Below are 101,038 nucleotides of genomic sequence, written 5' to 3'. Positions count from 1 at the left end.
CAGTTCATTGGCAGGACTCTCCCGATCACGAAAAGACATGCCGCACTCTGATCGGCTGACGAATAGCTGAAATATAGCCTACGGAAAAACCAGTATTCTAATAAAATGCAAAATCAAAATCTTCGGAAGGCTACATCTCGGGTAAATAGAGCCAGATCGGTGCAGGACCAACTCTGCCAGGATCGTGAGGATCCAGACTGTCGAACGGCATCAAAATCTCGACTATGAATATGGGGCCGATTTTTTGCAAATTTAATGATGTAACCATCATGATTTTTTGCGAAAATCGTGAAAAAATGGATGTCCCTTTTTCCGATGGCAGTCGACTGGCAGGACTCTCCCGATCACGAAAAGACATGCCGCACTCTGATCGGCTGACGGATAGCTGAAATATAGCCTACGGAAAAACCAGTATTCTAATAAAATGCAAAATCAAAATCTTCGGAAGGCTACATCTCGGGTAAATAGAGCCAGATCGGTGCAGGACCAACTCTCCCAGGATCGTGAGGATCCAGACTGTCGAACGGCATCAAAATCTCGACTATGAATATGGGGCCGATTTTTTCCAAATTTAATGATGTAACCATCATGATTTTTTGCGAAAATCGTGAGAAAATGGATGTCCCTTTTTCCGATGGCAGTCGACTGGCAGGACTCTCCCGATCACGAAAAGACATGCCGCACTCTGATCGGCTGACGGATAGCTGAAATATAGCCTACGGAAAAACCAGTATTCTAATAAAATGCAAAATCAAAATCTTCGGAAGGCTACATCTCGGATAAATAGAGCCAGATCGGTGCAGGACCAACTCTCCCAGGATCGTGAGGATCCAGACTGTCGAACGGCATCAAAATCTCGACTATGAATATGGGGCCGATTTTTTGCAAATTTAATGATGTAACCATCATGATTTTTTGCGAAAATCGTGAAAAAATGGATGTCCCTTTTTCCGATGGCAGTCGACTGGCAGGACTCTCCCGATCACGAAAAGACATGCCGCACTCTGATCGGCTGACGGATAGCTGAAATATAGCCTACGGAAAAACCAGTATTCTAATAAAATGCTAAATCCAACTCTTCGGAAAGCTATATCTCAGACAAATAGGGCCAGATCGCTGCAGGACCAACTCTCCCAGGATCGTGAGGATCCAGACTGTCGAACGGCATCAAAATCTCGACTATGAATATGGGGCCGATTTTTTGCAAATTTAATGATGTAACCATCATGATTTTTTGCGAAAATCGTGAAAAAATGGATGTCCCTTTTTCCGATGGCAGTCGACTGGCAGGACTCTCCCGATCACGAAAAGACATGCCGCACTCTGATCGGCTGACGAATAGCTGAAATATAGCCTACGGAAAAACCAGTATTCTAATAAAATGCAAAATCCAACTCTTCGGAAAGCTACATCTCGGGTAAATAGGGCCAGATCGGTGCAGGACCAACTCTCCCAGGATCGTGAGGATCCAGACTGTTGAACTATTGTTTATTTGTTAAGAATACAAGTATTGATATGGGGAATTTGGTTTGCATGGCTTTATTGGTGGGGCTGTTATGGGCGGCGAAAGTCAGTGATTATGAGTATGTACTCACTTTTGCTCACAATATATGCTCAAAATGTGCCGAAATCGAGGAATAATACTTAAGCTTTAAACAGCAATGTGGCCACAAAAAATAATGTTTTGCCTATCTTATTGAGCAAGATCGATGGTTAATGAGGCGGAGATAGAGGACAGAGAGGCCTAGCAGGATGCCCAAAGGCGACAGTAATCAACAAGGACAGCCGACAATTTGCATAAATTTAATTAGGAATGGTATGCAACCTCCTGCCACTGCCACTCATCGCTGCTTGAGATTGAGGACTGCGATAGGGGAGGCCTCGCCGAATAAGGATAACGTAGAAAGAAGGAAACCAGTCACGAGGGTTGCATTGTTTCGTAGTCGTATGTAAGGCTCATAATTGGATTAAACTTCTATGGCTATCCGAGTGTCAGTTTGGATTTGTGAAGCAATCCCCACTGTGAGAGATACGGATTGACATACAAAACGAGAAGGGGAGAGAGATACGGATTGACTTTCAGTGAGAGAGATGGGGGCAGACCTTGGCTGATAAGCCGCGATTATTGATAACCCAAAACGGGTCTCGTTTGAGATTTAGAATCGCGGAGCTCAGTTCTATTTTGAAACACGAGGGATGATCGGTGAATCGCTTCCGTTGTTCCTCCTCCTTCTTGGGCCATCTATTATAGAGGCCCTGGGCACCCAAGTGGTCTGCTACGACAACAAGCGGATGTTGTCCCTCATCGAGGGTCTCAATGGCACCGTAGACGAGCAGCTCTCCCTGGCAGCGTTCACCTGGGGCAAGCTCCGGGCCGACTACCCGAGGGATGTGGCCAAGATCGAGGACCTGGACGAGACCATGCAACATGTGATGTGTAGCAAAGATAAGAACATCACCCTCAGCCAGCACCTGCAGGGGCATCTCCTCCGCGAGCACATCCGGGAGCATCTGGAGACCCTAAACAGCACGGCGCTCTTTAAGCAAGCCCTGGAGTCGCCCGAGCACGAGCTGGGAAAGTGGCAGCTGGCCATCGGGCGGCACTCCCGGAGGTTCCACTGTCTCTTCAAACCGGCACAGCTGCAGAAAATCATCGGCAGCGTGTTGAAGCGGCTGTACAGACTGGAAAAGGCCAGCGCGATGGCTGCGTTTCTCTACCAGCTGTATATGGTGGGAAACAAAGACTCCTTCCAGCTGATGGTCTACTCGGAGCTGCTGCTTTACGAGCGCTACAAGAGCGGTGGCCAACAGAGGCCACAGTTCGGCAGCTACATGGCAAAGATGTGGCAGAGCCTGCAGATGGAGGAGCCCTACGCGACCCTCGATCAAGCCGTCAAGCAGCGCCTGCTGGACGCGATAATAGATCTCCTGGGTTATCTCTGAGGAGGATTCAATTGTGTAAACTTTATTCGGTGTTTGAGTGAGTGTGTGCTTGAGTATTTTGTGTTAATTCTTGAGTCATCATTTTTTGTTGCAACTGTGATAATTACATAGAATGTTTTGTTTGTTTGTGTTTGTTTGCTTTACATTAAAATATGTTTCACATAGTATACTGTTTTTACTGGTATTAGGGGTATTTTTGGGATATTTATATTTATTTGTGGAAAGGCTTTTAGAGGGGGCTTTGAGCTTGGCTAACTTTGGCACTCAGCCAGGCAAATCATACGCGTACAAGAACTAATATAATTACTTAATCTTTGAGGGAAATCTAGGCTAAAGAGTAAATTAAACTAACTAAATCGTTAATCAGCAACAGCCCGGCTCCATGGACCAGGCAAAATATCACGTTCCAACTAAAATACAGGATAAAGAGAGAGAGATGCTACAGAAGGACCTTCCTTGAGCCCAGTCCAGTCCAGTCCTTCATTTATATGGCCAGCTGTGGAACTAGACCCAGGATGGGTATCATAAGAATGGCCGTCATAATCGCCACCAATCCGGGGGCACTGTTGCAACGATCTGTGAGGCAGTCCTCGCAGAATATCCGCCGCACATTCTTCTCGGGACTGGTCACGTTGCACAGCTCCACGGGATCCGATTTGTTGGTGTAGTAGCAGAAGCGTTTGGTTATCATCTTGCCATTGTCTAGAGGGGATTGGAGTTATAATAGGGTTCACATGACAAATTCTTCTGATGGCCTTACTCTCCTCCACAGTCTTGCGGCAGACGGGCCGCTCGTGATCCGAGTTGATGGTGCTATTGCAGCTCCTCAGCAGATTGATGTTCCGCTCCTTGATGAGATCCGTGGGTATGTTGTCCTCCTGGAAGGTCACATCGCAGAAGTCCTCTGCCCCAATGGTGTCCGAACTGCAGTGCCAGCACTGCAGATGCCGCTGATGCTGCTGCTCATGTCCGGCTGCAAGGCAGAAACAGAAAGAAGGAGGATTTCAATAAGCCACACTCGTACTTCGGTTGACCTTTGAAAGGGTCACTCTGACATAGGGTCATTCTTGGCAAACTGAGAACTTTATTTGCGTTCTAAAAATACTCGAGGGTGACACAGTTTCCTTTCACCATTCGATATGGGGCGGTTTCTGTGTGTATCCATGGCACTGAGTCGAAGGATTCTTCGACAACGATGTTGACATCATCATCGTCATCATTGCCAGCCAGCCACTGGGTTCATGTGCCGCCCACTGCTGGCAGTGGAGTGGTGCGTGGACAGTCGGGGCGGCGCCATAGCCCAATTTTATTACGTATACGCCATCAAGTCTCTGAATGACGGCGATTCACTGAAGTTACGTTTGAGAATGCGGCTAAATGGTGCGTCAATTTTGGGCGGTGCGGGGCGTGGCTTATAGGAGGAGGGGTACAGCAAATTGCAGCTGTGATGGGGAAAGTGAGAGATTCAACTTTAATTTGACTATGAAAAAGGTTATAAAGTGGAACTAAATCCATCTTTATGGATTTACAATATACCTATTGTTCAGAACCTTATCAATATTTCCCATATGCGTGATGTTTTTTCATATTCATACACATATGTCGTAATCTGATTGAATAGTCTAGATCCTTTGTGAAGAGTTCGACTTAAACATTCTCATAACTTCTATACCCCTCATTCCATTGTGCTTTCTTATCGATACTAGTCTATTATATATTCCAAAATAATTTAATTAATTATCAAGCAAATCAATCAACCTCTTGTTCTCTTGTTCGAATTTCCTTCAGGAGTATTACTCACACAAATTGTCCTAAAAAATCTTTCATTTGTTTCCACTATTTCTTTTTTCTCTTTCTTTTGGTAAAATTTTTGTTATTATTGAATGGGTATTATTTGTTGCCACTTCCCCTCGATGCTTTCATTTTCCTCTTCCAATAAGTCATTGAATTTTCTTCGATTATCCCCCTCTTGCCACATAACTATCCCTGATTGATCTCCTCACATAAATATAGCTTTATATATCCCCCATTATGATCATTTCTTTTATTCCCGAACAAATGTTTATTTGGTTTTCTTTATAATTTGTTTTCGTGGTGCGTTCGATTCGCACCTCGAATATGTATGTGTATCTATTTTTCACGCATAAAACATGAGAATTCTCCAACTATTTATAGGATTAGACAAATGAATTAATTAATTCAAGACTCATTCAAAAGTGGGCCCGAGGAGAGAGAAGCCCCCACTAATTGGCTTGAGAAGTTTGCGTGATTTGGCCTGACAGTGAATCAAGATCGGGTTGAGTCCTTGAGAACGTTTTTGCATGTCCTGCTGGTCAAGACTGGCAGGACTAGCCCCGTTTTCCTTGTTTGGAAGGCAAACATGCCACTTGGGCACGTGCCCCCTCTGCCACAGCTGCCTTGAACACACAATCCAGTCCCTGACACCAAACGAGGAGGAGTGCCTGTCAAATATTGACTGTAAAACATTTGTATTTCATTTTTGTAAAGTTTTCGCTAAATTACATTATTACAGCCTGGCTAAAGATATTACGTAGACGCTCAAAGTCCACCATTCAGTCTTAACTCTAGCGCCAATTGGTGTGTCCTTGGCATGTCAGACGGGGCTGCTTAGAATGGAAGTTCCTTGGGTGTTTTGGTTGCTTCAGGTGCTGCTTTCCACCCACTATTGACTGGACATATGCATAAACTAGGCCCAGCAACTGTCAGACTCTCCTTCAGAGCCTTGCAAAGTATTTTGTTTTGGAATTTGCCATGCAATTTCAGGTAATTGGCGCAGAGTTTTCCCCTTTATGGTGTGATAGTGTGAGTAATTGATTGTTTTTTACTGCCTCAACATTATGGCCAGCTCAAGGTCGGATTTTAACGATTTTGTTTAACATTCTCTAAGCGTTTGGTAAGGTCACGCATATGCCACTGCTTTGGCATTGCTTTGGCTTCCCTCTTGTTTCGCAACGTGTTTCGGGTTTCGGGTAATTGAAAGTTGAGACTTGTCTGAAGGAAGTTCTTCTGCAACCCTATACTCGATGGTTCCTTCTGATACCACATCCACCCCCAAAGCCCCAGAAATTACCCTGTAAACAGGCTTTCAAGCGAAAGTAAATTTAACACCCCCATAAAAACATTGTATCCAGACAATAACAAATATAATTTGATACGGATCGGATGTGTGTCACTTCCTTTGTGGGAGTACCATGCCCATTCCCTGGCCGTATCCTCATTATCGGCTGTCGCAAGTTACGCAATTCCTGCCATTGAACAGGGGCTCTAACAAAAGAGAACTAACCCCCAAAGAAGGACACCAGAATGTGACATAGTTTCTATAGGAGCACTTTGTCGCTGGCACTGGGGACTGGGCACTGTTGGAGATGCCAGATATGGATGCTGCTGAAGAAGACAGCGGGAGTAAGTCAATCGCTGCTGGAAACTGGAGCAGACGCCATCCTGGCGCCAGTCAGACATGCGCACTCTCGATCCGAGTCCAGATTGAAGGCGCACCAGAGGCAGAGGCAGAGGCAGTCAGTGGCAAAAACAAAGCAATTAGATAATTGCAGGACATAAAGGAAGGCTAATTGAGAGCAACAGGAGGGCCCCCAGTCCCAGGCCCAGCCACTGCTTCGATTCACCATTTAATGGCCCAATCACGATGCATTCATCAGAGTCGATTCAGCATTCCAATTATGGAATTTGCATTCAGCATTTTATAGATTTTGTTTTCGGGAAACCAAGTGAAACCAAGCAAACGAAAAATATCAAAATAAATATTGTGCAAACGTCTGGCCGTGTGGCAGTCGGGGAAAATATTTGGTTTTTATGCCATGCAGGTTGCCAATCACTGAAAAACGCGTGAAAATCACTGAACAGAAAATGCTATATGCAGATATATACGAGGTACGAGGTACGAGGTACGAGTACATCACTGTGCATATAGCGATGTTCATTAAGCAAGCAATGACCCACCTTTTTTCTCTTATTTCGAAGAATAATTGCGGAAAAAGCTCAGAGTGACAAGGTGTAAAGATGGGAATAAACGCTTAAGGGGATGGAACAAATTATTACGATTAATTTAATGAGAGATTTAAGTTATGAAGATCAGAAATGAGTTTGGTTCAATCACTTAGAATATGTACCATTTCTTAATCAATTGCTGTAAAATGTCATTCTAAATGTAACGTTTAACAATTGAGTACTCGTAGTGCTCGGAACTGCCTTCCGCAAATCTAAGAACGAACACATCCCATTCTTTCAATTTGAATTGAAACCATGGATGTCAAAGGACTTCATAAAAAACATATTTAATTTAATTTTGTGTTTTAAAATGTAATGCTTTATTTGTGGAAATAGGGAATATGTTTACAGATACCTTCAATTCATGATGTTTAACTTTCAGTTTAGTTGTACCGCCATAATTCCTTTATAAACAATCACATCTATGGATCAACAATAACAGATGCTCTATGCATTGATATATCTCTTTCAGTTTACTCTGCCCGAAACAAATCAAGCCTCTAGAGAATCTTCAATTATCTTCCACCCGCTGTCACTCTCCACACGTGTTCCCCAGTCACAATAAACAGAGCCATGTCTCTAAACACATATTGCCCCATTAATATATCATTATATTCGCCATTCGCTATTAATTTGTTTATGACAGATAAAAACAGCGGACACCTCTATCATTTTGAGTGCTCGAGGCAAACTGTCGCTCATAAATCTTTGAGCAAATCGCAAAAAGCATAAAAATCTCTGGGTGAAATGTGTGAAGTAAATTGTATAGATTCTACCTGAAATTAAATGAAATGAAATGAACGCGAAAGTTGTAAGAATATTGTGCCGACGGAAGAGCTGAAAGAATTTTCATAAACACCGCAAAGGAGAATCGTAAAAACTTTTGCACGAATCGCACCAAAAGAGGAAGACCAGCCACTACATAAACAAAATCGAGAGATGGGGAAAATGGTAAAATTGGGAAAATTTCATTCATGGACTCTATATGGAAACCATCACAGTCGACACAACCACCATCCAAACTAATCGCAACCTGGGGCGGCCTTGTGGGGGCAGATGGAATTACACGTAAACAGAAATTAATGAAAAATGTGTACTGTTCTTGCGGGATTATGTTTACACAGACATTATGGAGCATGTTCTGGTACTGATCGACACTTAGCGGCAACACCTGAGGGTCTCTGTTTCAGTTTCTGTGGCTCACCTGAAATGTGCCAGGCATTTGCCAGCAAGAAGACGCCAGCGATGAGGGCTTTCATTGGCACTGCCGTCATGGCTTCCTTAAGGGAGCTGCAACTGGAATGATAACTGCGAATCCTTGCGGGACTGGTAGGCGACTCTGTGGCGCCGGTCTCCTTTTTGCACTGTATTTGTATCCTTCAAAGCGGAGAGAGACTCAGTGAGAGAGAGCTGCGGGAACTGCGCGCGCGATGCAAACGGTTGCTCGGCCGAGGAACGACTGTGCCTTGCCACTCGCAGGCTTCGCAGTCAAAGTGCCCCACAACCAAGCAACTGCGGCGCTGGCGCCGGCGTTGGATGTCTCTGCTGATGCTGATGCCAGCAGCGCTGTTTGTTGTTACCGTGGACTCCCGACGATGACGTCGACTCTTGGGGATGCCCCATGCTGCCGCTGCCAGACAGCTAGCCAGACACTAGTACTATTTGGATGGGCTTTTGCTTTGTTTTGTTTTCTTGGAGGAAGTTTTATGCAGCTCCATTGACTATGCAGTTCTTGGCATCGGCTGGAAGAAGTTGAAAAACAATATATGTAGTTATGTAGATCTATGGGCTACAATCTATCAAGTCAGATTGGAATGAATTGAAGTGAATTTCAATTTTCAAGAGGTATTATCTTTTATATATTAAAAACTATTCGTAAAAAGATTAACTAAAAAAATATTCAGTATACTTTTGAGAATTTTTTTCAAGACGCTAAGTATATAGTAAAGTTTTGAGGTCTATCTTTTTGTTTACCAAATAACGGCTGTAGTAGTACACTTGGTTTATATGTATGCTATGCTAACGGCGAATAGATGGCCGATCTATTGGAGTCATGATCATTGGGAAGCGTGCTGGACCTCAATGGCAGCAAATGTACTTCCTGTGTGGGTGGTTTCCGCATTCTTATTCTTTCTTGCATTCCTTTTCAGTCGTTTCCTTTGGTATTGGCCGTTTCCGTTTCAAAATGCGCCAGCTCAAAAAGTATTGGCTGTTAACTGAACTAAGATGACTGGTGTGGCGCCATCTGGCCGAGTTTTTTTCTGGCCAAAAAAGGCGCCACTATGGAATATGGCGGCAATAATTGGAACTAAATTTCTTTTTAGCTTTTTTTCCCATTCAAACCAGGGCTGCTGCCGAATAGATTTTCTATGCGCTCAATTCAAATTCAAATTATTTTAATTTTATTATTTGCAGAAGACTACATATTGATATTATTTTTAGCTAAATTTATCGACTCTTAATTTGATGTAAAAACCCTTAATTCAAGTAAATATTCATAATTTATGCTTTTTAGTAATCTTGAAGATCTTCTAGAAGGTGGCAGATGCGTGTCAGATTTATGATCACCGTCACCGCCGCACTGGACATCTTAGCTGGGGAAATCCAAGCTATCCATCTACTTACCGCTTTAAGGAGCAGCCACATAGATTGCGATTGGGAACGAAGAGAAGAGATTTGCTTATATGTACATTTCTGGTGAAGCCTATCAGAATGGGTTCTCAGATCTGTACTGTTTTCTAAAGATAGATGCAATAAATAATTCCAAGCAAATATTTACTTATACCGTAAGAGGGGATGGGGATTGATATAATTTCGCCTATAGACGTACATCGGCTAAATATAAACCAATCTAGGCATAGCAGACCCTTTTAGGATCACGAGGCTTGTAAATTTCTTTTGGTAGATCTTATGAAACGCAGCCAGTTGTTGGAACCAACCATCAAAGTGTGCACCAGAAGTTCAAAGAGTTGGATCAGCCATAAAAAATAGTTTGAATCGAAGAGATTTATCAGCAGCAGATAATGCTGCCTTCAATGGAACCTAATCAGCTGATAATCTACGCCACTTTATGGTCATGTTAAGTCGGCTTTGCTTAAGAGTTTAGTCATGCATTTAGCCAGTAGTGACATATCTAGATCTGCCCCTTATGTTCCAAGCAAATGATTCACATCACCATCGTTCAGGCCGTTCGGCGAGAATGATTCATGGGCAGGACGCACATTTGGCAGTTGGCAACTGCATTCATTCGGAATTAGCCAAATTTGGCCACACTCTTGCCAAATTAGCCATAGCCAGAGCCAAAGCCGTGCTGTGTGTGGAGCACACACGCACCTGGCAGCAGATATACGATTTCGTATGCAAATCTTGACACTAATCTGCGGCATTAGAGGCTCCTCCCCATAGTCGAGCCATAGCCGGCTACCAGAGCCGGCTACCTGAAGCAGAAAGCAGCCAAAGTTGACAAAGCGTGAAAAATGCGACTTGCTCGATTGAATGGATGTCGATTATTGGCAGGGGCTGGATCGGCGGGGCTGAGGTTAAGGCCTGAGCAATAGAAAATCAAATCCAAATTCAAATCCAAATCCGAGCTCGAACTCGAATCACATCGTAAGCGTTGGAGTCGAAGAGCGAGCATGCGCATGTGCAGCCAGCAGCCAACGGTTGCCCTCGGGCCACGGGGCGTATGCGCAACATTCGATTGTCGATTCTCAAAAGCCGTTGTGCCGATGCCGTTGCTGTTGCTGTTGCCCCTTGCCGTTGATAAATGGCCAGTTTTATTGAAAACTCTGTACGACATTTTCGCAGCAGAGCAAATATGTAAGTTGCAGCCAACAAAAAAATCAACAAACAAAAAAAAAAAAAACAAATAAAAGCCGTGCGACAAGTTTAAATGGCCAAAACGTTTATTCGTGGCTTAGTTGCCACCCATTTTTTCTCTGTATTTTATCACATTTTATTTCATTTTGCTCGTATTTCTTAAGTGTTTTTCTTTTTTATGACAGCTTTCGGTTTTTTGTTCGTGCCATGTGACAAATTTTATTTATTTTCGTTATTATTTTCATGCGATTTTAATTAAATCATAATGGAATTAGCACGCTACTCGTACATGGGCGGCACCCAAAACATAGCAGCAATTTGTCTCCGCCTAAAATCCGTATACACCGCAAATCCTACGCTCAATTAGCTAGGGTCAAAGGTTACGATACAAAAGGGAGATACTCGTACAGAGAAATCCAAAGGAAGCCTTTGCGTGGTCGGCAATTAAGGAATGTTTTGCGAATTGAATGCCAACTCATTTCCGCTTCGATGCGGTGGCTGATCCACACATAAGCATATATGTACATATGTATGTCTTATCCCAGAGGCTGGGCAACGTTCATTCTTTTCGATCCGCACAATGTCAAGCGCAGTGATGCGAGACAATTACTTTTGATTTGGCTTTGCAAAATTGCATTTGATTGGGCAAAGAAAGAGGGCAAGTCGGTCGTACATGTGTACGAGAGGATGGTTAAGAATTGAGTCACTTGTGTATTCAGAGGAGAACTGGGATCTGATCTGAGATTACACTCAAGCTTTCCTTGACTTAGGTCATTGGTCCAATCATTAGTCACTGCTGATTGCTCTAAGCTACGCTCACCTAAATATTGATGGTAAGATACACATTGATCTTCATTGCTTAATTCACATCCATTCTGTATCTGAGACAATGATAACAATGTAATTGTTATACTTTTGGAATACACTCTAAGTCTAAGATGCTCTTTACTGAATTTCAAACGTAAATGTTCGATTGACTGGGAAAGGAACTGGATTTAGATCCATTCTAAATTATAGATAGAATTTTAATCCAAAACATATCACTTTTAAAAATAGTTTTTAATTTGTTTCCGTTTCCTACCGAATCCCCCAACCGGGCCTAGTATGTGCCACTCGACGTCGATCGATTCCTGGCCACACACGACACCTTGTGTATCTTGAAGGGTACGTTCCACGTGCGTTCGTTTAGTGTGGTCAGGATGCAATGGAGCAGCTGCTGCAGTTGCCGCATCCGCAGCACATACGGAGCGCTCTCAGAGTCCTTGAAGATAGGCTTGCCCTGGGCCTGGCAATGGAACATGAAGAAGGCCCCACCTGCCGCTGCTTCTGGGATGAAGCCAAAGGCCAGGGCCTTATTCTTGAGCTGCAGGATACCCGTCTTCTGCTGATGGTTGAAGAAGATGCTGAGTGCAGCCCCAAGGCTCTTGTGCCTGTTGTATAGTATCCCAGTGATCACCTTCTCAGTGTTCACCCAGAAGTGGTGCCTGTCCATGGAGCAGGCGGTGAGCAAATTCTCCAGGACCAGCTCTGCAGCCCGCTCCGGCCTGTTGATCCTCGCAGCGCTGGCATTGTGGTACTTATGGCCATTGGCAACGATCCTGTCCAGCGTATGCGAGCTCCAAAAGTCCAGCGACCGGAAGTTGCTGGCACAGCAGGCCATCACACAGCAGGCCAGAGTGCGTCCCGGAACCACTTGAGTTTCGGCAGACTTACCACGAAGTTGTGTCCCCGAAACAATTTGTTCGCCAGACGTACTAGGAAGATCTGAAACATCCTCCACGACCTGTGCACTGCCCCAAAGCGACCACAGCCGGTCGGAGATCTCCACCTGGTACTGGTCGGTCCGGTAGTTGTTACTACGCTTACGACCATCCGCGTTGCGGTTCAGCAGACGGCTCCATACCGGCAGTGGATCTTCATTTTTGTCGTGGACTTGGTCTTGGTGTTGGGGGGACTTTGGTGAAGCACTTTCCATGACAGGACCCAGAATCTGGCAGTTGTTGAATGGGAATTCGGTAGAACTCAACTGAACTGAGCTTCGGGGTAGGATCAGACAGGTAAGTGGAAGGTAATGGGATGTTTGAATTATATTCATGTTGAGCTCCCGGATTTTGGTAGACCTTAGTGCCAAGTTATGCCCTTGTATGCCACGATCTGTGTGCAATGAGCGTTATCTTTATTTATCTCTTTATAAACAATGAGGTTACCTCTTGAGGTTACTGGAGCTATAATTGTCGGCAGTACAAGTTTATAATTATCTTCAATAACTTCAAAGTCCCATGGAAAATCCTTAATTTTCGTACCATCTAATTACGATTTATTTATTTACGTGACACACACACACAGACACCGCGTGACGGACGAGTGTGTGTGTGCGTTTTCCATTTTCAATTACAAATACAATATTAAAGGCATTACAAAGATGTACATATTACAACAAAGTTAAGTGTTTGTGTTTGTGTGAGAGTGTGTATGATGCGATTCGAGGTGTATACAATAGTTGGGATTGATTGATTGAGAGGGTGACCAAGTGACATGTATTGTACATGATTCAGTCCTTGATGATGACGAATGTGACTTGATGTGCTGGAGATACAGATACATCTCTCTCCCTACTCTCTACGTCTGCGTGCATTTGTGAATCTGTATGTGGTATGTGTGTTGCATGTGGCATAGTGACTAAAAACTCGATGAAGAAATTCCCTTAGTTCCGGGCAACCCAAATATGCGCAAATTCTGAAAATCTTCTAATGGCTGGAAATTCAGCTCGCACATCCGTAATTAAGTCCTCCTCCCAGAACATAGACGGTTCCTGGGGTTCTCATTTGCATACCAGCTGCCTCAGGGCCGCCAGCAGGGGCAGCAGCAGGAGAGCCATCAGCGGCGATATGCCCCCGGATCCGTTGCAGCCGTCCGTGGTGCAGGTGCGGCAGTAGACGGTCTTGATGTAGGACGAGGTCTGGTCCATCGCGCACTTGTCTGCCGGATCGTCCATATCCTCGTAAAAACATGAGCGTGAAATCACCCGCTTGCCGTACACTGCAAAAGGGAAGAAGAGATGAGTGTAAATATTTTCATTAAACCATTTTAATTAATGCCTACTGTAGGGGGAGGGGTACGTAGAGAGGAGAGCAGTGTGCGCATTAAATTTAATTTATGTGTACGTGCCTGGCGTGGGCTTGACTCTCTGCCATTCTGGTTGTTGCTCGAACCATGAAAAAATCTCAAAAATGACATTTGAAATGGCCACGAGGCAAAGTGCTAGTGCCAGTGCCAGTGCCCCATGTCAACTGGGGCTGGCTTCGATGTGGTCATTGTGGCTGGATAAATGCCAGGGAATGATGAATAGCACGGGTATTTAGTCATAAACTGTCGTGGGGGTTCTTTAGTTTGTCAGATGCTTGGAAATTGGACCAAAAATGTCATAAGTGAGCAAAATCTTTGTCTTTCAGATTGATTGCGTCCGTCACCTTCATTTATACTTCACCACATAGTCAGATGTGCATTCTGTACAACATAAAGTAGTAGTATCCTCCAGTTGAAGTCTGGAAATTCCTCATTTGCCAAAGAAAGTAATTTGAGTGGGCCATTGCGATGCCTTATCTCGGCGGACCCCAACCTGAGTAATAGGTTCAAGGCTCGCCATACATTTGCTTGGGGTTCCAACACAGAAAAACGCGGCTCCAACTGCAAAATGAGGCCTGTGTCTATGTCTATGTCTAGAGGTTCCACGCGGCTGCCTGCGAAACGCACACGATTTGCCAAAAACCGAACGTGAAACTCGGCGATACGAGACAATTTGCAATCAAACAGCAAACAGCAAATGAAAACCAGAAAGAGCAAATCACACACAAAAAACAAACAAAAAAATCCACAACAAATTGCGTTTTTCATTGCGTGTGTAGCTCTCCGCATTCGTATGTCGTATGTGTGTCTGTGGTGCAAATAGAACAAAACGACAAAATACTGAAAACATTTCAAACGAAATAAAGCAAAATCGAAGTTTAAAAGCCGCTTGAAATGGTCAGCGTTGACCATTTTTGTGATTGGCTCAGACTCGGATGCGGACGGACCCGCGCGACACTGGGCCATGAAAGCCATGAAATGCACACGTACATGCACACGAGTATGGGTTAATAAAATTGTTGACAATTGTCGCCTTATCACGGCCGCGGCATCAAACAAGGCTCGCAGAATGCAGCGGCCATACGCATATAGGGACGCATTGCGCATACGCCGCGTGCTCCGCTTGCCACAAACATCAACAACAACAACACAAATCAACGAAAAATGCTTGAAATTGTTTGCCGCACACACAGTGTCATAAATTTAAATTTTAATTAATTTAATTATTTATGGCTTGTTGGGGATTTTTTATACAAAAAATAAAGAAAAAACTAAAGACAAAAAAGAAAAGCCAGCCCAGAAAGAGTAGTGCTGCTTGCCCCGAAGTTTGTATACCCTCACGGAAAGACAAACATCATAAAGATCTGCGGAACAGATCTGCAGTTGAAAATGGTGTAAAATATTCAGAAAACACTTACAAAAGTTCACATTTGAAATCATTTTCTAACAAACTCATCAACGAAACATATATATCAGACTTTGCCAAATGTCGCTCCCTTTTGGCTCTGAAAATTCCCCTGAGAAAAGTGCACGAAATAAGCTGTTAGTGGCCAAAAATGGTTGCCAGCTAGCCATCAACTTTTTGTGTGTTGATGGCAATGCAACAAGTTGCAAAATTTTTGGCCGAGTGACGTACAACCAACAGACAACTGGTACAACCGCAACAGCCGGCAGCTAATTGCTTGGCTTCAGATTTTGGCCTTTTGGAAACTGGCGGGGAAAATTATGGAATACATTTTTTTAATTTGACATTTGGCCAAAAGCCTTGCCACTCGTCTCGGCGATGGCTTCAGTGGCAATTAATTTAACGGCATATAAATTGATCGCATATACTCGTTACTGCAACAACATGTTGCATCGCCTAGTTGCATTTTTCTCAGACATTCTGCTGCCCCGTCCCCCCGCGCGTTGGCGTTGTCCGGCCCGGGTTCCGTCTTCTTATGGCCCGTAATTGAGCGCTTCACGCTGTGCAACAACTTAATTAATTTATATGTATTTTTGCCCGATCACCCCCCTTTAGCCCCGAGCCCCGAGACCGTTCCGATCGTATATTATGTATTTTTCGCATTACAAGCGCTGCTCATGTTTCAGTTTTGGGGAATGAGACTGAGACTCAGAGACTCAGTCGAGAGTCTGCAATTGCAATTGCAATTTTAATTGCCAAACTGCCAACTGAAATATCTTGCAAATATACGCCGAGCCAATTTGTAGACGCTTGATTGCAAAAATTTAATGGTGTTCATTAATTGGCCATAAGAAATTGCTTAAATGTTGTCCGAGAAATCCCTGCCACTGCACTTGTTGTTGATGTTGATGTCATGCTTATGGATCAACGATCAATGATGGCTAAACGCTTTTTGGACATTTGAAATGGCGAAATAAGTGGCTTATAAATGGTAGATGTGGAGATCTTCCAGTGGGTGGAATAGCATTAAAGGGAACTACGATAGTCGCATAGAGATATGGTATATTTTAATTAATTAATGCTTCGATTTGAATCTCTTATAAAATATGTAATTTTTCGACATTTCAATGTCCATAAAAGTAGAACCCAATTTGACTCTAATTAATGATCTTTTCTAAACGCGACTTTAATGTATATTTATTGTAATAAATCACAGCTTACCCATTGAAACTTCTGTACAAATATAGAGCAGAAGTCCAAACAGATTTGTCAAAATATCCATAAATGTATAATCGAAAATCTACAACATCCACTCACCATCTCCACGAAATTGATTTTAATTGATTCGTCATAAGCCTAAAAGGCACCAAAATTTGCCTTAGATTTATGAGTAATTTTACGCGTAGCGACTTTTATTTAGATTTATTAAAATATTAGCCAGATTGCCATAAAGTATATTTATTTTTGCAACAAAATTGTATTTTTTGCCTCTCCATAGTTGTTTGTTTATCTATTGTTTATTTGAATGCCATAAAGACTGCAAATTGTTATTACATCATTAAATGTTAGCATTTTTTCGCATTTCATTGTTCGGCTTGTTGACCCACATAACGTATTCCTACTGGCCAGGCCCGACGCGTCTGCTTTTGACAAGTTTATGTGCCACCGGCTGTCGTGACACAGGTGAATGCTGATTCGGGACAGCCCTAGCCCCGAAAGCTAATTCAGATCAAAATGCAACGATACGGATCGTTTGGCAAATTGGACAAACAGTGCGGATTTCCATTTCAATTTTAGTTTCATTTTCAGTTTAGCTTTGTTGTACCCTGACAGAGGGTATTATGATTTTGAGCAGATGTCACGAATAGAAGAAAGAGTTTCAGACTCCAAAGGGATCTTATTGTTTGATTTAAAGAAAACTGGCTGAAGAACTGTCTTGGGTTTGTTTCTTGGGTTTCATGGGTATACAAATCGTCGTCCCCCGAATGGGTCTGTCAGTAGTCCTATCTTGATTTGGTTTTGTCCCCTGTTTCTGTGCTTTCTTGTCGTATGCAAATGCACAATTTGCTCTGGCCACAGGGCAACAATAAAACACGCCTAGCAACAATATAGACCCAGGCTCGAATCGAGCTTAAGACCGCCGCAAATATCACTCATACGCCGCGTGTGTCTCTCCCCATAAATTTGCCGTAAATTAGCGGCACATGCAACTCTGTGGGCCAAAGTGTCGCCACTTGTTGGCTGTCGCTCTGCACCGCAGTGCACCGCACCGATATGTGCCTTGCCCCTGCCACTTGCCACGCCCCCGATCAACGCCCAGCCAGCGTGGCAGCTGCGGCCTGCAATTGTCCGCTGGTTGTTGCACTTGTTTGGACTTTGTCGGGGCAATAAATTTCAATCTCGTTTGAGTCTCTTGTGGCAGTCGCAGTCCCAGAGCCGGGTGTGAGCCGCATGTGAGCCGGTGTGAGTGGTCGGGGATGGGGGTGCCTCTCCCTCTCGATCTCTCAATCTCCCAATCTCCAAAGCTGTCCAAAGACCGCACACGCGGTCACAACAATGCAACGGGTTGAATAATTGGTTATGCCTGAGGAAGGGGGAAGGAGGAATACCGAGGGTCTTTGATCTCACCTTCCTGCACCAGTTTCTTGCACACGGGACGCGCATTCACCGACTTGACGCCCACCGAGTAGGTGCAGTTCACGTAGCTCCAGTAGCGCTGCTGCTCCGAGATGCTGTCCGGCTGGAAGGGATCATTGCAGAACTCCCCGTTCGAGACGTCCGTCGAGCACCGCCAGCAGCGGAGGACCCCAGAAGCTGGAAGAGAAGGAATTTTTACAATTAATTACAGAAGATAAAGTTGATTTGGGTGCGCGGCTAATTTAAATATATTTCTCAGCCTGATAAACCAATAATGGTATTGTAGGATTCATCTTGGGCTACAATTTGTAGTTATTTCTATTAAAACCGGATAGAAATATTCAATATTCAACTTCTTCATTAGATTTATGTTCAGAGATATGCTTTGAAGATTGAAAACTATACACATAAATATCCCCACAGATCGCAATCAGAATTTTTAAATAAGATATATAATAAAACAATAAGAAAGCACAAAAAATAGGTTAGAGAACCATAGAATCGTCTACAATCTACAGACTGATATCAATAATTACATTTGAAGACTGTCGGGCTTCCCAGTAAACGTGCCCACTGTAGATAATCATTGCAGTGGTCGTTCTTTCGTCTTTCTATCCTGCCTTCTTCGTTTCATTTCTACAGCTATAGCATCTAGTAGTTCTCTCGCAGCAGCCCCGAACTGTCGTGACGCTGTGCATCTTTCGCCCACTCTTGCTAGCTTCTTCTCTAGGCCGGTCAGCCCTTGCGTTTTAGTTTTGCGCCGATCGTTCATACAAATACAAATATGTATATTACAAAAAAGTACATACATAAATGTTATATGGAACCTCCTTTACCTTTTGATTCTAATTAGCAACAGCTCGTGAAAAAGCATTTGCTTAACAAAGACCTTTAATAAAATGGTCTATAACTGAATGGGCTTTTGTGCCTCTTTCTTATTCGTATTTCATACCATTAGGTATGCGCGAGTATCGCGTCTTATTAAACCCCATTCCAACCCATTAGAAAACACTTGTTAGCTCTTCGTAACTGCATCTCTGCGCAATCAAATCATCGTAAAGTGAGTAAGTAATTTTCGCTTTCCCATTCGCCATTCTAGCGATAAAGATGATCCCGAAACGATCAGCTAATGAATCGAATCGATCCATAATGCAACTTTGAAAGCGCTTCCTGCTGTGTGCTCTGTGCTGTGTGCCGCTGGCGGAGAGCTCTTTGAAATATCGCCAAGACGAAATTAATTAGACACCGGGAGCCTTTCGGCGGAGTTATTTATGCGACAGTCGATGGGAAAACTGCCTTATAAAAGTGTCAAAAACCTGGGCTTTGGCTGGTTTATGCGTGCGATTAGGCTACGCGAAGAGTGTGTAAATAATAATTTGATTAATCCGTTCGATCGATTCTGGCGGTCTTGGAGAACGGATGACGACGATGATCATGATGATGATGATGGCTATGATGGCGACAATAAAACTCGTTTCGGTGGCCAATTTAAACGTCAAACGTTAACGTTCGGGTTAAATGCACTTAACCAACACTTTGAGGCGCGTTTAAGCGAAAGCCTAGATAAGCGGTCCGAGGAGGGTCCGTGGAGCGGGGGAGAAGTGTGCCAACGCACTCGCACTCGCACAACGCATTTGGCCGAAACGTGTTTTCGGCCAGCGACCGCATTTGGCCATAAACATTACAATTTGCGTTCGAGACCCGCTCGGATCGAAAACTGAGAAATCTAAGAAAAATGAGAAAATGAAACACTGAAAAACTGAGAAATGGAGAAACTGCTAAACCGAAACGAAGTCTCTTTGGATGGAAATTATAATCATTTACAATATATTGAAATTAATTGACAGTTGAATTGTCAGATCGTTTGCAGAATTGTTTATTTGCGCGTCTGTCCGCTGCACGGGCCAGTGGCAGTTTACTAATGGTAATGACTGTAATTCTATTGAAACTGAAAATTGATATTGTGCGGTGCCCCTGCCACAGCTACGCGTACGAGTATATGCTTGCCACCACCACTGACTGCTGTGGCGGTTGCATTATGCCAAATGTTGTGGCAGTTGCAACTGCGTCCCAAAAATGGTCAGAGACATTCGGGGCCCGAATACGAGTTAGCAAGTGCGTAAGTATTTGTTGGACGAGATGTTTTCGCCGATACTTTTGGCAAATGGAATTCGCCTCTAATCATCGATGGAAAAGTGAGCGGAGCGGCGAGGAGTGGACTGGAGCGGAGCGGGGGGCTTTGGGGACAGAACGAACATTTCCATCCAACCACGCGAAATCGTTAGCTGGCGTATAACTTGCGAAAACTGAGCAGGGTGAATGATATGTGTATTACCCAATATTATATAAGCTGCATGTGCGTATGGAAAGGTTTGAGAATCGTACAGTCGTATGTTAGTCTATGCCTCAATCGAATATAAAAATATTATATTATCCCTTATTATATTACCCTATACTAGATAGATCCCTTATCCTAATATTTCTGTCATTATTATTACGTTCCTGGATTATCTATTTTTCCTCTATATTTATTTTTTCTCCCAATGATATGTATTTATTTTATAATCATGGCTCACTTTAGTGCTTATTGATCCCCTCTTTACTTAGCTTTCTGGTAGTATTTCTGTTCTTCTTCTACGCTAAGAAACAATAGGAATATGAAAATAAATACCCTACACTGTCCTACCTTCATTAATCATTCCTTGCGGTTAGACAGTAATTACTATACTCAAGTTTTATGTGCCTGCTCTTATTGCATTTAATTATTTATTTACTACTGTCCACAAATCCCACTCATAGCCACATATACTCGTTACTGTCCTTAAAATAGGGCTGCCCGAAATATGCCTACAACATCCTATCCTCCTATCCATTCCTTGGCAGTACCGCTCCAATCCGTTTAATTACAGCCACTTTCTGGGCAATTTCTTTCCCCCTTCATGGGTTCATTAGCTCTGCGTAAGCCACAGAAAAACTGCGCCTAAGCCATCGCTGGAGTTTATTGCCCTCGCCCTATAGCTGCTACCATATCTGCATATGGAATTGCCGCATATGCCACAGACGTACGCGTACGTACACAAGTGCATGCCACAATGGGGCAAGCGAACAGTTTCGTTTCCCACACATATGTCGGGGTTCGCATGCAATTTTTCCATTAGGCAGCACAACTTGAGGCAAGTGACAACAGAGTCGCGACTTGCAACATTTGGGATCTGGCCCGGTACATCTATAATACATAAATCCACAAACCCTACGACTCTGCGCCCCAGAAGAAGCATGTTGATTATCAGGGATACCGCTCCCTCCCACTCCCACCATTCAAAACGAAACTCTTCCAAAGTGCCCGCCGCTCCATATCATTCCCCATTAAACTTGCCAACTTACGAGTACGAGTGCATGGCTGGGGATAGTGGGGTGTGCGTGGTGTGGGATGGTATGGGAGCTGGAACTTTGTGGCCCTAAAATGCAACAGAGATTACGGGGGAGCAGAGCAGCAGCAGGTTTGATAGAAAGTTGCGCTTCGCCTGTGACTGTGACTGACATGCAACCGAAGTTCATTCAACTGGCAAAATGGCAAGTGCCAAATGCAAAACCCGTCGAACGTTTATCAAAATTGGCCTGAATGCCTCAATAATTAGGAGAGCTCTGAATGAGAGGAGTGCTGGGACTGTGAAGAGAATGTCTATGCAAATTAATTGATATGTCAGAGGTCTACCGAATAGATTTCCTAAGAAATAATAGAGATACGATTTTTGGGCTTGCTTCTGAATCCCCCTTGCATTACCCTGAGTAATCTCTAGGGCACTCCTTTTATAAATCTCTTTTGGAACTACCTGAACCTACCCAAGTGTACCCCAAAGCAGCACTATTTCTCTTTCAAATTCCCCCCTTGGAGCCACCTACGTTCTTAAGTACACGAAAGTACACCCTTAAATTCCAACCACTCCCATCTGAAATAACAATTTGAAATTCTTCAGGCTCCCTTACGTTGGGTAATCTAGATGACAGGCCTCTATGTGTGAATGTGCCTACTACGAGTATTTCCATGAAATTCCTGAACCCCTTTACGTAATCGAATGCCCTACGAAAGCACATCCATAACTTAGACCCTGGAGGCAGCCAATCCCATATGGAAATCGTACATATATCTTACAATTACAAATGAAAGTAGAATTTTCCATTGCAACAAAATAAGTTTATTTGAATTTATGAAATGCACACGAAAGGAAGGCATTTTGTCATGCTCTCTAAATAGTTTTGTGGGTGGGTATGCCTTCAGAGGGATTTCAGTTTTCTTTCATATTATCGTCTATATAGTAAATATGGCAAGTGAATTGCACTGAATCAGCAACAGCGACTGAATGGATTTAATTAGGCAACGACAACAGCAGCGAATTATTAATTGAGAAGATTTATCTGAGTGATCTCAAGGTTAAGGATGAAGATGCCTCATCGGGTCTGGGGCTCTGACACACAGATGTGTTGTACGGAATTGTATAAATAATTGCATGTTTTCTGGGATATGGTAATTGCGTGCTTTTGTTAAGTTTTTACAATTTCCATTCATGTAGCACATGTATCATGCTCGCAGATAATCGTCTAATGGTTGAGTTGAGTCACTTTTTATGGTGGTTGCATGAGTTCTACATTCTGTAATATCTTTCCATCTACAGAGGATCTTTTTACCTTACTTCTTGCACGAATACAAATATCAGGTGCTTTAAAATGATTATATCTAAAAACAATCTCTACCTCTTTATGGCTGTCGCATGAGTGCACAAGTTGCGTTCCACATAATACCTATCCTTCCCCTTCCTTGCCCTCAATAAAATCATCCACCACTCGGATCTATTGTGTCACTTTATATGGTGGAGTGCGAGTAGCATGAGAGGCCGGACACTTCGGCTTATGCCACTCAAAGTTGGCAGTTGCTTCGCCTACTCGCGGCACGCCCCTGTAGCATAAACACAAATAAACTCTTAGTTGATGACATGCCCCCCGATATGTGGCACGCATATCCACAAATCCACATCGAGGGAACTTCACAAAGTTTTCTAGGCCTTCAATTGGTTAGTTTTGTTTAGTTTAGTGACCCATTTGAGAACCGGGAAAGAAAGATCAGCCAAGAAATATATTTCTCTGGGAAAGTTGCACCGCACCTCTTTGCCATTCCATTCACATTTTCTTCTCTGTTTTTCCTGGCTATTTATAATATTTTTGTTATTCCGTTCAGTTTTTAAGGTTGTGGAAATATTTGTGCTCAACGTCGAACGTTTGAGGTAAAAATAAACAGAAAATGAGCAGCGTGCAAGTGCGAGTGCACTGCGAGTAATACTAATAAATCACAAGTGAATCTGTGGCAGATATCTCCCACTCTCTCAACCATTTCAGGTATTGCCAGGGTACTTATTGAGACTGTCAAGACAATTGCCATGATAATGCAAAAATAAGTAAATGGAGTTCAGACATGCCATTCACATACATCTTATCAATGAGGTCAGACCGAGAAAAACAATTGATTGTGTTTATATTTTCAACGATTTTCTTTGTAATTAAGCTGAACCAAACGGCTTCAATCACAGAAAACTTGACCTTTTGAGGATGCACTTGAATACGTATAGATTTTAAAACGTCTTTCTCAGACTTTAAGCGAAGAAAAGTTCCCCTTGGCTCCCTAAGACTTTAAGCATGGAAAACTTCCCTTTAAGCCATTTCTTTTAGTTTTTACTGGCTCCCCTTTTGCGGAACCCCTTTCGGTGATGGTTCAGCGAACTCGAGCTTAGCTTTTTGTTGCACATTTAAATGGAAACTCACGCCCACGCACTTAACGCTCTACATAACACCTCCCTCAGACTCCACTTAATTAGCTGCACTTTCATGCAAGTCCAGGAAATCTGGGAGGACTCTGAACCGACAGGAGTACGACTGAGACCCACCTGCATTGAGGCAGAGCAGCATGCAAAAAACAGCCAGCATCAGGCAGCCTGTTGAACGGTAGGACGGCATGTTCCTGGGGGAGTTTTCTTTTATGTTTTCTTGTTTTTCACAGCGAAATTTTTCAACTGAATATTCCAGTAATACACTTCACACACAGCTCACTCTAGCCAGGGTGCACAGCACTTCTTCAGCTCGGTTTGGGTTGAAATTTCCCGAAAAATATTCACTACGGCGATGGGGAATGCGACTGCCCGAAAGAACACGCATGCGACGCGTTGACAAGCTGAATGCGAACTGAAACAGAAACTAAAACTGAACCGAAGCGAAGTGAACGCGAACTGAGGACTGAATACTGAACATTGAATAGTGTACAGTGTACAGTGGGCACTGAGTATTGAATGCCGACAGACGCGACAGTTGAACCAATAACAAAACCGAACCCAACCCCAACGCACACGAGTCGCCACGAGAGATCGTCGAATCGGCTGTGTTGTCGCTGGTTGAAAGAGAGCAGTTGAAAGCGTTTCATTCAACCGGAGAATGAATGCCGACTGGTTGGGCGGTAAGGGATAGAGTACGCGACGGTGAGGGGATTACAGTGGAGCTGCCTAGCGTGGGGCTGGGTTGGGTTTACGAGTTTACTGTTCGACGACATGGCTGCACTTTTTTAATGGTGGCCGCCAACACTTGCAGTTTCAATGGCGGCACAGTGGTGCTGGAGTGGTAATTAAGTGATATTTTACAGGTCTACAGGTAGCATACTAATGGTTGTTACACCGTTTATTTTCCAAAATAATATGCATAATCTTCAAATGATCAAACGTTTTTCGCTACGAATTGGCACTCCATAGACAATATTTTCCATAATGCGATTTTTTCAAAAATGTTTATGTCGGGAAATGGGTCGGTCGAAAAAGATTTCAGTCCATTTAAAAGGTCAAACTAATGCAAACTGGAGAACCTTATTTAAAGGAATACGTGAAGAAATGTATTCTCGCTATTAGCTTACTTTGTCTACGAAAATAAATATGTTTATACGTAAAACTTACCAGCATACAGCATAAATCTGTTATTGTCCCACTGTACGGTTAGCCAGTGCGTTTTGCCACACCATTTGCCGCTTAATGGCTGTGGCTGTGGCTGCCATCGTCGTCGTGGTCGTCGTTCCTCCGCAGACAGTCGTCACCAGCAATTGAATGCCGAGTTCGATTTGGCCATCATCGTCACCCGTCGTCTAATCAAGTGCAAGTCTCTGATAAGGAAATGCTATGTTGGCACTTGGGCAACGCACTTCGCTTAGTGGCAGCTCGAACGAAGGGAGAGAAGAGGGGAATGGGGGGGCCCACGAAATGTGTTGCAAATATTTTATGCGTTTTCAACTGCACCCAGAGAGGGAGTGTGGAGTGGCAGAGTGATTGAGTGTGCATGAGCGGTGGACTTGTGTTTTGTCGTCAAGTGCGATTGTTTTTGAGCGAGTGTCCTCGATTTGAATAAAGTTATTTTTTAGTCTTCCGAGTCTTAAAAATTTTACGACCAAATTACGAAAGGAACAGAGTTGGCGAGAGTTGGTTAAACATAAAATAGTTCGAGCAAAGATAGTGTTTTCCCAAGAAGTGCATAAAAAGAGACCTCATAAAATATTTGTTCGGATTTAGAGAACACACCCTCTTTAAAGAAGAAGATAACCTTTTATATAATCTGCAACCAAACACACTGACATGGTGACCGGTGACCATGCAGTGGTCCGAAGAGGATGGCTCAAAAGGAGGGAGGTGCCCCTCGACTAGATCATCAAAATAAATCCGCAAATCTCCACTTGTGCTGTGGCCATTCCACATAGACCCTTCTCCACAACCCAAAACTAAAAAGAAAAAGGAAAGGCGAAGGTGGCCGAAACCGAAGGACACTCTCAATTTGATCAAGTATTGCCGCATGCAGATGAAGACCTATCCAAAGGTGGCCGTAGGCTCCAAGGAACCAGTGGCGAACCCGCCTCAAAAACAAGAAACAACCATCGACTAGCTGGAGTCGAAAACTCAAGATAGAAGACTTAAGGATATTTCTGCACCTGCTGCATGGTGATTTTAACTTTGCAGGGCGAACCCTCTTCATATTCTTTTATCGCCATCCTTCCCTAATTACAGATTAATCCCAAGATTTTCTGCTGTAGTGTAGTGATAGTGGCAATAGTCTGATATGAATCTATATAACTATTCACAACGTCAATAAAAATATTATAATTATGGAACAATGTTCGTCTAATCCCAATTATAGGGCTAATCCAGGGCTAGCCAGTTCAATGCCCAGCCAACAAATTATAAAATTAAGCAGAAATATCTGACTTGGACTCCTATTCAAGGAATAAGTATAGCCCCATAAACACCCTCTTCATATATATACCACAATTCCAATAACACACAAACCAAGTCATCGTACTCCCCCTCGGAACAAAATTGAACGGAAAAGGTTCATTGTACAAGAAATGTGTCAATTGTGTCAAGTAAATCCAATAAACTACGCCTACTACTTCGATTCGAGCTCAAACAACGCAAACTCATGTCTGACAAGGGAAAGAAACTCCACTCCATAGACAAAATTGACAAAGACGAAAGGTGGAGACAACCCCAGCGCCATGATAGATGGGGCTCAACAGATATGCAGACGCAATAAAATTGGACTTGCACCGGGGCCCATGATGTGTGTGGACCCTTGGGGGTGCGTTGAACGATGATTAGTCAGATTCATTCGATTTATTGATGAATTTCCTTTAATGACTGCAAACAAATTAGAAAATAATTGAAGCCTGTGGCAGGACAACCTTTCTGGAAATCGATTAGGATGAGGTATAGACACAGTCGTGCGCACCAAGACTTTATGTTGGTCATTATGCTGGGAGCTCATTTAGTGACTGTAATTAAAAGAAAAAGGAAGTAATTAGTACAAGGAGAAGCTAATTGTTTATGGTTTCGCTCTATGGACAGCTTAAAAGTTTCACTGTCCATCACGATGATGTTTGCCCTTCGTGTTCAATCAGATCTTGTCACGTTTTAGCGTTTCCGTCAGCAAATCTTGTTTGCCTAAACAATTGCCATGTCATCTGCGACTCACTCGATCGCAATGATTATCGCAAATTGCTGCTGAAAACAGTTTCGCTTGCCTCGCTAAATAATAAACTATAATTACAGGTTGGTCGTTTTGACAACATCTAAAATGCGACTATTCACTCACTACCAGCGCTCCTTATCTAAAGCCATTTGCTTACAGCGGAAACGGAATTTTGTAATTACATGGCTGTGCAGAAATTAAACCAATTAAGAAATATTGAAGCTACATACATCTGTATATGTATACGATGATCTCAGCGGACTAACAAAACAAAGAAATTAAGTTAGGGAAAAAGAGGAAAGCTTTTAGTCTGTGATAAAATATTTTAGTCTGCGCAGAATCCAGCCGATGTATGAACCCCGGACGGTAGCCCATAGCAACTAAATGGTCAACAAACATTGCGCCCTGACAACCATTTTCAATTGCCTACCAAAACAAAAATATATTTCTGTTTTCAGTCACCACAGATGTTCCCAAAATGAAGTTAAGAACACGGTTCTGCAAGAAGAGCTCTATAAAGGCTGCAGAAAACACGGAGAACAGCACTCCACAGGCAACTAATTATCCCCTTAGTTGTGTAGACTGGAGTAGCAACGAGGAAATCTATTTTGTGAGGTAAAAAAACTATAATTTTCTACTACGTGTCTACAATCTTACGGATTTACAATCCCATAGCGATGACCATCAGATATTCAAGTGGAGCGACGTGAGCCGGGATTCGGTGGAGGTGGCCAAGCTGCCAGATGACTTTGTGCCAACGGATCTTCATTGGCTGCTGCTGGGTGGACGCAGCAGCGGCGGTGGCAAGGGCAGCGATACCCTGCTCATCTGCAGTAACGATGGGCGATTCATTATCCTAAACAAGAGCGCACGTGTAGAGCGGAGCATCTCTGCACATGGTGCAGCCATCAGTTCAGGTCGCTGGAGTCCTGATGGGGCTGGATTGCTTACGGCAGGCGAGGATGGGGTGATCAAGATCTGGTCGCGATCTGGCATGCTGCGCTCCACGGTCGTACAGAACGAGGAGGCGATCCGTTGTGCTCGCTGGGCCCCGAATTCCACATCGATTGTCTTTTGCCAGGGCGGACATATATCCATCAAACCACTGGCCGCCAACAGCAAGTCGATCAGGGTATGTCAGCAAAAGGATCTCAGATTAGGTGGACCCATCTCAATACTTCCTTTTTTTAGTGGCGTGCTCATGATGGATTGGTGTTGTCCTTGAGCTGGTCCGCGCAGTCCAACATTATAGCCTCTGGAGGCGAGGACTTTCGCTTTAAGATCTGGGATGCACAGGGCGCAAATCTCTTTACCAGCGCCGCGGAGGAGTATGCCATCACAAGTGTGGCTTTCAATCCGGAGAAGGAGTTCCTGCTGGTGGGGACTTTTAATATGCTGAAACTGTGCCACAGCACAGGGGTGAGTCCCATAAGAAACCACTTCTTGGTAAACATCTAATCTCTCACTCTCTCCACTTATTCAGTGGTCGTACAACAGTGCTCGCTTTACAGCACCCAGTGTGGGGTCCTTCTTTACCCTTGCCTGGTCCTCGGATGGTACTCAGGTGGCGTGCGGCACCTCCACGGGTCAGCTAATTGTAGCCTTTGCGGTGGAGCAGCAGCTCATCTCCAGGAATCTCAAGGCAACCAGCACCAGTCGAAAGTCCATTGCCCTCAGAGACATTGCCAATGGCAGTCAGGATGTATTGGACTTTCCTCAGAGAGTTGTCAACTTTGGCCTTGGCTATGGACACTTGGTGGTGGCCACCACCCATCAGATCCACATCTACAACGAGAAGCACATCAATACACCGATCATCATCGATGGCAGAAACGATACAAGGGTCATCGAACTGGGAAAAAAGTGTGTTACCCAGCATCTTCTTAAAATTCCTTTTTGGAAACTAATTCCCGGAATTTCTTTTCAGGTACTTCATGGTATTGGATGCCTCCTCGATCTGGGTCTATACCTATACAGGTCGACTGCACTTGAACCCTCGCTATCCCGGCTCTCAGGCCCAGCTCCCTCTGCTCACCTGGCGCTCTCTCTCCCTGGGCCTCGATGTCCTCGCGATTCGCGACAACTCCGACACGAGTCTGCTGCATCTGTTTGACCTGATGCCTGGTGCTTCCAGGCAGTACGATCCGCATTCTCTGAAAGCCAAGCAGCAGTTGGCGGATATCGCCGCCTGTCGCGCTGGCAGCCAGGACGATCAATTCGTGGCCTTCATTGATGGCAATCGGGAGCTGTACATCAGCGAGACGCGGAATCTGAGTGGAGAGCGTCAGGATGAGATCTACAAGATCGGAACCCAGCTAACGGCCATCAAGTGGGCCAGCGAAACGAATATCCTGGTGGGAGTGCATGACTCCTGCTACAGCATTTGGTATTGCCCAGGAGAAGGGGCCTCTGATCCGACTATTATAGCCCTGACGACCATTACCCTGGATACGGCGTACGTTGCAGGACGATCTCTAACCTCTCAACCCTAGCTAAGCCTTACCTTTCGTTTCAGGGAATTCGGTAAGCACATTACCATCGACAGCTTCGAGGATGCCGTTGTCACATTTCGCTGCGCCGGCGCCCTGCTCCCCGTCAACGTGAGCATCTACTGCGAAGTGCTCCATCGCACCCTCATCGAGGGTCAGTGGCAGCAGGCCCTGAAGATTTGTCGGATGGGGCAGCATTCTAGTCTGTGGGCCACTCTGGCCGCAGTGGCCACGAGGAAGCACCAGTTGCAGCTCAGCGAGGAGGCATACTCGGCTGCTTTGCAGATCGACAAGGTCAGCTATCTGCAGCACCTAAAGACTTTGACCCCGTCCAGTGCCGAGCAGATGGCCGAGAACTCCTTGATGCTGGGAAGGATGTTGGAGGCGGAGACAATCCTGCTCCACAATCGAAAGTACCAGCAGGCTGTGGGTCTGGCCCTGCGCATGCACAACTGGAGACGAGCCCTTGAGATCGCACAGAAGCACCAGGCAGATGAGCTGGGCGTGGATATGCTGCAGAAAGTGCTGGAGGAGCGGCGGAAGTACCTTAAGGCTCTGCAGCGGGATGAGTGGGATCCTGTATACCTACCCCATGTTCTGGTGGATAAGGAGTGCAATTCTAGCGAATAAAGAAGCTTATATTAGAGTTTATAGATCGTTTTCTAGTAGGCGGGCGACAGCATGGGCAGCTCCACGGAGCACATTGTGGGCAGCCATGGTTTCCGCTGGCATAGCCTATATGAATGACAAGAGCTTTAGGTTCATATAGCCCATACTTGGATGACTACAAGATCATAACCTTTATTAACCACATCCCTTTTCCACTCACCAACATTGTCGAGTAACAGCAGTTTGTCTTTTGGGGACAGGGGTTCGGGATTCGTAACATCCAAGCCAGCGGCAATAGTTTTGTTGGATTTCAGAGACTCATACGGATCATCCTGATTGACGGAGTGTCTGAATGTCAGTATGGCAGACGTGTAAGTGAGTAAAATTTTAATATCGTAATCATTATATATTGTATGATTTTTCATCCTACAGATCACCATGATCTGATATAAAGTTTACAAGTCCTTTGTACTTGTTTCAGAATTCAAATATTTCAATTTGTATCTGAAAACTTCCTCCTATAAGTTTTCAATATGCCGGTCTAATCATGGGCCTTCCTTCGATGGCATTGAGGATGTTGTTAGCCGCCAGAAGACTCATTTCGATGGTTGTCTTCATTGTCTGCGTTCCCAGATGGGGCAGAATAACTACAAGTGCAAGATACGATAGAAAATCATCCATATCAAAATATATCTGAATAGGTCTCACCGCAATTAGGCAGCTTCAAGATGGGATCATCCGCAGGCAGTGGTTCGGGCGTGGTAACATCCAAGCCCGCAGCAAAAATCAGCCCTTTGGTGAGTGCTTCGTGCAGATCGCTTTGAATGACGAGACCTGAGAAGAGGGATATAAAATTACACTGTTTCTGATCTTCGAGTTCCACTACTTACCCCCTCGGGCCACATTTACGAACACTGCGTTAGCCTTCATCTGTCCAAAGGCTTTCGCATCGAATTTTCCTCGCGTTTCGTCTGTGAGGGGTGCGGCCACCACCAGGAAGTCGCTCTCCTGGAGGAGCCGCTCGAAGGATACATGCTCAGCCTTGAATTCGCAGTCGTTTTCCTTGCGGGTGCGTGTGTGATAGAGGATTTTGGCCACATCCCAGCACTGTAGACGCTTGGCAATGGCCTGACTAATGCCGCCAAAGCCAAAGAAACCGATCACAGAGTCGCGTATTTCCTGACCCATGCGCCAGTCAATCAGTTCCGTCTTCCACTGGGAGCTAAGGGTATTAAAAATTTTAAACAAGAGTAGCTAGTACGACACTTAAAAAAATGAATTTCAAATCCTCAAATCAAGTTGGCAGGCCAATACCCCACTGCTTTTTCCATAACAAAAGCTAAGTCAAAAGCTCAAGTACAAAGCTCAATCAGCTGTTGCGTGCACTGCACTCACCTTTCGATATCGCTGCGACCGGCATGAAAGTGACGACCCGCTGCAATCATCAGGCCAATGGCAAGATCCGCCACCGAGTTCTTTACCACTCCAGGGGTGTGACCCAATGGGATCTGGCGCCGCTTAAACTCCGGCACATCGGCAAAATCAATTCCTGATGACATAGTACTGACGCACCTCAGCTGTGCTCCAGCTGCATCCAGTATTCCCGCATTCAATGGCTGATAGTGCGCCCAAAAGATGGCATCCACTCCGCTCACCTTCTGGAGAATCTCCTCCCTGCTGGGCGGCACACTTTGGCAGATGATTGTCTCTGCCCCGCGGGAACGTAGCAGCTCCAAGGCGGGCGCCGGCACATTTGGATGCGAGACGAGCACCTTGAAGGCGGCGGCGGTGGCGGCGCGAACAGTCGACATTGTTGACATGGACAACGAACAATCGCGAAGAGAGGCAAAAACGAAATGCTCAATGGAAATTTCTCCAACCCAACCCACACATTACTCAAGCTTTCGCACTCAGCGCTGCCTGCTCTTTCTCTTAAACTTTGAATGTGTGTGCTGTTGAGCTTTTTGTGGAATAGTTTTGCCTCTCAGAGTGCTGTTCAAATTAAGCTCAGTATTTCAAATTCTATTTCATGTAAACTTTTTGAAGAGGGTATTACAATTAGTCCCCTTTTCTATGTTAAAGACACTCGTAATTCAACCAAGTTTAACAAGTTGTTGTAGAATATATTGTAATATAATGGGTAGGCAACCCAATGCCAGTCTTCCATTTCTCATGTCTTAATTGTACTGAAGCCTGTTGCCATTTTTCACATTATTAGTTGCTTTAATTAACATTTTTATTCTCACATCTGGAACCATGGCCTTGCCATTGGCAACCTTTCACACTTCACTGGCTTCGTTGACCGCACAATAATCAGAGTTTACTGAGAGTGGAAATCCACTTTAGTTCCCGGTCCATTAACATTTCCATTTCCTAGTACGCGGGCGACAGCATGGGCTCTCCAACCAATCCGCGAAGCACATTGTGGGCGGCAATGGTGGCCATCTCGGCACGGGTTCGCTTCGTGGCAGAGCCTATGTGGGGCAGGACAACTGTTAGAAAGAGGGAGATGTCGAGTGGTTAGAGGTGCTGTTTTAGATAAGGAATTTAGCCATAGAGATAAGAGTATTTGTTTTGTTTTGACTTTCTCAAGTAATTGGCAAGATTACGCTACAAAAAATACTAAAGAAAGGTTAAAGGGGTCTACATAATAAAGATTTAAAGGTACAGAGACTTTGTCTTGTTTTCACATTTGTAATTATCTATCCCACAATGTCTTTGAATACTGCTTTTATTTGGGAATCTGAACATACCATAAGATTCCTTTATAACCTTCATAGAACCTTACCAAACCGTCGCCCACGTATGACTTAAATCTCTCAGAAATACTTCAGTCGCAGTGAACAACTGCACAGATAAGACGGAATCAAAATATTGATAGCAAGGCTAGAAATACTTCCTACCAGGGGACCTCGCAATCAGACCCGATGCTGACTGATATCAACAATCTAAAATTATTGCCATTGCTCAACTTACCAACATTGTCGAGTGACAGCAGTTTGTCTTTAGCAGACAATGGTTCGGGATCTGTGACATCCAGGCCAGCGGAAAAGATTTTGTTGGACTTCAGAGCCTCATAAAGATCATCCTGATTGACAATTTCTAGAAAGCAACTTAATAATTATACCGTTCAAAAAAGTTTGTAAGAGATCTACAACTTACTGCCGCGACCGATGTTGACCAGAACTGCGGTTTCCTTCATTTTGTTGAAAGCGGTAGCATTGAACACGCCCTGCGTGGCAGCCGTCAGGGGAGAAGCGATGACCACAAAGTCACTCTGGGCCAGGAGGGTGTCAAAGTCCACCTTCTTGGCATTCAACTCCTTTTCGATCTCCTTGTCCACGCGTCGTCGGGTGGTGTACAGCACTTGGTCGATGTCAAAGCCGGACAGACGCTTGGCGATAGCCTGTCCAATGCCCCCGAAACCGTAGAAACCAACGGTGGAGTCACGGATATCCTGACCCAGCATCCAGTTGAGATGATAGTTCTCCCAGTTATTGCTGAAAAGGAACGGGAAGATCTTGGAGTAGAATATAATGGTAAGGAAATGCCGTATGGACTCACGTTTCGATCTTCTTGCGTCCCTCATGGAAACGGCGGCCAGCGGCGATCAAGAGGCCCACAGCCAGATCAGCCACCGCTGTATTCAGGACCGTTGGGGTGTGTCCCAGAGGAATCTTGCGCTTCTTCACCTCCGCCACATCCACATAGTCGATGCCCGCTGACATGGTGGAGATCGATTTCAATTGGGGACCGGCAGCATCCAGTGCCTCGGCATTGAGGGCTTCATGTCCGCCCCAGAAAATACCGTCAACGCCCCTGATCTTCTGCAGAAGCTCGGCCCGGTTGACGGGCAGACTCTGGACTTGGATGATCTCGCAGTTCTCTTTCAAGAGATCGATGCCCTCCTGCGGCACCTCGGGGTGGGTGATCAGCACCTTAAAAGCCTTGCCTGTAGACATGGTCTGTGTGTGGTTCCTGCCTCTACGTAGGACAAACGAAGCATTGTTACAGGTTATTGACAAGGCCACAAGAAGTGGGAGCAAAAGTTGAGCTTTGAAAGCCATGGTTAGCCGAGAGCGAGCACTTAAACGGTGTGTTCTGAACCGGTCTCGAAAAGAAACTGATCGAGAGGCATACGCACCCCGACTTATAGAGAGATCTGGACAGAATGCTGCCAGATCTGCTGCTGAAGATAGTTGCTGATACACCAATGAACCTGCTCAGCATTTTCGATTTTTTTTAGTCTCTCTCTAATCTTAAGCTTCACAGCAGCTGTTCTGTTGATTTCTCTTCTACAGGGTACATATAAGATGAACAACAGGTTTTCATTTGGGAAAGAATGAATGAGTCTTGAAAGAGACAGACCAAAAGAGAGAATGGAAGTGAAGCCTCTACCTCTACCGGCCTTAAAATAAACTTTTAATGAAGAGAATTTACATTTCAGTTATTTTTGGGTTTAGTTGCTAATAAATTAGGATTAACATCTTTTTCTTTGTTGTTCTTAAAATTGATACTAATTACAATTTCAAGTTTCACACGAAATGCTCTAAGAAAATAAAATCAGAGACAGAAAACTATCAGGCTGGTAATAATAAGAAGAGTAAAAAGCAACTAAAGAACGAAAAGGATAATTTAAAGAAATAAGTACGGTATGTATGGATTACCATGTATACATATGCAAATTCATGTTAATGATACTTTTTGGTACCAAAGCATAAATAATACTGCCTTAAATGTTAATCCAACCACTGATTTTCCACCTTTTTGGTAAAAAAAAGATTAATTGACATTGCAAATGTCCTTCAGAAACAGCAAAACAAAACCCTTTGATAACATTTATCACAGAGAAGAAGACCAAAGTCAAAAGGGTTATACCATGTTGAAGCGGTTTCTGCACTCACTATCTCACGAGACCTGGGCCCCCCTAAATTTATGGTGAAATTCCAAAAGAACAGATAAATATGTACAATGTGTGTTGCCGTTTAATCGCTTGTCCACGACACAACATTCATTTAACAGTTTGACAATTTGATGATTTTTTCTCTCGTTGTTTATGAGGTAGTGGAAAAGTTTGGTCGGGTTGGTCTCTGTTGATATTAATTACACTTCCACTCATATTCCCAATGTCATTTCAGAACACACTTAAACTCTCTTTCAAACTCTCTTAGTGCTGTGGGTTTTTACCCAAAGAGCACCAGTAAATGTTTAATAATAGAGTTACACTTGAAAACCGTACTCGCTCAGGGACAGAATTATACTGAAAATTTTGGTGGGGGCCAACAAACCAAAGCTTTTATTGCAAGCTCTCGCGATCTTTCTCGTTCTCTTAAGAACTCTCTTTTATGAAACTCTTACCGTGAGATTTAAATGGGTAAAACTAGAATACTTGGCTACTACTGCCGTACGACTGAATGGACACTCCGGAGCAAAGCCTTTATATAGAAATTCCCCCATATCGCTAAATAATTATCAGTTAATAAAAAAAGTTTGACAAGCGATAAGCTGAATAATTTTTGATGAAACAGTTTTTGGAGCTATCTGGAAAGTCATTGAATGTCAGAGAGAAGTTTCAGATTTGATGAAATACCATAAATAGCTTATTTGTGGTAGTAATATTTAACAGAGCTCTTCCATTCCAATGTTATCACCCCCCGCGATCGATTAGTGTGACCTTTTTCTCGGTGGGACTGCGTTTGTTTTCTTTTGCTCATTACTCATTTCTCTCATCAATAGCCGCTCTCTTCTGCTCTCACTCTATACTGCCTTATCTCGTTCTGTTTTGTCATTGGCTTTGGCTTCTTATCTGAGCAAAACCAACTCTTTGAGAGGCCTGCAGCTGGGGCAAGCTGTGCGCCTGCTCAAAATACCAGTTGGGGACTTTTCCCATGTGATTTGTGTGTGCGCTCGCTCGCATGAGAGCAAATTTCCAATTGGAAGTGGCATGGGATGTTCCGGCCCCAAGACCATGCCAGCTGTGGAGCCCACGCCGTTGGAACGTTGTGGAACCTACCGGCCGCAAATCGCACCACAGACCGACCACAAAGCCCCACCACAAGCACTATTTTATAGTTTTTTGTACATAATGCCGTTTTTTTTGTGAGCGGATCTGCTCAAATTTTGTCCGCAAAGCAGCAGGCGCCCAGAGTCGGACGCTGCCGGCTCACTTTGGATTTTTTTATTTCGGTATCGTATCTGTCTGGTGTGTGTGAAAGCAGCAGCAAGAATTGTTTCGTACTGGCGATAGTCGTTGCTTTTATACCCTTTAATATAGTACTATTATGTTAGGCAGATGGTTGCGATACAGGGAACTAGACCAAAACTCACCTTCGAGCTCTTAATACATATACATACATATGTATACATATTGTATACATTTAACGGATGTGGATGGTAACAATATGTCTGCAAGGGTATTCCAAGTGCCGTTTGCCGAAGCCAAATTTCTCTTTATGTTGTTGCAAGATTTTGAGCGGGGTTTCTGCTAAAGAGAGGAGAGGGAAGGAAAGTGTTTAACTCCTCTCAGTCTTGCGTTCTTTTGGAGAGTTTTGCCAGATACAGTGCTGGTGCTGCACTTTGTCTAATTTGAAAAGTACAAAAAAAAACCAAACAACATCGTGTGTTGCGAGGGTGGCTTTTGTCGTGACGCTCTGCGCCGCTGTTTCTTTGTGCTGTGTGTTTGCTTTTTATTCTTTTGTTTTGTGGTGATTTTTCTTTCGCGCTCCAGCCGCACTCGCAGCAGTCGCATTGTCTGCTGAATTTTTATGCTTTCCTGTTACCAAAACACGATGCGTCATTTTGACTGACGTAACCGGGAGACAGCTGTCTATCAGATGGCCGTAGCGACGGTCGTCGGCGTTGGCAACGTCGTGGTGGATGTCGCATGTACCGTTACGTCTGCTGCCGCTGGCATTGCCATCGCTGACTGCGGTTTTGCGAACAAGCGTTCAGAAATTTGCAAAGGATGACACCCAACGCCAGAGAGAGTAAGACAAAGAGAGAGTGCCCAGCAAGTACGCAAAAGATGGACACCCACTGGCAAAGAGAGAGCAAACGCAAAAGATGAGAGCGACCGTCTAACGGTACCAAAGCAACTATGCTGCGCGATGGCATTGCCACACGACGGCTTGAGGTGAGGCTTGGTGAGGGTGCTAAGAGCAGTAGAAAGTACATTTATGACAAAAAATATCTCTTGGCCGTAATTTCCGATGCAAATCGTGCAAAAAAAATGGCCCTGCAAAGTGCTTCTGCAAGAGGCTACGAAATACTTTGGGAAAAGAAAAAAGCATTCCACAAATAAGGGAAATGACGGACAATGTCATTCCCTCCTAAGGGAAATAAAAGCGATCAAATCTGTTGTTAAAAAAAGATTTAAGATCCAGAATGATTCCAAATGAAATTCGAAAATAATGACAGTCTTGAAGCATCGGCTGATGTCCTTAAGAAATATCTGCCCAGGCTGGTGCAGAGCCTTAATAAAATAAATCCTGATATTATGGTGCATGGCCACCCAGACGCCATCCCTATCTTCAGCCGTTTCGTGGGCATTCTGGTTGGGGTGACTCGGTCTATGAGCTATAATTTTATCCTCAATTAAAAGCAAACAAAATTCTGGTAAATGAATGAAACATGCTCAATTTTTTGCAGGGCATATGCCATACATGCATTGCCACACGACGGCTTGATCCAACTCGTCGGGGAGGGAGAAGGAGGAGTCGAAGTCAAATGTCAAGGCCACACAGCCACCACAGTTCTGGCCCCCGGGTCGTTTGCGGGTGGGCAGCGCTTCTAAGCAACTTCCCATCCGTCCAGCCTTCTGGCGCATTCTGCTTTCTTCATAGCCCCAGCTACAGAGTCGTCCAAAAGTCGCCACTAAGCTGCAAGCGACAAAGCTGCAAAACCGTTGCACTCCACGCAGGCGCCAAAACTCGAAGCGGCGCCTCTACAGGCCACCAAACGGAGGTGCTCAAACTCCAATTCGGGGGAGGGATTGGATGGAAATCCAGAAAAAACAAAAAAAACGCCACAGCGGCGCTAATTTTTACGGTGTAGGCTCCCTAAAAGTGAACGCGCAACATTGAGGCAGGTCCCTCTACGCGATACGAGGGAACAGGCGGCCAGAGCCGCGCAGCAAGCGAACGGCTGGCTGGCGGGGGCCAGCAGACCCCAACCGAGCGAGTGAAAACGACACAAGTGTGCATGTCTATGCCTGCTTGAGAGAGAGAGGGAGAGAGAGAGAATGGGAGAGTGAGAAACGCCCCAACGCAGGTCGGCGGGGGCCTACGTCACAGTGAAGGCAGCCAAAGAGAGAGAAACGTAAAGGGAAAGCAAGAGCTGCTCAAACCACTGTATGTGTGTGTATGAAGAGAGGGAGCGAGTAGGAGAGTGTGAGAGCGTGGGAGTTGATGTGCATATGCATGTTGCCTACCCTTTACTTTAGCTTCAAGGGGGTATATTGTGTAGGCTCTGCAGTTGGGTCTAAGTAATATTCTTAGCTAAAACTCGATTGATTACTTTCCGGATTTTCTGTAAATAAAACACCACTTTTAATTGTAGAGAGGAGTATTGAATACATCCAACGTATTACCTGGTGATCATACCCCCATTTCACTAATCTGCTCTCTCTTTTTCTGTGCAGTCAGCCACTGTTTAATTTACAGTTGCTTAATTGACGACGACGTTAAGCGCTGCCGCTTCTGTTGAAGATGCTTTGTAAAAATGTTAAAATTGACTGACATCAGCCACGGGCCGTAATTTACATGTTGGTTGTCGTTTCTTTACCCTTCTATAGGAGGTATTTCGATTTGTACCAAATGTTTGTAACGCTCATATCGTAAGCGAAATTTATCGTCATATGTATACATATCTTGAATTGAGACTTTGATCCTTATATTTTGTCAAGAAGCAGGTCATTTTGAGCTGTATAGATTATAGATTGATAGATCTGCTAGGGTATTCAGAGCTTCGGCCGAAAAGCCACCGTGCCTTTCCTGCTCTGTCTGGAGCAACTGCAGTTACCGTTGCTTCTTACAGCGAATGCAATGCTAATTGTGGGAATGCAAGTGTTTTGTTTTCGCTGATCTTTCGCCATTGGGGTTAGGGAATCTAAGCTGCAATAGAATCTTTGCAAAAACTGGAGGAGGTTTACTGGAGAAAAAACTACAATAGATGTACATATGTGCACAGGATCGAAAAAACTGTTAAATGTCTCGGTTGTTGTGAGAAGGAGCACCATCTCCACGTTCTTCCAAAGTACCATTGTTCTGGTCTTCCATCACGTTGTCGGGTGGCCCAGTTGAGGCCTCATCAAGATAATCGTGTTCGTCCCAGAACTCCCTTTCCATGTGCGCCTCCCGTTGTTCCATGCCCCTCTCAAAGTAATGTGCACCCAGATGGGGTGTGAAGAGATAAGGGTTCCGCCAAGGAAAAAGCATGGAACTACCACCGAAGCTCGTATCGGGAGAGTTTAAGCCAGGGCTCATAACAACATAGTGCCGGGGCCACGAATAAACCGTATGTCCCGCCGCATCTATGGTCCGACGCAGAGAGTTCCCTATATCGAAGGCCGAAAAGTACAGTGTGCGCAATTTCTGGAAGTTTCTCCGTTCTTCCGCACTCAAGGGCGAATCCCGTGCCATCGCCGACATCACATTACGGAGTATACCCACAACGGTAGTAATGCACTCCAGAAGTCGCTGCCTGTGGGAGGCGATGTGCAGCCTGTAGTCCGTAGACTCCGGTTCTCTTGGAAAGGGATGGGCCAGCAGCTCACGCACATAGTCCAGAATGGGCAGCAGCACAGGAGCAGAACCGTCAACGGCGAGTGGTCCCATCAAAGCTGCCGGTGGTGTGGGCGGGACAGCGACAGCCTGTAGGTCCCCGACCTGACGCGGTTCAATGCGGATAAGGGCATTATCCGGACGTGCCTGAGGTCGATTCACGGCTAAAAAGGATTTTACTTAGATGATGTGACCTGACCACTTACCTGCTCTTCAGCCACATGGGGTAGTACCTCCCCAGCTAATCTTGGGATTGACATTGTTTAATTTCGATTTACTAAAAATTTGTTTGTTGAAAACAATTTTTGATACTACAAATGTTTGATGAATTTTTCCAAATTTCTGATGTGGTTTCACAAGGAGTGAGAGTGGAAGTGAGGTCAAATGAAATGTTAAACTAAATGACAATTCCTCAACGAAACTGAGGAAATGACAAATGACATAGAAATCTTAATACTTCCAGTAACAAACATTACCCCAAAACGATAACTCGAACTGAATCCATAGAACCCCATACAGATATAGAGACAGAGACCAACTGGACGGCACTATGACCAGTATATTGAATGGCAGCTCAAGGGCTTCGCAGGGTCAAGTCGTTTTCAAACACGATTTTCCACCGGTGGGTTTCTTTCCCCTGCCACCGGCGGAGCCGCATCTCTGTCGCGATGCCTATCTCAAGGCGTTGCTGGCGCCCTATGAGAGTATACCCGAGGACGAAAGCAATGTGACTGAAGAAGATTGGATACCGACAAAAGGTCTTTTCGCTACGAAGAAACTCGACTTCGAGTATATGATGATAAGTACACGCCGAACCACAAAGGTACGGCCCACGACATATCAACGACCGTCGGGAATTAGTGAGACCACGAAGACCGCGGCCGTCGACATAAACGCACTGGTCAAGGCCCGCTCGAAAAAGATTTTGGAAGGATTGACCAACTCCTCCATCAACTATCTACTGGAGAAGTTCATTAAGAAGATTGTCATCATGCGATTCGTTCCACCAAAGGGAACCAATCCATCAAAAACCATTTTTGGTTGGTCCTGTCGTGAATATTACGAGCGTTTTAAAAAAAATGAGGACACCATGTATTTGGATGCCTTGGTGTTTGGCAAAACCGAAAAGCAACTGGATGCTCTCAAGTTTTTTGTCGATCTGGGAGAGATTATTCGTCTGATAATATCTTTGAAGGAAGATTTGATAGCGAATCGTGATTTGTGCCAGGGCTTTATGGCTTTGTTGCGGTGAGTCTGGAAATGATATATATTTACCTACATATATTATAGATTTATTGCTTTTTGCCCGACAGAGACATTAAAGTTGATATAATGGAGGTACTGGCCAAACCATATGAGGCCATGAATACCGAGCACGATAATATCGTCTTGGAACTCATCAAGATTAGGCAGGGCAAGGCCGCCGATCCGCAATCGATTTCAAAACGTCGAGCGCTAAAAAAGGAACAGGAACTTTTTACTGATTGTGAGTGTTTCATCGTCACGTAGATTCCAATAATACTTGGGATTGTTTATTATATAGACAAGTATCCTATTGAGACACGGTACCAGATTAATTGGGCCCGCGACAAGGTGGAGCAGAAGTATACTGAAGATGCAATTAAAGAAAAGGTTTGTTCAACACGAAATGGAATTTCTTTTGATTATACGATTATTAAGAACAAGAGAACTAAGCTCTATAAGGTATTTTGTTTCCACACTCCACAATATATATTATTTCAAATGACAGCTTACCCGCATGTCATTTCATGCCGATGAAAATAGATTGCAATAATTAACCAATTTAAGTCCCACATTCACATTATTACTAATATAAATATATATGGGACCACAAATTACTACCGTTTCAATTGACCTTATAAAAATCCAATAATTCAACTTTGGATCTAATTTTCAGCGTTTCTCATGTAAGAGATTGGTCCGTTCTACGTTCTAGGCCAAGCTTCATATTGTTGTCTCTTTTCCTAACTAAATAAAATAAATAAAAAAAAATCTTGAGCAAACTCAAACAAAATCACCTTATCATATATCCATAGGCGATGCAAGATGAGCTGGACAAACTCCAAGAGCTGACTAAGACGGATACCAATGTATGGAGGTCTGCTTACATAAAGTACTCGACATTGATCGAAGAGTACAAGAAACGCATCAATTTAATGCAGGATGCCTACGATGAGGACATGGAGAGTGCCGAGAATGACGTTCAGTTCACGCTGAACAAGTTGAACAAGTGCAAGGACGATCTGAAGACTTATCAGGAGAAGGTTCAAATGTTTCATGTGAAAATCGCAGAGACGCGCGCAAAAATAGCCATAGAAGAGCAGGAAGAATTGGAAAAACTTCGAAAGGTAGCTATATGTCTTTATCTTTTTGAACTTTAATCTAAAAAAAAAACCACACGCATCCGCAGCTGGAGGAAAAAGCAGCGAGAAAGAGTAGCATGAAGGAAAAAGCCAAAGGCAAAGGCAAAGAAACGAAGAAAAAGTAAAAAAAAAAAAAAAACCTCGGAAATGATTATACCCTAAACAAAGCAGGGACCAAAGCTATAAAGATTTCTTAGGTTATTACTGTTGGGTTTGTAATATAAATATCTAAAATTAAAAAGGGAAAGGAAAGCATGAAAAAAAGGAATCATCTCGGAGATGACTATATACCGACAGGCAAAGCAAAGATGGAACCGGAAATATGTTCGAGGGTAATATTTAAACATTCTTTAATTCAGCTATAAATTATTTCTGTATCATTTTTGCAGGAAGCTGTCAGAATATGTGTGTCGAAAGGGACCAAAGGATGGTATTTTACCAAATAGTATATAGAAAGATCAGTTTATCATCTTTCTTTCAGTTTTAGTTAGTTTTACTGTTGGATTTTTCATAAAAATTTCCGGAAAAATGCGAAAATAATTTAACGAATTGTTATGTAACTGTTTACCTACAATAAAATTTATTAATTCCAGAAACTAAATTTGTATATAGATATATATTGTATATAGTTCTGTAATCTGTAATCAAATTTTTCTTTGCTTGTTCTGTATTTTTTTTTTTTTGACATAAAATAGTTTTTTGTTCTATATAGATCAATATCATTCTTCCCGGGTCGGTCTCTATCTCTGTCTTACGATCTAACACGTTTTGCCCTGTTTACAGCACTATCTCGATCTCACTAGTATATAGATATAGATATAGATACATCATATACGTTCACATATAACTACACTAGATACATATTTGTTTGTTTGCTTTGTTTTGTTTTTTTTTTTTGGAAGAATAGACTTCTTTAAGAAACGAAAACTTTATACAAATGGTTTATACACACACATCGAAATTAAGGGGGGGGGAGAAATTAGTCCAATAAACGATAACTAAAATTAGTAGCTAACACTAGAGTAAAGTAAAGTAAAGTCAATGGCTTAGGTCTAGGTTTAAACGATACAACTAGTTTTGCATAATATCAAAATGAAAACAGTTCACAAAGTCAACACATTTAAACTTATTACGTTCCAATTTGGTTACATCTCTCTCTTTACAAATTAATTATGATGAGTCGGGGGTCAAGAGGGGCATCCTCTAGTTGGGTCCATTCGCCGTGCGCAGTTTGGCGCGTACATTCAGATATTCGGGATTAACATACTGCCGATCCTCGGCCTCATCGGCATCCTGCTTCTGAGCCGCCGCCTCATGCTTCTGGGCCCGCTCCAAAATGACCCGTCCTAGCTCTCCCTTGAGGCCGGGTATGCCGCCCACCAGCTCCGCATCGGGGGAATGATGCTCGGCGGCCGCATGGCGCTCCTTCTGCTTGTCGTAGGCACGCTGGAGTTCCGATTTCTGGTTGAGCACACTCTTGCCACTGCAAAAAAATTTATAGAGATTAGAGAGTGTTGGAAAGGGATTCGATTCGTATAGATTTACTTACATTCTGGCATTGAATTTCAGCTCTCGATGCAGCTCCTTGCGATCGGTGTTCTCAATGCAGGGATTGATCAGCTTTTTGGGCAATATAAGGCCCTCGGAGTCGGTCTGTACGCCCGTTGGCGTAGCCGGTGGGGAGCTGCTCATCGACATCATTGTCGTTCCGGCCTCGTTCTCTGACTCCGCCGAACTGTGCCTGAATGCGGTATCTGAAAGCGAAAAGAGTTCCAGAGATTAATATGGTGAATGGACTCGGACTGTCGTTCTATAGCCACAGCTCTGGACAGTCTCTACTATCTCTGGGCACCCAAAGTTTAATTGCCACTTGGCCTTCCATAAATCAGTTCAGCCTGCTGCAACAATGCATACCACGTCGTACCACCACAAACAGACCACAAAAAAAAACACCAAACAAAAGACGTCTAAAGCGCAACGTCTTCAGCCGTTTATTAAGGTTAAATATTTCCTCTCATTCATGTCATTGTCAATTTGTTATTACAAAAAAAACAGCAGGCAAAAAAAAAACCAAACACAACAGCTCGAGAGCCGACAAGGCAGAAATTTTCTGTAAAACCGTAAAAAAAGAATGAAAGTTTTCTTCGGCGAGACGAAACACAGATACCCTTGCCGTTTGTAATACTTAGGGACTACGACAATGATAGATGATTATGTGTACACGCATGTATCTATTAGAGCATAAAAAAGTGTTTAAACAGCAGATAAAATAATCACATTCTGATGAGGTAATCCTTAAGAACCTTATTTTGCAACTTTCGCCATTTATGACATTTTCTGAATAAAAATATTACTTCGTTTCGTATCAAAAAGAATTATTGAGGGGTTTATTATTACGAATAATTGTTAAATTCCATTTCTATATCATTTTTATAAAGAAAAGTGAATAGAAATAGAAAAGCTGATCCAGAATCTATTGTATAAGAGCATAGTGTATGTTTAATCCCTTTTATTTTTCTATAAATTGCAGTTTATTACCTCAAAAATACTTCCTTTTGTGCAAACCACCTGAGTGTACCCTCCGAAAGGGTATAGTACGTCATGACCCACGTGAGTAGAGGGGACGGGGCACCCCACGAACAGAAACTCGATTCAAGTCAGCGGTAAAGTTCTTTCTTTTTTGTTATTTTCTTGTTCTTGTTTTTTTTTTCACTGATTCTTTTCTTTTCTTCGGTTCTGTTCAGTTTTTTTGTAAATTCTTTTCTGAGCCATCACCCAAGCAAACTTCTTTTGTTCACCCATCATATTAACCCACATTTGGGGCGGCAGTGCGAACTAGTTAGTCGCTGACGCTGTCGCAGTGGCAGTCACAGTGGCAGTGGCAACAGTCCATGGCCCAATGCCCAAAGCCCAAAACCTAAACTAGATTAATAGGCGATGATAAGGGACAAAGACAGAGAGGCAAAGCGCATAAAGAGGCAGACAAGAGAAGCCGTCGAAAGGGCAATGACATTGCTGAAAGCGCTTCGGGGGCGAAAGATGAACCAATATGCTGCAGATTGTAAGGGAACTCCAGCTCCAACTCCGTCAGAGCTGTGCCAAAACCAAGCTGTTGCAAGTGGAGTAGATCAGGTGGCATTGTGCCAGAAATTTAAATCTAACACATATAAATTAAGGGAGATACAAAATCAGAGATTAAAGGGATTTTGGATCGTGAATGTCTAAAACCAGACACTTCATTATTTAATTTGTTATCTTTTGGCTATCGATGTACATAATAGATTAAGGCCGAAAAAATTCTTCCGTTTACTTGATTTTTATATGGAATAAATTAAGAACTCAAATGAAGAAATGTCTTCATATCATCGTAACCAATCAAGAAACATTTCGTTTCATGTTTTGTGTACCACTTAATTTCCTCCAATATCAAAAGAACCTTCTGTAATGACTCAATTCATGGAACAACAATAAACTGAACAAATTCCGTATATCTCAAGCGTTTCCCTCCTCCAATCAAAAGACATTTCAATTGTTAAACTAGTTCACACGAATCGGGTATCGGGCATCGCCAAGATCACCAAGAGGGGGTTAACCAAAGGGTAAATTGCGATCTCCACATCTCCATCACCATCATCATCCCAACTCAAAGTTCACATTCGACAATCAATCAATCAAATTTCATCAGAGTCATTTCAGGCAATTCCAACAAATTATAGTTCATTCATTCGTTCATTATTCCGCATTGTTTTCAGCATTTGAACAACGAAATCTCTTGTTTGGCGGCTGGTTAATGACCCTGAAAACCCGAAACTTTAACCTTTAACATCTGTCGCGAGACCCTAATAACGAAATGTGCACTATGCTAATTATTTCATGTCCCATTCAAGCGATACATGTGACCCAATCGGAAATCGTATGCAAATCCATATTGATTGATTTTTCTAGTTTTTTTCAAATGGAAATTTGCATTCGCCGGGCAACTCTCTGCATTATGGATTTGCATTTACAGCGCTGGCTGTCTGGGCCCTTTACTGTCTAAGGATTGACCCAATGGAGTGCTTAGTTTCCGCAGAAAAAAGACAGAGATTGTGGCTGAAGATTGGTATACCCTTGGAAAATGGCCAAAAGATATTTGAATTTGATTATATTTTACATTTATAGCCTATAAAATCTTTGTCTCTTGAGTTTTATTCAGAGATCTTTATAAGCAGAAAGGTTACCCCACTGAAAGTGGAGTTTAAACTAAATCCGTAAAGGTTGTCCTTTATCATAAAACTCTATTCTCTTAGGTTCAATGTAAGATAGATGTAAGGACATTTATAACACTACAAAAATAATATTAAACCAATTGTTTGTAGTTAGTACTTAGTAAATGTATCTAGTGCAATACGAACCAATAAAAAACAAACACTTGTCTTAGAAAGAGGATTTCTAGATCTAATGCTGATCCATGGAGGATCTATAAAAATTTTCCACTTAAACTTAGCAAGCAAAAAAAACAATCTCAACAAAAGTGAAGCGGAAACGCGTACACATAGGGCTATATCCGCCAAACTACTGATCTCTAAAAACTCTGCAAGTGCCTAGAATGCCCCAATGGGAGTGTATTTTTCTATCACTTGCGGGCAGTCCGCCAGCGGGGGCTCTGCCTGGGGCTGGCTTCACTTCACTTATGGTGTCCATCGTCGCCCCAACAAGTTTTCACTTGCGCAATCGAGTGGTTCGACTGGCTGTTTAGTTTAGCCAACAAACATGGGCCCCCCATCCACAGGCATCCCCATCTCCAGAGCCCAGGCCGTGTTAGAAAATTGTGCGCGACTTGCTTCCATGTGGGTTAATGAGGTGGGGTGGAGGTGCCCATGTGCACTCGCTGTTGGTGTATTTCCTCGTCTGGGTCCGAGTTTGGCTATGAAATTAACGCAAATGAAATAAACGAAAGAGGCGCTCTATAAGGGACCCGAACCCAGCCCTACGAAAGCCCACACTCCACTACACTCCACTCATGCTAATTATATGCAATTTGTTTTCACCAAGTGACCCCCAGACTATGGCACATACTCGTACAATAAATCAAGCCAACATTAGAGACGACTGCATTGTGTGTACAATTTATGATAGGCAAAAAGAGGCTCTGAAATATGATCAAGTGCCCGGCCCAGTACTGGGTAAATGAAAGTTTTCTACTACAGAATCGAGTGGAAACTCCATTCGCATAACCGGGTTAAGGGCTCAACAAGGCATGACAGTCGTACAGTTAAAAACTTAAACGTGAACCATTGTCGTGAGAGGTTAACTAGCGCCCAACCACATGATATTCATCCGAGGGCATTGGGGCAACTTTTCTTTGGGTCTGTGTGTCGCCAAAAGACACGGGGTGGGGGGTTTCACTTTCCATTGTACACTTTATGCATGTGTCTCTGTCAAGAAATATAATGTGTCTTTGTTTAGAACTCAATCGAAAACAGTTAAGGGACAGTGGCAGACGAATGCGGGATGCGGGCAGGGTACAGGGTGCTTCAAGTACATATTTACTCTAGATCTCTGATATATCCAAGTATGTAGATGTCAATGAAGATTGATAGATGGACACGTCGTGCACACGCCGTGTATGTTGGTTTTGCTATTCTCGGTCATTCTTTTGGGCCCTTTTCGCTTGTGCATGTCGAGCATCTGTGTTCCGAGTCATGTGAAACCGAGGAGAGCAGTTGATAGCAAGGATGTGACTCCCACTGCTTTCAGCCGACTCTTGTTTCTGGCTGTTACATAAGTACAACATTTAAAAGAATTAGATATACCCCTGTACCGACTGAAACTATTCTACATTTATCAACGAAACTTTGCAGTCAAACTCCGCATCCCAAAACCCATCATCGTCAAACGGACAGACAAATCCCAGAAACTTTAAAGCAGTTCAACCTTATCAACCGTACGTGTGTCCATTTGTCGTTCACATAAGCCACACATTTTCCACACTTTCCATCTAGATTTGGCCGCACTTCAGGCACTTAATCATCTCACACCTTACAATGCCATAAAAGAATGCCAGATTTCACTCTTTTCCGACGCTTTTTGCGTTTGCTGATTCGAAGACAACTTACGAATTGTTTGAATAGAACCATGAATTAATGCATGAATGTGTGAATGTGTGAAGGGACTTCTGATTCGACTCACTTTCAAAGACCGACATGCGGCTCATAATGCTCGTGGAGATATTCGGTGTTGGTCGCTGCATCTTTGGTTGTGTTGAGTTTCGATTTTTTACTTCGATTTGTGTTAGAGATTTTTCACTTAAAGATTTACTCGACACTGAGCTGACACTATAGAAACATTTTCCGATTTTCAAACTGCAGAATCGATGGTTGCTATGTTTTCTTGAATGCCTACCGTTGCTGCTCTTTTGTGTCTCACATCTTATTAGCACAGTTCTTTGCACACATCACACATCAGGGCGCCTTTGGCTTTGCCTTTCGCTTTCGACCTGTGTTCTTATCAACGCAACAAACGGCTAAAAACTGTGAGCAGAGCAGCGAAATGCTTGTAACCGGACCCCTGCAATCGATTGCTGTGTTGCCTCTGCCACTGCCACACTATGTCGCTGTGGCTGCTGCCGCTGCTGCTGCTGCTGTAGCTGCTGCAACTTTGTGCAGAGTGCAACGCCAACACGTAACGCGTTTGGCTTTTTTGCTATTTTAGGCTTCCTCATTTGCAGCCACTATGTATCCCCATCCCAAACAAGGGGTTGCTTTGGGGACTACTGGACTTGCATAAGCCAAACAGCTGACCCAGATATGTACACGACGCATACGTATACGAATACGTATACGTAATGGCAACCAAAATGGATTAGAAAATCCTTCTTCTGAAAGTGAAAGCTCTCTTTTGTTCTCTCTGCCATCAACAGAAGCCACAGAATATCGTGTGGCAGATATAACAATACCCACACATATGTATATGGCACTTTGGGCCTTGACCTGACCCCCGCACGCGCTGCTGCATATGCTTCTGCACGGCAGAAGGACACCTACAGCCCCCACCCACCCACACACACACACACAGCATCCGTCGCATCCATCTCGCTCCCTCTCTGTGTGCCGTTTGAGCTTTTCCGGAATCTGTAGGGGCGGCACCTGCTCTTTGTGTGAGCATCCTACCTCCCTCTAAAGAGCGCCACACTGCTGGCTGCTGTTTCCTGCCTCCTGTTCGCCTGGTGCTAATTGGCTCCATGGAGAAAATGGCCGCTCCACACACAAAAACACCAACAAAAACGCGGAAAACGCCGAGAGACCAGCACCTCGCCTCCCCCCAGGAGGCTGGGCATGGACTTCCTTACTCAAGATGCCAGCCAAGACGTGGAGCAACTTCTTGGAGGAGCAGCCTATCCTGCAGGAGAAAAACATACTCCAAAAGAGGTGGCGGGGGGAGTGGTCGGTAGCTGGGTTGGAGTGCCGCCACCCAGTTCGAAGGGGCGGGCTTTTGGAGCCCGCCATTCAACAACTCTAACTCAAATACTCCGCCTCAAATGAACCGGCGAGCAGCAAGCGGCAGCAGGCAGCCTGCATGCCGCACGGCAGCAGGAGCAACAGGAGTCGTCGCTGCCTTCAAACGGGAGCAATGACGTCAGCAATAAGGACCTGCCTGCCGTCCGTCTGGCAGGAGAGCGCACGCCGTACGCTGAAAGAGAGACAAACAGAGAGAGAGCGGGAGAGAGATTAAGCACCAAAGCAAAGAAGCTTTAAACGAAAGCTCTCCTACCTTTGGCGCTCTCGCTCTCGTTGCCTCTCCCCCTCTCTCTATATCTCTCCCTGTCTGATAAACCCTCTGACGTCATAGCCGAACATCGACCCTTGGATCTCTCTCTTTCACTCTCTCTCGCTCTTAGTAGTATCTCTGGCATTTTGTGCGAAAAACATCAATAAATAGATTTCCCTGATTTTTCAACAGGATAGCAGAAATGGTAGACAAAACCCCAAACGGAACCAACAATCGCAAAAATGTCTCCGACCCCCGCACACACACACCCTAAGGCCCTTACCCTACATCATGCATAAACATTTCCCCCCCTCAAGAGTCAGACGACGACGACGATGCTCTTGTGGTCGTTGGGGGCTCGTCAGGTGTCGTCTTTTTGTCGAGGGGGCGCCGGGAGGTTAACTTTGGGGCAACATAATCATCAGCTGTTCCTTCAAGGGGGTGGCCAGGGGGATGTAGAATACTTGGGGGTTGAGGGATGGGCTGGAATCCAGAGGGGAGCGAACTCCCTAAAGTAAGGGTTTGGGGATACAGGAATATGAAGGGTCCGTTTTGGTTTGAGGCGAGACTCCTCTGGGGGTTAGGGGGTAGAGTGTTTTACTTAGAACTAGGTGTTCTGATAGCGTAGAGAGGAGGCTCTTTTCAGGGCTGACGGGTGTTTTTGTGTTACAAAATGTCCCGACTTAGCGTATGACATTAGGGGTCCTACGCTCGTACAGGTCTTGGGCGGCCTGACAGGATTTCACTAGGTTACACTAGAAAGCCTTCTGCTAAGGGTTGATACACAAGAGATGAGCGTAAAATAGAACGATCGAGCATCTGAAAAACAAACAAGTGTAAGGAATTGGTTTTTCATTATTGTTATTAGATCTTGAGGGTCCCCAGGTCTGAGGGTCTTCGCAGTGTTAAGGATGGATGTCTTACGGACACTCTCGTTAAATTAAGGAGCTCACTACTCTACTAAGGGTTATAGTCTGTGGGAACTCCAATACAGCTAATGGGCTTATGCCCTACTATGGGGTTGTATAGACCAAGGGCGACTGCCTGTGGGTTAGGGGGTTGCCTTGGCCGACTACTCTCAGGGTAGGGCTTTGAATTTTGCATAGTTTCATTTCGTCTAGCCACAAAAACACAAACGAAATGGGGGGTTGGCTTTTGCTAAGTACGCATATCATCTGGTTGCTTGGCAAATATTCGTAGAGTGTGTGTCTAGACCAAATATTTACGCCGCCAGAACGGAAAACAGATCAATAAATAAACCAACAATTGAAAGTGCCTGCTGTCTCAGCGGAAAGCTACAAGAATTTTGTGTGCTTTTGTAATTATTCCTCTTTTTGTTCTCCCTTTTGATTGCTCTACGAGGAAAGTATTCTGAATACTGAAAATTGAAGCCACATAATCAATCATAGTTTTACAAAATTTCAATAAAAACCGATAAGAATTCTTGTTGGAAACTTTAGTTTTCTTTTGTTTAAAACTTGGTTTTGTGATCCAACTTTTGTGGGGAAACTTTGTGTGGCTTTGGCCAAAGTTTAACTTTCAATCAAACTTTTGTTTTAATCTTTTAGGTCATTGTTTTTTTTGCTTTATTGAAGCATCTGCAAAAGTGGTGGACTCGATAAAGGATGACCATCTTCATTCAACCATCTACCTTTGAAGAGGGAAGCAGGGTCAAATACATTCTTATGTATGTACATGGAAATACAATCCAGTTTTTATATCCCGCTCACTACCCCAGATGGCGCCACTAAGAGACGAAGAGAGAGAGAGACAGAGGGGGATTGCGAGTGCGTGGCAATGGAGTAAGCTATGACCGATTTTCCTTTAATACATAATTTATTTATACCTAATTTAAGCCCCAATTATACTTGCTAAGTATAAGTTTCTTCTACAAATGTGTACGTTCAACATTCTCTAATTGCTTTCCCCGAACCGTTCGCACTTATGTCATGGATCCTAAGTAATTGTGGATTGTCTAATCATCTCTCCTCCAGCCATTGCCCTCCTCAAATGTTTCCCTTGAAGGTTCTTTGAGGGCCTTCGACTCGTTGTAGGCGCGTGTTAGTCATAGAAATTTTATATTTACTATTTATTTGTGTTTGCCCCATTCGACTGGTGTTTGTCTGTCGCCCCCAAGAACAAAAGGGAGGCCGCCGCTGCCACACGCAATCCAAAGTATTTCCTATCATCTACCTACCTTTTCCTCTCCATTTCCCGCTTGTATGTAGGTTTTCCGTAGGAATTCCTACATTTGTTATACCCTTGTCGTGATACAATGATTTGACGAAATGTTTTGCAAAAAATAAAAAGAAATACCTGCATGAAAGTTTCCAAAAACCATTCAAAATTATTGGAGCCCTGATGTGATCACTATATCATGTTAGAATCGATAGAAAAGAAGGATCTGCTTTCTAAAGATAACTCCATAGAGCTGTCATATAATATTTTTTTACTTCAAAGTTTATATAAATCAGTTTCCTATATCATATAATAGATCTTTCAGGGTATCCACCTTCGGCCTATGAAACTATTCTTTTTTCTTTTTTTTCAATTTTAATGGCGTGCCAGAATTTATTGGCCCCGTTTAGTCGTTGTGAGCCCTCCGCTCATTATATTCTGTGGCAGCGAAACCTGGTTGAGTGACTCATGAAATTAGCTAATCTGTCCCTCCCCTCCTGTCAGTGCCCGTGCAACACACCACCCACTCCCTGCCTTCTGGTGATGGTGGTGCCCCTGTTTGTGGTCAATCACCCAGCGGGAGATGCAACCACAGGAAGTCGGGAGTCGCGAGTCGGGAGAGTCGCCAGCAAAAAGCATTCGGCAATGTAAGTCATTCGGTGCTGCAAAGTGGCTTACCGGCTTTCACTCTTTCACTCCAGAGCCCCATCCCCAGTCCCCAGTCCCATCAGCTACTTCCCTCTGTGGCCCCCCTGCCCCCCTGTCATTTCAGCCCCTCATTCAGCCATTCATTCATTCAGAGCCACTAATTTTCCGCGTCGACATCGTTTGTCGTCTTGTACGCGCTTTTAATAACAATTTTCAGTTTAATTTGTGTGCGTGGTTTTTTTATTTTTATTTTTTAAGTATTCGTGAAATTTTGATACCCTTACAGAGGGTAGTTCCTGTTTCGATAGAGGTTTTGTAATGCACAGACGGAAGGGTAAGAGATCTTATGAGCGAACAGATTTTCTATGGGGCTTATATTTTCTTTTTCCAGATATTTAAAAAGAATTACCTAAAATTACATAAATATATAGATATAAAATGTTATTCAAATGGGAAAAATTCACATATGTACGCAGGAAAACTGTTAAAAGACATCTTCATATTTTATACGAAATCCCATGACATTTTATTGCCTCATCTCTTAACCCAGTAATCGTCTCTGTGTTTTCCAATATCTCATATCTTGAAAATCATATTTGGAAACATGTTTTTCGCATTTTAATGCATGCTCCTCCCTCCCCCGAAAAACGTGAAAGAGTATATAATAAGCGTCTTATATAACCCGTACTAAGTCTTAATGCATTTCAGTATATTTTGCTTTGGTTAGGCCCCGGTCTTGACAAGTGCCAGTGGAGACCAGTGAAGACCAGTGGACAGAAATCCGACGAAACAAAAACCGGACAGAGGATTACAAAGTCCAAAAACCGAAAAAACAGTTCAAATTGCGCAATGGGAAAGCCATTCGACATGGGGAACGGCGGCCCCTAATGGAGTACTGGGAATAAACGGGGAGAAACTAAAACTAACTCAAAACTGACCTTTCCACGAAGAGCCAGAGGCATGCAACACACTGGCTGTGGCCCCAAGAGCGATTCCAAGAAAACAAAAACGCCACACAGAAAACATTTATTTCTAAAATGGAATATTTTTCGCTGCCTGCCTGCCGCGGCCGATCTGTTTATAAAACAAAAAAATACAGAAAACCGAGAGTCAGCAAGCGGCACATGTGGCATTCCACATACGATTCGACATAAACATAAACAATTCTGGCAACGAGAATATTTTTGTGAACAATAAACAGAAAATTTGTAGGTTTATAGTTCCAAAAGAGGGGCAAATGGGTTTGGGTTTGGGGGTAGAGAGAAGTCCATTAAGAGAATTTCGTAATCGAAATCCCGCATCGAGCTAATCAAGCCCGAAACACACACAAAAATGCTGATGCGGGTGCAAAACGCTTATCAACGAGAACCCCAACAACAATCAGAATAATACTCCCCCTGCCACAGCAATAAGTTTTAATAAAATTTTATTTTATGATTGCTCTTTTCGTACTTGAACTTTATGAAAAGCATTTGGCTTTGAGTCTAGTAAAATTATCTCTAAGCAGATTATATTTTAGGCAAATATTTGGCCATGAATGAGCATAACGAATGCCCCACCCAGACGTCAGTGTCAGATAAAAAGATTTTTTTTCGGTGGTTTATCTGTTGTATTTGAAAATCATAAAAAAAGAGCGAGCGAAACTATAAGCAAACTCTTGGCTCTTTTTCCACAAAATGTCTAAAGTTTTGAATGAGTTTTGTTAATATCATAAAATTTTATGCTATTCTCATTGAAACAAATTTTGGGTGATTTATTCTGTGTGTGTTTTTTGTTTGTTATGAGGCTAATGGAGCACATCAAAATTGCTAGTTTATGGAGGCCATATAATGGGATTCTCAATGATTTAACAGTGTACAGAACGCACTGCAATGAGTTTGAGAAAATACTTGAAGCACCGACTCAGAAGATGTTCTTCTATGTACATTTTGTGTAATTTCGAACAGATAATGGATGGTGATATCCAAGTTTTGGATATATGGACAGATGCCCATGGCCTTCAATTTTCTTTTTTAGATCGGGAATATTTAAATTTTTTAGGAAATACAACCATTATATCTTTCAGACATATAATAGAGAGATTATAGTTTTTAATGTTCTTCTTATGTGAATATTCTTAAAGTTTTATTTAAAAACATTCTAGATCTTAGAACGTATATTACTGTAGATAAATATAATCTAACAACAATTTGATCAGAAATCGAAAAGAAATCTTTGAGTAAGATTCTTTAAATAGCCAATACATCATGCCAACGGATTTTATTCTTAAAAATTTCAGGCACGAATTTATAAGAAATTTGAGGAATATTGCATGCACGTCAAATTTTGCAAATCATTAAATTTTAATGGGTTCTCCTGCCATTTATGGTAGGGTTACACTATTTGTTGTTGCCTTTCGATCTTTGTGATTAAAGAAGACCGTTTTTTCACATATCTATAGATATCAATCTTTGCTGCTCTCAGATTTATGACTAATCAAATCCACTCAATTTCATCAGAAAACACAAAGAATATCTTTGTGTAAAAAACTCATAAAAGGTAGCTTTCATTGCATGACATCATTCATTAAGAATTCAATCATAAATCAGTGGCCAAAAATATTTAATTTCACTCTTAAAGTGTTCCGTCGCTAATCAGATCTTTATAAAGATTAAATTCTCAAAGAATTCCATCCAAAATCACAGCTCTATAGATCTAGTTTTATTCTTTATTCAGTCATAAAACTTAAGCAATTTAATGAAGAATTCAACCATGAATAGAAACTGAATTTATGGCTTAATTGGAGGCTCGTTAAATTTGAATGCCTCTGCTGTCGTTTATTGAAACGGTTGGGGGGCGAGAGAGCCTCATAAAAATGATTAGTTAATATTCATTCGACATAAGGCAAGAGCCATGCCGCCTCCCCGAAGACCCCATTTGAAATATTTCACACAAGAAATGGCTTAAACCATAATGCGTGTAAATGAGCATTACAACAAAACGCGGCGGCCTTGACGAGCCGAAAACAACCAACAAACATCAAATTAGCCAATCAAACAAACAAAAAACAAAAAACGTGCAACAGTCGACGAGGAATAACCAGAAAACACACATTTCACGCGCTCGCAGACAATAATCATTTGAAAAAGGCAAAATACAGCATTTATATAACTCGAAGAAATTGCAGCACTTAACAAATAAAATTACACACACACACAGATTGCAACCGACAAAAAAAAAACAATTAAATGAACCACAAAAGAAACAAAAACAATAGCTGTCTTTCACTCTTCTTTCGGCGGGCAAAAATAAACTCCATTGCGGATCGATTTGATATCGCGGTTTAAGAAACAGAAATCAATCAGTGCCGGAAACGGAACGGAACGGCAGCCAGCACAGGAATCAGAGAAAGGGGAACCAATCTGCATACAAGATTTATGGAGAAGTCGTAATTCTAGCAAACATTTAACAGCAGTCGAACTCCTGTAAATCGCAATAAATTCATTAATGCCATTTATGTACAATAAATTCAACGAAAAATATTAGATACGTTTCCACTTTACCGCATTCTTTTGTACATAGTTTTTCCATTAGAAAATCCAAAAATAACTTTTAAAATAAACACCTGTCAATTCCTTTCTTTAATTTCAATAAAATACCAAAACAAAATGTATTTATATTTAGTAGTTTTTCTTAACAACACAACTTCCCGAATTCGTTTGGTCTTTCAACTGTGTCACGCTAAAATCTCTAGAGATTGTAAAGTGCTTTACTTTTAAAATGCTATAAATTTAGAAAGAAATCACTTTTGTGTTTATTTAGAGAGTTTTTCGATTATGAAAAGTTGATTCAATCAAATTTATAGATTGCATTTGTTCTATAATTGAAGGTTTCCTCAATATCAAAGTCTTACTTTTTTCCATCTCGCAATGAAATCTCTTGCTCGCTGACGTCACACCTTAAATTGCTAGAGAAACACTCTCTCACTCGCTCGCTCTCTCTGTGGCAATCGCATGCAACAAGTTCCTTCACGTTGAAATATCCAAAATGTTCACAGGAAATCATCAAAAAGTGCAGCACGAAGTCGAAATCGAAAAAACAGTATTAGTCGCCACTGCTCTGCTCTGCTCTGCTCTCTCTTTTCAGCTCTCTCCCACACAAACAGAGTTGGGGTGTCGCGTGCGTGTGTGTTTGTGTCTTGCTGCTCGCCCTCTGCTCTCCTGCTTTGAAACAGGGCATATGCTCATTTAGGGTGAAGCGCTAATAGAAGGTGCTCTTGAACAGAGACCACACAGAGAGTGAGAGTGTGATGGCTCGGAGGGAGTGAAAGAGTGTCTCGTACAATATTTAATGTGACTCAAGGAGTGGGGAATATCGCACCTTTTATTAACACACCTTGCTTTGAGTGGCGCTGCCCTCTGCTCTTGACTCTCTGCTGCTGGCGCTCGCTGCCCTCTGCTCTTGACTCTCTGCTGCTCTGTGAGCCTCGCGTCATTGCACTCGTTCGCTTTTGCGGGGTGGGACAAGAGAGACAGCAACAGCCTTCGGCTCGACACACACACAAGCACACCATCGCACTCATTGCTTATTTACTTGGATGCCATGCCCCCCAACCATCTGCCCAAATTGGGGTGTTGCTGCAAATGCGTGCGGGGTGGCAAACGGCATTAGGGGGTGGGAGAGGGGGAAAAACGAAAGCGCCGCCAGTCACCACAAAATATTGGTGGTGGCTTTTGGGGTCTCTCCTTTGCACAGTGTGGAGCAGCCGCCCGATAATCTAATGACCACTTTTAATGCAATTAACACCCACTGTACAAGTGGCAAGTGCAGTGCGAGGCATAACGGTTGCAGTAAACTGTGAATTTTGTGGGAATACTGCTACGTTTTGACCGCAGTGGAAAATCACACTCATGCATGGGTGTTTCAGAATTTTCTTCCGGTTTATTTCTTTAATCAAATAATACCGATTCAACTTTAAACCATCAAAAACCCATTATTATTTACAGCGTTTAGGGGGCACATTACATCTGTAAATAGAAATCTCCATGATTTCCAACGATTTCTTTGGTTCGACCTATGGAAGCTGAACTCTATTATTTTATTACAAAAATCAGCAAAGTGTAACTTTGATCAGCCTTGAATGAATCAGACAATCACTCATTTCCATACCACACTACTTCATGGTGTAACCAATTTCCATAGTCAATGCCTTCGACACACTGTGACTGTGACTGTGACTCTGACTGTGACTGACGACGACGACCGCAAGAAAAACAAAGGCGGACGAAGTCGAGGGAGAAGAAGTAGTAGAAGACAATTCGACTGTTGACGCCGCCTCGGTTGAAAAGTCAAAGTCAAATGCAAGACATAATAAAAAAAAAACAGCAAAAAAAACAAAGTACAACTGCGAAAACAACGAGAAACAATAATACCCTCGTAGCTGGAAAGGAAAACAAGTTTTCACTTTTATATTTTGTGAGTTACTCGGGTTGCGCGCCTCCTCCGATGGGGCTGGGGCTGGAGCTGGGGTTGGGGTTGGGGCTAGTGCTGTTGTTGCTGTTGCTGTTGCTGGTGGCATTCATTTCCAAACGCGATTCAATTGCATTTCGCTGTTGTTTCATAGTGGGTCTGTCGCTTGGGCGAAAACTGTGGCCATAATGATGAATTGCATAAGCCGGAATCGTAATTACAATCACTGACTACGAGTACAGGCGACTAATATATGTACGTGTATCTTCCTCTCCCATGCCACACAGTTGTTGCTCATCCGCTTTTGGGCAAAATAATGCAAGCGCCAGTAGATCAGGCTTTCCAGTGCACTCACTCTAGCTCTTACGAGGCGGTCTCTCTACACTTTTCTTCTTCAGGTGTATTTATTTGAGTTTAAATTTTAATAGGAAAAGGCATTAGATATTCATTCAATACTCTCCCTATCTCAAGTTACTCTCCACTAACACACCTCACCAGGAGCCGAAATACCGGGGGCCTCTCTCACTCTCTTCATTCAGGAGCCGCTCAAGCCTTGGGCTTATCAACCTACCGAACCACTACACGGCACAAACTCTACACAAAACATGACCATATATGGCGACAAACACTGCCACACACAACAAATGGCTATTTGCGGTCTCACAACAAAAATGCGATGATTACGTATCAAGCACATGGCCGACAACGGCTGCCCCTCCTTATTCGCACTCCCCACGATACAATTATTTCACTCCCTCCCCCGCCTCTCAAGGCAACAGTCAAAAAAAAAGAAGAAAAACTTTTCATTCATTCACTCGACGCCTGATTTGACGGCGGTCTTTACATGCTCCCATTTTACTCTAGGGAAGAGAAAGGGTATTGTCAACTGTGGCTTTGAGTTGGGTGTCTGGAAATCGGAATTTGATGGGATTATAATAGACAAAGAGATCTAGAAGGTGGTTTTATGACATACATAGATATCTAAGAGCATTCCGTATCTTTCCTAGAGTGGTCTCTATGTCTTTTCCCAATTCTAGAACTTTTTATCCATATTTAGCAAAGATATGCATTGCCTTGGAAGACCTTTTTAAGACCTTAATCCAAGTCATTCATAGAAGATTATTTGGAGAACACCTGCACTGAACTTTTAATCTCAATCAACACGATAAGGTCTAGTATGCTGGAATATGGGTTAAGTTTGATAGGCTTATCTTCCAGAGTCGTCTATAGTGCTTCACATGTACATATTCCCGTAAATGTTAGGGTACATCTATTTAGACTTTTACCCATTTGGATTTACTTTTCGTTCTTGTTTCCATTGATTGCTCAGTTTTTTGTGTGGCCTTGCTATAGTTTTTTTTTTGCAAATCTAATCCAGAAATGGGAAGCAGAAACACCAGAAATGGGAATGAATGAATGCTTGTGTGCTCCAATGGCATTTACATATGTACATGTGCTTTGCTATGCTATGTAGTTGACCTAATCGTAATTTGAGCAAACAAAGCACTTAAGCAAATGGAAATACATTCACATTGTATGCATGCGCCTATTCGTATAAATAACAATTGCGATAATATAAAATGTTTTACAATTCCCATAGGGGAAATTTAAATCAATTTCATTGTCTAGTTCAAGTTATTATAGAAACATCTGTTGAATTGCTTCATGTTTTGTGGGATTTACAAATTACGCCCCCATTTCAGTCTTTTGATTAAAATTGTATTATGCGATAAATTTAATTCGAATAAATAAGTGTTCAAGAATAAGTTCAAGTTAACTTCAAAAAACAACTGTGAATCTTTAAATAGACTTAAGCTACAATTCCTTATTTCATTTGAATTCTTTTATAATAAAAACATCTGTTCAAAGTTGACTTTTAAACCTTCAAAATTTAAACGATTGTAACTTTTTAGTTTTATTCTTGTATAAAAACATCTGGTAACTTTTGGGTTTTGAGGAATTTCGCGTTACCCAAAAATTTTAACTGTATATATTTGAATCCAATCCGGTATATTTTGCATCCAAGTTTGTCATAAAACCATCTGTTGTCTAAGATCGCAAAATTATGCTAAACTATCAACTGATATTGCACTTTTTTTTGTGGAATAAAATTACATCAAAAATGTTGAATTTTTTAAATTTTCAGCTCCTTTTATGCATTAAATTCCACCTCCATTTTTTGGGGAATTCAAAGCATGAACAAATTTCACTCTGTACTTAAAAATTCATGTGCCAGAAGCTTTGGGGCTGGTCCATCAATCAAGCGGAGATTAATAGCCGGCAATCAGGTCTACCATTTTGGGGGACAGACTCCCCCACATTTGGTAACCATCCGGACACTTTATCAATCATTAACCAAGCCAACCCAAATGGCCAACAACCATGTGATATGCAGAGGACGGACTGGAGGTTAATAATCCGAAAAAAACACCAATTGTACAGTAATTAGAAATTCATTGATAAAAATATACATAAGAATGGAAGAGATATGAGCTGATTGGGATACGAGTGGAGCGAAAGCCGAGTGAGTTAATCGAAAGGGCTCGGTGATGCCTGGATGCCAGGCCATTCCAGACCAGGGCTCTTTCACTCGAACCAATACACTTGCATGGGGGCGAGTGAGAAAAACGAGCGAATGAGCATGCTAATCACGAACACGACGAAACAAGCACAACAAAACGAAAAGAACGGTACACGTACATATACCGTACACTCGAATACAAACACACACAGAGAAGAAACTCGATTGGGGAACAACTGGACGGAGGCGGTGCTCTGCTCTCCTCTCTCTGCTGCTGCTGCCTGCTGTTTTGCTTGCTGCCCTTTGCTTGGCGCCTGTTCAAATAAGTTTCAAATTTTGACAAATAAAACCATGGTTTTGTAATTTACGAGCGTTATTTTCATAATGATTGAGTGGCATGGCCAGGCCGCCCAGTCAGGGTCGGGAGAGTTGAGTGGAGTTCACACGCGTCGCCGAGAAAAGGGAACGAGAGAGATGAGAACCAGACCAAAGGACCACTACACGACTACTGTGGTACTTTTATACCCTTGCAGAGGAGGGTACTATTCTTTCGGACTAGATGTTTTTAGGCAGAAGTAAGAATAATCCAAGGAAATGTTGCCAATTCCAGTTTAATATCGATCCTTCGAGCAGATCTCCAAAAAAACTTAAAATTTATACGAAATGCATTTGAAAGGGTATCAAATTCATCAAACCACCAAACCTTTCGTTCTTATTTATCCTTTGCTTCTTTTTCTCACTCAGCCGCAATAAAAACGGGATTATGTACGAGTATGTTGTATTTGTCTTGCGAGTATACAGAGAGATATGCGAAAGAGAGAGAAAGAGAGAGCAAAGTCGGGAGTAGGGAGCCCTTTTTGCTGCTGGTGTTGTTTGTTGTTGTTGGTAGGGGGTTGCTTCGGTTGCAGGCAGCAGGATGGAGAGAGGGGAAAAGTATGCAGAAGCCAGAGATGCGAAGAGGGGCGTAAAAAGGATGCAGGCTTCAGAATGAAGAGAATGAAGGGTGCAGCAGCAGCCTGTCGAATAGCGAGGCGTGCCGACGGCTGCACATTGAACGGAGAAGGGGTAACGGGGAACGTCTCCTAAAGAAGCTGCAACAACGACGGGACACTGTCTAGACGTTTGATTACCGGGGCGCAGCAGAGAGTCGCAAGCAGCAGACGTTGCCCCGCACAGTGTGCCCCAAGCTGCCATTTAATCTGTGCAATGGGGATGGGGTCTCGCCTCTAATCATAATTGCCCGATTTCTTATACCATTTTATTGGTTTTTTTCGGGCTGGGCTTGGACTTGCGAACGTCTCATAAAGTGTTCTCTTATCAGCTTTTACTTTCACATGCAGTGCACACGATGACGACATGGCGTGGTATATGGCAGATAATGGTATAAGTGTCAACACAGGCAGGCCAGACAATTGGGGAGGAAAATACTTTGTGGCATGGTTGAGTACTAAATGTGGCGACTATAGGGAATTCCTTGTTCAACCCGTTTTGGAACCTTTAAGGAATGGGAAACTCTTCAAAAATCTGGTTTGAAACAGGAAATCTCTTCTCACTCCGTTTAAGGATTGTTAGGATAATCTTTTTTCTGTTCTGTATTTTCAAGAAGTGTGGAATTATTAGATCAATCCGGTTTAAAGAAGAAAAGCCTATTAAGAAGCATTAGAAAATAAGAACAAATATATTTGAATATCGTTTTCAAGCACTTTGGCATTCTCTAATAATTACATATTTTACGAAAAATGCTCAAACCTCATTATTCAGCATCATGCTTCTTGGTTTCTCAACAAACTGTGATCTTTCCATCATTCAGGTTTTTGCAATTCCTAAGAAATAAAAATGCCTGGTTCAAGCCGGTTTCCAAAACAAAGTTCTGCCTAAAATCGCATTCCATTTCGCCACACACGATCAATTCTCAAGGTAATTCGATCAAGATCCCCGCCAGTCGCATAAACAGGAAAAAAAAAGGCACGTAATCTCGTTCGGGGTTGCTGGAAATCTCGGCCTTTTTCTACCTGACTTCATTCGACATTTCTTCCAATTTCGTCACAGTGCATTAATCAGCATTGTGTTACCCCATTGTTTCGCTATTTTTTCCAAACACAATCCAATCCCATAAGTAATGCCTGGTATTTCCTCATGGAAGTGCAGCTGATTATATGGGCCTTGGGAATTACTCAATTTTTGTGTGCAACACCAACCACTGTGCAGCATTTTCAGGAGCGCTGTCGCCAGTCAAGGACTCGGGATGTCGTCTGTGCACACTCAATTTTATATTTTTTTTTACACTCTTTCTGCTTTGCCAAAGGTCAAAACGGCGCAAATCAAAAACCCTGAATAGGAGCCTTGACTTTTGCACTTTGCCAAATGTTTTTGCCCGGAGGCCATTGAATAAACGAACGGAACAGGGCGGGAATATGGAAGAAGCTTCAAATGTATGGACTTTCGGATAGAAGGATGGGGTGTACGGATAAATTGAAGTTTCGATAGATGGAAAGGTCGTACGGTTGAAGGGATAGACGGACGTATGGGTGGAGAGACTAATAGCTGGAGGATAGGATAGGGCCCATAATTGAAAAACCATTGGAAAAACTCACCACAGAGCCCAAATGCTTCAAGTGTTTGGCTCCTCTCCGCCTCCCTTTTGTGCTCTGGTGGATAAAATAAATTGCGATGGGTGGAAGGGAGAGATACTCGAATGGAATTCCTGCGCTCTCTCTTGCTGATGTTTTGATTTGTTTTCCCGTTTTTGTTGTGGCTGTTTGTCCTCTCAGCTGCTTCTGATGCTGTCCTGCTCCAACTTCCCGCTGTTTGTAGCTGTTTTTTTTTTCGCAGCTTCTGCTTCCAGATTCTGCTTTTTCCTTAACCTCGCTGCTCCAGGGCTCTGCTCAGCTTCTGCGTTTTTCTTCTTTTCAGGTTCTCCTTCTGCACAGCTTCTCTTCGTCTTTATTGCCTGTTGTTGGTTGTTGCTTTACCCTATTGGTCTTCTCTGTGTTTTTATTGTTTTTGTGTAATACTTCTCTCGCTTTTGGCGCGCAATATTTTCGTGTCTCCCTCTCACACGCTGTTCTGCTTGTTGTTGCTGTTGTTGCAAATGCAATATTTTTCCAGCACACGCGAAACCGTTTTGTTTTCGTTGTTGTTGCAGTGATTGTTGTTTGTTGCTATTGCAATAATTTGCATTTCACGTTTCGCAGCATCGACGCCGACACGCACACACACAGAGAGACACAAAACAACAATCGGAGGAAGCTGTTGTTGTTGTTGGCGGGCGTCTTTTGCTTCCCCAAGATGCTGATGGTGGAGCTTGCGAATATTATTTTTGTTGATTTTTGTGACTTTTGATTTCTGTTGACGAAATCACAATTAAAACACGCAATATTTGAAACAATAAGAGAAATGTGTTTTTTTTTTGGCCACAACGATTTGCCCGCGTGTTTTCAAAATTGTCGTCCACCTGTCTTGTCTAAACGTAAACAATCGACTGTGTGCGCGTTTTAACGAGATTCGATTTTATTTGATAATATTGTAAATAGTTTTTTTTTTTGGCTCAAATAGCAATATAATTTGTGGCGTATCAACGGAATTTTCTGAAGTCAGAAAAAAATTCGAGACGGTAGCAGAGCTTGAGAAACACGAGATTTATATTCGTCTCCACAATATTTACATTCTGCTTTAAAATTTTTTACATCGCGACTGCACGCCAACAGAGAGAGACACAAAAAACAACAATGTTGATGTTGGCGGGCGTCCATTTCCATTTAGCAACATGTTTGTGTATGGAATGAGACTCATTGTTGCAAGAGCGAAACTGCGGCGAACTGCGGCGAATTCAAATTCGATTTAAAAAAAACGACCAATTCCTCATATTCTTTGTTCCGTCGACTATTACCAGCTAAATAGAACATTTAGACATGCCCTTTCAATTTAATACGATTGATGAATCAATTCTATACATGATTGGTCTATTCGAAATACTTGCATTTATTGGATTATAACATTGAAAAGGAAATTAATAGATTGATGAAATTGACAAAAATACCATTTAGCACTAAAAAACACCACATGGGAGCGCGGCGAAAACCAGTTTCTACAGTATGACCCTCAGAACAGCACTGAAATATACGGTCTCATTTGAAAAATATACCGAGTGGTGCGCGCCAAATCTAACTTTTTTGAATGTGAGCGACAAGGATTTAAATGTTGTCAACCGGGCCTTTATCTATATATTTATCATTAATCGTATTAAATTATGTGGGCATTTAATACGATTAATGAATCAATTTTCTACTTAACTGGCCAGTTTTTAGTCCATTCTTTTATTGTATTTTGACTAAACAAGGTTTAGGCAAAATAGTTCAACAAAAAAAAAGTTGCAATGTTGCTGGTATTTGAATTCATGATGCGTGTATATGCCTTTGTACACCCTATTTCATAAATTTTATATGAAGATGAAACGTAATTTATAAAGACCTTCTCTCAAATTGACATTCTTTAGACATATTCAAGTACATTATTAGTATCTTGTATATATTTATCTCGATCCTGATACCTACGGAGTCTGGTTATTAATATTTTAATTGTGTTAAGAAAAAAAAACAGGCGAAAAGCTTTTCTAGAAAGTTAAAAGATGCGAAAAGCAATCTTAACAGAGCATAAAAGCTTACAATCGAGCTTTTTTAACAGCAGCCAAAAAGCTATCTGCAAATGCTGCATGTTAATGTTAAAATGTCTACAATCATTTTTCATTTGGGCGCTCGCTCTCTTGCCCAGCTGTCGGGTCGTAGTAACTTGGCTTTCAGAGTGGTTTCTTGAAGCAGATTGAAAGACAAACAATTTTCGACTTGTTGTTAGCGGATGCGTGGCGCCCAAACAATAACATCCAGTGACTATAAATGGAATAAGTTGTGTGCTGAAAAATATCTGCCGGAATGCCCCTGAAGAAGAACCTGTAATACTCAATCGAATTCGAGTTCCTTAACCTTCGAATTGATTCATTTGTGGCCATTATTTTGGACTTGACTCTCCCCCCTTTCTCTCTGCTACTTCGTGTCTCTTCGTTGGTGGCTTCAGAATGGTGCGCTGGAGTGCTCGGTCCCGTCGGGCGGCGCGTCAGGACAAGGTTGAACTTCTGGCCAGCAACAATAGGGTCAGTGCCGGCGAGGATGATACATCCGATAACGGTAGGTTTAGCGGTACATTAAGCTGTCGAAACGATTGTCATTTACGATTGGTTTACGATTACGATTCTTAGCCGCGTTTCGGCACTCCACGGACCTCTCCGACCACGATGAGATCTTTCTGAAGGGCCTGCTGCTCAGCAATCCCAACACGCCCCACAAGGAGCTGATGGTAAGTGGACCAGAACACGAATCACATTTATTTCTGACCCAGTTACACCCGTTTTCCAGTGAGCATCTGTTCAATAAGAAAATTGCGCATACGTTTCTTCTTTTTCCACACACACATTTTTCCATACAATTTCCACACCCATACACAGGCCTCCGTACAGGGGCAATCTTTGTTTACTTTATCGATGGCAATGCATGCTGATTTTCGGTCTAGATATTATGTATGTATGTTCTCTGTGTGTATGCGTGTGGTGTGCTGTGCTGTGCTTTCTTTATTACATCATTTTCCTTAGGGGGTATATCCATGGCTGATAGCTTTACCAAATCATTTATCCCCAACGAAGTGAGCTCTTTATAACCCGCTAAAGGGTGAATGATATCCACCGTCGGGGCAACTCTGAGCTCTTCTATTTTATCTGCATATTCTATTTTTTGGCCCCACATTAACACCATCTTTGCTTTTCTTTTCACACTTATTTTCGCACTAAACTTGACCCCGTTGAGGCGGAAGATGAGTTTGAGCTACACAGAATGGGGTCTTTATTAGATCTTTATTGTGATATAATGGACTTGCCCAACAAATGTCATGCCTTCCAGTTTCGTAGTAAAATCTGCGTAAAAATGGTAGCTTAATCAAATATTAAATATTTGTGGATTGTTTATGCGGCAAACACGCGAATTGCCTGGGAAAAACAATAAAAGAAATGTTTTTCTAAGGCTAAAACCGAAATGGGAATGCCCTATAAAGGCGATGGATGCATGCAAGTTTTCCTATAGTTTCAGGACTATTGCGTGTCGAAAAATTTTTCTGTATATTGATAGAAGGATAAGTAGATATTCCCTTGAAAGATATTCAAAGATGTGGACCCAAGGTGTTCTCCCAAGAAATCTGTTTTTTCTGTATTGGGAATCCAATTTTTAAAATCTGGATAATTGATTATTTTTTTCCATAATCCTTCGCCCTAAGATTACCAAATGCTTAAATGCGGTTTTTAATGGTATATCTCATCTCCTTTAACCAAACCTATACTCGAATTCACCATAACCTTAAACCAGCTTTAGGAAAAGCCCAAACCACAAAAATAATCAAAAGCGACATCGCGTGACGCGGATAATTAGAATCCCACATTTTCCTAGGTGGAATAGTTTGTGGCTGTAGCTTTTGCTTTTGCGGTCTGTGGCTGTTGAGAAAGGCCAGTGAAAGTAATTAAAACCACAAGTCACGAGATAAGAAAATATGAAATGTCACTTACCCGAAAACCCAAACCAAATACTCCCCCTACCATCGCTGCTCTCTCAACACTCCTCGAGCACTCCCCTATTTTATGCAGATTACATAAAATACGGCACAAGTCGCGGAGTCAACTCTTTAATATCCAACGTCCCAAAGAAGCTTTGTATCTGTATTGGTTTGAAGGGAAAACCGGTTTGAAAACATATTTCAACGTAAATAACACATACCTGTGGTGGCTTTATGTTACCTGCTTCTTCCATACGGGGTACAACGATGCACAAAAAGCACAAACTTGTTGGCCTACTAATGCAGCTCGCTTGCTGAGAGAGATTCATAGATGGAGAGAGAGAGAGAGAGAGCGTAAAAGCTTAGTAAAATGTGAGAATCTGTGAGATCTTCAGATAACTACGAAAGAGCAGAGCAGAAGAGCTTTAAAGTCATTGAAAGATACCCAGAATGGTATATTTGAGATTGAATCATTTTAAAAACCACGAATGCAGAAAGTTTACAGAGAATTTCAGATCGTATCGCTACGCAGGTCTCTTCAGGGGTATATTGATTTAATGAAAATGTATAGCATAAAATATATTCGTATTAAGCACAAGAGCAATCAAATATAAACTATATCCAAAAGAAAAGAATAGCACATTGGAGTACTTATTACAATTTTGGCAGTCAGTGCATCTTCTCATTAAGAAGTTTTTTTGCATAGCCCCTGCCTGTTGCACCTCTGATTATAGTTATAATTAGTAAATATCTTAAAGTCGACCACATCGTTCGTTCTTACTCGTAAGTCACTGTTAAAGCTAACATTATACTAAAAACTGTTCTCAGAAAGATAGAAAGAGAGAGAGCTAGAGAGAAAGAGCGCTGCTCAAAGTCTCTGTTAAACAACAGTGTTAGTCTCTGCTAAGCGTACAGTTGTAACGTAAGCTAAGATAACATGAGCTTTACGCACACCATCAAACCGAAGCACACCGCAAGAGCGAGCTCTCATTCCCGTTCTCTTGGATACTTGGATACTAGCGAGCGCTAGCCCTAGCTCTGTGCCGTACAAATGAAACTCATGTGAGTCAGATACTTTTAAGCAGTACTAAGGTGAGGTTGGATCCACAAAACACGCGCGCGCTACGGTCCGTTGGGGTTCCGGTTCGGGCTGGTTCGATTCAGTGAGCATTTGCTGAGCTAGTGTGTGTGTGTGTGTGTGAGCGTGGCTTAAACGGGGCGGCATATGCAACAGTTAGTTCGCTCTCTCTCTCTCTCTCTGTGAACGCGTCTTGACTTCATTTCATTTAAAATTTGTGCGTTTTAACCAAGAAAAAGGTGTTAATTCATCCAAGTTCCATCAACAGATCAATAATAAACAGTCGTTTAGTCGACTAAAATAGAAAAGTAGAGCAAATCGGATTGCTTTTGTTGTGTCCAAATTACTGCCTTGGAAACGAGAGCTTTTCTGTTAGCCAAGTTTACTTGCACATTGATGACGTAGTCGCGCTGTGTATCCCCCCCGCGACAAGAATTGTGTAACCTGGCCAACAAACAGCAGTCTTAACTGTGTTTTGGCATTTCCAAAAAAAATAATATCCAACTCTCACACAGATACTCACACCTGAACACACACCAACACACACACACACAGTGCTCTCTCTCTCTCCGCGCTTTTGTGCTCTTCTTGGCTTTAAGCGCTCCCGCTCGCGCGTTTTGGGAGTGGCTCTACCTCTATCCGAAAAATAACCAAGAAAAAGTCAAGAAAAAAAGTGTAATTGAAAAACGAAAGGCGCTTCCAATCAACCATTAAACTCATGGAATAAATGTGTTTCAATTAATAATGTGATCCCGAGGGAAATTTCAATAAAAAAAATACCCATCTGTAGATCGAATTTCCCAAGCATTAGCCTTGTCCAAAAGAGACAGAGAGAGAGGCGTTGTTGTTTACGTGTGTTGTGTTTGGTGTGTGTTTAATTAACAATTTGCTTAATTAGTAAGCACCTGTTGAAACGGTTAAGATGTGTATTTTTTTGTTTAAAGCAATTTGCGCTGTTGTCGTTGTCATGACAAACCCCATTTGGTGAGGTGAAAGCCCTTTACTGGCTAACAGGAACAACAACAACAACAACAACAACAAAAGGCACCACAGACAGCCACAAGCACAAAAGCAACAAGCAAAACAGGGTATTCGAAGCTTCAGATACTCTTTCAGATATATGGCAGTTCCATTTCTATTAGAGCTGCAATTTAAACTAACATCTGGAAATTTTAATGCGTCAGAAAGCACACAGTTCTTATCATAATATTATTTCCTATGGAATCTACATTTGTATAACTCAATTTTTATAGCTATGTAGATTGGTAAAATACTACAAATTATCACGTTTCAGTGGTTAATCGGTAAAGCGAAATTTTAGATAGGATTTTTGTATGATATATACATATATATCTTATATATATGGTATAGTCTTCGATTTTAAACACATGTAACTTCTATAACGTATGGCTATGGATTATCTTCAAAAACAAAGACATTTTGAACGATTATTCTAGATCGATCTATCTAATCAGGTCTAGATGAGGTATTCAGAATGATATAATATATGATATTGTTATCCGATCTTGAGTTTACCAACAACAAATACATTTGAATGTAGGTCCAAAACTAAGAGACTGCAAGAATAGAATAGAATAGATATATAGATATAATTTTACCCTTAATAATCGGTAACATCTACTCAAAATCATGGTACTCTTTTTTGAAAAGGGTACCACAGACAGAAAGAGGAACGGTACAGCAAATGCAGAAAAGTATCAATGACAATTGTCGCCTGTGCGTGTGCTTGTGTTTGTGTGGGTGTTCACGAGGATGGGGATTATCTGTCGCGTGTCTTTGTGTGTGGTGGGGCTTCTTCAGTCTTTTCACACGGAAGAAGAGCTAAAGAGCTGAAATACTGAAGGCTGGGGCACCGAAACATGATCTTCGTCAGACAAAAATGTCTAAATAAATAAACAGCAGTCGACGGTGTCAAGCCAATTCCAATATCCCAGGGTGGAAATGAGGAAGTGAATAAGAAGAGGAAGGGTTAGATTACTAAACCTTATCGGTAGAGTGTGATATGACATTCGGTTTGAAGCTAAGGAGAAGGTGATTGGACGAGGAGAGGAATGGTTTCAGTTGATGGATAATAAAGTACCATTCAATGGAAGGCTGAAGGAATATTCTTGGATACGTAGAGAAAAATAATTAAAAATTATTGTTCTAATATCTGGTAAAGTAGTTTCAAGCAGGTTTTCAAGTATTCTTTCAATAGAAAATCAATAAAAGTTCATGGAAAGAATGTACTTTCAGCAAGTGCAATTGACCAAGCTTTCGCCACATAATCAACTGCTCTATAGACGTCCTCCCCCTACACTCCTGGTATTTTCCATCATCTAGTGGAAAAAGAGAAACAGCGAAAGAGAAAAGATATATATATAGAGAGACACAGACGTATACGTATTCGTATAAATATTGCATGAGGTTGACTCAGAGCCGTCTCGTCATGTCTTCCCCACGCGTGGGCGGAAACTGCAAAAGGGGGAAAAATAATATATACACGACAAGAAGGAGGCGCCGCCGACGACAAAAGCAAATTCCAAAACAAAAAATCAAAAAAAAGGGGTACAAAAGAATGGCAAAGCCGGAAGATAGAAATTATGTGCAATTAAAGCAGAAAATTCACTTTTTATTTGTAGACCTCAGACGACCCAAATTAAAGGCAAGAGCGACCCAATTTTTGACCTAAGACTCGAAATATTTCGTTGTCTTTTGCGAAACACACACAAAAGGTCACTGGGGTTAAATGGGGGTAGGGTGGAAACAGTGCCAGAGAGCCTCTCCAAAAAAGAACTTGTACCAATTAACGCACTCACTCAATTAACCCAAAGTGAATGGGATGGAGTGGCTGGATGGATGGATTCAAGACAAGACGATATGACTCGACTTGACCTAGGGCAGGCACGCCCCAGCCCCAGCCTCAGTCAGAATTTAATTAGATGTACATGACAAATGTTTGATGCTTATTCTGTTTATTATTCTGGTTCTTATAGCTAAATCCCACAGAGCCACAGCCAGTGCCAGTCTTTCTGCCCGCTCATCTCAACAACAAACCGATCTGTGACGATATCATACGTAAATTTTCACCCTCAAGGCGATTGGAGTCGCGAGAACTCGCTAAACTTTTGGCCCAACCTCATTTTCGTGTAAGTACAAGAAAGGGTTTTTCCTCCTGCATATTTTCGTAGATTCTGCATATCCTTCAAGAGGGGTTCTTAAGTTAATCAAGTGCTTGCAATGCAAAGGAGGTCGACTGTACCAAAAGCATTTTCCCCCAAACCTAAACTTTCTTTCTTATTTGTTTCCACTCAATTTGCCTCATACTCACATTCTCTTTCACTATTTCCTCTCTTCTTTCTTAGGCTCTCTTGCGCGCCCACGATGAGATAGGGTATTTGTTCGAGCAACGTTTGAAAGCTGTCGGCGGCTCAACCACCCAACTAGAACTAGCCAGTCAACGCCCATCTGGGAAGTATCTCTACACGGAGGATATACTAAAGAGCAAGATGCCAGTGGAGACCATCAAGATGGTGGGTCTGCGTCGGGATCCCAGCAAGCCCCTGGGCCTCACCGTCGAAATGGACGAGTACAAGCAGCTGGTTATCGCTCGGATACTGGCTGGGGGTGTCATCGATAAACAGAGCATGCTGCATGTCGGTGATGTTATACTGGAGGTGAATGGGACACCAGTGCATTCGCCCGACGAGCTCCAGGTGGAGGTCTCTCGGGCCAAGGAGAATCTGACCCTGAAAATTGGGCCCAATGTGGATGAGGAGATCAAGAGTGGTCGCTATACCGTGAGTGGGGGTCAGGTAAAACAGAATGGCATCGCGGGTCTTGAGACGGGCAAGAAGTTAACGGTAAGTTTTGGATGTGTTTTAAATATTTACCGTATTATCGGAGAGTTGCTCCAAAGACAAAATAAATAGTAGCCTATACATTTTAAGGTATACCATTTTTGGTGATTGAATCGAGTCTGTTTTTAGATTTTTACGATCTCAAACACATCGCTGCATACAACCATTAAAATGTAAGGGCCTCATCTTACTATGTATTTATATTGTCTTTGATTTCTCCAAGAATTTTCTGCTTTTTTGCATGGATTTTTGATTAGCTTTGAAGAAATTTTTTGCTTTAGGTGTTACCCCCAATTTTTTCTATAATTTCCTATACCCCTAACATTTTTGAGTGCATTTTGAGAACGAAACATAAATTCCATAGATTTTTGCAATATCAATAAACAAACATATAGTATTCACATATAGGAACGATATAGCATTCCACTCATAAACTCCTAAATTATAATTGAATAAATAATAGCTAATCTTAGAACAAAGTCCCACTTCAAAATTCTCGAATCACTTGCAACTAAGTAAGTAAATCTTGGCTTAAGCTACACATATAAACTAGACAAACCTATATTAATATCTGATGTATCTGTTTATCCACAGTGCTATATGCGTGCCTTGTTTGCATATAATCCCTCAGAGGATTCTTTACTGCCATGCAGGGATATTGGACTGCCCTTCAAATCGGGTGACATTTTGCAGATCATCAATGTCAAGGACCCCAATTGGTGGCAGGCCAAGAATATAACCGCAGAATCGGATAAAATTGGTCTAATTCCCTCACAAGAGTTGGAGGAGCGGCGTAAAGCCTTTGTGGCACCCGAGGCGGACTATGTGCACAAAATTGGAATCTGTGGCACGAGGGTGAGTGCTTTATTAAAGCCATAATGTAATCCCTATCTAATCCCATTTTTCTCGTTGCAGATCTCCAAACGAAAACGAAAGACCATGTACCGTTCCGTGGCCAATTGCGAGTTCGATAAGGCGGAACTTCTCCTCTATGAGGAGGTCACCCGTATGCCGCCGTTCCGCAGGAAAACCCTGGTACTGATTGGCGTCTCCGGTGTGGGCAGACGCACGCTCAAAAATCGCCTGATCAACAGCGATGTGGATAAGTTTGGAGCAGTTATTCCTCGTAAGTCATACAGCCCCTTAAATGAGCACAGAAAATGCATTATATATCATCCTATTAAACAGATACAAGTCGGCCGAAGCGCGCTTTAGAGGAAAATGGTACAAGCTATTGGTTCATGGATCGTGAGGAAATGGAGGAGGCCGTCAAACAGAACGAGTTCCTCGAGTATGGCGAACACAATGGCAATTTGTATGGCACCCATTTGCAGTCTATCAAGGATGTAATCAATAGCGGTCGCATGTGCATCCTGGACTGTGCACCAAACGCACTCAAGATCCTTCACAATAGCCAGGAACTGATGCCATTTGTTATATTTGTTGCGGCGCCAGGCATGGATCAGCTCAAGACAATCTATGCCGATCGTCGGGCCACCGGTTCCAATAGAAATCTATCCGTATGTCCTTAGTGTAGTGGCCAACCCATAGACTCCTTTAATTTTTGTACGTTACCCTATTCCATTTCCACAGTTTGATCGTCAAAGTTCCATACGCTTCAGCTCCAGGCGGGCACGTACGCTCGAGTCGTTAGCATCGCTTTATGAGGTAAAGTCCCCCACCCTAGATATATGCACTCTAAAAAAAGGATTAATCTTGTATTACACACACACACGATCATCCGCTTTTGTGCACACTCGACCCCTAGGCCACACTAGTAGCCCTCTTAGATATCTGCCTGAATACCCAGACATTGCTTAACACATACGATTTGTATCGGTTCTCTCCGCAGGATGACGATCTGGTTGCCACCGTCGAGGAGAGCAGCTTTGTTCAGCGAAAGTACGAGAAATACTTCGATATGGTCATTATCAACGAGGACTTTGATGAGACGTTCCGCCAGGTGGTGGAGACCCTCGATCAGATGAGCCACGAAGATCAGTGGGTGCCCGTAAATTGGATCTACTAAAATCGGAAATCAGCCTAAGCTTCAGCATTGTCTTCTTGCATATACATATAACGAAACGAAAACAAATTACAACATAAATCTCTGAAGCATATTCCAGTAATTGAACAAAGTCGAGTATTTAAACTATTTATATTGATTTGACCAGTTATTGTTGTATCCAAATTTGATTATCTTTATGTATATATGCATTTTTTGTATCGTTTTTGAAATGCTTCGAGTTTCCCTAAGTGAAATGCCCTCCGTTTATTCTTCGGTTTGTCCTAAATGTAAGCCTTATTTTACGAAACGAATTCGTCCATTTTACAATCTATATTTTTGTTTAATTTATACAAAAATCTTTAATTGTACTTCCTCTAATGTTTTTATATCCAATTTATAATTTTAACGAATCTCCTGAGTACAAGAAACAATCCTTTCTGCCAATATTTCAGTTAGCGTTTAGTTTTGTTTGAATAAAGTGTATAAGTTTAAAGAAACTAGCTAAATATTGACCTTACAGCGATGAAGAAATAAATGAATTTGGCTCAAAAATTAAGGGAATCGCACGTTCTTTCATCTGTTAGCCCGGGGACCACTTATTTAATTTATTTTCTGAATTATATCGTTTTGAATGTTTACTAGACGCTAAGCGTTTTTAAGAGTACGTGGATTTAGTAGATGCCGAGAGATTTCTCCACCACGGCGTGTGGCTGACGCATGTGCTCGTTGTATTCTGGCAGACCCAAAAAGTCCTCAAAGTTGATACTTTCATTGCGTCCAGTCAGCACATCATCCATGAAGTTGCTAAAAGAAGCAGCACATTACAACAAGACCCATATTTTCCTATGGCAACCACTCACCTGGAGGGCAAGAAGGGCAGACGTCCCACCTGGCGAGCGGAGTGACGTTCCATACCCATCTTCAAGGGAATACCCAGACCCTCGCGATTACGTAGCATCTGCATATTGAGGGAATACTGGTGCTCATTGTAGTTGGCCTCCGAGTCGCGAAGACGATGCACATGGGACAGTTGATTAAAGCAGTTCTCCTCCGTGGGCATTCCCACTTTGCCGGATGCATGGAGCACCGTCAACTCGCTAGGCTGCACTTTCAACGATTGCTGATTCTACGCGGGACGCATTCGCACTGTGTTAATAAACCTCCAATATAGTCGCACCACATTACTCACCATTTTGCTTATAATTTGTATTCAATATGAACAGTTTTTATATTAATTTAACGAAATTTACAAATTTTTGTTGAATGACAATCAAAAAAGTAGAGCAGTGTGACCGACCCTCAAAAATATACCGTCTTACTTTAAAAATATACCGTAAATATACTGACGAGCTCAAGTTCTATTATACATATTCCTCAATTTTGATATTCCGTCGAATATTAATAGCTATATAGAACATCTAGCCATGCCCACATAATTTTCACCGATTAATGAATCAATTTTCTACTTAACTGACTTAATTTAAATAACTGCTTTTATTGGATTTCTATATAACTTTGAAAATTAAATTATTAGATTGATGAAATCGACAAAATATACCATTATATTATATATCGATATAACGATATATCGAAATGAATTAAAAATACCAGAAACGGTGTGTTAACAATAGTGTGACCGCAGTATACCGTCTCATTTTTAAAATATACCGAAAATATACTGACGGAAAAATTAACTTAACCCACTTAGCCCGCTTAATTTAAACAGGTGAAGAGCTTATAATAAACAGCGAAAAAAATGCTGTGTTTAAATTATTTATGTCCTTCCTCCTTACTTCGAAACAAAATTTCCACAAAATCTTTACCCCTGAACTGCGCGAAGATGTTTAAATGACCAAATAAGTCAAAACAAAAAACGTATGCATATTTATTGATATGCGCAAGTGCTGTAGCAGTTAGCTTTTGATGAGGAGTACAATTAATAATGCCGCCAAAAGCTGATTTTGAATTTAAAGCGAAAGATAGTAGATTACAGAATATTAATTGTCATTAATAAGCCAATATACGCTTTTTACTGTCCTTGAAAGTTTTTAGTTGGGGATATGTTTTTCTATTTAATTTCTTTTAATTTCACTGTCACTGTGTGCTGTAGCAGCTAGCTTGTGTAACTAGCTGTTACATTGCAGTGGGCGCCAGTTTTGAATTTAAATCGCGAAAGAACTCAAAAAAACTGAAATTATGGATATCTCATTTGATTTTATGCGAAATAATATATTCTGAAATTTATGTGTAATAACTCGCTTTGACTCGTACAATTCAGTTTCGATTTAGATAAACTTTTGTGCGTTTTTCTATGTAAATTCCTTTTATTAGCGTAGTTAGCACTTTTTGTCAAATGACGAACTTGAGTGTTGTGATTAATTACACCCTCGCCAACCACACCACAACCAAAAAATATCAAAAACACACTCTGGCACGCACAGACATGCACACATGACGACTCTGGGGCACGGCTCTAATCAATTCAATCAACAAATCAAATCAAAGCCCCAAAACAAACGCCAATTTGTTGTTTTCTTTTTTCACGCCCACACCTTTTAGCGGCATTTATGATCTTCTGCTCCACAGAGCAGCGATTCATTTGCAGTGACAATCTGACAAACTGACAAACAGATAGTCCGAGCTGAACCACAGTCGACAAATCACACGACAGAGTTTAATTAGTGCATGGTCACTAATAAACATTTCGTTGCTGGGACAATGAATTTGGTGTTAATCAAACTCCCGCATACAATGGACACAAACTGTCTCCGGGGCGATTTTAAGCCACTCTCCAGTCTCAAGTCGTCTGATCGATCTGAACTTGAAACTAACAAAACCAGAAATACCAAAACAATAACCGGATAAGGTTGGGAATTGTTTTGAAATCGAAAAATATGAAGGCATATGCAAATTTTGACTCAAGAAGAGGTGATGTATATTCGTATGGTCTATGATTTATAAATTGGCGTCTGTTTTGTGCATTGTTTTGATGCATACTTTACGATGATTTAACATAATTTATTTAACGTTATATGTCTGACTTTTGCTAATTCCATAAAAACATAAGTAAATAAGAAAGGATGTGCCTCTTAGTCTAATTCTCATGCATATATTTACCATTTTTTGTGATTTGCCTATATTAATATTTATATATTATTATTATATATTTAAATATATTTAACAAATATAAAGTGAGTTTCAACCACAAAAATATACATATTTGTCTAAATTTGAGTAAGTTTGTGTTTTAGAAAGAAGATGGAACAATGAGGGACGACTTTGTAAGCTGATAAGTGAGCCAGGGAAATACGTGTTAGGTGGTGCACAATGCCTTGGTGAGCTGGGATAGATTCCCACCATCCTTGGTGATGCTTCTAAAGCAAATAGCAACTTGGAATGATTCTCTGCGTCCGTATAAAAGCAATCGACGGTGCTAGAGAAGACTGTAGATCCACTAGTGCTGCTGTCGCATCCATAAGGCAATTCGGTTAATTCAGATGCAGTCATAAATATCGATGTATGTATGTATGTCTACAACAATTAAAACGATCTTCTCTTTATTATAGATTATTCAGAACTTATAAATGAGTCAGAAAATGGCTTGCCAGACTTCCCCAGATAAGCGAGGTAAATCGATTAAAGAAAGCATACCCTAATACGAACATAAATTAATATTAGAATTATATAATACAAAATGAAACTGGCTATAATTATTTATGGCTGCTAATGAGTACTACTAAAAATTCTTTGGGTTCAAATCAGTTTCAGTTCTGATTAGATTTAAGAATTTGGCATAAAACTTTGAATATTTTTAAAGAAATTTCTATCAAAATGGTTCTCCCAAAAAAGGCCTTTCCAACTGTCTGTAAACCCTTTCCACATCGAATCTCTTTCAGCGATTGATTTATGGTGCTTACTTTCCGTTTTATGTGGCCAACGTCCAATTAATACATAGTAGAGGAGAGTAGAGGAGTACGAAACGAATCGAATCGACCAGATATACATCTTCTTGGATATAACATACATTAGACGACGACGCACACTCGAAAGAGTCAACTATGTACGAGGCGGGTAAATGGAGAGATCTCTCAGGGTGAGAAGATCAAAATGTAAAAGTCAAATAAAAGTATAACGTTCAAGAATTAACATTTTTTCACAGCAATAAATACATAAAAGTCAAAGATGTGTGCACAAAAGAGGGAACAGAGGCGTAACCAGAGAGGGGGTATGGATAGTTTCAGCTTGATTGGATCGAACATATGTGTAGATATCTATATATGGAGATGCCTGACTTATATGGCATTCAATTTATAATCTTTTGCAGCAGCCACATCCACTCCGCTGGATGCTGCACATCGTCTTCCATTGTCCAGCGCTAATAGAGACATACAACGCCAACTGGGAATTGATCGGCAGGCAGCATATCCCAGCGAGGAGACGCAACCGGGGGCTTCTTCGTTAACAGCAAAAAGTTTGAATTTTCGAACGTTTCGTTAGTTTTCGTCGGATGTCATAAACTTTTATGATCCAAAGACGAGGACAATGGGACGGCCAGCAGCAGCAAGCAGCTGTAAGCAGAAGCAAGATGATTGGGCATTATGCTGCCGAGACCCAAAACCCAGTCCCAGTCCCAGGCCGGGACTCTGGGTCTCTTTCTTTTTAATGTTCATAGGGGTCGTCGCTGCTGCTTTGCACGATCCTCCGTCTCCTCCTCCCCCCCATGGGTGCCAATTAAGATACGAAGAAGCGGTGCCTGGAGGGGGGGACGGATGCGAGACTCTGCTCTGGACCCTATTAGCAGCCATATTGGTGCAGGCACTGAGAAAAATCATACAGAAAATATAATGAAAATATTATGGAAAGGTGTGCAAATTTTTGTTTAAAAAATTATCAATTTTCTCAAAATATTTTTTGAAGGCATCCTTCATATTTAAACAATTTAAGAATAAAACTAAGATTATACAATTTTCTATTAGAAACAATTGAATTTTATACAAATTGAACAAATGTTCACTCTAAAAATATACTTTTCGTATTTTCTTTTAGTGTAATCCCTGCCATAAAAGTTATTCCCCGTTCGTGAGTGATCTGAGTAAGATCACTCCGTACATTTTATAGCCCCCACATACGGTCTCTGTTAACCCCGCTCCTGCATTTGATCTTGCTCTTGCTCTTGGTCCGTCCAATGGCCAACTGCTTTCACATGAAACCAGATACAGCCGACCATAAATCACTTGAGAGTGAGTGAGAGGATGAGGATGCTGCTTTTTATCCATTTTTGAGAATGTCATGGCATTTGCAAAATGGCGGACAGGACACAGAAGAACATAAGCTGTGAATTCACCGTAATTTTGCCACAGCCCTGCTGTGTAATGCAGTAGCTGGAAACAAGGGGCTGTCAGGAGTGCAAGGAGTGCAGGAGTGGGACATCAAACAGTCTGTGGGAGTCGGCAAAAGTCAAACATTTCGTTCCAGCAGACTGACCAAAGGCCAGCGACCAAGAACTGCACCGGGAACGGGTTGAGTTCCTCAAAAATTCTGCCCATGCATCGGGGGAACAGATATACAGATATACATACACCCGAATCGGCATGTGCATTTGGCGTAACAAACAAATGCAAACACACACTCCGGGCTCCGTCGACTGCAGTCCCAATTTCGGTTCCAAATTTTTCTGTTTTTTTTTTAGCATGTAGGTGCGAAAAACGTTGCCGTCCTCCACTTCCTTTATCTGCATCTGTATCGGTGGGTTTTTTCTGTGTCCATTTCTGGTTACTTGTCCCTGGGTTTTTGCATCGCATCGCTCTTACATAAAGTCAAAATATTGTCGGTACCATGTGTACAAACAGAGTAACCCCCAAAGCGAAAATAAAAACCCATTCCCTCATTCCATTACGTCGGTATGCCTCTGACAGAGTTTTTAATCTTAAAACGTTTTTGGCCCAGGCCCAGGCCAGTGCACGTATTGAATTTTGTTGCACGGGTATCAAAATCTGGACAGGTTGTATATTTAACTTTCGGCTTTGACATTTCCGATTTTGCTAATCGTGTGCTCTATAAATCAACCGCTTGAGAGCCTCCGGCTGCCCATACCCAATGGAACACTACACCCATCCTGTCCTATCGATGGTGTCGTTGTCGTCTAGCACTTCAGATCGCCGTCTTGTTTGTTGTGACGGCAGGTCGATGGGGCGCCAATTAAATGGGTTTGAAAGGTATTTGCTTTATATACTACATATGTACATATACATATATTCATTTAGTATTTCATGGAAATTTGCTTCATATAAGTGCAATAAATGTTTAATCTATTGATATTTTATTCTTCACTTAAGTTTCACATAGAAAGATCATCGCTTTTTCGTTTGCACTCAAAAGATTAAACAGTACAATTCAGTACAGTCAATGTTGATCCAAATACCAACTTGAAGCTTTGTTAAAGGAATCACATACATATGTACATATGTATGAAATGAAACTTCTTCTTCGTAGAAGTCGATATTAAAAAGCAACAAAAAACGAACACTTTTTTTCCTGGCCTCAAATTGTTCGAATGTATGTATAAGAAACCAAAATGAATCAAGTTGACCACTTTTTTAAGCGCTATAGCTTTGCAAACACAGCAATGGCACAGATCATAAGCCAATATACATACATACATACATATGTATATATGTATGTAGCTTTTAGATGCACCAGCAAATTTTGCATTCAAAAATAAACTTAACTTCATCTTTTTCCACCATCAAACACTTGCACAGTCTCTCTCCATATATTAACTGCAATCCACGTGTGTTTAATTGACTTTTTATGAACTTTAATTGCAAACAAAATAAAGAGACACGAAGTCAATGGCCACAAAGCTGCATGACAGCTCGCTCGCCCTGCTGTTATATGTTATGCCTGAGTGCAAGTGAGCAGGCAATAGTGGCGTGGCTGCAGAGAGCCAAGCAATGGCTGAGAGCGTCAAGCTCTCATTGACAAGCTGCTCAATTGACGTGACGTTTCTGTAGTCGTTGTTGTTGTTGTAGTTGCTGGCAGTAGGTGGAGCGTCGCGTTGCGACCATTGTGAATGATTAACCCACAAATTAACCCTTAATAAAAAGATGAAGTTCTTGTGTTGGTATTTTTTTGTTCATATTTTATTTAAATAGCTAAGCACATATACACACATACAAACATCAGATATAAATTAATTGCCGCCATAATTGAACTAATTAAATTATATGAACATGGTATTACATACATATGTATGTGTATGTATTTGTTTGTGGGCAAAAACGTTACATTTATTTAGATTGTTTATTTTATTGTATTTTATTTTAATTTTGCTTTTGTGCTCAAATAATGCATTAAATGTAGTACTCGTAGGTATATTTTAGATTACACTATAAGCTAATTGTTATTACGATATAAAAGTAATAAACGTTAAAACACTTTTTCTATTTAGATATTTACACGGGGTGAAGAATCAAGTTTTCTTTATAATTAGTTGCACCAAAGTTTGAAGGTTTATCTCTTGTGCGATCTTGTACTAAATTATGTTAAGTATTTCTCTTCTTGCCCTTGCTGCATTAACTCTCTTTTTAAAACGGGGGGACGGCTAAAGTGAATTTGTTTTTCCAGGGCTTAAGAACTTAAGAACTAGATTCATAGATATTTAAAACTTAGACGATAAACATTTACTTTAAATTACTTTTGAACAAAAAACAAACATAATACATACAAGAAGTGCGTATTGTGGGGGAAAGGTATGTTTATCAAATTTACATTAAATTGGAGAGCTTTTGGAGGGGTTTTTGTGTGCGTGTGAGCGTGGGGCAGCGTTATAACACCAGGAATATACAATCACAAAAATTAACAACGTGCAATATTCCAAGGCATCGCTGCGCCACGCTACCTTCTCCCATTCACATTCGCCCACTATCTTGGGGTCACAAACAGTCTAACTGTGCAACCGTAAGGGTTAAGCCAAATCCACTGCAAGAGCAGAAGCACTGTAGGCACCACCTCCATCTCCTCCCCGCCCGCTCACACCACCACCACCCACCCCCATTAGCGGATGCTGCTCGTGATGATGATCCATATAACTGTTGTTGTGGATGATATTGTTGCTATAGCACATTGCTGTCGACGCCGACGTCGCTGCTCTTGGATGATGTCCATCGGCAGCAGAGGCAGCGGCCGCCGCAGCAGTGGCCCCCTCATAATCATGTCACATCGACAGCGCCCCGACGCCGGCCACCGCCGCAGCGGACATCTGGGCACTGTGCTGGAGCTGATGGGAATGCGCCGCTGCCGCTGCAAGCGAATGACTGTGCGCCGCCAGGTGCGGATGCAGGCGCATCGCGGGTATGTTCATGGCCATGGGATTCATCGAGTGCAGGGTGTGCGGCAAGTGCAGGCCCGGCTCCAGTTTCGCCTTGGCGTCCATCAGCTGGCTGTAGTCCGTGTGCTGAACCCCGCCCATCACATTGGGGTCGCTGCCCTTTTTGTTCTGTTTCCGCTCCTTGGCGCGACGGTTCTGGAACCAGATCTTCACCTGACGCTCGGACAGGGATAGGGTTTGGGCCAGTTCGCTCTTGCGGCGGATGGTGATGTAACGGGAAGTGCAGTACTCCTTCTCCAACTCTAGGCGCTGGAAATCGGTGTAGACCACGCGATATTTGTCCTTGGTGCGGGTTTTGCCTGTAAAGAATATGGAGAACTATGGTTAGAAAAGATTGAAACATTTCGAAATTCAATATAATAATCATGCGGGAGTTATGGGTTTCTTTAAAACATTCCTTAAAGATCCAAAATCAAGCGAAATAAAGTGAAATAAAAACCATGCAAAATATGAAAGATCATGTGCGCGGGAGACTGTCGTCAGCTTTTGCCTGACTTCTGGCACATCCAACAGCCAACCCATCCGGGGGCTATGTCAACCGAGACTCCACTTGGGATGGATGGATGGCTGACTGGGGAGAGTGACTGACTGGCGTCAGGTGGACAAACATGCTTCATTCTCATCGGGGGGCTCATCTTGTTATAATAGATGACAATATTTAAATTATGATAGCCATAGAAAGCTGTCACATGCCATGGCCCCCAGCAACAACCATGCAAACCCCCCAGCCCCCCCCAGTCGAAGCGGTAAACATGAAAAATATTTCACAAAGAGCCGACAATCATCAGAGTCAGTTCTGGGTAATGGAAAAGGGGATTGTATAGGATAGGTTTACCTGGCGCTGAGCTGAGCTGAGCGCAATTAGTCAATCAAAATTCAAATAAGTGACAGAGCAAGAAGACTAGAATTAACCACAAAAATACACAAATAATAAAACAGAAAAAAAGATGAGAAGCTTTAGAGGCCGAAACTTTTGATACCCTTGAGGATCATATGATGATACATTTAAGCATCTAATTTCGATATTTGTAATTTTTTTTTGGAAATTCATATTTATAAAACTGAAACTTTGGACCTGTTGCAAACATTTGCTCAAACTCATAATACCCTCTGCAAGGGTATCGGGAGATAGAGAGAGAGAAGAACAAGACTAGGAGATGAGAAATAGGCATGAAAAAGGCCACGGGATCATGCCATAGAGTGCCTACGTGATAAGCACACCACCAACACCAGCAAACCGGCATATTCTTGGGCAAACAACATTTTTGGAATGGGGATTTTGCTCTAATTTTTTATGTACGATACGTACGGTACGGTACCTTCTCTTCTTACAATTAAAATCGAGCAAACAGACAAACAAACAAATATTTTCACAGATGATAAAGTTCAACCAGCAACAAAAACAAAAAAAAAGGCAACGTCACAGTGGTACTAGAAACAGCATTTGTTGGAGACAAGGTGAAAGATTGTAGAGAAATACAAAGGTGTTAGAGACATTAGGGATGCTCTAAAATTTGATCTTAAATCTATTTTGTACGAGAATTACATATGTACATTTCAACATTAAATAAAAGTAAACGATCATCTTACTTATAAGGAAATGTATTTCATGAGACGAGGTGGCAAAACCTGACAGAAGCTTCTTTGGCAGCATTTTTATGTGGAATATTGGTATTTTCTTTTATTCCCAGTTATGGCTCGACTTGCTCTACACTAAGCTTTGTAGACAAAGCTGCGCTCACGTTTAACCTAGTGCTTTAAAGCTCTGAGCTTCAATTGAGCGCTCTTTCCATACTGTTTTCCTCTGATGCTATCTCTGTCTGTCCGCCACAGCTGGTACTGAAAACCGTCTGTTCTTGTGGCTGTTCCTCTCTTATCTGCTCGCTCTCGCTCTTTTATTTGTTCTTTACACTTTGCTTAGACGTGAATTTATTACAGTCGCTCTGTCTCTCCCTCGGCGCTCGTTTATTTGGTCTAATGTGGTAATACATCGTACTAGTACAAGTACTACTATAAAAGAACGAAACCCTCAAAAACTACGAATAATGTTAAGCCTTTTAGTTCCTGTTATGTCCACATTCATAATCTAGTATCTAATAAATTTAGAATTTCCAGTCTGCTTTGCAATTTTTCATCTAGCGCGTGTTCTTGTACTCCAAATCTAATGATAAAGTGGGCACGGCTCTCAGAGTGAGCACAGGGCATCGCTCTGGGGCTGATAACACCAACCCCACCGTAACCCGAAACAAAGAACGGAACGTGTTTAGACACAGACTTGACGGATCTGAAGAGTGTGCACAAATAAAAGGAAAAACCAGCACATCAACAATATTATCAACTTGGTGAGGATTTACTGGGTAAATTCTAGAAAATAAAACATATTTTTGGATGATTTCGCAATCTGAGGGCAAACTAATAGGAGCTAAGGTGGAAATAGAATTGTGTGGGCTATTACGTAAGAGGCACAAGATCTTGAAGATCTAGAAATCAAAGTGAAAGATAAGCAGAAAAACTATATACATATAGTGTAAATAATAGTTAAGGAAGTGCCCTCTCCACTTGACGATTTATCACTTGGATTTGCAAATTTCTAGAAGGTTGAAGGAACTTTACACAATACTTTTTTTTGTTATTTAAACTGTGTAAGTAGTTGGTAAATAACTTAATTTTTCTATTCTATCGAAGGGATCATCTTATGTTACGACCCCATTACTATGAATTTGTCGTAGCAACCTCTTTGAGGCGCTGTAGCTGTACCACAACGGGGTTATCTCTATCTTTGCCACAAGCACACAAGAGCTTTATCTAGTTACCACTTTGAGGTCCCAATTTCTCACACCTGAAACGGAGCCAGAGCCACGCATTGCAAACAATGGAATCCGCACAGAATTAGAAGGAGACAAACTGGAGCACAAGCTCTAGAAGGGGTATGGAGTGGGTGGCACCACTGACCTTCACAGTCATAATCTAATAAATTTGTATATGTATACGTATATTGTATATAAAACTATAAAGTCACTATATCCCTACCCACAATACTGAGTGTTTTATTGGGGTCCATAAACAAAGCCAAACAAACACCATGCATGAATGTAGATCAAGTAGAGCTAATGCTAATGTCTGCCCCTACCATACTTAGTCTAAAGCCAACTGTCTGAGTCCCCACTAAGATCTTCCTAACTCCTACACACTCTTACGCTCTGTGGCTTTATCAGATAAGATTATGAATGAATGGCAAAAAAAAGCACAAGAAGAGCAGGGAAAAACATCATGAAAACCTCGTCATTTATACAAATAAATTTCGTTTCAAAATCTTTCTGATATATATCCAGGGGATATACTTAACAACATATATATTTATAACGAGTATGTTGCTTGGCTTTAGCCATACAAATATATTTATTTGTAATTAAATAAAAAATTGTGCGTCAAGGTGTGACATTTTTTATGGCTTTGTCACTGGAGGCCTCGTCATGTCTGCCTGCCTGCGTGGTGTACCAAGGTTCGTAATTTATATCAAATGGAGCTCTGTATTCGATACCCCCATACGAGTCTCTGACTAATTGAAAGTTTGATTTTCTTTAACTTCTAATACTATTGACTGGAGTTTGTTTGCTTTATATATATTCCCCTCTCTCTCTATCTATATATATAATGATAGATTAGTTTGGCTGGGCTTTGCCCGTCGGCATAGTTCAAAAACCAATTGGATCCCATTCTAGGGTGCAGACGACACACGCACTATCCTAATCCCGGTTGAGGTCTATATAAATATCAATGGAGTTACAAACTGTAGAGTTTCAATCGGGTGTAGGGAATCGGAGGGAGTGAAACTTTGTCCAGATAAGCCTTAATGGTTGTTCTGCACTCATCGAGTGCGTACAATATGATATAGGGGTTGGGGTTCGGATAGTTGATTGGGTTCTCTCTATTGATTGCTAGTGCAGAATGAGGCACTGTGCGAAAATTGGGGTTCTTTGCGGTTCCGATATGTATGTAAAAACTATAATTGTAACCATTACAGAGTTTTGTACTATGTTGATTCTTCTATATGTTTTGATATATCTCTTCCTATTCATACATTCAGCTCTAATATAATCTTTTTCTCCTTTCAGCTAAAGAATATCTCTTGAATGTCTCTTGAAGGATCGCCCAGTGTATTCTATAATTCCTGCCTGGGCCATCTTTAAACATTAACAATCCTAACAATCGAGTCCAATTGCTTATGGATCGATTCCCATAACTTCCAATAACTTCAAATGCCGACAAAGGCGAATTGTTTACACAGCACAGAACACGACTTAAGAGCCATGCCAATGGCAAATACAGAAATAGTAGTACAGCAAAAGCAAAGATCATTTGGGCCATAAATTATATCAGGTTGGTGCCGTGCCTACCTCTGTTCCTGTCTATTGGAACAGCTGTTGATTGCTGGGCAATTATGTGGTCTGCTCCCCGGGGAGAAATCACGGGCCAAGGACAAGGACAGTTGCAGTTACAGATACAGTTACGCTACGGCGGATGTAACAGTTACTGTTGCGGTTAGTTACGGCTAACCGTTAAGGGTCTTTCAATGTGGTGGTGGTTTGTCCCGCCCCATCCCCCGCTGAGCGTTAATTTGTCACTTGCAATGGATAAGCACTGGTGTTGAGTAGCCCCTGTGACATCTTTGTCCCGTTTGCCAGGCCAGACAGATCTGTGAAAATTCTTTTGGGAGACATTTGTTACCTGACTTACACCAGTATTCCGTATTCGTATTCCGATACTGGTCTGGTCTGTTCGGATTTAAACGTTTTGGGGGCGGGTGGATGGAAACGTTAAAGCTTTTTGCAGGCAGAAACTTTTGTTTCGAACCGAAAGAGCAATTTCGTCTATGGCACCCCGGAGGATTGACAGAACAACACAGCAACACTTGACTTTTCTGACACTCTGCCTGCCTTCTTCCTCCCTGGTGGGGAGGGTAAACCCCCCCTTCAGATCTCCCTCTCTGGCTCGAACTTAAAGTCTGGCAAATAATTTTGCACTCTTTTCTTTGCTATTTCCCCTCTCTATCTATCTCTCTCTGCAGCATCATAAATGTGGGTGGGAGAGGAACAGAGAGAGAGTGCGAAGTGGTATATGTTTGTCTCGGCAGCAACACCACCCAAGCGACAATATAACAATAACATTTATTTGGCATTTTGCTGCTGTTTTAGCTGCTCTTATATCGTAAATATTAGCTCAAATTACATCATAAAATCATTTGATTCGATTTGACGTTTATTTTTTTCGTTTTCTTCCTTTTTCCTTGCTCTTCTCTTGGCTTTGGTTCGTTTCCTTCCTGGGGTTCGAGAGAGCCTACCATAACCGTATATTACCCTTTGGGGTTGGGGTTTTTGGGCAAGGGTTTAGATGGCAAAGATTTTGCTGCTGTTTTCTGAGGGGTTTGTAAATAAGGCTGACATTTGCTATATGGTCGTTTCTTGTAATGGGAATTGTTTTGGAGAAATTTATGGTTGTAATTGTGGTAGAGGAAATAATGAAATAGTATATAATAAGGATCAGCTTTGATGGTTTGTAAATGGTTTGGGTCGTATCAAGGGTCTATCCTTCTTGTGTGTGTTCATAGGGATTTTGTTGAAATATGTTAGAATTAAAAACCATTTGGAAATTAAACACCATTAACAAAAGGAAATGAAGAATGTTTATCGTTATTTAAGATAGTTACTAGAGAATATATGGATAAAAAATCTTTAGAATGTATCTTTAGTATGGCTTTTCCTTTGAATACCATCATAGCAGTGTGGTTCCTATAAGACTGTGGTTTTATAAATACCTGGACAATTTATGGAAGGATGGTAATTATTATATTTGATCATATATCTATCATTAACTAGATATAATTAGTGTTATTTCATTATACCTCCATTAAATATATATGACACAATATGAACATAAAATTCGACTTCGAATAATTAAGTTTAAATATTTACATTCAGCTCTCGGTAATCAACCAAATGGCATCAAATTACAGTCAAGAAAAAAGTGTAACCTGAATTATAGAACGGATCATAAATAACCAGCACACACACACACACACACAGAGGAGTATAAAACAAAGAAATTCAAAATGGCTTCCATCAAGATGAAACATGCGACATGCAAACACTTTATATGGCATGCATATATGTATGATATATGTGTGTATATGTACGCTACACATACATATGCAAATGTAGGACCCCCTTCTCTAAGACCACTCCCAGCACTGCTCCATCCCTGGCCGGATGCAGACCGCGCCCTGGCACGCAGCATTATAAATTCCAACCAGAAAAAAACGAAAAAGGAAAAAGAAATAATAATATTATCAGATCGCGTGCAACAAACGAATGCCGCTCGCGTACGTGCCCCGGCCAAATGTGGCACGCAACCAAGAGAGGCAGGCAGCAGCTGCACAAAGGGGCGGAAGGGGTTGCCGATGGAGTTGGGGAATGATTTGACGAGGCACGCCAATGGCAGCGATGGCTCCGACTCCAACTCCAACTCCAAACCGAAGTCTGAGTCTCTGAGTCAGCTCTAGAGCTCGTTTTATTTATGGCTTAAAGCGGGAAAGAGAGAGGGGTAGCCAGAGCGAAAGAGACAGCCATACGTGAGAGGGGGACCAACAAAATAAAATGGCTGCCATCGGCGTACCAGAAAAATGTTGGCCTGCTGCTTATGGCCTGAATGAGTCGCCATTAAAGCCATAAATACCCAAAGGCCAGTAATAGAAAGAGAGAAAAGGATGGGACACAGAGACTGGGATAGAAGGAGGAGAAGTAGAGCCTAGAGGGCTACAGGGCGGACCGTTTCTTTGGGCCACAACAAAATTATTTTCAAATGTACGTTAATTATTTGCCACAAAAAGAAAAAAAGAAAGAAAAACTACCACGACGACGACGATGCATGCCATAAAATTTATGGATATATGATATAGAGGAATACTGCCAGGGAGGAGGGGAGGGCTGGGCTACATGGTAAAGAGAGTGGGGAGGGGAGGGTCCATTATTTATGATATCCCCCAACCACAAAAATGCAAGAAAAATCGCATGCAGCAAAACGCAAAACACAAAAATCGCATTAGACCGCAACAACAAAAAACCATTCAAAAAGGAAAGTTAACTTTTTAGTAATTAGTGGGAAATGTTTGTGGGGATCCATTTGTTATGGATCCTCCGCCTCCTACCGCTTGCGTCCAACAATTCGCTCAGATCCTCTAAATTGGGAGTGCTGCACAGGTCTGCCAAATGTTGCAAGGGGTTTTCCAAAAGGATTACATATAGAATAATTAGAATAAGATTATTTCATCAAAGGAGTACACTAAATGTTTGTATGTTAAAGGAAATATATGTATATTTTCAAAGACTCTGCATATAAAGAATTGTATCGGAGTTCTGGTGATATTTGATTTCGTCTTTGTAGAGTTTTGTTTTTCAGAACTATTATTTTTAAAGCATTCGTTTTTTTATGTTTTCAACGATTTTTTACCCCCTAAAGTTAATCCTAGATTTTTTCTTTCTAGATCGTGGATAAATTTAAAGATAGAACTATCATAGAAATACTATATTGAGAAACAAATAGTTCTAGGTTCATGTCCCAAAACAAAGAAAATAATGATCCGATTGCAATGAGTTTCATCAATCGTTGTCTATGATTCGGTGTTTTCGAATTTCTTGTATCTTTAAAATTATGCCGGCCACAGAAATTCACGATTTAAGGGTCTGAAATCCTGATATAATAGGAGTCTGTACACAAAATTCGCTTGCTCTAGTTCTTAGAGTCTTTTAGAATTTGAAGACAAACCTAATATTCTACCAAATGTTAATTGTTAAATGTTATTCCTTTAAAATTCGGAAAATCATTTTCTACAAATTAGCTTCGAACGATTCCCTCGTGATTGTTCGATCAATAATATACCGATATATACTCATAAATACAATAAACAAATTAATATGCAATAAATTCCCTCAGTTCTGGAAGTAAACTATAAATGTTCTGAGGCCAGTAGAAGTGTCTTTGCTACTCTCCAGCTTCCCGGAGAGCGGAGCAGAGTGTTATCTCAGTGGGTTAAAAACAAGACAAACGACTTGGCTCGGATCGGCTCGGGTCAGCGTGCAACAATATTTGTTTAAACTCTGGGGTGAAACTGAGCAAATGTTGCACATAGCAAACACACAGACACACAGAATAGTGAGTGGGTGGGGGACAGGTTGTAGAACAATTACCCGGAAAGAAAGAGAGAACCGAATGGGGAAGCCTAGGCATAAGTAATCCCCTCATCAAGCGTATAATCATCCTAATCAAAGTTGGAAATAAAAATCACAAATATGGCAATCATATATATTCTCATTTCATTCATGGTTATGGGTCATTTCATTTATATGGGGGAGGCAGCATTTATTTTAGTTTTTTATAATTATTGCTACTTTATTGTATTGTTAAGCGATTAACGGGTGCCCCCCTCCCTCCTCTCTCCGCCCCACACACACAATATAGTAGTACTACACGGAGTATACGCGTATGAATATGGCAAATCTTTCTTTCCGCTTTTTTGCTACCGTATCGTAAACCCCCATATAATATCATAAAAAGAATCGCCAAATGAAATCACAATTTGTATGGGTTTCGTTTTCAGTCAGTCGTCAGTCAGTCAATCATTCAATCAGCTCTGACTTATGCCCTGAGATATAAACAGGTGTCATCCAGGCAGTCATCGTCATCGCCCTCGTCGTCGCTCTTCGAATGAAGCTCTCGACGAATTTTTGATTGACAATCGGATTTCGATGTCGCGTTTTGGTGGAGAAGGTTTTTTGCCAGCCAGTCTCGTTTTTTCATTATGATATTATGGTTTATGACTGAACAGGAAATGTGGCTTCTAATTTATAGTTTCTATTTTCTGTTCGCTTGCTCGTGTTTACTGTTCCATTGATAAACCCACCGGCCCCACACAACTTGAGGCAGGACTGGTAAGATCTATTTAGGGGGAAGCATGGAATGCGAAATGGGTTAAGGAATCATTCTGATAGAAGACCGGAATGAAAGATGGATAGAAGGAGGTAATAAAGGCAAAAAAGAATATGAAGATATGTTCTTAGAACATATATTTCTATTTAACAAGAGAAGGCTAAAGAAGAGTACTCTATAAAATGTGCCAGAAATTAAGCAACTAAATTTATAGCAAAAAAATAAAGAAAAAAAAGAAAACCGCCACTGAAAAATAGTTGATTAAAAGATTAAACTTAGTAGATCAATGGGAATGTTCTATTACTGCAGTTCTCTGAGATAATTCCTTAAGGAAAGCATAGATGGATCATCAAAAAATGTATAAGAGACTTCACTTCTCTTCTCCTCAAAACACAAAAGGAGGATCTTAAGATAAAACAATATATGATTTATGGGTATAACGATAGGTAAGAAATCAAATCAATCCCCCAATCCAATATTATTTCTGCCAATTGTTGCCTCAAATATTTCCATACATCATTTATAACAATCACGAAATTTTCAACAGTCCACCAATATTATTTACCACCTCTTTTCAGTAAACCCTTTCTAAACCAAAAATAAGCTCTACAAAATCCCGGGCGCCTCCAATATAAACTCGATACACTTGAATGGTATATCAAAATAAATTGAACATCATATATATTCGTATATACTATATACAGATACAGATAGATATGTACAAATGTCTGTGTGTGTGTGTCCCGAGGGCTTTGGCGGACAACACAACAGAATTTCTGGTTATTACTTATATCAGAGAGCAGAGCCAATACAAATACCACACGAAAAACTATATTTTTTTGTGTGTGTTGTATTTGAAGAACTAAGCCCAAAGTAAATGACACAATGGTAACAAGTCCGTGACAAACAGAGAGAGTTATAGAGAAAGAGAAATATAAATAGAGTACGTACGAGTACGTATACGAGTGAGGAGTTCTATGCTAATCCCATCATGTCAATCACATACATAAAGTATTATGCCCGAGGAAACACCAGACCTAGATGAGCCTCAAACTGAAATTTGACTTCAGTTTTTGACACACACGGGTGGCAGGGGGTGGACTGGACTGGTCTGGAAGGGTAAATGTCATCAGCAAACATTGATAGTTGATAGTGCCTGATAACGATCCGAAACCGAACCCAAATCGAACCAATTTCCAACTGCAGCTAGTGGCCATTTTTAATGGCTTATCAGGGACGAGTGTGCGCTCCACAGCTGAGACCATCCCGCCCTAAAAAATACTCGTAGGTATCCTCTATCCATATCTCTGGGTGCTGTAATAATTTCAGATGTGTCATAGTAGATCGTGGTACTGCTATATAAATCTATGCTCTGGCATATAGTCTCTTCTTTTCGGGGGGGTTCTCTCTCTTTCACCTGTGTCTGTGTCTCGTCTCTGTTTCGATTATTTATGTGGCGCGATATAAATTTTCTGTGCATATTGACACATTAAATCTCAATGTGTCATGTGGCATTAGGCTGTTTTATATGCCCCAAACATGGACAATGACGATTAAATGAACAGACAATTCTAGTAGGAACTCCACTCCTTGGTTTTAATGAGTGAGATAGACTGATTTTGTCAATGAACCTCTAATGAAGGAGAGATAGAGTACAGGAGATAGATATTTTAAAGAATTTCTATGCTTTATTTAGAAGTATATTCTAAGGAAACCATTTCTGTAAATGGCTGAATATATGAATGAACATACATATGTATATATGATAATTTTGTAAAGGAAAACGTTTATATATGTACATATAATCTTTATAATTAAAGGATTATGGATGGACATATTAGTTAAAGATGTAAATTTTGTTATGATAGGTGTACCGTCTTTATAAATTCTGTAGAATAACAAATGGGCACTGATTTCTTATAAATGCAATGTACGCATTTTGGTGCCCATTTCTTTGTCTGGCAAATATACAAATTCCTTCAAATTTCGAAAGAAAGATATCAAAGCTCTATTATCATGGAGTGTCTGGAACATACGTACGTCTGGAGAAAGTCATAAAGATATCATATCATATCAGAGGATATTAATAACCCATTATAGTCATATATGATTTGCAATTGTTCAATGATTCATTTACTTGAAAGCTTTGAATGATAATAAATCGGGAACTAGAAAAATGATTGATGAACTTTTCATAAAAGTAGAGAGTAAATTTGGATTTCCAGTAGAACTTTGGGTACATTTAATAGGAATTCCTACTAATAAATATATAGAACAAATTGTACCTCTAACAAAAATCAAAATTTTCAAAGACCTCTACGAAATTCTCCGAATTAAATTCCAGAAATGTTTCGAAATAAAAGCTGATGAAAAAACTGCCATTTCTTGCCGTTTAATAATGATTGCATAGATTTGATCGTAAATGTCGCTATTTAGTTTTTATTGGAAGTAATACTAATTTTTATTGGTTTATGGCCCTATATTGTTTTAATCAATATGCCCGCCGCAAACCCAACGGAATCGAGCTTATCTACCAATGCTTTTTGACGTTCCCCCCAGATAACGCCTGGGGACAAAAAAGAACGCTCGCTCGTAGCGCTGTAGCCACGTTTCCATATCACTCGAAATATTATTGAAGCCACAGAAAATAGAACTCGTAACCATCGGTGAGAGGAGAGCCCAGGACTTATTGACAGGGCGGGCGTTTATTTGATTTCCCCCTCACTAATCTAATCGCGAAAAACCTGCCAGAACCGAACCACCACCAGCTACAGCCAGCCAGCCAGCCAGCCATTGAAATAAAAGTACAAGGCATCAGGCCAGGCACCACCAGCCACCGCACCAAGGGGCAGAGCCAGAGGAATTGTTTTATTGCCACACCCCAAAATCAAGTGGGCCGCGCTGTGACGTACCCTGGCACATGCCTCGACAAAATAAATAGGCCCGTTCTCCAAAGAACTACAGTTATAGTTCTCTGACTAGGAACAGCATCTAACATATGAAAAATAAATGCAGCTAATGGAGATTTTAAGTTAGAGATATGGTAGATCACAGAAACTAGTGAGACGGAACTGTTGGAGAATTGTATACATGAGAATTTTACTATCAAGTAAAAGAGATTTAAAGTTTATGGATTTGTAATGTAGATCCATATGTACATATGTAGAAGGACTCCTCTTCTATTATTCTCAGTTTTTTTTCGCTTTGCACTCTTTGTGTTTTCATCTTACCACTTTTAACTTTAACCTCTAGTATGAAGCTCTGCAATTGTGTAATTTTAAGTAATCTAAACTCGACTGTATTCTTTAATTGATTTCCTTAACAGTAATCAGAAAATATTACTCAGACCAAAAGAGAGTGGGGTCCCAGACAATAATACCCAGCCAACTCTTTGAATAATAAATAAAGTAAACTTAAGTTGCCTTGTCGGCTTGACCAGGTGGATTAACCGACAACAAAAAAACGGCAACGGGCAAAGGCCATAAACGTTAATTGCATACCAACAGATTTTATGGGCTTAATGGATATCGTCGATATTGTCGATATCGTCGTCGATGTCGTTCGTCTTGACATGCGCTCTCGGGTCATAAATCGTAAGCGTGTTCACGTGTGTGAGTGTGTCTCTCCATTTGTGTGTATTTAGTCTTTCTCACTCTTTCGTGTGTGTGCATTAACATTTGCATTGCTCTCTCTTGTTGTTTCTGTGGCTTTGCGGCTTGCGGCGAAGTTTCGTAAAGAGGGGGAGGACAAGGAGACAAACAAAACATGAAAAGATAACAGCAAAAACTGCATATGCACAAAATTTGCATCACCAGGCGGCAGCAGGGGGAAAGAAAAGGGATGGTAATATAGGGAAAGCTACTAAAGACAGAGCCAGAGCTTTCCTAGAGTTAAGCTTTGAATATAAATTGAGGAATGCTGGTGGGTAGAGGAGGACAGAGACCTAGAGGGGATCATAAGCCATAGTAAAATCGAATGGCAAAGCTCTGCTTGAGCTTTACCTTTGCTTAAGTCAAGCTTTCAATGTAAATTGGAAGCGAAATTAAGCTAAAGAAAGAGAAACGACTAATTGGGTGTAATCCTTATCGAATAAGAGGGGAACCGAACGCTCCTTCATCGCCTGATTGTTGGTCTGAAAGAGATTTTCACAAACCAAGGAAGAACTTCCTCGGAAAGGAAGTAGCGTAGCTCTACCCATGAAATATGTATTCTTCCCAATCAAATATTTGCATTATTATGAAATATTCGTTGTATTCTTTTCCCAAGGCATAACTAAACCAACAAACAGACCCCACAACACCTCTCCACACTTCAAAAACTCCAATTAGAGAGCTCCCGCAATGCTAATTGCTGTGAGATTATTCTGCTCTCTCTCTCTCTCTCTCTTTCTCACTCGTACTCCACCTTCACTATCATTCACCTCTCCTTTTTCAACTTTTGTTTATATTTTTCATTAAATACTGAAAGTTTTTGAGAAGATGATCAAACCATTTGGTATGGTATGTATGTTTTATAGTTAAATTGATTTACGATACGAAATTAGTCAATAGAATCCACAGACAAACAAACAAACAAACAGCAAGCTGCTGGCAGCACACATTTCGTGAGTGCCAGGAACATAAATCAAGGCGTCTCTTGGGATCAATCTCTCGCCCTCGACTTTTGGGGGCAGCCCGAATGGAATATCATAAAAATGAAGCTTGAACAAAATTTTGATTTTTATGAGCTAATTGGCCATTGGACGTGGATCTATGGCAGGTAAACGATTTCTTATAAAATTATACATCTTTCAGTGTGGGACGGAGATACTTATACATGGAGATGGAGAAAAGTGCGAACCGCACGAGCTGAAGGTAGAGTTTGACATAAAGACAATGCACAGCTCTGTGCTTCGGAATGTGTCGAGGAGGATCCGGGAGATTTGGGAGAAACCCCAAGAAGCAGCGAAGGTCATCCGAATTTCAGAGGGCAAAACACAGAAATTGATTAATGTATGACTAAGAATTTGGAATAAGCAATGGAGGTATCTTATAGGTGTGTTTTATAGAAGCGAAATTCCAGATCTCCTATACGACTATAGTATGATTATTTCCTTTGCAACTTTTACAGAAAAAAAGTTCTCTATTAAAATTCCCCCTTTTTTGGGACAAGCAACGAATCAATATCCGACGGAAAATTCTGGATTATTTTTGCAAGATCCAATCAAAATTATATCTAACAAAAATGAACTTTTGATGAACACTTACCGGGTTGGGGTTGCGCTGGATATGCGGGCTTCTTCATCCATTCGTAGTACTGCGGTTTCTGTGGCGATGTTCGATTGTTGTTGTTATTTACAGAGACACTGTTGTTGTTGTTGTGGGTGGATGGACTGTTGTTGTTGTTGCCAGAAGGACCACTCAGATGGTGGCCAAGATGGTGATGCGGCGACGAGGCCGATGTGGGTGCACCAGGACTGGAGATCTCACTTCCCGAAACGGTAATCGGTGGCGATGGCAGTCCTTCGGCTATGTGCTGCTGCTGCTGCTGGGAGTGATTGGGCGGTGCCTCGGCGCCCAGACTGCTGTTCGTCTCGTTCAGCTGCGTGCCACCCACAGTGGGTCCCGGTCCACCGGCGGAACTGCTGCCCGAGCTGGCGGAACTGCTGGATCCGGCACTGGCCAGACCGCCACCCACATGGGCATGATGCTGCTGCATCAGTTGGTGTGCCGATGCGGGTACATTCTGGACGAAATTGTCGGCCGCCGCCGAGCTGGAGGCGGGTGAATGCCAATCCCCGGCCGCTGCCGCCGAGTGGAACATGTGATGGGAGTTGTAGTACATCTGATGGGCAGCGGCGGCATGATGGGCCGCATGCGACGAGTCCACATCGCCCAGGAACTGGTGATTCGGCGGCGTGTGATAGTTGGGCGTCCAGTTCCAGGGCTGGCCGGCGGCGGAGGCATAGGCCAGATTGGCGGCACTATGCTTTTGCGTGTAGGGCAGTGTATTATAGTAGTGTGAAACCATTTTGGCGACTGGACCTCTCTCAATTTGAGGTTAAACGCGATTGTTGTTCTTGCTCTGGACCGGCTGTGATGTCACGAGTCCTCCACCTGTATGGTTGACTTAATCCTTAAAGGTTTTCTAAATGCTTTTTGTTCTGTTTTTGTTTTACAAGTAATTGCACATTTTCTCAAGTTTATTTGAGCATCCGTATTCCGTTAGCTTCCACTTTGAGTCTCACTTTTTCGCTGATCTTCCTTTGCACTCTCTTTCGCTCTCTCACACACACACGCACTCTGCTCCCGCACTCAAGCTTGCAATTTGCAGCGCTAATCGATTGTGGTTTGAAGTATTTTTTCCGCGTAAATGTTGGTATTTTTGCACTCACTTTCGCGCTGGTTGGTATCTCAGGCTTTGTGGTTATTTAATTTCTCCGTTGCGTGCTGCCGTGTTGCGACGTTAAGAGCAACTGAAAGCAAAGCAAACGCAACTGATAAAAAACCCCATGGAAAGGCAGTCGTCCCACCACATCGGCCCACAGACACCAGTTGTCTCGCTCACACCCAGGCACTCTGCCATAAGGTGGTATTTTTTTAACCCTCATTTCCGTTGTGTATTCGAAATTCAAGATGGCTTATGTTTGGTTGCCCGCTTGGTCTCTTTCTCTTCGGCCCAGCTGCTGTCTCGCTCTGGCCCTGCGATGGCTGGCAGGTAGACCACGCCTCTCGGTGTTGCAGGCAGGTAAAACCGTGTAAGCCATGTCTGTGGATGGGTTCAAGAAAAGGGGTTTTCTTCACCTTTTACTTTACAAGCCGCATTCGATTTGTACTTTAATCGCAATTGCCGTTGGCCAATTAAGTAATTGCATGCTGTGTATTATGCAATTAGTGGATATAAAATCATATTTCTACGACCATAACCAGGGGGATTTCATTTCATTTATGCTGTATGTAGTTTTATTTGACTTGAACAAACATCTCGAATGAAAGGGATTTCCTATTCTTTTTTACCACTCCCCCAAGTGCCAATCAATGCTTTACTATTCAGATTTGAGAGTTTTATAGGCATATACTTGTACTCTCCATATATAGTACTTTTGTATTATCGTATTTGATATGGCGTAGTGTTTGCTCCATTGTCCAGATATTTGTTATTTGTCAAGCAATTGTCGTTTATATGGGCGCCTCTACGATTATATGACTTGGGCTCTAATTGCCCTATAATTGTTATAGTCAGAGAACTGCCTATGGATCGGCTAGGATACTGACAAGGTGGCACGTTTGTACTTGTCTGGGGGTTAAAGTGGTCTGCAACTGAAGGGCTTCGATAAGAAGCTATTCTTAATCGTCTAAATATACGATAGTTATTGTGCTTTTACCCTGAGGATCGAACAGTTTGTATTCTAACTCAGTAGATTGCTTCTTGCTGAGCTTCTGAAGGTTTACAAAAGGTTTATTTGAATTGACGACCAAAAGAACGTATGTTATTTTGAAGAGATCTTTATTCTGCATGCAACAGACCTTCATATATCTTTAAACAATTTAGTTAGATTCTATTATAAAAATAATATTAAACTATTTATTGCACTGAATTCTTTTTTTAATTACAATACATTATATACATATGACGAGTTAAACATTAGATTCTTGAATATCTAAAGTCGAACTTCCTTAACACAAGTTTCAATATTCAGGAGAAAGATTCAAATTAAGAAATTAGAATTCATTTAGATAACGTAAAAACTAGATTTTCTTTAAATCTATACCATCGTTTAAAGACATCAAGATGCCATCTGGAGGCCTTGTTGTTCTGGCTACAACTATATTACATATTATAAATGAAAAATAAGAAAATATTATGATACTTCTGAGGGTACTTTGGGCTAGTTTCATGCCGATCATCCTCCATCCGTTTTACACAAACTTTTAGAGAACTGCTAAGATATTAAATGACCGAGATCAAAGGAAATCTAGATCTAGAAAACCGTTACAAAACCCCACCGAATCTACCAGTTTATCGCTAATCCTTATATCGTTTTTCTCAGAAAAGTCAACTCCCTCGCTAATCCCAAACACAAAAAGATCCTTACTCGCGCCGATTGAGTAATCCCAAGCAATTCCAGAAATTCGAGAAGGATCTTTATAAAAAATACATTCATTGATCATTCAAGATCCCCGATCGTAAAACTGCAAATGTCGCGTCAAATAATTAGAAATGAATACAGCTGTGACAATGGAACCAAGGATGGTCTATGGTCAGGAGCAGCAGGACCAGGAGCAACAGCATCGACAGCCGTTGGCCTCGCGAGTTATGGGATGTACTTAAAATTCACTTATTAACGCTAGCGAAGGAGAGTGATGTGATCTACCAGAAACTGGTTCGGTTCGAGGATCATCGTGTCCAAACAAAAAACCCCTTAGTGCCCGTAAAGACAAAACATTGTAAAACAATTGAAAGGGCCGGTAACAAAACACAAAGTTTTATGATTGCGCGAACGCGACCTAGAGCAGGAGGACACGATCGTAACGGTTTTCGGGGACACCAAACAAGGCTCATACAGATACAGATAGATGGGCTGCGTTTGGGTTGGGTTGGGATCGCATCTGATCGGGCTGAGATCATAAAGTTCACACAACAATTAGGCACAGCCACAGCCCAGATTTTTGCTTCGCTTTTTTTTCGCAAATATCGTCAACAATTCGAAGGAATTTACTGCGTGGGCTGGGCCAGGCAACGGGTAGGGCAGGGGCCTGGTTCTGTGAGGTGAGGTGAGGTTCAAAACGGTTTCTGTTGGGTTGTGTCAGGCACGGGCAAGTCATGTAACAAGGTAGAAGGTTACCTGGAAGTCATTAGGGGCTTACAAAGGCTAATCCGAAAGGGAGGTATGTATGTACATAAACATATGCCCAGTTCATTCTAGTTGAGTTCTAGATGAATCAAACGTTTCGAAAGATCATTTTAAACATAAAGTAGCATCATATACATCATACATATTTAATAATGTATCAATTTTGTATAGATTAGGGTCAGAGTCTACCAGTTGCTTATACTTTCCTTATGATGTGTACAGAACTATCAGTCAAAATATAAACCATCTCCATTTAAATTAAGTTTGTATTATTAAACAACTATTTATATTTTTCTGGCTTATTTTAATCCATCTTTTTACTCAACATAAGCGCCTAATTTAGCATCTCTTTTTCTAAATCAGAGTCTTATTAAGATCTCAAGAAAGGACCTATACGGTCGTCTTCAGCTCTGTAGCTATCGGCATATTTGAACAAACAAATGCATATTAATCCGATTTTCCTTATGATTACTGAGACGTTTTTCTGCTTAGTTCTC

At 41.9% G+C, this 101,038-nt stretch overlaps 13 protein-coding genes across 16 annotated transcripts; 4 read left to right on the top strand and 9 right to left on the bottom strand.

The window, feature by feature from the left end:
* Positions 1-2,196: 2,196 nt before the first annotated feature.
* On the top strand, positions 2,197-3,107 carry LOC6589068. The gene has a single exon (XM_002015189.2). The coding sequence runs from the start codon at positions 2,197-2,199 to the stop codon at positions 2,941-2,943; it is 747 nt and encodes a 248-aa protein (XP_002015225.2). The 3' UTR covers positions 2,944-3,107.
* LOC6589069 lies at positions 2,945-8,256 on the bottom strand. The gene is made up of 3 exons (XM_002015190.2): positions 8,174-8,256; positions 3,704-3,916; positions 2,945-3,645 (listed from the first exon to the last, which is right to left on the bottom strand). The coding sequence occupies exons 1-3, from the start codon at positions 8,241-8,243 to the stop codon at positions 3,428-3,430; spliced, it is 501 nt and encodes a 166-aa protein (XP_002015226.2). The 5' UTR covers positions 8,244-8,256; the 3' UTR covers positions 2,945-3,427.
* Positions 8,257-11,828: 3,572 nt separating this feature from the next.
* LOC6589070 lies at positions 11,829-12,806 on the bottom strand. The gene has a single exon (XM_002015191.2). The coding sequence runs from the start codon at positions 12,761-12,763 to the stop codon at positions 11,888-11,890; it is 876 nt and encodes a 291-aa protein (XP_002015227.2). The 5' UTR covers positions 12,764-12,806; the 3' UTR covers positions 11,829-11,887.
* A 277-nt stretch (positions 12,807-13,083) lies between these two features.
* Positions 13,084-24,970, bottom strand: LOC6589109. 2 transcript variants are annotated; one of them, XM_026988898.1, is made up of 3 exons: positions 24,943-24,970; positions 17,948-18,133; positions 13,084-13,827 (listed from the first exon to the last, which is right to left on the bottom strand). In XM_026988898.1, exons 1-3 carry the CDS (start codon positions 24,953-24,955, stop codon positions 13,610-13,612), a joined length of 417 nt encoding a protein of 138 aa, XP_026844699.1. In that variant the 5' UTR covers positions 24,956-24,970; the 3' UTR covers positions 13,084-13,609. The 2 variants fall into 2 exon arrangements, with proteins under 2 accessions (XP_026844699.1, XP_002015228.1); XM_002015192.2 differs by lacking the exon at positions 24,943-24,970 and adding an exon at positions 23,893-24,196.
* Positions 24,971-27,263: 2,293 nt separating this feature from the next.
* Positions 27,264-30,117, top strand: LOC6589110 (intraflagellar transport protein 80 homolog). Its single transcript, XM_002015193.2, has 6 exons — positions 27,264-27,613; positions 27,674-28,130; positions 28,190-28,417; positions 28,482-28,861; positions 28,926-29,453; positions 29,514-30,117. The coding sequence occupies exons 1-6, from the start codon at positions 27,477-27,479 to the stop codon at positions 30,115-30,117; spliced, it is 2,334 nt and encodes a 777-aa protein (XP_002015229.1). The 5' UTR covers positions 27,264-27,476.
* A 370-nt stretch (positions 30,118-30,487) lies between these two features.
* Positions 30,488-32,112, bottom strand: LOC6589111 (glyoxylate reductase/hydroxypyruvate reductase). The gene is made up of 4 exons (XM_002015194.2): positions 31,492-32,112; positions 30,987-31,318; positions 30,805-30,930; positions 30,488-30,743 (listed from the first exon to the last, which is right to left on the bottom strand). The coding sequence occupies exons 1-4, from the start codon at positions 31,914-31,916 to the stop codon at positions 30,625-30,627; spliced, it is 1,002 nt and encodes a 333-aa protein (XP_002015230.2). The 5' UTR covers positions 31,917-32,112; the 3' UTR covers positions 30,488-30,624.
* A 186-nt stretch (positions 32,113-32,298) lies between these two features.
* LOC6589112 (glyoxylate reductase/hydroxypyruvate reductase) lies at positions 32,299-35,478 on the bottom strand. Of its 2 annotated transcripts, XM_026988318.1 has the most exons (5): positions 35,455-35,478; positions 33,661-34,080; positions 33,259-33,596; positions 33,073-33,198; positions 32,299-32,588 (listed from the first exon to the last, which is right to left on the bottom strand). In XM_026988318.1, the coding sequence occupies exons 2-5, from the start codon at positions 34,056-34,058 to the stop codon at positions 32,470-32,472; spliced, it is 981 nt and encodes a 326-aa protein (XP_026844119.1). In that variant the 5' UTR covers positions 34,059-34,080; positions 35,455-35,478; the 3' UTR covers positions 32,299-32,469. The 2 variants fall into 2 exon arrangements, with proteins under 2 accessions (XP_026844119.1, XP_026844118.1); XM_026988317.1 differs by lacking the exon at positions 35,455-35,478 and having other exon boundaries at positions 33,661-34,195.
* Positions 35,479-39,219: 3,741 nt separating this feature from the next.
* Positions 39,220-40,171, bottom strand: LOC6589113. The gene is made up of 2 exons (XM_002015196.2): positions 40,082-40,171; positions 39,220-40,022 (listed from the first exon to the last, which is right to left on the bottom strand). The coding sequence occupies exons 1-2, from the start codon at positions 40,133-40,135 to the stop codon at positions 39,297-39,299; spliced, it is 780 nt and encodes a 259-aa protein (XP_002015232.1). The 5' UTR covers positions 40,136-40,171; the 3' UTR covers positions 39,220-39,296.
* Positions 40,172-40,320: 149 nt separating this feature from the next.
* On the top strand, positions 40,321-42,830 carry LOC6589114. The gene is made up of 6 exons (XM_026988715.1): positions 40,321-41,123; positions 41,189-41,361; positions 41,419-41,507; positions 41,933-42,244; positions 42,307-42,591; positions 42,649-42,830. The coding sequence occupies exons 1-5, from the start codon at positions 40,426-40,428 to the stop codon at positions 42,382-42,384; spliced, it is 1,350 nt and encodes a 449-aa protein (XP_026844516.1). The 5' UTR covers positions 40,321-40,425; the 3' UTR covers positions 42,385-42,591; positions 42,649-42,830.
* Positions 42,831-42,860: 30 nt separating this feature from the next.
* On the bottom strand, positions 42,861-64,310 carry LOC6589115 (protein FAM107B). 2 transcript variants are annotated; one of them, XM_026988716.1, is made up of 3 exons: positions 63,398-64,310; positions 43,809-44,013; positions 42,861-43,742 (listed from the first exon to the last, which is right to left on the bottom strand). In XM_026988716.1, the coding sequence occupies exons 2-3, from the start codon at positions 43,958-43,960 to the stop codon at positions 43,463-43,465; spliced, it is 432 nt and encodes a 143-aa protein (XP_026844517.1). In that variant the 5' UTR covers positions 43,961-44,013; positions 63,398-64,310; the 3' UTR covers positions 42,861-43,462. The 2 variants fall into 2 exon arrangements, with proteins under 2 accessions (XP_026844517.1, XP_002015234.1); XM_002015198.2 differs by lacking the exon at positions 63,398-64,310 and adding an exon at positions 48,431-48,759.
* A 1,300-nt stretch (positions 64,311-65,610) lies between these two features.
* LOC6589479 (MAGUK p55 subfamily member 6) lies at positions 65,611-74,781 on the top strand. Its single transcript, XM_002015199.2, has 10 exons — positions 65,611-65,751; positions 65,874-65,983; positions 66,055-66,152; positions 71,466-71,618; positions 71,835-72,332; positions 72,924-73,184; positions 73,245-73,455; positions 73,518-73,849; positions 73,923-73,997; positions 74,182-74,781. Exons 1-10 carry the CDS (start codon positions 65,732-65,734, stop codon positions 74,356-74,358), a joined length of 1,935 nt encoding a protein of 644 aa, XP_002015235.2. The 5' UTR covers positions 65,611-65,731; the 3' UTR covers positions 74,359-74,781.
* A 108-nt stretch (positions 74,782-74,889) lies between these two features.
* On the bottom strand, positions 74,890-75,578 carry LOC6589480 (proteasome maturation protein). Its single transcript, XM_002015200.2, has 3 exons — positions 75,527-75,578; positions 75,198-75,463; positions 74,890-75,141 (listed from the first exon to the last, which is right to left on the bottom strand). The coding sequence occupies exons 1-3, from the start codon at positions 75,527-75,529 to the stop codon at positions 75,009-75,011; spliced, it is 402 nt and encodes a 133-aa protein (XP_002015236.1). The 5' UTR covers positions 75,530-75,578; the 3' UTR covers positions 74,890-75,008.
* Positions 75,579-82,366: 6,788 nt separating this feature from the next.
* LOC6589481 (homeotic protein caudal) lies at positions 82,367-98,115 on the bottom strand. The gene is made up of 2 exons (XM_002015201.2): positions 96,955-98,115; positions 82,367-83,025 (listed from the first exon to the last, which is right to left on the bottom strand). Exons 1-2 carry the CDS (start codon positions 97,715-97,717, stop codon positions 82,553-82,555), a joined length of 1,236 nt encoding a protein of 411 aa, XP_002015237.1. The 5' UTR covers positions 97,718-98,115; the 3' UTR covers positions 82,367-82,552.
* Positions 98,116-101,038: the final 2,923 nt, after the last annotated feature.

This window comes from Drosophila persimilis, unplaced genomic scaffold (genome assembly GCF_003286085.1).
Source record: "Drosophila persimilis strain 14011-0111.01,24,50 unplaced genomic scaffold, DperRS2 tig00000191-arrow-pilon, whole genome shotgun sequence".
NCBI lineage: Eukaryota > Metazoa > Arthropoda > Insecta > Diptera > Drosophilidae > Drosophila > Drosophila persimilis.
Note: the sequence above shows the minus strand (reverse complement) of the source record. Positions and strands in the feature narration are given on the sequence as shown.

Bases quoted from the DNA above. Each gene is read 5' to 3' on its own strand.
- LOC6589068 (XM_002015189.2), top strand. From the start codon at position 2,197: ATGATCGGTGAATCGCTTCCGTTGTTCCTCCTCCTTCTTGGGCCATCT.
- LOC6589069 (XM_002015190.2), bottom strand. From the start codon at position 8,243: ATGACGGCAGTGCCAATGAAAGCCCTCATCGCTGGCGTCTTCTTGCTG. The intron at 3,917-8,173 runs GTGAGCCACAGA...TCTGCCTTGCAG, and splicing joins AAATGCCTGGCACATTTCAG to CCGGACATGAGCAGCAGCAT. The intron at 3,646-3,703 runs GTAAGGCCATCA...AATCCCCTCTAG, and splicing joins CCGCAAGACTGTGGAGGAGA to ACAATGGCAAGATGATAACC.
- LOC6589070 (XM_002015191.2), bottom strand. From the start codon at position 12,763: ATGGAAAGTGCTTCACCAAAGTCCCCCCAACACCAAGACCAAGTCCAC.
- LOC6589109 (XM_002015192.2), bottom strand. From the start codon at position 23,962: ATGCCGTCCTACCGTTCAACAGGCTGCCTGATGCTGGCTGTTTTTTGC. The intron at 18,134-23,892 runs GTGGGTCTCAGT...CTTCTCTTCCAG, and splicing joins GCTGCTCTGCCTCAATGCAG to CTTCTGGGGTCCTCCGCTGC. The intron at 13,828-17,947 runs GTGAGATCAAAG...TCCCTTTTGCAG, and splicing joins CAAGAAACTGGTGCAGGAAG to TGTACGGCAAGCGGGTGATT.
- LOC6589110 (XM_002015193.2), top strand. From the start codon at position 27,477: ATGAAGTTAAGAACACGGTTCTGCAAGAAGAGCTCTATAAAGGCTGCA. The intron at 28,418-28,481 runs GTGAGTCCCATA...CCACTTATTCAG, and splicing joins AACTGTGCCACAGCACAGGG to TGGTCGTACAACAGTGCTCG. The intron at 29,454-29,513 runs GTACGTTGCAGG...CTTTCGTTTCAG, and splicing joins ACCATTACCCTGGATACGGC to GGAATTCGGTAAGCACATTA.
- LOC6589111 (XM_002015194.2), bottom strand. From the start codon at position 31,916: ATGTCAACAATGTCGACTGTTCGCGCCGCCACCGCCGCCGCCTTCAAG. The intron at 31,319-31,491 runs GTGAGTGCAGTG...TAATACCCTTAG, and splicing joins GGTCGCAGCGATATCGAAAG to CTCCCAGTGGAAGACGGAAC. The intron at 30,931-30,986 runs GTAAGTAGTGGA...CCCTCTTCTCAG, and splicing joins CGTAAATGTGGCCCGAGGGG to GTCTCGTCATTCAAAGCGAT.
- LOC6589112 (XM_026988317.1), bottom strand. From the start codon at position 34,163: ATGGCTTTCAAAGCTCAACTTTTGCTCCCACTTCTTGTGGCCTTGTCA. The intron at 33,597-33,660 runs GTGAGTCCATAC...GTTCCTTTTCAG, and splicing joins GGACGCAAGAAGATCGAAAC to CAATAACTGGGAGAACTATC. The intron at 32,589-33,072 runs GTAAGTTGAGCA...TCTTTCTAACAG, and splicing joins GCTGTCACTCGACAATGTTG to TTGTCCTGCCCCACATAGGC.
- LOC6589113 (XM_002015196.2), bottom strand. From the start codon at position 40,135: ATGTCAATCCCAAGATTAGCTGGGGAGGTACTACCCCATGTGGCTGAA. The intron at 40,023-40,081 runs GTAAGTGGTCAG...AATCGACCTCAG, and splicing joins CCCATGTGGCTGAAGAGCAG to GCACGTCCGGATAATGCCCT.
- LOC6589114 (XM_026988715.1), top strand. From the start codon at position 40,426: ATGACCAGTATATTGAATGGCAGCTCAAGGGCTTCGCAGGGTCAAGTC. The intron at 41,508-41,932 runs GTTTGTTCAACA...ATATATCCATAG, and splicing joins AAGATGCAATTAAAGAAAAG to GCGATGCAAGATGAGCTGGA. The intron at 42,245-42,306 runs GTAGCTATATGT...ACGCATCCGCAG, and splicing joins AATTGGAAAAACTTCGAAAG to CTGGAGGAAAAAGCAGCGAG.
- LOC6589115 (XM_002015198.2), bottom strand. From the start codon at position 48,491: ATGCAGCGACCAACACCGAATATCTCCACGAGCATTATGAGCCGCATG. The intron at 44,014-48,430 runs GTGAGTCGAATC...TTTCGCTTTCAG, and splicing joins CCGCATGTCGGTCTTTGAAA to ATACCGCATTCAGGCACAGT. The intron at 43,743-43,808 runs GTAAGTAAATCT...ATTTTTTTGCAG, and splicing joins CTGAAATTCAATGCCAGAAT to TGGCAAGAGTGTGCTCAACC.
- LOC6589479 (XM_002015199.2), top strand. From the start codon at position 65,732: ATGCCCCTGAAGAAGAACCT. The intron at 71,619-71,834 runs GTAAGTACAAGA...CTTCTTTCTTAG, and splicing joins TGGCCCAACCTCATTTTCGT to GCTCTCTTGCGCGCCCACGA. The intron at 73,998-74,181 runs GTAAAGTCCCCC...TTCTCTCCGCAG, and splicing joins CGTTAGCATCGCTTTATGAG to GATGACGATCTGGTTGCCAC.
- LOC6589480 (XM_002015200.2), bottom strand. The intron at 75,142-75,197 runs GTGAGTGGTTGC...TGCTTCTTTTAG, and splicing joins CTGCCCTTCTTGCCCTCCAG to CAACTTCATGGATGATGTGC.
- LOC6589481 (XM_002015201.2), bottom strand. From the start codon at position 97,717: ATGGTTTCACACTACTATAATACACTGCCCTACACGCAAAAGCATAGT. The intron at 83,026-96,954 runs GTAAGTGTTCAT...TATTCTTTACAG, and splicing joins TCCAGCGCAACCCCAACCCG to GCAAAACCCGCACCAAGGAC.